The sequence below is a fragment of the Staurois parvus genome, unplaced genomic scaffold (assembly GCF_062004578.1).
Source record: "Staurois parvus isolate SC_StPar_1 unplaced genomic scaffold, SC_StPar_1.0 ptg000704l, whole genome shotgun sequence".
NCBI classification, from domain to species: domain Eukaryota; kingdom Metazoa; phylum Chordata; class Amphibia; order Anura; family Ranidae; genus Staurois; species Staurois parvus.
Window position 1 is genome coordinate 4896189 of NW_028318500.1, and position 144179 is coordinate 5040367.

Genomic DNA, 144179 nt, shown 5'->3' on the forward strand with positions numbered 1-144179 from the left:
TGAGGAGAGGGGAACTCTGTAGAGAAATAATTAATTCATGCAAGAGGTCCATAGGTCACACAGAGAGAGTGCCGGCCTTTGCTGCGTCCAGGCACCCCTAGGTGGTAGTGCGCCCTAGGTGGTTGCCTAGTTTGCCTAGTGGAAGCACTGGCCCTGGCTACCATGCACAGCTGCACCAGATTTTGCACTTTCCAATGTTAGTAAATCAACCCCACTGTCTCATAAACTGTGCTGCCACCTAGTGACCCTTAACTAGTTGCCGACCGCAGATAGCCAAATGACGGCTAAACTGCGGCCGGCCAGTTCTGAGTGGACGTCATATGACGTCCTCCCAGAACACGCTCTCCTGCGCGCCCCAGGGGGCGCGCACCCGGCGATCTCTGTGATCGCTGTGTCCTACGGACACAGCTGATCACGTGATGTGGTAAAAGGCCAATCATACCGGCCTTTTACCACGTGATCAGCGGTGTCCAATGACACGCTGATCACAGGGAAATGCAAGTGCCGGTTCTCGGCTGCACTTTCCTCACGCTGTCAGATCGTGAGGAAAGTACTGCCGAGAACCGGCAGTTGTCAGAGCGGGGATCGGCACCGATCATCAGGGCACTGATGATCAGTGCCCTGATGATCGGTGCCCAGCAATGCCACCCACAAGTTCCGCCCACCTGTGCCCAGCAGTGCGCCCACTAGCTCCGCCCACCTGTGCCCAGATCACCAACCTGTGCCCAGCAGTGCACCCACCTGTGCCCAGCAGTGCACCCACCTGTGCCACTCTGCAGTGTCACACACCTGTGCCCAGAAGTGCCACCTACCTGTGCCCAGCAGTGCCACCCACCTGTGCCCACCAGTGCCACCCACCTGTGCCCACCCACCAGTGCTGCCCACCAGTGCCACCCACCAGTGCAGCCCAGCAGTGCTGCCAGTCAGTGCCACCAGTCAGTGCCCAGGGGTTGTGCCAGTCAGTGCCGCCAGTCAGTGCCCAGCAGTGATGCCAGTCAGTGCCGTCTATCAGTACCCATCATCAGTGTCACCTATCAGTGCCGCCTATCAGTGCTGCATATTAGTGCCGCCTATCCGTGACACCTCATTAGTGCTGTCTATCAGTGCCGCCTATTTGTGCCACCTCATTAGTACTGCCTATCAGTGCCCTTTAGTGCTGCCTATCAGTGCCCATCAGTGCCGCCTATCAGTGCCCATCAGTGCTGCCTCATCAACGCACATCAGAGAAGGAGAAAAAATACCTGTTTGAAAAATTTTATAATAGAAACAAAGAAACTTTTTTTTTTCAAATTTTTTGCACTTTTTTAATTTATAGCGCAAAAAGTAAAGCGCCCAGTGGCGATTAAATACCACCAAAAGAAAGCTCTATTTGTGAGAAAAAAATGATCAAAATTTCATATGGGTACAATGTTGCATGACCGCGCAATTGTCAATCAAAGTGCGGCAGCGCTGAAAGCTGAAAATTGGCCTGGTAAGGAAGGGGGTAGAAGTGCCTGGTAGGCAAGTGGTTAAGGTAAACTTCTCCTAGGCAGCCCTGTTATTGCATTCTCCTCATTCTCTGCTGTATTGTGTTTTATTCATATCTCTTTGCCACCTTGACTCTTTTGGCATTGACAGTTTCTACTCTGCATCTGTTCAGTAAAGTTCAAGCCACCCCCTGTATCCTTCAGCTCATCACGAATCCTATTACATTACAATACCTAATAAATTATTTAGCTGTTTAGTGTTAAGGAGTACGTTTATCTCAATTAAAATTTTTTGGGTGCGAAACTAAACAGAGTGAAATTTTCATTATTCACTTACCTCTAAAGTTAGGCTAAATAAAGCATTAAATATAAACCTTTCAAAAGTAAGCCTGCACTATTCTCATAAATTAAAGGCTTAATATTCAAATTCAAAATACTAACCACAGCTTACAAAGCCATCCACAACACTGCCCCTAGCTACATCACCAACCTCATCCGCAGATACCACCCAAATTGCCCATTCCGCTCCTCCAAAGATATCTTCCTCTCCAGCTCCCTCATCACCTCCTTTCACGCTCACCTCCAGGACATCTCCAGAGCCTCTCCCATCCTCTGGAACTCCCTACCACAGCATGTCCGGTCAGCCCCCACCCTGTCTGCCTTTAGGCGATCTTTTAAAACTCACTTATTCAAGGAAGACTACTCCACCTCCACCTAAGAACTGTACTTGAATCACCTCCGCCAGATCATCCCCCGCAGCTATCACCTTTTGTATTGTAAGCCATGTACCGGGGTGGGCTCCCCAGGATACAGTGAAGTCACGAACGAGGAAAGCAACCCCAACACCAGCTTTTGTCACAACAGAATTTTACTTAGATGTGGCAAATATACAAAACCACAAATGCTGGAATATACAATAAATTTACATACACCCAGCCCAAAGGCTGAGACCCTTGTGCTGCACAGCACGGCACCCCCTGATGGATGAAGGTAGAAAGTGAAGTAATTTACCTACTGGCGGGCACAACTAAGCTGCCACACCTTACCTGATATTACCCTAAAAGAGCAGGAATCAGTGTATGGGTGTATGGTATGGGCTAGCCTGCGGTGCAGCACAACAGCTTACAATCTTACACAAATCTACAGTATTCCCCCTCCCATAACTGGTCCTGTAGCACGTGCCTGAGTATTCCTTCTGAGCAAAACGCCAGTCTGGCTTGAGTTTGTAGGATTTTATCAGCTCTCCAATGTGAAATGTCACTTTAAGTTGTGGAGTCCTTCCAATGATCAGTAACAACACTTGTGGCCTGACACAAACAGAGACCCTAACTAACTAACTATAGGCCTGTCTCAGTCCTATAGGCGCCAACACTGAAATGAGGTGCGTGCACGATCTTACCGACCCGGGTCTGCTTTGCATCCGCTGGTGACTCTGAACAGAACAAATGTCTCTCCACTAAGCATGCGATATCACAGTATATATATTGCTTAGTTCCTCAGCTTCCCATCAGCTTCCTGGCAGCAATCTTCCTTTCTTTGAACAGGGTTAGCGTCTTGAACACCATCAGCTTCACTCAACTGAATTTCTGAACACGGAGGGCTGTCCTCACATCTGGATGGCATCGGATTCTCAGATCACACAGCCCCCCTTCTCTCTCTCAATGATGGCTGCTCTCCTCTCCTTTTCTGTTCACTCTCCAAGTGTAAAACCCCACCCCTTCATGAATATAGAAATCTCTATGTAGTCTGAGGCTGTGTTAGAAAAAACAGTGACATCTTGTGGCTAAAGTGCAGAATGTCAGTCAGAACGTTTTTAATTTACTTCAATCAGTGTTCAAACAAAAAAAGCTGTTTCCCCATTTCACAGTATCACCTCCCCCTTCCTTTAGATTGTAAGCTCCACGAGCAGGGCCCTCCTATTCCTTCTGTAATGAAATGTATTGTAATTGTACTGTCTCCCTTATTTTGTAAAGCGCTACGCAAACTGTTGGCGCTATATAAATCCTGTATAATAATAATATATAAGACCAACTGTGGTATAATCTCTTAACATGAATCATAAGCAAAATATGCAGAATAAACTGTACTTGTTTTGTTTATTTTTGTTGGCTCTACCGGGATGGCAGGGTCTACCCTCCTCTTCACCGTGTATGGGACCGCCTCCCACCACCCATCCAACTTTCCAGACGGCCGCTTGGCTTTGACTATCACTCGATCACCTGGGGCATACCCTTCCTTCTGCACTGGTCTTGGATTGGGGTATACCACTTGTCTAAGGCGCTCCCCCACAACCTTGTGGATCGCTCTCAGGCGGCGGCGGTGCTCTTGCATCCATGCAGTAGTATTTCTTGGTGATGGCTCCATCGAATCGGGCATGTGGAGATCTTCAATCTTCCATCCGGCCCTCCCAAACATGAGCATATGTGGGGAGTATCCGGTGGTACTGTGTACCCTGTTATTATAGGCCCACATCAGTTAAGGTAGGTATTCGGGCCACCGAGCCTTTTAGCGGTCCTCCAGAGTCCGCAGCATCTGGAGCAAGGTGCGGTTGAACCACTTGCACGCCCTGTTTCCCTGGGGGTGATTCGGGGTGGTGCGGGAACGTTCGATCCCATACAGTTGGTACAACTCATTCATTAGAGTACCCTGAAAACATGCCCCCTGGTCCAAATGTATTCTCTGTGGACAGCCGAACACCTGTATAAAGTGTTTGCAGACCACTTCAGCGGCCGACTCTGCCCTCCTATTCCTTCTGTACTGAAATGTATTGTAATTGTACTGTCTCCCTTATATTGTAAAGCGCTGCACAAACTGTTGGCGCTATAGAAATCCTGTATAATAATATATAAGACCAACTGTGGTATAATCTCTTAACATGAATCATAAGCAAAATATGCAGAATAAACTGTACTTGTTTTGTTTATTTTTGTTTTTGTATTTTCGTCCTTTCAGAGGAGAAGTGACGGGCTATGGGCCATCCTTTCTTCTGCCTGAGCTCAGTACTGTAACAATCAGCCTCACCCTAGGTTCACACCTAAGCGTTTTCCGCAGCATTTTGCAGAAACTCAGTACAGTCCATTTAAAATGGTTTCCTATGGGACAGGTTCACATCTTCACGTTTTCACCCAGTGCATTTTTTGGAAAGGGTCAAGGACTTTTTTTAACACAAAATGTTGCATTTTTTGGTTCTATAGTCTTCAATGGAAACTTGCAGAAAAGCATGTGGTGTATTTTTGATGCATTTGTTTATGCGTTTTGCATTTTAAATCTGCCTAGCAAGAAGAAAATTAAAAAAAAATGCAAAACGCATTAAAAACGCAGGTGCAAAAAACGCAATGCAGAAAAGGCTCAAACGCAACCTGCATAGGTGTGAACCTATCCTTAAGCCTTCGCCATCTACTGGTTGTTACAGAGTATGGCAGCACAGGTCTCTGCAGCACACACCTTCCCTAATCAAGAAAATTCAGGAGACGTCCTGATCCACAAAGTTAGTTTGCTAATGCCCTAGATAGTGGTCTATATGATTTGTTCATTCCTTGGATTATTTCTGTAAGTAATGACTGTTTATTGTCTTCATTTTGTCTGTGCTTGATGCCAATGATTGCCTTGTTATCTCTACTGTTGTCATTGCTCCAGTTACCTGTCTGAAATCGGAGTTGACAATGCTGCTTAGGATTTCAGCAAAGCAAAGGCAGTTAGGGGAATTCATAAAGGATGTCGTAGACGTCATCTAGAATTCTGTCAGGGAGCAGCACCAGAAGTGTTGGTGCTTGCACCCCAGTAATGTACCTGTCAAGAGACTACTAAAAGATTCTGTCTGTCTGCACTAATGAGGGAATGTCCACACTGGAAATTGCCTCCTTGGTGTACTCAGTTCCTCCTCTGCCACTGTGCCAGTCACACTGACAGGCACATGGCCAAGGAGTTTTGCACTGGGGTGGGCAAAGCCTGATGGGGAACTGAGAGACTAGCTCCCCATCAGGTCCGCTATACATTTGATTGACAGCACAATGCAATGGACAGGTCCATAGCCTCTCTTCAGTCCAATGGTAGTGCTCTGTCACCCAAAAGTATAGCGGAGCTAATGGGGAACTAGTCCCTCAGTTTCCCATCCGGTTCTACCCACCCACCGCCGAATCATTTCTCAAGTATGGGAATTGCCTGTATCTCTCAGTCAACAGCTATATGTGGTCAGGAATACAGGAAGCTGTCACATACTGTGAGTACTTGTGTACTTCTGTATGCCAGCTTAGAGTTGGTCTTAGTAACTGTCAGTTTCCTTTGTTGCTGCCATAGTGACAGATTCTTAAAGTGGTAGTAAGGTAGTAAGAACTACCTGAATTGCCAACACGTCGGTAATGTTACCACCATTGGTGCACATGTTTTCCTGAATTAGGTGCAGGGCAGTACTGAGTTCCTTTGATCGTGTTCAGTTCACTGCAGGAAAGAAGGGTCTCGCTGGGCAATTCAAAGGTAAGTTACAGCTGTATTTATATGCAAATCTCATCTGTGAAGGTTCTCATTTATGCAAGTCTAGATATTACTAGATATGTGTAAATCTTTACTTTTTTTGTAACAGTCAGTCTTAGCCTAGTAAGGTTCCCTACCAATCCTGTATTGTGGTGGGAAAGGTGGGGTAAACTTTTAGAGATAAATAGTTGCATGAAGCTTGAAATATATCTTTGTCTGTACCATATACTAAAATGACAACTCAGTAAAACAGTAGTTTGAAATCTAATATAGCCATGTTCAGGGGCAGACTGACCATTTGGAAACTCGGGCACTGCCCGAGGGCCCGGGGTCAGTAGGGGGCCCCATGAGATGCCCCTGGTAACTTTTTCAGGCTTTTTTGAGTTTTAAGGGCAAGGACACAGAGGACCCATGATCCCCTATTGCCCGGGGGCCTCATGAGTTGTCAGTCCGCCCATGCAGGGGCCCCATGATCCCCTATTGCCCGGGGTCCCCATGAGTTGTCAGTCCGCCCCTGCTTTGTAAGGTCTCACAAGCAGGGCCCATTGAACCCTCTTGTATTGAATCATATTGTAACCGTACTGTCTCCCTTTATTTTGTAAAGGACTGGGCAAACGGTTGGAGCTACAGTCATGGCCAAACATATTGGCATCCCTGCATTTATGTCAGATAATGCACACTTCGCCCAGAAAATTGTTACAAATATTTCAGCATTCCCGTGATTCTTTCCTTTTTTTTTATTGGTATGGCACAAAAAAGTGGAGAAACAAAAAGCCAAATCTGACACATTCCACACAAAACCCCAAAAATGGACTGGACAAAATTATTGGCACCCTCAATGTAATATTTGGTAGCACACCCCTTGGGAAAAATAACTGAAAACAGTTGCTTCCTGTAACAATCTATGAGTTTCTTACACCTCTCTACTTAAATTTTGCCAACTGCTTCAGGTCTCTCAAATTCATAGGGTTCCTTTTCCAAACTGCTGTTTTGAGATCTCTCCACAGGTGGTCCATGGGATTGAGATCTGGACTCATTGTTGGCCAGTTCAGTACTCTCCAGCGCTTTGTCTTAAACCATTTCTGGGTGCTTTTTAATGTTTGTTTTGGGTCATTGTCCTGCTGTAAGACCCATGACCTCTGATGGAGACCCAACTTTCTGATACTGGGCCCTACATTGCACCCCAGAATTCTTTGGTAGTCTTCAGATTTCATAATACCATGCACACGGTCAAGACATACAATGCCTAAAGCAGCAAAGCAACCCAAAAAAATCTGTGAATCTCCACCATGTTTGACTCTAGGGACTGTATTTTTTTCATTAAAGGTCTTGTTGTTTTATCGGAAAATAGCAGAATGATAGGCTTTACCAAAAATCTGTTTTTTGTTTCATCTGTCCACAGCACATTCTCCCAAAATGATTTTGGCTTCCTCGGGTAAATTGTGGCAAATTACAATCTGTTTTTTTTATGTTTCTGTGTCAGCAGTGGGGTCCTCCTGGGTCTCCTACCATACTGTTACTTTTCATTCAGATGGTGACGTATACTGCGAACTTACGCAGTTGTACCCTGTGCCAGAAGGTCAGCTTGAATTTGTCTGGAAGTTGATCGAGGTTCTTTAGCCACCATTTGAACAATCCTTCATTGCAATCTTTGATCAAGTTTTTTTTCTTTCATCCAAGTCCAGGGAGAGTAGCTACAGTGCCATGGGCTGCAAACTTCTTGACAATGTTGTGCACAGTGGACACAGGAACATTAAGATCTGTTAACTGATACAGGTGAGTTTAACTACAAATTACAGGAGCATTACAAAGTTGGAATGCAATTTCTTACAGTTTTGAGAACGTGAAAATAATTTTGTCCATTTTTTGGGATTTTGCGTAGAATGTGTCAGATGTGGCTTTTTGTTTTTCCACTTTTTTGTGGCATACTAATACAAACAAAAGAATCAAATATGAGAATGCCTAAACATTTATAATTGCAAACGTTTTCTGAGCGAAGTGGTGCATTACCTGACAGAAATGCAGGGGTGCCAATATTATTGGCCATGACTGTATATAAATTCTGTATAATAATAATAATAATAATAATGGATTGTAGGCCAGCAGAGGAGAAATACAAAAATCAATTAACAGCAGCACTGATTTTAACATCTGAAGGGGAGGAATTTTTGTACAGGAAGATTCCACACAACAGGTCAGATTTCGTGCTGGCTGCCGCCACCTTTATTGCAGTTCTTTCATCAAAAAAGCATAATCAACAGTTCCAGCATTTAAAAAGAGCAATGAATCCACATTCAATAAAACATGGCACATAAAAAATAAATATGAAAAAAATAGCTTATCTTTCTTTAAAAACATTTCAACAATTTCACAAGTTAAGGTGTTGCATTAAGGCAGCTCATTCTTTTTAAACGGGCTGTCAATGCACAGGAACAGACCAAAAAATTGACATGCAGCATTTTCTCCAGCACATCGCACCACGGTGCACTGTCGTGTGTTACCTTGCATTGTGGTGCACTGTTATACATTTGTGTTGGAGATGCGTTGCCTAAGTGCATTGTAGTGACAAAATGTGTTAATGGATATAAAGTACGTTACCACTCATTGCGGTAATGCATTGACACACATTCAGCCCTAGCAGTAGTTCGTGCTGGCATCGCTGCTGCCATACTGTGGCTCTCTGCAGAGCAATATGCTCTGGCTTCCCAAAGGATAAAGACAGACTGACTTTTGAAGCTGCCTCCTCTATTAAGAATAATCACATCAGTGGCATAAGTACATTCATAAATCCAGTTTTCCAGGTACACCCATCACCCATTCCTAACCAAACTAGCATCCACTGTTCCTTTGTCACAAGTGCTAAAACTATGTCAATGCATTAAATGCAAACTGGTGACTAATAAGACCAAATAAAAATGAAGAAGAAAAAGTTTCAGCTAACTGGGGTCCAAACCCCCACCTCAGAGCATCCTGGGTTCTCTAGCTATCTGTGACATTGGATGTTAACCAGCATCCAAAATGCTGCAGTTGTCACTGCTGCCAGATATCAGAGCTCAGAGACAGTGGCAGTTCAGATTAGCTCCTCCTTAGCTTCAGTCACATGACCTGGTTAAGGGAGGACTTCCTGCACTAAGCTCACTACTTGGTCTGGTGAATGGATTTCATGGAAGGGGGAAAACTGCACTGGGGGAGGGGGATTTGTACTGGGTGAAGGAGATCTGTACGAGGCAACAAAGATCTGTGCTGGGAGGGAGATATGTTCTAGTAGAGAGCCGTACTGGAAGGAGATTTTGGGTTGTTTAGGGAGGTGATTTTTATTGTATTCTGTCCACTGACCTGTGCATTTAACTCTCTTGCCACCAGGGGCGGACTGACAACTCATGGGGCCCCCGGGCAATAGGGGATCATGGGGCCTCTGTGTCCTCGCCCACACTCAAAAAAGCCTATGAAAAAGCCAATGAAAGGCACCAGGGGCATCTCATGGGGCCCCCTACTGAGCCCAGGCCCTCGGGTAGTGCCCGAGTGCTTGAATGGTCAGTCAGCCCCTGCTTTCCACCCTTTTTTCATGCATTTCTGACCCCATGCTATGTATATTACACATTCCTGATCCCTACACTGTATACACTATGCTGTGCATTTTATGCTTCTGACCCCTGCACTCTTCATAGTGTACAACTGCTGGTGGTGCTCAGTATTCAATGATTATGGTTATGAACTTTGGTAGGTTAAAGCAGAGCTCCACCCAAAAGGGGAAGTTCTACTTTAAAGACTGGTCCCCTGCTCCCCATTGAGGATTGGCACCTTTGCGGAGCGGTTACCCAAAATTGACAGGTACCCTCCCTTCCCGTAGTTTTCTGGGACATGTGATGGGTCCCAGAAGACAACGGGGCCCTTCAGGAAGCACAGTGCTACTCATGCATGCGCAGTGGGCACCCGGCTGTGAAGCCGCAAGCTGTCACAGCCGGATGCCCACACTGAAGATGCTGGCACTTGGAACACCAGACAGCTGGTGAAACGGGCTCCGGGGAGGACACTGTGGGATCGTGGGACAGGTGAGCGGCTGTTTTGTTAAAAGTCAGCAGCTACAGTTTTTGCAGCTGCTGACTTTTATTTTTTTTACAGTGTGAGTGGAACTCCGCTTCAAGTACAGAAAAGATGTAATGGAAGAGTTTTACTTTTATAAATGAGTGTGCTGAGGTTTACATGTTTTAGACTGTCACTTGTGGCACAGTAATTAATGTATATTCTTTCCATCCCATTGTTAGAACAATTTTGCCATACCCACAATTCACTGCAGTGTGCTGCCCGTACAAACTAAAGTTCTGCCTCCTACAGCAAAATGACGGCATTCTTTTCAGCCTAGGCGAAATCAATTAACAGAAGCCAAAGGACTGTTGTTTGAATAAAAATGGTACAGCTTTTTTTGCAAATGAATTGTTTTCCCTTTGTTGTGACATGTCAGGAATTTATGATTGCAAACTTGTAAACTTACAGTACGGTTTAACTATTTTGTCATCATGTGCTTCAGATCACAATGCTGCTGCAGGATAAACTAAATTCCTCCACTTTTCCACATAAATGTCAAACATGATTATGGAAATGTTTTGTCTTGTAATTCTCTAAAGCTTGGTAATCACGGATAATAAAATAAATACTTAAAACTAGAATATAAACAGAACTAACACAAGCTGCAAACACTTCCAAAGGTCTTCTGATGGATAATGATAAATATTTTCTGACTGAAAAACACTACGGTCATTTTCAGTTTATATACACTATATTGCCAAAAGTATTGGGACACCCTTCCAAATCATTGGATTCAGGTGTTCGAATCACCTCCATGGCCACAGGTGTATAAAATCAAGCGGAGAAACGGAAAAAGGGCGCACCGACCTAGTGCATTATCGTTTAAAATAATTTATTAAAGAAACAAAAATAGGTATCATACTCACAATGAACATAATAACACAGGCATGTCAAACTGAACAAGACGTATGATCCAAACAACATCTGAGTCCATACGATGGAACCCTGGATGACCAACTAGCTAACGCGTTTCGAGGACATAACCTCTTCCTCAGAGCCAACCTAAAATAGATCACCTAGGCATGCAGACTGCTTCTACAAACCTTTGTGAAAGAATGGGTCGCTCTCAGGAGCTCAGTGAATTCAAGTGTGGTACTGTGATAGGTTTCCACCTGTGAAATATGTCCATCTGTGAAGTTTTCTTGCTACTAAATATTCCACGGTCAACTGTTAGTGGTATTATAACAAAGTGGAAGCAACTGGGAACAACAGCAACTCAGCCACGAAGTGGTAGGCCACATAAAATGACAGAGCGGGGTCAGGGCATGCTGAAGCGCACAGTGCACAGAAGTCGCCAACTGTCTGCAGAGTCAATAGCTAAAGACCTCCAAACTTAATGTGGCCTTCAGATTAGCGCAACAGTGCACAGAGAGCTTCATGGAATGGGTTTTCATGGCCGAGCAGCTGCATCCAAGCCTTACATCACCAAGTGCAATACAAAGCGTCAGATGCAGTGGTGTAAAGCACACCGCCACTGGACTCTAGAGCGGTGGAGATGTGTTCTCTGGAGTGACGAATCACGCTTCTGTCTGGCAATCAGATGGACATGTCTGGATCTGGCGATTGGCAGAAGAATGGTACCTGCCTGACTGCATTGTGCCAAGTGTAAAGTTTGATGGTTGTGGGGTTGTTTTTCAGGGGTTGGGCTTGGCCCCTTAGCTCCAGTAAAGGGAACTCTTGAGGCATCAACATACCAAGACATTTTGAACAATTTCATGCTTCCAACTTTGTGAGAACAGTTTGGGGATGGCCCCTTTCTGTTCCAACATGACTGTGTACCAGTGCACAAAGCAAGGTTCATAAAGACATGGATGAGTGAATTTGGGGTGGAGGAACTTAACTGGCCTACAAAGAGTCCTGACCTCAACGTGATAGAACACCTTTGGGATGAATTAGAGCAGAGACTGTGAGCTAAGCCTTCTTGTCCGACATCAGTGCCTGACCTCACAAATGCACTTCTGGAAGAATGGTCAAACATTCCCATAGACACACTCCTAAACCTTGTGGACAGCCTTCCAAGAAGAGTTGAAGCTGTTATAGCTGCAAAGGGCGGGTCAACTCAATATTGAACCCTACAGGCTAAGCCTGGGATGCCATTAAACTGCGTGTAACAATACTTTTGGCAATATAGTGTATGTTAACAGTGCAAATACTCTCACATTAGAATATACAGTTTCACAACAACATGCAAACAAGTAACTAGAAGTAAAATAATGAAAACATATGGAATAAACACCTTGGAAGCTTATACACACATGCGCTCTGCAATCCCTATTCAGTCCTAGAGAGCTCATATTCCAAATTCCAGACGGTGGTGGGTTAATAAAATAAGTTGGCAGGCAATTTACAGGGTTTATTTATAAGAGTTATTCATCCTGTGAAACTGCATGTACATTTGTTCTGTGCAAATAGGGGGGGAAACAAAATCAGGAAAATAGCATATTAAGGCCACTATATGGAGGTGGTAGTATTCAGCAAGTATGTATTTCCTGTGGTCATCAGCTCCATCTAGGGGCCATAATGTGTTTTTTCCTAATTCACTCTATTTTGTACGAATGAATAGCATTTGACCCGGAGAGAAAATAGCCTTAATAGATATGATTTTGCTCCCATTCGCACAGAACAAATGTACTTGCTGCTTGTTTATGCAGCACACCACACCTCAAACTAGAAGAGGAACCGTCTCATGTGTACAGATGTAGTATATTCTGTATTATACTAAATACCTCATGCTTTCTCTAGATGTTGGAAATTCTATTTACACAGTTGTGACTGGTACTGGTAGCTCATTTTCAGTTTGTGAATCTTTAAAAGAGTTGAGTGCCGAGCTCATTGTGTCCCATCTGAAATTAGCAAAGAATTTTAGCTTAATGAACAGGCCTCCTTGGCTGGGCAGGCATTTTTGGCAGCAACTGTCTTCACCTTTGAGCTTATTAGCACTGAGGCATGAAGAGAACTGGACTTTATGCAATGAAGATAATGCACCCGTTGCTATGGTCACATCTCCCCTGCAGCTAATCCTAATCACACACTTCTCACCTCTTACCCCAACTGCTCTGAAAGACACAAGTGTGAAAGCCGCAAACCCCAGCCAAGCACTAATAACACTTTCCCATGGAAGCTTGGAGACACACTAAGGGGTTATGTATACAAGTGTCTACTGCAAACAGCAATTTTCAAAAACATTATTTTTGGAATGGATTAATGGTCACCGAATCGCTCCCTATTGTGCTATTTGTAGACAATGCACTCCTTCACAGAAGCTGCAAATATTATTATCCAGGATTTATACAGCGCCAACCGTTTGTTCAGCGCTTTACAATATAAAAGGAGACAATTCAGTTCAATACAAGAGGGTTAGGAGGGCCCTGCTCCTCGGAGCTTACAATCTAAGAGGGAGGGGCTGATGGTACAAAAGGTTATATTTGTGCAGGATGAACTGATAGGAGAAATAGAAGATTCTGTTATTAGCTGAAGGTGGGATAAGCTTCCCTGAAGAGAGAGGTTTTCAGAGATCGTCTAAAAGTGGGCAGAGTAGGCGATAGTCGGATAGATTGGGATAGAGCATTCCAGAGGATGGGAGAGGCTCTGGAGAAGTATTGGAGATGAGCATGGGAGGAGGAGACAAGGGAGCTAGAGAGCAGGAGGTCATGGCAGGAGCGCAGAGTACGGTTTGGGTGATATAACCGCAAGAAGCATTAGACCCCGACCGCTTCAACCCTGGCAGACTGACCATACCAAAAATCTCAAACAATGCAGTCGTGCGCTGGAGCAACTAGGGCGCAAAACCAGATCCCAACAAGCGTTCACCCGATACAAATCTGCCTTCCTCACCTACACTTCCTCCCTCCACGCTGCCAAGCAAGCCTACTTTGTGACCCTCATCAATACCCTCTCCTCCAGCCCTCATTGGCTCTTCTCTACTTTTAACTCCCTACTCTCTCCGCCCCCACCTCCACCCAGTACCTCACTCACCGCCCACGAGATTGCCAACCACTTCAAAAACAAGATCGACGCAATTCGTAGGGACATCGCCACTTGTCAGACTTCCACCCCACCTAGCATCCCTCACACGCAAAAACCCCCTCAACACCCCTCTCCTCCGACCTCGCCACTGTCCAGGCCTCCACCCCACCTAACATTCCTCACACTAAAACCCCCTCAACACTCCACTCTTTCGACCCTGCTACCACTGAAGAGGTCACTAAGGTCTTCTCTGAAGTCCGCTTCACCACCTGCCCCCTTGACCCTGTCCCCACACAACTCCTACGATCACCCTCCTCCTCCATCCTATGCTCCCTCACTCATATCTTTAATTTCTCCCTCTCTACTGGCACATTCCCCCTCCCTCTGAAGCACGCGTACATCACTCCCATACTTAAGAAACCCTCCCTGGATCCCACCAACCTGAACAACCTTAGACCCATCTCCCTGCTGCCATTTACATCCAAACTCCTTTGAGCGCTTAGTCTATAATCGCCTGAGTTCCAACCTCACCGACAACAACCTCCTAGATCCCCTACAGTCTGGCTTCCGTCCTCTACACTCCACTGAAACTGCCCTACTTAAACTCACCAACGACCTACTAACCGCCAAAGCTAATGGCCAGTAATCAGTGCTCCTACTCCTCGACCTCTCCGTGGCTTTTGACACAGTTGACCACCCCTCCTCCTCAATAAACTACACTCTCTTGGCCTCAGAGACTCCGCTCTCTCCTGGCTCTCCTCCTATCTATCACAGCGCTCCTTCAATGGTACCTATAACGCTGCCACCTCCCCCTCACTCCCCCTCTCTGTTGGGGTCCCTCAAGGTTCTGTGCTCGGGCCCCTTCTCGTCTCCATCTACACCTCCTCCCTTGGTCAACTGATACACTCTCAGGGCTTCAACTACCATCTCTATGCTGATGACATGCAAATCTATCTCTCTACCCCTTGCCTCACTCCTTCAGTCTCCACCCGAATCACTAGCCTACTGAACGACATATCGGATTGGATGTCACTCCACTTCCTCAAATTAAACCTTTCCAAAACTGAGCTCCTAGTTTTCCACCCAGCCAGCGCCCCCCCCCCCCCCTACATCACGACCAACAATGCCACCATCAGTCCCACCCCCCATGCCAGAGTACTAGGTGTCATCCTAGACTCCAATCTGTCTTTCCAGCCCCAGGTCCAATCACTGACAAACTCATGTAGACTCCACCTCTGCAACATCTCCAAAATACGTCCGTTCCTAACCCCGGCAACTACTAAGCAACTCATTCACTCCCTTTTCATATCATGACTTGACTACTGTAACTCCCTCCTCACCGGCTTACCTCACCACAAGCTATCCCCGCTTCAGTCTATCCTGAATACAGCGGCCAGACTCATCCACCTTACTAACCACTCTGTATCCACCACCCCCCTCTGCCAATCCCTCCACTGGTTTCCGATTGCCCAACGCATAAAATTCAAATTACTAACATTGACGTACAAAGCTGTTCATAACACTGCCCCAAACTACATCACCGACCTGATATCCTTATACCACCCAAAACATACTCTCCGCTCCTCACAAGACCTCCTACTCTCTATTTCCCTGGTCTCCTCCTATGCCCGTCTCCAGGGCTTCCCCCATGCTCTGGAACTCCCTAACCCAATCCATTAGACTATCACCTACTCTACTCTCCTCTCCTTTAGGCGCTCCCTGAAAACCCATCTCTTTAGGGAAGCCTACCCCGCCCTCAACTAATTGCTTATCTCCTCCACTCTTCCTACCACTCCATCCTCCACAGTTATTTCCTCCTGTACCACTATCCCCTCCCTCCTAGATTGTAAGCTCCAAAGAGCAGGGCCCTCTAACCCCTCGTGTATCAAATTGTATTGTTACTGTACTGTCTCATGTACTGTCTCCCATTGTAATGTACAGTGCTGAGCAAACTATTGGCGCTATATAAATACTGTATAATAATAATATTTGGAGACAAGATTTGTGATATAATTTGGGGCAGAGTTGTAACTGCATACTATTTGTTTTCTAAGAAAACAAATGACTGTTTTGGGTTCTTGTATAAAGTATGTTTTACAGGGATTAGAGTAAACCACAAGCCAACAGACAAATCAGATTATTCTTCTCCTGCTATAGTATGTTAATCCATACATCCATCCATGGTAGAAGGGCAAAAAGGAGAGAGAATTCATTATAATGGCACAAGAAACTGTCAGGAATGTCTAAGCAGATAGACCTGAAGAAAACCACGGTCTCAACCTAATTAAAAGAGGGAATACGGCAGTTTTACATAGAGAAAACTGCCTCAGCTCCTAAGCTGAATAGGTCCATATGTTTTGATACTGCTCTCCCTGCATACAGGTTTGTGAGTTACATTATGTGACACTATGCTAACCTGTCTATCCTTCTTGTACCATGCAATATGTCTACATTTGACAAACTTCCTTATTGTACATCAGATGTGAACATTTCTATTTTCTTTGCTAACAAACTCTTTTGTAAAAGAAAACTGCTTCAGATCCCCACCAGGATGTGACCTATAAGCAGATAGCTCACATTCCTCTCTGGGCCCATGCAATAGTTACACTACATGAGCAGAGTCTGAAGGGTTAACAACCCTCCTTCTCCCACCCGCGCTGAGCCGGGTAGGTGGGGATGGGCAGAGAGATCAGACCAAACAGCTCCAGCCCTCCTGTTCTCTGTATCTATCACAGTCATGGCAAAGCAAAAAACTGAATGCTTTTAATTAGCAAAGGTGTTTGTGCTCCCTTTTGTTAATTAGGAGCAGAATCTGCTCCATTTTTTATATTTAGAAGAGTGGTGGGAGCATTGTGCTTGCACCAGTCTTTGTTAATTATCTCAAGTGTGTTTAAAATTCTCAATGTAGCCTACAGCATTTCCATATATTTGTAGTTTCTTCATCTGCCAGGCTCTAGTAAATTAAATTGGTAATTAATTAATTAACTATCCAATCAATTAATCCGATAAAATAATAAATACAAGTAACCCATTGCGTTCCATCTTGTATTGTTTTGCTTCAGCAGAGTGAAATCTGATTGGGCACTATGAGTTACAGCAGTTAAGAATAAGTGATGGTCAGGATGCAAACTAGACCAGACATTACAGGAGTGATCTTGTGCTAATTTTTAAATAAAAAAATAAATAAATGTAACCCATTGTATTCCATCTTATACTGTTTTGCTTCAGCAGAGTGAATTCTGATTGGGCACTATGAGTTACAGCAGTTAAGAATAGGTCATGGTCAGGATGCGAACCAGACCAGACATTACAGAAGTGTCACCTATTGTTGTAAAATCCTTGTAATTATTTGTTTCTTTATCAACCCTAACCCTGTATTACCCTCTGCAACTCCTCACATACCCTGTGGGACCACTCAAATGCTATCCAAGCACCACTACAACCCGCCGCAGCCTGCAGGACCGATGCAGCTGGCCAGGACCCCTGTGCACCCATACAGCAATACAATTTGTGAGCTGCTGTAAGCATAGTTACATAGTTAGTCTGGCTGAAAAAAGACAAAAGTCCATCCAGTTCAACCATAGAAAAAAAAAAAGTTATAATTCTATACCCACAGTTGATCCAGAGGAAGGCAAAAAACCCCAGCAAAGCATAATCCAATTTACTCCTGCTGGGAAAAAAAATTCCTTCCTGATCCCCCAAGAGGCAATGGGATATTCCCTGGATCAACTTTACCTATAAATGTTAGTATCCAGTTATATTCTGTGTATCTAAGAAAGAATCCAGGCCTTTTTTGAAAGCAATTCACTGAGCTGGCCACAACCAACTCTTGAGGGAGTCTATTCCACATGCCCCCTTGTCCTCTGTGATGACCTCAGGGTGAATAGCTCTACACCGAGTTCACTATATGAACCACTGATGTATTTATACATGTTGATCATATCCCCCCTTAATCTCCTCTTCTCAAGAGAGAATAAATTCAGTTCCTCTAATCCTTCTTTATAGCTGAGCTCCTCCATGCCTCTTATCAGTGTAGTTGCCCTTCTCTGTACTTTCTCAAGTTCCCCCAATGTTCTTTTTGTGAATTGGTGCCCAAAACTGAACTGCATATTCCAGATGAGGTGTTACTAATGATTTGTACAGGGGTACTATGATATCTCTCTCTGGAGTCTATACCTCTTTTAATACAAGAGAGGATTTTGCTCGCTTTAGAAACTGCAGCTTGGCATTGCATGCCATTATTAAGCTTGTGATCTACCAGAACTCCCAGATCCTTCTCCACCATTGATTCCCCCAGTTGTACCCCCCCTAGTATGTATGATGTATGCATATTCTTAACCCACAAGTGCATAACCTTACATTTATCAACATTAAACCTCATTTGCCACATAGTTGCCCAATTAAACAGTGCATTGAGGTTGGCTTGTAAGTTGGAGACATCCTGGAAGGACATTATTCCACTGCACAGCTTGGTGTCATCTGCAAAGACTGAAATAGGATTTTTAATCACAGATCCTATATAGTTTATAAATATATTAAAAAGTAAGGGTTCCAACTCTGAACCTTGGGGTACACCACTGATGACCCCAGACCATTCAGAGTATGAATCATTAACCACTACTCTCTGAATGTGATCTTTTAGCCAGTTTTCTATCCATTTACATACAGATTTTTCCAAGCCTGCAGACTTTACCTTACACATTAGCCATGTGTGGGGAACTGTGTCAAACGCTTTTGCAAAATCCAAGTATACCACGTCCAACGCCACGCCTCTGTCCAAGGTTTTGCTCACCTCCTCATAAAAAGAAATCAGATTTGTTTGACAACTTCTGTCTTTCATGAATCCATGCTGTCTGTTGTTTAAAATATTTATTTCCAGCAAGAACTCATCTATGTGGTCTTTTATTAAACTCTCAGTATCTTTCCAACTATAGAAGTGAAACGAATAGGTCTATAATTACTTGGTAAAGATTTTGACCCCTTTTTAAATATTGGCACCACATTGGCCTTATGCCAATCCAGTGGTACTATGCCAGTCATTAAAGAGTCCCTAAAAATTAGAAACAATGGCTTTGAAATGACAGAGCTCAATTCTTTAAGGACCCGTGGGTGTATGCCATCTAGTCTAGGTGCTTTATTCACCTTTATACTGTTCAAATACTTTTGGATCATATCAGTTGTGAGCCAATGTGGATCATCTGGAGCTGTGTCAATACCATGCACATTATGGACAAGAGCTCCCCCATGCGCCTTTGTATACACAGAGCTGAAGAAGGTATTAAATAAATTTGCCATGTTATGCTTTCCTGGGTGCTCGAGAGCATCTTAACATCCTGCACCTGTCTGGGCACCTCTCAGGTCAATGCTGGAACAAATTTTTTAAATTATAGGGCTGATAGGTATCTCTTTTCTCCCCTGTCTTGAAGGGAAGGCATTCTTGCCCTGGATGAAGAAATACTTGAACCTCACTAGACATTCACAAACTAAAGCTATACAAGATATGTGAGTTAAATGTAGAAGAAAAATAGAATCTATGCATTGGGAATAAATGATAACAAAATGGTTGGCTGCACAAACAGCGATGTAGTAGATGAAATCCTTTATTGAAATCCTTTACACACAATGTGATAAAAACATGATAGCTCCAAGATTGAACAGAGGAACAGTAGACGCGTGTCACAAGAACACGTGCTTAGTCATTACTGATTTTCATTTGTCAGGAGAAGCCTTAGATAGGCATATGACAGCTGAAGACAATTAACAATTTAACTAATCAGTAATAACATAGTATACGTGTTTGCGGTGGGGTTATACAGATTCGGCACCCACCTGGAGCGGTTCTTTTGTTTTCTCATAATTGATAATAACACTATGTCAGCCTAACACTTTTATGTCATATGATCTTATTCTGTAACAATAAAAAAATCATTGCTTTATATATGTAAAGGTGTCTGTATACAAACCTAAAATGTTCCACTTACCCCCATAAGTAGCATGTGTCACAGCTTTAAAGTCAGTCATCCAGCTCTTGTACCACATGTGGGGGCAAAATCTTAGATGTGCAGAAACAGTTCCTAAGCAACAGCACACAAACTAATCCATGCATGCTAGCTGCATAAAATCTTGGCGGTCAATAAGCTTCAAATATATTCTAAGTAGGCCCCTGGTAAAACTGGCATTTCATAAGACCCCTAGCAGGACACTCCACAGGCTCTAATATATCCTGGCTAGAATTGGGGGTTATAGAACTTTCAGAGCCAGAGCTTGCTACCAGATGTTGTAAAAGTTTGTTTTTCTTTTTCTTTGTAAATGTCTGTTCTTGACTATCAATCGTAAAGTTATTTGACAAAAAAATCCAAATTTGGAGTCTGGCTTCATCTAACTCGAAAATACCCTGTTCATACAACCCAGCTCTCCAAAACCATATTCAATTCTGATCTGATAAAATCACAGTAATAACAAGAGCTTAAAGGATAAGTTAACATTTTGCACAAAAATAACAAATTCACATTTTTTTCCAGGTAAAAAAATGCGCACTTATTATTTTTTGGCTGCAGAAGCCTGCAAAGCATTTCACCAGTGATCAACAGATTACTGGTGCCATGCAGGCCTCCTGCAGACCTGCCAGTATATCTGCTTGCCCGTACGGGATGTACAGTGGAGATCGAAAGTTTGGGCACCCCAGCTAAAAATTTGTATTAATGTGCATAAAGAAGCCAAGGAAAGATGGAAAAATCTCCAAAAGGCATCAAATTACAGATTAGACATTCTTATAATATGTCAACAAAAGTTAGATTTTATTTCCATCATTTACACTTTCAAAATAACAGAAAACAAAAAAATGGCATCTGCAAAAGTTTGGGCACCCTGCAGAGTTAATATCTTGTACTGCCCCCTTTGGCAAGTATCACAGCTTGTAAACGCTTTTTGTAGCCAGCCAAGAGTCTTTCAATTCTTGTTTGAGGTATCTTTGCCCATTCTTCCTTACAAAAGTCTTCCAGTTCTTTGAGATTTATGGGCTGTCTGTCACGCACTGCTCTTTTAAGGTCTATCCATAGATTTTCAATTATTTTGAGGTCAGGAGATTGTGAAGGCCATGGCAAAACCTTCAGTTTACACCTCTTGATGTAATCCCCCGTGGATTTCGAGGTGTGTTTAGGATCATTATCCATTTGTAGAAGCCATCCTCTCTTTAACTTCAGCTTTTTCACAGATGGGATCAAGTTACTATCCAAAATTTGCTGAAATTTTATTGAATCCATTTTTCCTTCTACTCGTGAGATGTTCCCTGTGCCACTGGCTGCAACACAACCCCAAAGCATGATTGATCCAACCCCATGCTTAACAGTTGGACAGAGGTTCTTTTCATTAAATTCTGTGCCCCTTCTTCTCCAAACGTACCTTTGCTCATTCCGGCCAAAAAGTTCAATTTTAACCATCAGGCTTGTCTATATGTTTATTTGCAAAGTTCAAACGATGATTTTTGTGGTGAGGACGTAGAAGAGGTTTTCTTCTGATGACTCTTCCATGAAGACCATATTTGTACAAGTATCTCTTTATAGTGGAATAGTGTACCACAACTCCAGTGTCTGCCAGATCTTTCTGGAGGGATCATGCAGTCAAACGTGGGTTTCGAATTGTTTTTCTCACAATCCTGCGAGCTGTTCTGTCTGATATTTTTCTTGGTCTTCCAGATCTTGCTTTAACTTCCACTGTTCCTGATGACTGCCATTTCTTCATTACATTCCAAACAGAGGATATTGACATCTGAAAACGCTTTGCTATCTTCTTATAGCCTTCTCCAGCTTTGTGAGCGTCAACTATTTTCAGTTTCAGTTTTCTAGACAACTGCTTAGAAGAACCCATGGTGCTGATAGTTTGGGCAAGGTCAGATGAGTCTGGGCATTTAAAACCTTGGAGATTGACATCACCTGGTCTTCCCAGACGATGATTGAGAACAATCCATGACACTGGCAGGTCTCAGCTTGGCAAAGGGGGCAGTGCATGCTATAAATTCTGCAGGGTGCCCAAACTTTTGCAGACGCCATGTTTTTGTTTTCGGTTATTTTGAAAGTGTAAATGATGGAAATAAAATCTAACTTTTGTTGACATATTATAAGAATGTCTAATCTGTAATTTGATGCCTTTTGGAGATTTTTCCATCTTTCCTTGGCTTCTTTATGCACATTAATACAAATTTTTAGCTGGGGTGCCCAAACTTTCGATCCCCACTGTATGGCCAAGGAGATATACTGACAGGAAGAATCAATGAACTACCACAGAGCTACACATCGCCGTGGTAGTTCACTGAGAACTACAAACCGACAGCCGCTAAGGCTGTTGGGACTTGTACTTCATTCATTCACAGATCACAGAATGAATGATGCAACTGTGTAGGTGGAGCCCCACTTGGCCGTGCTTTTTTTAAATACTGACAGCTAGTATAGGGAACTTCTTGTACTTCTGTCACAGGGAGGGGGGGAGGGGGCGGTGGCTGCAGCATTGGGAACATGTTACATGTTCCACCCTAAAAACGGATAGAACACATAACATGTCCCCAAAGGTGAACTTATCCATTAAAGAAGTGTAAAAAAAAATACCAAGCAAATTCAAAACCAAACATAACTAGGCTATACTGTTCAGTAGGTTCCTTAGTCACATTAAACATCATAAAAGATCTGTACGTTCGATGCATAACAAGTTTAGTCTCTTTCAAATTAATAAATTCATTCTTTTCAATATGTTGGTTGTTGGATTGAAAAAACTAGCCATTTAAAAATTCATGAATTTAAAAATCTGGACAGGTGAAATATCATATACACTCTAGCCATCTTACCCCACACCCCTCTGCCCTTTTAAATGGATGGGGTGGACCCAATGACAAAAAGCTGATGGAATTGGCAGCTGGAGCTCTCATTTCCCATCGAAACTAAGCAGAAATGCTGAGAATGCTTCTGACAGCTAACGACTCTGTCGAATTGGACTTACTGAAGTGAATGGACCTCGCTGGAACCAAAGACCAGGCAAACCTTGATAAAGTGGAACTAAACTATCCTCTCCTTTATAGCCAAGGAAGCTGCCATCTTAGGGGCAGCACAGTGGCTAAACAGTTAGCACATCCACCAGGCAGGACTAGGATCGTTGGTTCAAATTCCAACCACAACACCACCTGCCTGGAGTTTGCATGTTCTCCCTGTGCCTGCATGGGTTTCCTCTGGGTACCCCAGTTTCCCCCCACACTCCAAAAGATATGCTGGTAGGTTAATTGTATCCTGTCTAAATTGGCCCTAGTATGTGTATGTTTGGATGTAAGTTAGGGACCTTAGATTGTACACCACTTGAGGATTAGGGACTGATGAATGTACAATATACTGTATATGTAAAGCGCTGCATAATTGATGGCACAATATCGCTGTATAAGTACCTGTAATAAATAAATCGTAGCCCCTGTTTCATCTGCAATTTGCATTATGCTGTGATCGGTTATGACACTAGTCGTTTTATGGCTTGACAGCTCAGTGGCAAGCACAAGTAAATGTGACAATCATCACACATGGCATGCCCTGAATGTAACTGTTTTGAGAAACAGTTCAATAGGTTTAGTTCCGCTTTAAGTACTTTTAATTATAATCCCTTTATTGTGCTGTTGTTGTTGTTGTTGATGTTGTCTATTTTTGTAATATCTTGACTAGAGTAACCCATATGTCTCCAAGTCCTTCTGATCTCACCATAGCTACCCTTCCCAACTTATACTAATTAAGAAATGACCAAAGACCCCATCTGGAGAAAATTGGCCAACCTGACTGTTTATTAACAAGTAAACCAAAATAACATTCATTAAAACAGAAAACATATACATAAACCAATTCCCATAACATACAGGTTGCTTGGGAGGCACTTGAGAACCAACATCAGGTTGTGTATCTGCGTTACTATTTCACGATCCCCAGCCACAAAACACCGGCTCGGGGTCAAACCAACTTTTCTGCAGATACCAACTTGTTATCACTTCCCAGATAATACCCCATTAACTGGGATCAAACAGAGGACGCCATACCTTAGATGGGTCACTACTATGAACTGATCTAAAAATGATAACACTTCCAAAGACCCCAACCGCTACCGCTCATAGGTGTGACACCTTACACCTGAGAGCCCTGCCACCAATGCAGCGCCCACTGAACCCTATAGGCCCAAAAATCACAAATCCGTTCCCACTGCATTTAAGTGTACATCGCTCCGGAGGTATCCTCCTCAAGGTCCCGATGTCGAACAACAAAACCCCCATTGCGCACCACAAACCGACCAACTTCCTTATTAACCTTGATCCTTGCCTTATTCAACTGCTCAACAGACCAGGCAAAGCACCACGAAGTGCGACCAACAGTCTTGGACCAAACGACTACCATGTCTGGGAAGGCAGTACGCAGTCGAAGAAAATTATACTTAATTTCCCGTATGAGGTGCTGCATGGATCAAATCCCCAGGTCGTTACCCTCCGCATGCAATACCACTATGTTCGGGGCTCTATCCACCTGAGTGAAACAATGCAGTTCAGGCAGGACCCTGCACCACAGCAAGCCTGGAACACCTATCCTCTTTACCAAGGCCTCCGACCGGGAAAAACCCAACTGCCGCCCGCTTAGCCCCCAAAAAACAAAGGAGTGTCCAAAAATCCAAACAAGGCAAGCAGCAACATCTGAAAAAACAAAACAAGACAACAAAAAACAAATAAAAGAAACAAAAAAGACACCCGACAACACAAATGACTAACAAGAACACAGAAACAGGAAAAAGAAAAGCAGTCTAAACCAAGTGAGGACGCACATAAAGCTTAAAGTGGTCAGATTCCCACCGGCCAATACGCTTCAAAACTGAGTCTTCCAAACCCCACCTGGCAGCCTCGGTGGCCGCCCAATGCGGAAGGAGTGCAAAGAGTAGCTCCCAGCGTCATATCCGGCAGCCAACAAGCAGTGCCGAGAAACAGAGACAAACTGAAAGGTGGACAAGGCAGAACCATCCCGGAGCATAAGAAAGGAACCCTCGCACTGCGGCCGGAAATGGCAATATTCCGCAATAGCGGAAACTGGGCAAAAAGGGGAACTGCACACTCTGTAAAGGCTTAAATACATACCCCTGCCCAGATGGTCCGTCTTGGAACGTCTAATGAAGAGGACCAACAACGAAGGGAAACAGTCGACGTGCTGCAACAATAAACCACCCTGCCCTGCTCTGGAAGGACTAACCAACTCAATAATACGGAGAGACCCATAGAACACCAACACGAACGCCATCCTAAACAACAGGGCTTCATAACAAGAGGAGCAGACTGAATGAACTCAACCTAACAACTCCTGCAACACACCAAAGGTGACCGGGCGACGACCATCTAACTTGCGGCTACCCCTCCGATAACCCTGCTGGACCATGAAGTCCTTAGTGAAGTCCTGCCCACCTGACAATTTAAACAGGAAGGCCAACCCTGCCAATTTGCAAGTGATGGCCGAGACAAACACACCCCACTCAAAGTTCAAGCAGATAAAGTACAAAAGAAGAGGGCAAAGATCCACACTCTCCAAACCCCCTCCAACACACAACAGAGGCTTCCTCCATTCACGCCACACCTTAGAGTATGCAGACCAAGTAGGCCCGCTAAATGAATTCCAGAGCAAGATGGCTGCGACTCCAATGCAATTTGCCACAGCAGCCGAGCACAGGGAACTCTGCGTTGCTCCACAGCCGATGCCAACTTCCGGAACCTGTCCAGCTCAAACTGAGACAAAGAATCAGCCAATGCGTTAGCAGCCCCCGGTACATGGACAGCATACAAAAACACATTCAACTGCAAACACCATAAAACTAAGTGACGTAACAGCCGCACAACCGGCACGGAAGAAGCAAACATCCGATTAACAACCTGCCCCACCCCCATATCATCACAGTGTAGACTGACTTTTTTGTCACGGAAAGAGTCCCCCCAAAGTTCCACCGCCACTAAAACCGGAAATAGTTCCAAAAGAACCAAGTTCTGCAAGAAGCCAGCATCATGCCACTCCCTGGGTCAGCATTCCTCACTCCATCAGCCACCAAGGAAAGCCCTGTAGCCTGCAGCATCCGTAAAGAGCTCCAAGTCAAAGTTACTGACCGGGCCCTGAAGCCAAAGGGAATGCGCATTGAAGGTGTCCAAAAACATGTGCCACACCCACAAATTCGCTCTATGGTCACTGCTCAACTTGATGAAATGGCATGGAGAAGAGACTCCCGCAGTGGCAGCCAACAACCGAAGGCTAAAAATCCTGCCTATAGGCAAGATGCGGCATACAAAGTTGAGCTTATCCAGGAGGGACTGTAGCTTTCGCAGTTGGATTGTGCACTTACCGACCACCAAACGAATCTCTGCCTTGAAGGCTAGCAGCTTGTTGTCAGGCAGGTGGCACTCCATGGCGAGAAAGTCAATCACAATCCACAAAAAACGAATCACCGCCGTCAGTCCGTCCGTCTTATCCGCAGCCAATGGTATGCCAAAGCAGTCCACAACATGTTGAATCGTTGCCAGTAAGACGCCACACAAGTTGGACAAGGGGTGGCCATTACACAGAAAGTCATCCAAGTAATGGCGAACAGAATTAAATCCCAACACCTCCCATACCACCCACTCAACAAACAAACTGAATGCCTCAAAAAATAAACAGGAGATAGAACAGCCCATGGGGAGGCAACGGTAGACATAACAGGAGTCCAACCACCGGCAACCCAGTGGCGGGCAGCAACCAAAATGTCGCCTTGATGTCCGTGTTAGCCATGAGGGAACCCCGCCCCTAACGCCGCAACCAAAAGAGGGCAGCATCAAACAAGGTGTAAGACACCGTGCAAGCCTCCGGATCAATCGCATCATTTACCGAACCACCCTTGGGGAAGGAGAGATGGTGGATTAAACAAAATTTATTATGCTCCTTTTTAGGGGCGAGACCCAATGGGGAGACCACCAAATAATCCAGCTGAGGGTGAGAGAACGGGTCGGCCATGCGGCCCAATACAACCTCCCTGGCAAGTTTGTCCGTAACCACATCCGGATGTAACCGGGTCGAACGGAGAATGTCCGCCATAGGGGGGATTATGAACAAGAGATAACAAAACCAACTGAAAAACCAGATGCCAGCAACCGGGCAGCCCGATCCAGATACCTATTTAGCTCTACCGCTGAAGAAGTGCGTGCGCACGAAATGCGTCAGGTAGAGCCCAGGACGCCATTGACACTACGCCGCCGGTGCCACGTGGAGGCCCGGCGGCCATCTTTAATCTTAAAGGGTCAGTCATTTGATTAAACCTGGCACCATTGTGAGTTTTTTCTGAACACTCCTGTTTTTCTTGAATAAAATTATTTTCATCAACCTACTACACTATGGGTTCTTTCCTGTGTCTTCTGCAATGAGCCTTTTCAGCTTCTGCAGACCCAGATTGATCCCTGCACCAGCCTTTGAGAGGAGGAATTTTCCACTTCACACACTTCTGTAAGGATTTCTGTGACCTGCTGGACCTCCATTTTGCCACACGAGGGCGCTTCATCTCTACTATCTTCAGCTCCTGCCCATTACCAGACCAGAAAAGAGAGGGGAATCTCCATGATATCATATACACATGCGTATTATTAATACGTTTCTGGTTAGTGTGCATTTCTAACTTTTGCACTGGGAATCAGCGAGCACCATTACTGGACTGTGATTTATTTATTTATTTATTTATTGATTCATTTATTCATTTGCTTTGGTTTCATTTACTATTTATATCTGCCCGCAATATAGTAACATCACACAGCGCTGCATTTTCTTTATATATACCTATTTAGGAAAGGCCGCATCCTCTCCCACCTAGGGGCGGACTGACCATTTGGAAACTCGGGCACTGCCAGTAGGGGGCCCCATGAGATGCCCCTGTACCTTTTTCATAGGCTTTTTTGAGTTTGGGAAAGGACACAGGGGCCCCATGATCCCCTATTGCCTGGGGGCCCCATGAGTTGTCAGTCCGCCCCTGCTCCACCCTCATCAGTGTCGTCCCTCTTACCTGAAGGGTCTCCAGGATAGACCTTGCCCTGTTTAAAGCAGCAAAGACAGGCGGCATGTACCTTTGTTAAATTGCCAGCAATACCCCCGACACTTAGCAGCCGACTGCCCAGGCATACTTGGGCTAGTGGCCCCGGTCGGAAAAAAGGACGAGGATGCCTGCGCCGAAGTCATCAGCCTCATCCACAGGCCATTGTCCTTATGATGCCAACACAACGACGAACAAACGGCCTTACGTTGCCGAAACTGATGGTGTCCAAATAGAAAAAAGAGCAGAACAGTGTTCCAGATACTTTTTCCCAATTACACTGGCAAAAATAGTGAAGGCCTGCAACCAATTGCTAAAGGTGTGAGGTATCAACCGGAAACAACTCTTCTCTTCATCTTCCTTCCTGGAGTCTTCTGGCTTCAGCCTATCCAAGTTGAACTTCTCCAAGGGGAACAACGTGAAGATCTCAATGTTCTCCCCTTTCCAGATTTTTTCCCTCACGTCCTGCTTGATATGCGCTTCAAGGGGGCCCTCAAAACACACATACACTTCACATTTCGCTGCATCCGACGGACGGTATTGGAAGGCCCACCCGCCATCACAAAGGCCCCCGCTGAATCCCCAGTAGCAGGCAAAGGAGCCACAGACGCCGCCTCCCGTCCCTGAATAGTAGATGAATCCCCGCTAAGAACAGGCAAGCCCCACTGGCCGTGATGGTCGGGGCCACCGGCACCCAAGCAGACACAGGGGAAGAGGCAGCAGGCAAACGCATGTCTATATGCAGGCCCACAATAAACCCACACAAACCTGGGGCTGCCCCAGACGCAGCGGAGTCAGGGTCTGCTGTGTGAGGAGCGGGGGTCAACAGAACCCCCAACACAAGACCCCAGAAACTAGCAGCCACATTCAGCACCACCCCCAAACACAGCATGCAAAGCAGACTGAAAAGAAGAGGAAAGTAAAGCTGGACACTCATCAGGCTGGCCAGGTGGAAGGCCCACAGCTGCAGCTCCCGACTCCACCGCAAAACAACCTCTGGGCACCTCCTCATCTTCCGAGCTGGATAGCTCTCCTTCAGACCTCACAACAGGATCTTCCGGCCATCTGGCCTGTGAATCGCTGGGCAGCACCAAGAGTCCAGGCTTCCTGCCCACACTGCGCCCATGAGGGGACAGCATCCCCGCGCAGGAACTCCAGGGCCGCTTCCTCGTGGCTGTCTGGGAGGAAGGACTTCAGGTGCCACCTTATGTCCGCGCATTCTCGGGAGGGGACCTCCAGCCACTCCACCCGACTGGCTGGCACCCGCGGAGGAATGGCTTCCACACCGACCCAAGCATTAAAGGCGGGGGCAGTAGAAAGGTCCTAACTCCCACGAGGACCAGGCGGGACCTGGGGCACAGGGGAAGTGGGGTCCCGTCTGGAGGAGCTCCTCCTATGGCAAGGATTCTTCCCAGGCCACACCCCCTGGAAGCCACAGGAGAGGACTGTGGCGACAGACCTGGAGGTTCCCCAAAGGGTCTCCCACTGTGGAACTGAGCTCTGCAGAAAGAAGAGGGGCTGAAACACTCTGGGGGCCCATCCCCTAGCAGGGAGGAAACATGCCCAAGAAGCCAGCCTGTGCCCCTGGATGTGGAGGCCCACCTCAACTGTCCCAACAGGGAATCCACATCGCTCATGACAGAAGGGAGTCAGGAAGATTCCTACCTGTCTGCTGCTCCCAAGGATTTGCCACTCTTTGGGTCTTCTCCTTGTGTTCCTCCTACTCTCCAAAACTCCCAGTCCTATTTTTCTAACCAACTCTATCTTTAACCCTGTCCTGCCTTGTATCCCCTGTCCCCCTTGTCATGTAGGCCTATTTTTTTTTTTTTGCTTTGGGCTTATCTTTTTCAGTTTTTTTTTCTCTTGTACTGTTTTTCCTGTCTTTTCATTAAACAATTATTTAACATTATTACGCTGATTCTATGAATGCTCTAAAGATGAATTAAAAGAATCCTCACCTCTTTAAAGAACCACACAGTAGGTTGAACTTACTGCCCTGTCTGCGTGGCAGTGAGTGTCACAGACATTTCTGTGTAAGAATTGTTACAATAGATACAGATACGGTGAACAGTGCATGTTTCCACTAAAAAACATTAGCAGCTATTGTGTGTGCAAAAGGTTAACTGAGGATGAATCAGTGATGATTGCTGTCATTCTGCTGGCACTCAGCTTTTATTCATATGGCTTAGTCCTCATGCACACTGGGTATTGTAAAAACGCCGGTAGCATTAGCTGTATAAAGTCACGTTAAAAACATGAGTTTTTCACATTTGCCTTTTTTATAGCGTTATTTGCACAAAAAATAAATTAAATGTTTACGCCATGTTTTTGCATTAGCCGCGTTTTTCCACATTTGCGTTTTTTTTAGCCTTTTTTTGCACACAAAAAAATAAATTTTTACCCAAAAAACCGCAGTTTTTCCACGTTTAACAGCATTAGAATGTTATTACAGCTAAAAAAAAACACTAGTTCTGAGTTTTTTTTTCCATAGAATAATATGCTGGGGAGTTTACTGGCTGTAGAAAAAACACCAAAAGCCAAAAACAGCAGCTGTAAAAATGTCTAGTGTTCATGAGGACTTACTTTTACTTCCAAAAAAGTAAAGTAAAGCTGGACTTTAATTTTCTTACACCTAAATGCAATTTAAGATTACATGTCAACGGTGACATCGCTTCTTTGCAACTGTTGCTACATACTGAGCCGCATTGTCACCCTATTACAGGATTCAGAAATGGGCAATAAACTATGTTATTAGGGGAGTGAATGAACAAATGTGTTCTCTGATTGAATGAAATGGAGATTGTGATGTCACCTCCCCACCTCTCCATTTTATCTGACCAGAGAAAACTTTGCATTCTTTGAGAATAATGCAAAGTGATCTTTGAATGATGCTTGTGTTTACTAAGCAACAGGAGGTGCCTATTAAAGTAATTTCCAGCTTCCACATAGATTGGACAGGCATGGCACCTGCATACTTACATTGGCTCTAGATAGACCAATGTAATTATGTAAAAATACCTGGAATTTAATTGTAACTGTTCGCCGACCCGCCACAGTACATACTATATAGATACTGTGACAAGTCGGCAGCTACAGGCACAATGATGTACTGGTACTTTGCTTCCTTTTTCCAGGCTTTGCGCCCCCACCCACTGACTTCCCAGTGATTTGACACAGTGGGAGTTCCTCAACAGATCCCTGCCAATGATTCATAGGACCTGCTGATTGGCTGTGTCAAATCACAGCCTAGAGCCCTGTGTTGACAAACAAAACAAGGCTCTATACAGAGGGAACAATTGCTTTGTTTCTTTTCCCTGCTGAACAGAGAAAAGAAACAAATTGATCTGTAGTAAAAAGCAGCACACAGTACACATGTTATACACTCAGTTAACCCCTTGATTGCCCCTAGATGTTAACCATTTCCCAGTCAGTGTCATCAGTACAGCGACAGTGTATATTATTAGCACTGATCACTGTATTAGTGTCACTGGAGATGTCAGTGGCAGTTAGTCAGTTCCCATTAAATGTCAGTTAGTGTTAGATTGTCCCACTATAAGTCGCTGATTGCCACCATTACTAGTATCAAAAAATAAATAAAAATTCCAACATATATCCCATAGTTTGTAGACACTATAAATTTCACTCAACCCAATTAATATACACGTTCTGGGATTTTTTTTTTTACCAAAAACATGTAACAGAATGTGGCCTAAATATATGAAGAAATTTGATTTTTTTAAATTTTTTATTGAATATTGTATGTTTTATAGCAGAAAGTAAAAAATGTTTTTTTTTCAAAATCTATGGTCTTTTTTGTTTTTTTATAATGAACAATAAAAAACCCAGAGTTGTTCAAATACCACCAAAAAAGCACTATTTATGTGAAAACAAATTACATAAATTTAATCTGGGTACAGTGTTGCATGACCACACAATTGGCAGTTAAAGTAGCGCAGTACTGAATAGCAAAAATAGGCCTTGTGATGAAGGGGAGAAAATCTTCCGGAGCTCAAGTGTTTAAATATATCATATAAAGCATTTTGTTTTGTTCAATAATTGCAAAAAAACTGTTGATCCAGCTAGAAATCTTGAGACTGGGAACCTTTTATACTCTCAGCCTATACTGACTATTATCAGTTACACTGTTCCCATCAATCTCTGTGAAAAATAATAAAGGCCATAAAAAGATCATTAATACAGACACCAAATCACAGGGCTGGCAAGCTGCAAAACATTAAATTATTGTTTTGCATCTCCACAGCCCAGCATTCTTTAGAACCTGTCAATTTAATATGCAATAATCACAAAGATTAGGCATCATGACATTCAAGGCACAGAGACACTCCCCTACCTTGGTAATATTCTTATATATGTCAATACATTTAAAACGTTATTTTAAAAACTATAATTTAGGAATTTTTTTATTGAAACAGTATCACCTGTTGGATGGTTTTTATATATTAAGAGTATGTGAATGTTCACTATCAATTTTCATATTTGTGTTATTCCATTGCTATACTTTCCTTTGAGTGCTGTGCTTTTGTATTTGAAAAGGAGATGGAAGGAGGAAGCTACTTATTGATTGATTATTTTGCACTGTCACAGCAATACTCAGATATACAGTGCCTTGAAAAAGTATTCATACCCCTTGAACTTTTCCAGCCCCCTTTACTCTGATACCCCTAATTAAAATCTAGTGGAACTAATTGCCTTGAGAAGTCACCTAATTAGTAAATAGAGTCCACCAGTGTGTAACTTAATCTCATCTTTATACAGCTGTTTTGTGAAACCCTCAGAGTTTTGTTAGAGAACATTAGTGAACAAACAGCATCATGAAGGCCAAGGAACACACCAGATAGATCAGGGATAAAGTTGTAGAGAAGTTTAAAGCAGGGCTAGATTATAAAAAATATCCCAAGCTTTGAACATCTCACGGAGCACTGTTCAATACATCATCCGAAAATGGAAAATGTATGGCACAACTGCAAACCTATCAAGACATGGCCGTTCACCTAAACTGACAGGTCGGGCTAGGAGAGCATTAATCAGAGAAGCAGCCAAGAGGCCCATCTGTGCACAGGACAACTATTAATTGTAGCACTCCACAAATCTGGCCTTTATGGAAGAGTGGCAAGAAGAAAGCCATTGTTGAAAGAAAGCCATAATAAGCCATGTGGGGGACACAGCAAACATGTGGAAGAAGGGGCTTTGGTCAGATGAGACTGAAATTGAACTTTTTGGTCTAAAAACAAAACGCTATGTGTGACAGGAAAATAAACCCTGCACATCACCCTGAACACACCAGCCCCCCCCCCCCCCGTAAAACATGGTGGTGGCAGCATCCTGTTGTGGAATGCTTTTCTTTCTTCAGCAGTGACACAGGGAAGCTGGTCAGAGTTGATGGGTAGATGGATGGAGTTAAATACAGGGCAATCTTAGAAAAAAATCTGTTGGGAGTCTGCAAAAGACTTGAGACTGGGGCGGAGGTTTACCTTCCAGCAGGACAACGACCTGAAACATAGAGCCAGAGCTACAATGGAATGGTTTAGAGCAAAGCATATTCATGTGTTAGAATGGCCCAGCCAAAGTTCAGACCTAAATCCAATAGAGAATCTGTGGTAAGACTTGAAGATTGCTGTTCACAGAATCTCTCCATCCAATGCGACAGAGCTTGAGCTATTTTGCAAAGAAGAATGGGCAAAAATTTCACTCTCTAGATGTGCAAAGCTGGTAGAGACATACCCCCAAAAGACTTACAGCTGTAATTGCAGGGAAAGGTGGTTCTACAAAGTAATAGTATCTTAGATTTTTGTGGGATTTTTAAGGCAACCTTTGAATATATACAAAACAATCAATTATTTAAAAGATTGACATTTTATTTGACACATTAATACATATTGAATATCAATTATGAATAATAAAAATAATAATAAAATAATACTAAATAAACACCCAACCCCGAATACAAAAGATTAATAATTATTATTTATTTTGTGTTAGAGTGTTTCTTTATTATTATTATTTTTTAAGGGTTAAGGTTAGGGATTAATTATTATTTACTATATATTATTCATTTATAATTATTATTTATTTGTGTATTTTATTTACTTCACTTGTATTTATTAATTTATTCATATTATTAACACCCTAAAAATAAATATATAAATAATAAGAAGTCAAGAAATAAAATATTAACCACTAATCTTAACTCTAACCCCTTACCCTAACAAAAAAAAGATAATTAATGGATAATAATAAAAAGAATTAAATAAAGGCAGATGGAAAAGCTAAAAAGCTGAAAAACTTAGCAACAACTTGACTCAACAGATGATATATTTCTCTATTGGCTAAATAAAATGCCAAACCTCAAAAACGCCTGAAAAACATTCTATGAAAAAAGACGCTATGATCAAGTGTGAATCCAGCATAAAGGCTAAGTTGCAGGTTTGCTGCTACCATGGTTTCAAGGGCAATCTTGCAGGTTTGAGATTGGAAGTCCCAGAAAATTTTCATAGGCAATTTTTTTTAACCATAATGAAGTGCATAAACTTTAAACTATTGTCAGCAAGCACAGAAAGGCAAGTAAGGGTTGCTTTTGAATAAGCCAGCCCCCTTAGCAGACATAGTGTCAGTGAACTGGAAGCTGGGGCGTCCCTAGGGTTGGTGTCACCCGGTGGGATAACACTTGGTGACACCCCCTCCGACGATCTCCGCAGAATGGATTGGATCTGCGGATTGAGCATAATGGATCGGGCTCCAATCCATTAGACTCCCCAATCCACAGATCTGATCCATCCTGCAGGGATCGTCAGCATTCAACCTATACGGGGTGACACCGGACCCGCTCCACGAAAAGGTAAGTTGTAAAGAAAGCCGGCGATCCCTGCAGGATGGACCAGATCGTTGGCTTGCTTTACAGCTTTTTAGTGGAGCGGGTCTGGTGTCACCTGGTGCGGCACGCACCCCCACCTGCCTCGGGACGCCACTGACTGGAAGGTATTGGTTGTGGAGAAAGCATAGGGAACGCTAACAAACTGCATAGGCAGAAATTAGGGTCAGTCAGAAAACTTTATTTTTAATTCTTATTGTTAGCTTGCTGGCTCTTTGAGCAATGAACCCCTTTGTTACCTTTTTTATTACTATAAGGCCTTGTTCACACACAACATATGAATCCTGGGCTGTATACCCCACACCGATGTCACATTGGGAGCAGCGGCTGTGATCCGTGCAGCCAATTGACAGCAGAGGGACTGCCTGCATAGGGGTACACAGAACACCTGTACATCCCTGTGCGGGTAAACACTGTTCTAACATTGACTATGCCTTTATACATCCCGTTTGAATAAGGCCTTACGGACTTTTTTTGTCCTTTATATTTTATTTTGTGGTTGATTAGAAGTCAAGAATAGCTGCTGTTCCATCCGTAGCGTGCCTCTTTTTTTCTTCATGGTTCTTTTAAACAAAAAACAACAAAACAATGGCTACTGCTTCAGGGGTGGTAACTAGGGTTTTTGTTTATTTGAGGGGAATTTGGTTGATATTTTATGTTGATATGACCTTAATCTTAGAATAAACTGCAGTTTTTTTTGTGCTGCCAATGTGTTACATTACAAAATGGGCTTTTTCCAGTTCTGGGGGGCGTGTCTTTTCTTTCTTTTCTTTTTGTTGATAGAGCTTTTTTAGGTTTGGGGTTCATAAAGTGGATCATTCACGTTATAACCATCTGTGCTTAAATGTGTAAAAATATTAGAGAACAAAACAAACAAAAAGAGTGGTTGTAAAGGCAGGTTTTTTACCTTCATGTATTCTATGCATGAAGGTAAAAACCTTATGTGTGTTGCTCCCGCCACAGCTCCCTCAATACTCACCTCTGCCCCCTCTTGATCCAGCTATGTGCACAAGAGTCTTGGCTGTCCTGAGACTCCCTCTCCTTACTGACTTAGAGAGTAGCGGGAACCACTGGTTATCAATCACAGCCGGTGAGCCAATAAGGAGAGAGTGGGGGCAGGGCCAAGTCATGCATCCATAAGCCTATGTGTCTTATGCATGGAGTTGGGCTTGAGAGCGGGCATGCACCACTGCCCCCTTAGCAAGTGGCTTGCTATGGGGGCACTGGTCAAGGAGGGAGGAATGCTGGCACAAAAAGAAGAGACTCAGTGCTGCTCTGTGCAAAACCATTGAACAGAGCAGGTATGACTTTGTTTTTTTAAAGCCGAATTAACGGTTAACAATTAAAAACATGTTATTGCATTTAAGTAAACTAATGGTTACATTACTCGGCTATATAATGACATGGCATGCCTTCCTGTCCACTTCAAAAAAATTAAGTAAAAAGGTTATTCTGTATATATTTCCCTGAACAACATTGTTGATAAACAGCTAGACAGACTTTAATGACAGCTGCCACAACTGTTCTGAATACACAGCAACTCCAGCTTTGATTAATCAGAGTTGAGAATTGCTAGGGAGGGGGGATCCTGGAAGCAGAGCAGAAGGACAAGACATGCTACACACATCCAATGTATTAAACTAGTTAAAGTGTTACTAAACCCACACCAGTAAAATCAGTCTGTATAAGCAGCAAAGCATGCTTGTTATACTCACTGTGGAACCTAAGGGGTTAGTCCTCCCCATTGTGTAAAAAGGTAATTTGATCCCATCTTCTCTGCCCCTCCTCTTGTCCAAATGTCCACCTGATAAGACAGACTGAACCCATAGCCACATGCTCAATTTAGTGTGTATTGCTATAGTGTTTTTTTTGTCTAGGGAGAGTGCATGTGATCAGCACTGGGCCAATCAGCACTGTCCAGGCAAGAGGTCTGTGGTTCTGCATCCTCCAAGAGAAAACTCCTACTACAAGCTTTAACCAGTGCTCTGCTGAAGTCACAAGACTGCTCTAACTGTTGATAGGAAAAGGTATTTAGCAGTTTATATTTACTAAAATAATTGCATTTCCATGCTGTGTGTACTGTGGGAGACCAGATATAATGAATGCAGGGTCCTGGGTTTAGTAACATTTTAAGCTGTCCTTTGTTTGCAGCATGCTGCTGTATCATTCATTTCCCATAGCTTGTTGAATTTTGATTTACCTTGTCACTCATGAAGGAGCCTACTTACACCATCTGTATACTGTATGAAACCAACAACATGCAAATAAAAATGTTAAGGCCATATAAAAAAAATTTAACAAAAATGACTTGCTCACCAAAAAAAGCAACATTTTCTTCAATTATGCATTTTGAGAAATTAATATAATACTAAATACGGTTTCTCCTACCTCCAAAATAACCTAAATTCCTTTACCGCATAATAGACAGAAAACTTTCACCCTTGAAAGTGCTAATAATCATATAGCGTTTCTATTACGTAAATAATACTACCCACCAAATACTACGTGCTATATCCCAAACTATATATTACTAACAAACAATAATTCCTCCAAACAGCAGTCTGTGAAAAATCGTAAACAAATCCCACAGTCACTTAAATGGAATGTCACTTTGAAATAAATGCCAAGTGTCACTTCAAAAAAAGTCCAATAGAAAAAATATATATTAAAGTGTCCACACTCCAACTTAAAAGATCCTTTGATGCTGAGCCCTTCCGCTGGCTCTCACTAGGACAGAGAGTACCTCAAAAAAAGAGAAACTCAGATAGTGTATTCCCTTAATAGTAACATTTATAAATCATATCAATACCACTTAAAAAAATGTGAAAAAATTCATATAGTGCAAAAATAGTGAAAATTCATATAGTGCAAAAACAAATGAACACTGTGCAAAAATTACTGATAGTGCTTCACTCTGTGAATACCTTGCCAGTGATCCCACCAGTGTGCACTTCTACTGTACAAGGAATATATACCCTTACCAGAAAATTAAAACAAACACGCCTTATCAAATAGTAGGAATCAGCAGAATCACGCTTCCTCTCCTCCACTCCTGAAGCGTATTCTTTAGGAAATCAGTAACCATCCCATCCCATCATCATGGTTATAAAAGAGCCTTCCCAGGAACTCTCAGGCATTCATGCAGGTAATATATAAATGAGATATATAGTGTGATTCCGTTTTACAGATGTAAAATTAAGCTTTAATAGATCTGCTTACATATAATAAACATTAAAAGAGCATTTTTCCCATGCCTCAAACCTCAGAGGGTTGCCAAGCAGCTTCCAGACAGTTTTACATGTGGTTCCAGTCTCCAAAATGGCCGCTGCACCACTTCCGGTTCCTTCTCCTGTACGTCCGATGTCACTTCCCTTGACACGTTTCATCACATCTGTGACTTAGTGACGAAACACGTACACATATTTACTCCGCCCCCCTATAGGGTGGGAGTAGTTTTTTGTTATCTGTCAGAGACATCAGGGGATACAAGATGCTATAAGAGCCTGCCTTCAAAACGCATCAGCCGTAATTTGGCCCTGGGATTGCTCTCATCTAGACATCAGGGTCTATTGACCCCCATCAGTCATGGCACCAAGTGGCTGTCAGTTATGCGAACTGTCATCACATTGGTATTTTTTTTAATCTATACTAAATTTTTTGGGGATAATGTGCTAGGCCAGTGCGCTCTTGCTCTGTCTATTTGCAGTTTTATGGGTAAGGCATACCAGACTGCTGCAGTACACAAGGTGCCTGGATGCTTTAGAGATAATTTGACCAGACATGAAAGACTTTAAGGAGACTGCTTTACATTTTTTTTTTCCTTTTACCTTACATGCTTACCATTGCCATGGGTGAACTTTAACTGAACACTTGAAGGGAGCTCCAATTCTTATTCCACATTCCTTGTGCCAGTGACATGCAATACCTAGATCCCACAAAGCTAGAACACTTAACACATAACAAGGAGTTCCTCTTTAGTCCCCAATCAAAATTTAAACCTACTTGGGAATAGAGGAAAAAGTCCAAAGGAGGTTTCAAGAAGTACATCCCTAATGAATCTGTACAGACATTGTGTTTTTATGCAGAGAATCTCACAGAACGTATCGTTAACTCACTCTACCATATCCTAACACATTTGCTGTTAATACTGGATAGCACCAGTTGCTCACTAAGTGTTTTCTGGTGATGATGGCATTGTGCTGTAAGCGGTCATTGACAGCAGAAGATGACTGATTCTACTCACAGATATGATTTCTTCAATCCAACTTCATCCATAAAATGTTCTGGCTGCCATATGGAGCAAAAGGGGGCTACAGACATTTAGATTTCTGGAACTTAGCAGTATATATTTACTACTCCTTAAGCTACCAAAGGCCCGAAGCTGCAATTATTATTCAGTTTTACAAAATGTTTGGAAAAAGATTGAGTACAGTTACACTGCTAATCATTTACTTACACAACCGAACGTATCAGAATACAGAGCCCATGGGAAACCCACATAAACAGAATAAAGGCAGCACAGTAGCTAGCACTTCCACTTGGCAGCACTAGGGTCATGGTTCAAATCCCAGCCACAGCACTACCTGCCTGGAGTTTGCATGTTCTCCTTGTGTCTGCATGTGTTTTCTCTCAGTACTCCAGTTTCCTCCTACACTCCAAGACATGCTGGTAGGTTAATTGGCTCCTGTCTAAATTAGCCCTAGTATGTGTATGTATGAGTTAGGGACAGAGAGAGAGATGCTGCATAAATTGATGGCACTATATACATGCCTGTAATAAATATTATGCAAATGTCATAAGGTATGTCCAGGGTGGGGACCGAAAGCAGGACCTCAGAGCTGCAAGGTAAACCAAACTTTTTTTTTTTTTTTTAAGCATTAGTTCTTTGCCACAAAAATGCCTATGCAGGTAGAGGGCACTTGTGCACAGCTTTGACCACAAAGTTAAGTAATGCCATAAGGGTGCAGGCAATTTATGTACCTCCTGAATCTTGGCTGAGAAAATCCCCAGGATCACATCATCCCTTTCTGCCTTGTTGCAGAGTTGGATTGCAGAGTGCAGTTCCTGTTTAACCATTTCGCTACCATGCCCTAAGGGCAATGCAAGAGAAAAAAAAAAACAAAACTATACTGTGCTTTATATAGCACGCTTTTGCAGAGGCAAAGAAATACAACAGCCACCATATGATGAATACTGAAGTCTGGTTACTATGGGTTACCTCACGGTCAAGTCAGAACACCCCTATTGCTAGTTCCTTCTAGAAATCTAAAAAAGGATATCCACAAAACGCTATTATTCAATAAACTCATGCCAAAACCAGCCTGAATAGCTAGACAGGTACTGGTGTCAGAATCAGTTGAAACTGAACAGGATTAGGTCTGCAATAAAAGCATGCATTATGTGAAAAGAAACATGAGCAGCTTAACTCTTATCTGAATTCTTTTTCTACTTCTTTTTCAGGTCTGGCTGATAATAGTTTTTTTCCTGGCAATACCCAAAAGAGCAGGGGGTTTTATTTTGCACAAAGGTCCCAGTTACTGTGCAATATGAATAAAATGGTTCTAGGAAAGTCTAGCAGAACCATTAGCAGCAGTGTTACATTTCCACTTCCCTTCAATTTACTAGGAAAGGGCAGTCAAGCGCACATACAAAACGGCTAAATCCACAATAATGGGACATACATTAAAGCTGATTAATTCATTCTAACCCAGAACCACTTAGCATTTGTATTAGCATCAAGTCGCAACATTAAAATGACTGAATGTATCCCAGTAAAATGTGGGAGTTCTATAAATTTTGTAAAGTTTCATTCTTCTTTATAATTTACCATGTATGGAGAATAAAGAGAGGGGGGAGTTATGCTGAGAAGTTCTGCAACTTGTGAATGGTAAGAGTATTTAAAAGATAAATTACAGATTCCTTGGAGAGCACCTTTCTATCAAGTATAGCTCTCACTTTGTACTTGGTTAGGCAAAGTACAGCCTCGCTTTGTTTTGAAACATGAAAGTCAAAAAAGGAAGGAATGTACACTATTCCACCAAGTCACAAGTGCTAGCATCAAACTACAGGCTAAAATTTTGCAAACCATAAACAGCTGGACACCATTAGAAACAGGTTTATTAAACAAAAAAAACAAAAATGAAAGACATTTGAGCAGTTACATATCTGAAACGATTTTTTAAAAAAAAAAAATATACAAAAAAAAAAAAAAAAAAAGTTATCGCCGTTTTTGGAAGATATTTCCTCGACCCATTCCACGTCCTCTTCCTCTTGCAGCCACTGAAAAATGTAAAACACTGAAAATCAATTTATAAAAATGACAATCTAAATAAAGCAAGTCTGCTGTTGAAAAATAAAAACAGGAAAATTGGAAGGTTTTAAAAACGGGAATGCCAGTGCGTCTTATAGAGAGAATATAAAGCGGCCGGTCCAGTATTTCTGCCGCCACCATGTCAGAATATCGAGCCGGCCGCTCAGCTCTTCTCTCCTGCAGGACCTTACCTGTTCCTCGCTCCAGCGCTGTAGTCTTCCCGCGCCGGCTTAACAGGTCCCAGAAGGCGCCGGGCCATTCACAAAGCACAGCGCTTCCCGCGCATGAGCAGTGGGCACCCGGCTGTCACAGAAGCCAGCGCGGGAAGGACAACTCCGCGGAAGTGGGAGCAGGTACCTGTCAAATGCAGGTACCCGCTCCCCCTCCCTCCCCAAAGGTCCGCAGTCTCTGGTCATCTGTACTATGTCCCTGGTATTTTCCCTGTACTATGTCCGCAGTCTCTGGTCTTCTACTGTGTCCGCAGTCTCTGGTCATTTCCTGTACTATGTCTGCAGTCCATTGGTTCAGAATATTTTTTTTCTTGTTTTCCGCCTCTAAAATCTAGGTGCGTCTTATGGTCAGGTGTGTCTTATGGAGTGAGAAATACGGTACGTTGTACGTTTCATGTGGTCAGGGATAGACGCTAATTTTATTGCAGAGAAAAAAAAAAAAAAAAAAAAAACAATGTGCAAGGATCGCTATTAGGTGTTAACATTCCATTCTGACTTTCTTTGCTGGAGAAATGTCTGATTGCTTTGATGGAAAATGGCAAGCATATTATCTTATAACCAGCGTTTAATGCAAAAACACAATATTTGGGCCTGCCAACTAGCACAGTTTATTTTAAAGCCTGATTTTAAACCAAATGTTTTTACTGCCTTTTGTGACTGTCACTAAAGTGTGCAGAGAGCTCAAAATCAAATTCCTAGTAGACTTATGCATAAAACTAAAGTATATGCAACATAGCAACAATTACTGTGTAAATGCAGTTATTTAATAAGTATTTGATAGCTGTCAATTCATTTTGGACCGTACTAGAGGAACCTTCCTTGCAAAAGCAGGCTCCTGAAAAGGACTACGGGCTGATTGAAGACAAAGTATTCCATTTTTTTTTTTTATATATATAAGTTGGAAGCTATGCTTACCTTGAGCTTTGAGAATAGCCGCTTTCCCCCTTCCAGCACCTGAACCCTGATTTTTATTCTTCATGCTCTTTAACATCGGGGCATTTTTTAACATGTCTGGAAGTATCAAGAAACGGATTTTGCTTCCTCTAATGTAGACTTGTTCAAGCTGCGCAACTCTGCCGTCCCTGTAGGTTACAGTGATGTTTGACATCTGAAACAAAACATTTGATGAGTTATAGTTCAAGTGGTTGAAATGGCATAACACAAAGCTTAATACAGTACACATACACAAAATGAAGCAGAAAAATCAATAAAAAAAGTAAATTTAGAGTAAAGGTAATACATTAACATATCCAATTAGAGAAAAAATAAAAAAGCTTTACCCACTGTTTTTGGAGTTTGTGTACATTATAGAACTGCTATAGGACAGAGTTTTCCATTCACATCTTGTATATAATACACAGAAGAGCACAGAATGTTCATGAAAAAAATAGTTTTAACAAATTTTCTTGGAAATATCAGATAAGAGTGGCAAGTAGTTTATTTAGCCAGCAGCCTGTTGTGTCTGCCCTGACAAGCTCTACAGCCATTTTAGATAGAATCAACATCCAAAAGCTACACTGCCCTAATGCCAGAATGCAACTGAAAACAATGCAAATGAGGAATGTGACTGTGGGCAAGCTCCTGGTTTGTCACCTACACAGAACATCAAACAACCCTATTGTTACATTGGAGCCAAGGATTAAACACAGTAATATTGCCTAATAAAAGTGGTACAAGTGTCAAAAGCATGGAAAAAAACTACTGTATTCCTTGCATTCTTCTGTATACTGCTATAGAAAAATATAATTATTTGAGCTCATAGGAGGGCCATGCAGTAGTGACAAGGACAGCAGGTAAGTGTTAGGGAACATTTGAGTGTTGTAAATGTACCGGAGCATTTACTTTAATGCCATAAATGCATTAAGAAACAGAGGCTTTAACAACTTAAAGACCACCCTATAGCAGTTTTACTGCTACAGGGCAGTCCTGTGCAAAATCACATACACACACGATTTTGACTTCCAACACAGGGGGCGTTCCGCCACTGGCTCGCTTCTGCTGTGAGCACTCACAACAAGCTGATCTGCGAGTCCCAGTGAACGGATGTTCGCTGGCACCCGCCAATCATCGGGTAGAACAAACAGAGCTATGCCACAGTAAACAAGGCACAGCTCTGTTCTGACAGGGAGGGAAGTGAAAGATTGTGTGTCCCTGCAAAGCTGGCAACACAATCCTTCACTTCCCCTAGTAATAGAGCCACCTAGTGTACACCAAGCAAATAGCTAGGCACACAGTTAACCATTTGATCATCAATGTTAACCTTTTCCCAAAAAGTGCCAGTAGTGATCAGTGCATATTTTTAGCACTGATCACTGTATTAGCGTCACTGGTTCCCACAAAGTATCAGTGTAAAAATGTCCACCTCAATATCACAGACCCATTATAATTTGCTGATCACCACCGTTACTGGTATAAACAGAAATTCCAGTATGTGTCCCATAGTTTGTAGATACTATAGCTTTTGCACAAACTAATCAATATACATTTATTGGGAATTTTTTTTTCTTACCAAAAATATGTAAGCAGAATACATTTTGCCTACATTCATGAAGAAATTTTTTTTTTTGTTAATATTGGATATGTTTTTATAGTAGAAAAGAAAAAAAAATTTTTTTCTTCAAAATTGTTCGTCTTTTTGTTTATAAGGCAAAAAGTAAAAGAAAGCTCTGTTTGTGGGGAAAAAATTGACCACCCAATTGTCAGTAAAAGTAATGCAGCGCCACATAGCAAAAAATGGCCTGGTCAGGAAGGGAGGTAAATCTTCCGGAGGGCAAATGAATAACTCCTGCATATGTTCAAACAAACACCCATTTTGTGTACAGCTCCTCCTCAGATCAGATCCTAAACACCCACAGGATATTATAGAAGTATATGGCTCAGTGCAGCTAACCTACAGGTGCACTGAGCTGCCCCACAGATCAGTGTGAAAGCAGCCTAATAGTTAACCATTTTATAGGTGCGAATAGGCCCATTGCAAAAGCACCACCTAGGAGGAGCCACAGCTAGACGGCAAGCATCCGCTGCCGGCTCTGACTCGATGCACTCTGATGCTCTTGGATGGTGGGTCAGCAAGCCCAGATCACAATCAACAAGCTGCTGACTCCAGGCATACATTTGCCTGGTTTGAGGACTACAAGTTGAGCACCCCTGTATTAGGACAATATAACTTGGCTTGGATAAAGGCCTTGAAATATTTTCTCTCTGGGAAAACTGACAAATGTTCCTCACATGATTACAGAATGTAAGCTGGGTCCTGGCACTGAAAATTGAGCAATACAGTAACCTGAAAAAGTCAGTGTACAGGTATGAATTCTGTCAATTTGCACTAAACACCATGACTATGTACCACCTAGTGGTCAACATTCAGTTTGTACTCACTAAACCACAGCTGATTACCATTTACTCCATATAAAATCATCCTACTCTGGATGCCACAACACTTTATAACAAATATTGAAATTAACACACATCACAAAACTGTATTTTCTGCAAAGGTGTCAACTGCATAATGGTGCATAATATTCATAAAGAACAGAAGAAATTTAATTTTGGTAAAATACCATATTAATACTAAACAAGAATGGGAGGGCTAAGCAGACAGTACAACAATTCATCAGAAGCTCAAAAACAAATTATTAAAGTCCATTAAAGATAGCCAAAATCTCAAGTAGCATATTTAGGCACTTTGCTTGTATAGCATTAACTTTGTTCATCTTTAGTCCTGTGAACTTTATTTTTTAATTTTAGTGCACACAAGCACAATATAATAGCCAATTCTTAGTAAAATATAAATGTTGCACTGAGTAATGGCTCTTACACGCACGTTCTGATCGGGTCTGCCTGCCATTTTCCAGGCAGACCCAACTGGAACCTCCATTCCCCTCTAAGGAGCAGCTGGTGTAAACGGACATATGTCCGTTTACACCCACCAACATTCGATCCGCCAAAAAAGGGACAGATGGGGATTAAATTCCCCTTCAGTCTGTCAGATTGGATTAAAAAACGGACAGGCGGTCCGTTTTCATCCGACCGCCCAATGAGGAGAGTAAGCTGCTCTGTGTCTGCTGCGCAGCAGTGGAACAGACACAGAGCTGTCATCAGCTTGCTCAGCGGGGATAAGAGGAGAGATCCACCTGCTGAGCATGTGGATCCGCTAAACGGGTCTGCCCTGTGTGAAAGGACCCTATATAGAAACCAAGCATGTCAAGATTTAAAATTGAACGTGCCTGTGAAATGGTGAGTCTATGCATTAAGGTGAAAAACCACATGTGCTGCAGGATTCCCCCCTGCCTCCCCTTATACTTACCTTGACATGGGATTGCGGATTACGCATGTATTAGAAATGTGTGCAAACAAAGCCCTCTGTTTTTAACACAAACTGTTAAACTGTGCCAAACTAGTTGTTTTGCAGGATAGCTGACAAGTGTCCTGGGAAATCCTAATTCCCTTATACTTACCTGAGCCTGATCCGATCCAGCAATGTACACGAGAGCAGCGGCTCTTGCTGCAGTCTCCCTCCTCCCCTGGGCAGAATTACAGAAATGGGAACCACTGTTTCCCGCTGCTATCAATCAAATGCTGTGTCGAGTAAGTGGAGGTGGGGTGAGGCACCCACTCCATGTCAATGAACGCAGACATAGCGGCTGGAGAGCGAGCCCGCACGGGTGCCCCCATGGAGCATGGCTTTCAATGAGGGCACCCACCAAAGAGGAGGAGCCTGAACTGCCAGCAGAAGACCCAAGAAAAGGGGGATCTGGGCTGCTCTATGCAAGTATAACAGGTTTCTTATTTTAGAGAAAAATGTATTTAAAAAATAAAAAACCTGATTTAAATGTCACTTTAAACATGAACCGTGGCACTAGAATTATTACTCTCACTCTGATATTCGCCATGATATCTAACATGTGGTGCAATCGCTGTTTACGTGTGTGTGACAGGGGTTCTTTCATTTTTTTTATTTTAATTCATTTTTTTTTTTTTTTTTTTTTTACACTCTTTCATTCAATTTTCTTGCCATCACAAGGCAGAAACACCACCCCTTGTGATAGCTTGGGAAGTGGCAGGTACTCTCTAGAGAAAATTAGACCCCTAAATCCTCCTCTGCCCTTCAAGGCAGCCATTTGGAGGTCTGTTTGATTGGCTGCTTCCCTGGTACAGCACTGAAACCAGAAAGTGACAAAATCCATGTCACTTCTGGCTTCATTGATCACAGAGGAGATGAAGAGCAGATGTTCCTTCATCTTCTCTGTGGGCAGCTAGCTTGACTGTTTACAATAGGAGATCCTGAGAAAGGACGGTGGAAGGAGGGCTCTTCCAAGCCCTGTAAAAGTGAACAGGCGGCTATAGATCTGCTCGGATCACTTTTACATGAAAGATGATTGCCGGCTTAGAAATACACCAACATGTTCATGACTACAGCCAAGAAGAAAAAAAAAAAAAAACACAAACAACAGCACTACAGTTGTTAGCTGCTCCTGCAGATATAAAATGCAGATCATTCCTATCTCTACTAGATGTGAGGAAATCAGGGCTGTATCCCTTTCATAACTCATTCAGATGCGAGTTATGCATAGACTTGACTATAAGTAAACAAAGTGCTAAAACAAATTTCTGAAGCTAACCTCAGTCATGTTTCTGGCAAATGATATAGATATAAAACTATAAACAAAATGCTCATATAAAATAGCATGAAAATAAGGAAATGCCGGTTATCTGCATTTCTCTCCTCATGAGCTGTCACGCTGACAGCTCGTGAGGAGAGGAGAGCCAGTAATCGGCATTCCTCAGAGGGGCATGTACACTGATCATCAGGAACTAATGATCAGTGTAGCCCCATCAGTGCCACCTGTCAGTGTCCATCAATGCTGCCCACCAGTACACATCAGTGAAGGATATTTTGTGAAGTCCAAAATATTGTTTTTTCTCAAAATTTTCAGTTTTTTTTTTCTTTTTTTTCGTGGGAGGGGAAAAAAATGTAAATTTAATTTGGGTGCAGCGGTGCATGCCCGCACAATTGTCAGGTAAAGTAACGCAGCACCGTAAAGCAAACAGCTTCTTTAACTTCTTCCTGACTGCCCTATAGCTGAAATACTTCTACAGGGCGGCACGGATGCGCAAAATTACGTATATATACACGTGATTTGTGCTCCCGTGGTTTTCCCGTCCCTCCCACATAGTGTCAGGTTGCCCGTCAATACACCAGTAATCCCATTTAATCCCTTGATTGCAAAGAACACGCTCATACACAAACAATGGAGTGACCCTGAATTTGCCCAGCTCCACAAAATTCAGCCCCTCGTATATCACCGTAACCAACAATTTGCAGATGTCTATACTCCCCAGCAAAAAATCTGCTTCGAGTCCCTCATTAAATTTTTCTGGCTGCCTTGCATTCAAACAATTTCTCCCCCAGCAAAAGTGCCAGATATGGGGTCAAGATGTAGAAGAAGTTTCGGATTTACGAGGGAAAACGATAGTCATGTGGAGCCCCCCGGATGCCCAGACTACATGAGGAGCAGTGGCAAGATGGTTTGGGACTTGGTTTCATCCTTTCCATATGGGGTACAATTTATATGTGGACAATTTTTATTCAAGCTTGACACTATTTGGACATTTGTACAATCTTGGAATTGACGCATGTGGCACCGTGTGGCTACCACTAGAAGTGGGTGGATGCAGGGCAGTATATTCTAATGGTGGGCATACCACACACTTTTTCTAGCAGAGATGTGGAATCACTCACCAAAATACACTCTGCTATTTCACCTTCTGGCTTTTAAAGGGCTTTATTTCCTCTTTACACCTCCTGACTACCTATCACAGTTTCGGAGGCCCTGAAATGCCAGGATAGCACCAAACTCCCCCAAAATGACCCCCTTTTTGGAAAGTAGACACCCCAAGGAATTTGATAAGAAGCATGGTGAGTATTTTGCAGAAAAGAGGTCATTTGGGGGTGTTTGTACTGTCCTGGTATTTTAGCACCTCAAGAAATGTGATGGACAGTCAGAAAGTAAAAGCTGTGTAAATGCCATTGTCTATGCCAGCCTCTCTCAGCCAGGATGCCTTGAGGTTTCTTCAGGGGTGCCCTAGCAAAAACGTCTAAAAATTGCCCAAAACTTGTATACAAGCCAGCAGATGGAACAAGTCAGCCTTTTAGTTACACAAAGCCACAAGTTTTCATTGTGCACCATTACGACCTTCTAGTCAGCGGCGACCTGACAACCAATGACATCAGCTGATAAGGAGGATGTCAGCTGCCTGCACAGCATCCTAGTTTGACCTTCCCCCACCCCTCTCCATCAGTGCTGGGGTCACATTAGTTCAGTGATGGAGAAAAACTGAGGGAGAAGAGAAACACTGGAATACTAGTCAGTACCAGTGTGCAAAAGTGTATTTGCTTTGGAAGAATAAATCAACTCTAATTTTGGATGTTCTACATGTGTGGATGTTGCTCTGTTATATTATATATTAGAATAGTTTTTCACAATTTAGAATGGGGTGCCCTTTTAAAATTATGGATAGCCTTGCGGCACCCCATTTTAGAATGGGGTGCCTCAGGACTGTCCATAATTTTATAGGGTGCCTTGACTGAAAAAAGGTTGAGAAACACTCATCTATACCATAGTTTGTAGACGCTATAAACTTTCACACAAAGCAATCAATATACACTTACTGGGATTTTTTTTTAACCAAAAACAAGTAGCAAAATACATTTTGGCCTAAATTTATGACAATTGAGTGTTTTTTTGGATATTTATGACAAATGAGAAAAAAATTGTTTTTTAAAAAAAAAATGTTTCCAAAACTTTGTTTATAGCACCAAAAATAAAATGCGCACAGGTGATCAAATGCCACCAAAAGAAATCTCTATTTGTGCAAAAAAAGGACGTAAATGTTTGTTTGGATACAGCATTGCATGACCGCGCAATTATCAGTTGAAATAGTGCAGTACAAAATAGCAAAAAGAGGCCTGGTAAAGCTGTCTCAATGCTCCCATTTAGCATTGCCTGGTCATGCAAGAGAATTTTTAAATGAAGCCCCTTTTACATTATGGATTACAAATAATAGCGGCTACATAACAGTTAGGTCTTCCTTCTACACATGGACCGTATGACATAGCATTCACCTGGCAGTTCATGTTATCCTCTGCCTCAATAAGCTTCCCTCTGTACACCTCGCCTGTATTCGTCTCACAGGTCACAATATGCCCTTCTGCTTCATGGAGGACCTTGATGGGAACACCGATAGACATCTTGGCTATGAAGTATTAAAATCTAAGACAAAGAAAATCAAGTTAATGGGAGAATCACAACTTATTTTCAATTACCTTCAACCCTATCATATGAATAAAGCATTTCTTGAAGTGTTTGTTACCCCAACATTTCATATTCCTGATGTGTCTGTAGTATCTTGTGTTAAAAAGTATCCTGTTCTCTTTGTATTGCCTCCTTTGTGTGATATACCTGGGGATCCTGCCAGTCCCTCTGCTTTCCTATTAAAAAACTGACCACGCAAGGCTGATCGGACTTGTGCTGACATGGCCCCCCTTCCCAGAGATTCACTGTGAAGATCAGTGAATTTCTACCTTCTGCTGACATGCCCCCCTGCAGTTTTCACTCCGGGCTGAATTTCGACTTATCTATAGGCAGGCTGGTTGGTCAGAAGTTGATGTCTTCATCGATTTCTGTACAACCTGCCTCTTGGAACATTTTTTACTCAATTAGTGCTGCCGGCTATAACCTACGGTGCTGATCTGTGTATTCTGATAGTGAAGAGGTCTCCCCACTGTTGGAATACAAAAGCTCAGTGGGAAGGATTCCCCCATCCACATTGAGTGTGATGATGGAGGGGATATAAATCAAATAATTTCTGAAGGACAGAAAACTAATCAAGTATGAGCTCCCTCAGGCAGCGCAACGAGGCAGCCGCGACGTGTGGCCACCCTCAGGCAGCCGCGACGTGTGGCCACCCTCAGGCAGCCGAGACGTGTGGCCACCCTCAGGCAGCCGAGACGTGTGGCCACCCTCAGGCAGCCGAGACGTGTGGCCACCCTCAGGCAGCCGAGACGTGTGGCCACCCTCAGGCAGCCGAGACGTGTGGCCACCCTCAGGCAGCCGAGACGTGTGGCCACCCTCAGGCAGCCGAGACGTGTGGCCACCCTCAGGCAGCCGAGACGTGTGGCCACCCTCAGGCAGCCGAGACGTGTGGCCACCCTCAGGCAGCCGCGACGTGTGGCCACCCTCAGGCAGCCGCGACGTGTGGCCACCCTCAGGCAGCCGCGACGTGTGGCCACCCTCAGGCAGCCGCGACGTGTGGCCACCCTCAGGGAGCGCAATGAGGGAGCTGCACCCACATCCCCCGTGATCCCAGTGCAGCCATATACCATAGACTAGTCCCATAGGTACAGCACTCCCCTCTCACTGAAGCACCATGATCTCTCCGCACCAAAACACTGCCCGGCCTGTTCCCTAATACATCAACCCATTCATAGCAGGATGTGCCGCTACCCCATTGTGTCCAGCCATTTACCCTCCCAGGCAGCGAATGCATATACCTACCTGTGTGGTCCCAGGTACCCAAAAACTGGCTACAAACCACTACAATACTCACTTCCTCGCGTGGCTTCTGTTCTACGACCTAATGGCGTCCCGCCTGCCCCACAATGCACCGAGAACAGGAAGCAGAATGCCGCCAGCGCCTCTGATTTCCTTGTTCACCCGCGTGACCGCCGATAGGAACAATAGCAGGGCTGGAAGGTTCCGCCTCGTGGATAGTTCCGCCTTATTACAGCAGGCGAGGGGGATGAAAGCCGCCCACGTGGAGTGATTGGGCAGAGCATTTCATAGTTAAATTTCTTAGAAGGTGAAGCAGTGATTGGTTGACTCGGAAATATTTGTTTCTGCATTTTTTTTTTTTGCATCCACCACATTATTTTCCCCTGTGAATGAATGGTTAGGCAAGCCATAGATTAATCGAAAATCACCATATTCCCCCATCAATACAGTCAATGCTGATAGGAAATTGCTCCTGCACAGCTATTGCGTTCTGCCAAGGGGGCTATGGTTGCCACCTCATCCCTTAGCATTTAAGCACTTAGCGGTTATAGCCATCAGCAGTGATCATTGTGTTCTTCCAGGCCAGGAATGCCCCCTGAGGCTGCCCCACGGTTGCTAGCTCTTTTTTTAACCGCTTGCCCACTGCTCTATACTAGAAGTACTGCTACAGGTACATGAGTTGCATTTCTGGGTATATGGCGCACACACGCCACCATTGGCGGCTGGGGATGTCAATCACCGGGTCCTGTCCGAAGATTCCGCACCAGCACCCAATGATCATCAGGCAAAGCTGACAGGGGAGAGCCCTGTGTGTAAATAACACAGGTCTCTCTCCTGCCAGCAAAGACATGCTGCTTTGTATTTCTGTGCACAGCAGAGAGATACAAAGCAGCATGTCTCCCTTGTAAAACACACACAGCACATAATGTAAAACACACACAGCACACAGTTAACCCTTCAACTGCCCAGCTGTTAACCCCTTCCTGCCCAGTGTCATTAGTACAGTGTCAGTGCTTTTTATTAGCACTGATCACTATATTGGTGTCACTGGGGATGTCAGTGGCAGTTAGTTCCCCCCAGTGTCAGAATGCCCACCACTGTTCCACTATAAGTCGCTGATCGCCGCCATTACTAGTACAAAAAAAAAATTCCAGTATATATACCACCATTTGTAGACACTATAACTTTCACATTAACCAATTAATTTACACATATTGGGATTTTTTTTGGCAAAGACATGTAGCAGAATACATTTTGGCCTAAATTTACGAAGAAATTTGATCTTTTACATTTTTTTACTGGATATGTTTTATAGCAAAAGGTCAAAAATATTGTGGGTTTTTTTTCAAAATTGTTGGTATTTTTTGTTTATCGTGCAAAAAATAAAAACACAGAGGTGATCAAATACCACCGAAAGAAAGCTCTATTTGTGGGGAAAAAAGAACATCAATTTAATTTCGGTGCAGCGTTCCATGACCGCGCAGTTGTCAGTTAAAGTAATGCAGCACAGTATCGCAAAAAATGGGCTGTCAGGAAGGGGGGTAATTCCTCTGGAGGGCAAGTGGTTAAAACCAAACACATAATAATCACAGGTTCTGAGGACAATTTAATGCAGATAAGGCACTAGGTAAGTTAAACTGCCATCTTAATCAGCCAGAGAACCTGTCTATTAATATGTGTTCAGTTTTAAAGGGATCAGGTGGCAACCATGGGGGGAAGGGGGGAACTTAGAGAGCTTTCCTGGCCTGGGAGAACACAATAGTCACTGCTGACGGCTATAGCCGCTGGCGGTATTCAAATGCTTTAAATCCAACAGGCTGGTTGTACCCAAGTTGATCGATGGACCAACTTGGGTAACAATCAGATTGTCCCATTGATGGATCGAACCTTGGCCGGCCTCTGCTGAGATTCAATCCATCTATAGCTGGTTGTAAGTCTGGTATCTGTGGATGCAGTGACCTGAGCTTGGTCCAAGTATTTGAACCCCACACAGCTTGGAAATTGTTCTGACAGAGTCCATATTTAACTAATATCCTACTATACAACAGAAACACCTATTTCACGTGGGTATTCCATTCGTTCATTTTTCATCTGTCACTTTTGGATGAAAAATGGGCAGCAATTCATTCCTATGGGCTTGAGGATGTAGTCATCATCTGTTTACATCAATCAACATCTTTGTCCAATCAGGACTGTTTTTTTTAATGTGGGAGCCAGCTGTAACTATGTGATGTTTTACAGTTGGCTCCCTATTATGTTTGTGCAAGATCATGCAGCGCTGGAAAACTGGTCCTGCAGCCCCTTGGTACGTGTGGATTGGACAGCTGTTGGCGCCAAGCTGTTAAGGTCCCGTCTGCTTCTTCTTCATGGACAGAGACCCCACAAACCTTTCTTTGTATTTACCGTCTTGGATATGTGCTCCCAGCTAGAGGCCCATTCACAACATCCCTGACCATAGGCCCATTGTTAAATAAATGCCTGTCCACTTTCAGACACAATTTCAGCACTGCAATGCAACTAATGCTTCTTCCAGTAATACACCACATTAGACATACTGATGATAGACTCTTCGTTTCCAAGTGCCACTGGTAAAAATATACATCCTGCAGCAGTCTTTCTTAGCGCAAAGCACAAATACACATATTCAGCAATCATCGCTTCTAGGAAGCACCACAGATATGGGACAGCTCCTCAATAGTAATAGTAAGTTCCTGAGCCCTAGGCATTCCTGCACCAAGCCACAGGACCCACAGCTGAGGGCCAGGGTGGCAAGGTCTCTCCATTAGCATACTATGACTTTTTTATATGTTAAAAAAAATCTAAAGAATATATTTAAAAAATATATATTTTTAAAAATATATATTTGTTAAATATATTTTTCAGATTTTTTTAACATGTAAAAAAGTAATTTTAACATATATTTTTACACATATTTGTAAATGCATTTAAAAAATGTAGATTTGTATTTTTAAAGACATACAGTATATTTGAAATGTATTTTTTTTTAAATTTTGCATATATTTTGTAATAAAAACGCATTTCAACATGCAGTGTTCATTCATAGCACAGGTCGGCAAGGTGCACACACACACCCCGAACCTGGAAAAAAGATTGCGACGTACAGATAAGACGCTTGGCCTGAAGTACAACTACTGTGGAGGGGTGGCAAGCAGTTAAGCACCTGCTTACGCTCCACTATTCTTTCCAAAATGGAAAAAAAAGTTTTACTTTCAGTTCTACTTTAAGGCTATCTGGTCAAATTCAAAACATACTAGTGATGCAGAGAAACAGCTTGACTGGAGAACTGGAGAAAGTGTGGAGAAGGGCAACCAAACTGATAAGAGGCATGGAGGAGATGAGGAAAGATTAGAGGAACTGAATTTATTCTCTCTTGAGAAGAGGAGATTAAGGGGGGATATGATCAACATGTATAAATATATAGGTGGTCCATATAGTGAATTTGGTATAGATTTATTCACTGTCAGGTCATCACAAAGGATAAGGGGGCACTCCTAACGTCTGTAGGAAAAGAGATTTAACGTCCAGATACAAAAAGGCTTCTTCACAGCAAGAGCTGAGAACATACAGAATAGACTCCCTCATTTTCCACAAATAGTTCAAATTTTTATTCAAAATGATGTCACTGGTCATACAACGAGTTTTGCAAGAATATGAATTTATGCTTGTGAGCTACTATGTGGTATTTACATAAAATAATAAAATAATTTAAATTAATACTAACAGCTATAATAGTGGTGCATCAACACAATACACATACCCATAAGACTGTGCAAAATTAATTGATGATAAATTTAATATGTGTTGCGCTCTAATTGTATTCGTGATATAAAATTGCTATCAACATATACTTAATATACCTCCTACACCAATCATGAAACGTACTGAAAACGAATTTATAAATAAATAAATAAATCAATTTAAAAATATGTAATTGTGATATAATAAAAAAAAACTTCATATATACACTTTTTTTTATATATGCTGAGTTTTGCAAAAACTTGTCTGCTCCTCTGACTAAGATGGCAAGAGCTTTTAGAAAAATAGGCCTTCATTTTGTATATTTTCATAATTTTCTAGAAATAGTGACAATAGAATTTCATAATTGCTAAGTGTCTTGGATCCTGCAGGTCATCCTCAATATTTTTTGAACACTGTCCCACAATGCTTGTCGTCGCACAATGGACACTGAGCAGCGTAATAGATTGCTATGTACTCCTGTATCTGGTACTGCAGTTCAGGGGCGGACTGACAACTCATGGGGCCCCCGGGCAATAGGGCATCATGGGGTCCCTGTGTCCTTGTCCAAACTCAAAAAAAAACTATGAAAAAGGTACCAGGGGCATCTCATGGGGCCCTCTACTGACCCCGGGCCCTCGGGCAGTGCCCGAGTTTCCAAATGGTCAGTCTGCCACTGCTGCAGTTATCTCCTGCCTGACAGTGTCATCATAGTTCTGATTTTGTGGTGTATGTGATCAGGTACTGTAGGTTAACCACTGAACATCAATGAAGTGATGGGGTATGGTTTGCTCCTACCAACATTGTTGGAATGTATTTCTTCTCCCACTGAAAATAATTATGGGGTTTATTTTTGCTCCCACTTACAAAAATGAATTTATATTTTCTGCTACTGACACCAAAAAAAGGACTTACTTTTTCTCCCACTCACACCAATGACGGGGATTATTTATGCTTCAATGACAACAACGATAGGGTTTATTTTTGTTTCACGGTCAGCAATCACAGAGTTTGTTTCTTCTCCCACTGACACCATTGATGGGGTTTATTTCTTCTCCCACTGATACAGCAATGGGGTTTATTTCCTCTCCCGCTGACACCAACTATGGGGTTTATTTTTCCTTAACTGACACCAACAATGGGGCTTATATCTTCTCCCACTGACACCAACAATGAGGTTTATTTTTTTCTCCCACTGACACCAACAATGAGGTTTATTTTTTCTCCCACTGACACCAACAATGAGGTTTATTTTTTTCTCCCACTGACACCAACAATGAGGTTTATTTTTTCTCCCACTGACACCAACAATGAGGTTTATTTTTTCTCCCACTGACACCACCAATAGAGTTTATTTTTTTCTCCCACTGACACCAAGAATGGGGTTTATATCTTCTCCCACTGACACCACCAATAGTTTATTTTTTCTCCCACTGACACCAAAAATGGGGTTTATTTTTTCTCCCACTGACTCCAATAATGGGGTTTATTTTTTCTCCCACTGACACCAACAATGGGGTTTATTTCTTTTCCCACTCGCTGATTTTTATATGGTGCTGGGTCGCAAATTATAAGCAATTATGGGAGGTCTAAAACTCTAACAACAAATTCATATGTGCTTCCAAATTGTATACGTAGTTACATAGTTAGTCTGGCTGCAAAAAGAAAAAAGTCCTTCCAGTTCAACCGTTAAAAAAAAAAAAAAGTGATAATCCTACACCGACAGTTGATCCAGAGGAAGACAAAACACCCAGCAAAGCATGATCCAATTTGCTCCTGCAGGGAAAAAAATTCCTTCCTGATCCCCTGAGAGGCAATGGGATATTCCCAGGACCAATGCAGGGGGTTATTAATGCATCCACTGATACCTGTGCTGAATGTTTTTATGGCATCCATGGACACCAATGCTGGAGGTTATTATTGCATGTACTGACACCTGTGCTGGGGGCAATTATTGTGTCCACTGACTTCTGTGCTGAGGGTTATTATTGTGGCACTGGTTAACCTTGTCCCGTCACTGTTGCCAATACCAACCGTTATCACAGTGAAAAAGTGAAAGTGAAAAAACATCCCAAATTCTGAGTTGTCAGTGGAGCAGGAATCAAGAGGAAATCTTAGTTCTGACATGTACCAGGGAGTCTTCTCACTTATGAGGGATTTCCTCTCACTTCCTGTTGTGGCTATGGGACAGAAAGTGAAGGGAAATCTCCCCAATGAGACACAGAAGGCTACAAAATACTGAGAGATGTTATAGCCCTCCCTTACTCTATCCAAATAAAAGTTTTAGCTTTAGTAGTACTTTAAAGGCTAATTCCACCTTTCTGACCATGTTTCATATTACACCTACAGTACATGCATTCAGCAGCCCCCTACCCTCAAACCATCCCCCTGAATTGCAAGTGCTTTTTATATTTTTTTACATTTGGCAGAGCTATGCAGGTAAAATTAAAAAAAGGTAATTAATTTACAAATCTATTCACACAGATCCATGATTGGGAGACTACAAGACACATCTGCCACTGCAGCAGACAGGCTTGTAGTTCTCAAAGGAGCATGAGTACAGTGATGTCGCTGCACTTAGTCCATGGATTAAATCCTCCAGCTCCATAACCAAATCTCTATACCTCAACACAGACCTACGGCTGCAGGATTAGTCTGCAGTAAAATGTAAATTTCACTTGTAATGTACTGATCATGATTGCAATTCTTTGCAGGCTCCAATGCTAGAAAAAAATATTTTTTTTTCCTTTTTGCAATACCTTTACATTAATTTTTTACAAATGGTGGAATAAGGTTTTTCTGCCACCTACATATGTAGTATGTCGATGAATGCAGGAGGATTACACACACCCCCGATGGCTGCAGCTCTGGGAGTGTGTGTAAATCTGGCAAGCCAAATGTCAGCTGTCAGATGGAAGTGATCTGGTGGCTGTGCAGCCACTGGATTGCTATGACACATCCCAGGAACTGCTGGAAAGGTTTGACATGTTGAATATCTATTTACTCTGTGCAACCTCACTTTTTATATTTTACAGAAAAACTGGGAAATATATTGCATTTGTGGGTCTTAAAATTAAAGTGGGATTCCAGTCAAATTCTAACTAAGCCTAAATCTACTCCCACCCCATTCTAAATCTATTCTATCTCTCCTGTAAAAGAAAAGATATCTATACTTACCTATTCTGAAGCTGCTCTGATCCAGTCACATGATCAGGTCCCAGCGATGGCTTCAGTGTAGAGGAGAGGGATAGACAATGGCTGCAAAGCCTCGGCGATGATGTCACCCATAGACTTTCTATGATGCATCTGTTGTTTGCTGTCCCTCCTCTACACTGAAGCTCAGCTGGTGCTGGGACCCAATCATGTGACCAGACTGGAGCAGCTTCAGAATAGATAAGCATGTTTTCTTTTAAAGGGTAGATGGAATAGTCTTAGAATGAGGGTGGGAATAGGCCTAGGCTTAGTTATAATTTGACTAGAATTACACTTTAACTTTAATAGTCTATGTTTTTCTTACATTTTGTTTCATAAACCATGGTGTGCCTATCATGTGACTGGCACTGATGGGTGGCACTGACTGCCGCTACTGCTGGACACTGACTGGCAGCACTGCTGGGCAAAGTTGGGTGGCACTACTAGGCACTGCTGGGCACAGGTGGGTGGCACTGCTGGGCACTTGTAGGCTGCACTGCTGGGCACAGGTGGGTGGCACTGGTGGGTGGCACTGCTGGGCACTGATCATCAGCCTTGATGATCAGTGCCGATCCATCCTCTGACAATTGCTGGTTATCGGCAATACTTTCCTCACGCTGTCACAGCATGAGGAACGTGAAGCCGATAACTGGCAACTGCATTTACCTGTGATCTGTTGTGTCATTGGACACAGCTAATCACGTGGTAAAAGGTCGTTGTGATTGGCCTTTTACCACATCATGTGATCAGCTGTGTCCGTAGAAAACAGCGATCACGGCGATCGCCAGGGGCGCGCAGGAGGGCGTGTTCTGGGAAGACGTCATATTACGCCCTCCCAGAACTGGACAACTGTGCTGTAACTGTCATTCGGCTGTAGCGCAGTTGGCAAGTAGTTAAAGCGTCCAGCTGCATGGATCTCACTTCCCTGTACACCTGCATACAGGGGTTGGACAAAAATATGGAAACACTACATGATTTTCAGGTGTGAGAGTGACAACATGGACATCACATTGAAGGCGGAAGTGACGTGACATTCTTTTGCTTCTGCTGTGTGATGAGACACCTAGCTAACTGGTGGGAAGCCTCACTTTCATCATTCACTGCGTACGCTGCTAGTAATACGGAGTCATATCAGAGCTTACTGAGTTTCAAAGAGGGCAAATTGTTGGTGCCCGCTTAGCTGATGCCTCTGTGACTGTATTTGCCAATTTATTTGCCATGACGTGAGGTACAGTATCAAAGGTTATGATGGCATATACAGTTTCGGGGAAATGTTGTCTGATGAGCATAAGCGAGGTCAACTGACCAAAAGAGACAAAAGAACATTGCGCAGGATTGTGACCTGGAATAAGAAAACAAGTGCTGCAAAAGTGACTGCAGAGCTCAATCTCAGTCTTCCAAAACCCATGTCCGCAAAAACTGTGCAGAGAGAACTCCATAAGGAAAACATTCATGGGAGAGCTGCAATTGCCAAAACCACTAGTGACCAATATTAATGCTCAGAAGAGGAAAGAGTGGTGCAACAACCATCAATCGTGGACTATCGATCAATGGAAGAGTGTAATATGGTCCAAGAAATTGAGCTTCACATTTCTCCCAACCATGGTGAACACATCCCAAGCTTATGTCTAGGACTGTCTTATGCCAACAGTAAAGCACGATGGAGGCACAATCATGGTTTGGGCAGCCATATCTTGGTATTCCTTGAACCCCATCATCACCTTGGAAGGTAGAGTCTCTGCCAGCGACTATGTACAAATTTTGCCCAACCATGTTCACCCCATGGTGCAGACAATGATTCCTGAAGGAAGCCCCATTTACTAAGACGATAATGCTCCGATTCACACGGTGCTGTCAAATCGTGAATAACCAGCATGCAGACAAAGTCTTGTACCTTCCCTGGGCACCGCAGTTGCTGGACCTCAGTATCATAGAGCCACTATGGTCAATTCTGGAGAACAAGGGACGGACTCGTTTTCTGCCTCCGGCATCTCTGCGAGGACTGGAATGATTTATGCATGAAGAGTGGTATCAGATTCCATTATCCAACATCCAAGACTTTTAGTTGTCAATTCCCAGGAGAATTCAGGCCGTCTTGGATGCCAAAGGCGGTCCAACACCATATTAGGTGACAATTTCATTCTTTTCCCTGGTGTTTCCACAATTGTGTCCAACCCCCATACATCACCATCTTCACAACTACAAGAGGTGACAGAACAGGAATTCCCCACCCACCAGAGCTTAGCCCCGCCCCAAAACCTGAAACACCACGCCCGGACTCAGCCTAGCTCCGACCCAGAACTTTAAACAGCCCGCCCTCTCCGGCCTAGCCCCGCCCTATGGCGTTGACCCAGCACACACCCGGACTGGGGATTCCAGAGTGCGTGTGATAGCTCCGCCCCGGATACGTCTGACGGGGACCCGGTGGACGGAGATCGGTATGAGGGAAGCCCGGATGTTCGGGAAGGCGACTACACGGTCATGAAGAGCCCAGGGAATGGAGGAAGTGACGGTGGCCAGGCCGGCCCAGGCTGTGCATCTTCAGCGGACATCACAGACAACAGTCAGTAATGAGTGCACTGTGCCTCCATTATCCGGGCTGTGTGTTGTGACAGTCCCAGTCAGGACATCATGTCTTCCCATAGCAGCCGCTTCATGTCCTGTACTGTCCTCTGTGGACAGCATGGGCCGCCTCTACCCCTGTCATCTCACTCCTGGAATATTCTCTCTGGAATCACCCTATGATCTTTAAACTGCAAATCTGGAGCAGCTCTGCAACCAATCACCTTCCAGCTTTCATCTTTAAAGCTCAACTGAACAAGCTGAAGATCGCAGCTGATTGGTTGCTAGGCGCAGCTGCTCCAGATTTTGTAACCCCCCCCAGGATCTCAATATTTATAATTGTATATCTGATATTTGGGGAGAAGTCCAGGGACTCATGGTGATTTTGCTTTGCAACTTTGTTGTGTCTCCATGAATAAACGTGATTGTGACAACAAAAACCTAAACTGAATACCATTTTTAGGCTTCATTCACACCACTGTAAAAATGTTACTGATGTTATTACACTTGTGTTCTCTTGGAGAGAAGTTCCTGAGTAATGATTAGTAAAATATTTGTGTATAGATGCGTTTACAGACACGTATGTAATCAGAATTTAGTTTCCTCCTTTTGTTTAGAAAGAGCGATTTTTTTTTTTTTTTTTTTTTTTTTTTTTTTTTTTTTTCTTCCTATCGATGGAGCGTTTTTTTTCTTCCCATCGATGGAGCGATTTTTCTTCCCTGTGATCACAGGTTTCATGAAAAAAAAAAAAACCGCCCAATTCACCCATCAATAGTCAGTATTGTTGGGGGAATCCTTCCCACAGAGTCTCCTGTCCAGGAGCGGACTGACCATTTGGAAACTCGGGCACTGCCCGGGGTCAGTAGGGGGCCCCATGAGATGCCCCTGGTACCTTTATCATAGGCTTTTTTGAGTTTGGGCAAGGACATGGGCCCCATGAGTTGTCAGTCCGCCCCTGCTCCCATCCCCACCAGGCGAACACAGTGATTACTGGTAGCAGCTATAATAGCCACTAGCGATAATCACATGTAAAATCTGACGGGCTGGTTGTACCCAAGCTGATCGATCAATCCACTTGGGTACATTCAGCCTGCCCATACATAGTTTGAGTCTTTCAATTCAAACTGTCTATAGCTGGCTTTAAAGTGGTACTTACACCTTCGTGCATTCTATGCATAAAGGTAAAAAAAAACACCTCTGTGCAGCATCCCCCCTCAGCGATGGAGTGATTTTTCTTTCCTGTGACCACAGGTTTAAGGAGAGAAAATCGCTCATTTCCCCCATCAACACAGTATTGATGGGGGAATCCTTCCCACAGAGCCATTGTGTTCTCCTGTCCCTACCGGGTGAACACAGTGATTACTGGTAGCAGCTATAATAGCCACTAGCAATAACCGCATGTAAAATCCAACAGGCCGGTTGTACACAAACTGATCAATCAACTTGGGTACATTCAGCTTGCTTATACATGGTTCAAATCTATCGATTCAAACTGTCTATAGCTGGCTTTAAAGTGGTTCTAAAGGCTCAAGGTTTTTTACCTTCATGCATTCTATGCTTCAAAGTAAAATACCTTCTCTGTGCAGTATCCCCCAAGGCCCCCCTAATACTCACCTAAGCCCCCCTCTCGATGCAGGGATGTGCACTGGAGTCTCGGCTATCCTTGAACTTCTTCTCCTCATTGGCTGAGACAGAAGCGGGAACCATTGGCTCCCACTGCTGTCAATCAGCCAGTGAGCCAATTTTAAGAGAGGCAGGGCCGAGCCGCAACTCCGTGTGTGAATAGACACGTGGAGCAGCGGGTGCCCCCATAGCAAGCTGCTTCCTATGGGGGCACCTGATAGGAGGGAGGGGCCAGGAGCGCCAGTGGGGCACTGGAGAAGAGGAGGATCTAGGCTGATCTGTTCAAAACCACTGCACACAGCAGTTAAGTATTGACATGTTTGCTATTTGTAATTTTTTTAAGCCTTTAGAATCGCTTTAAGCTGCTTTCACACTGATCCATTTTTTTTCTACCGCTTTTGCGCTAAAAGCGGAAGAAAAACTTGTGACCATGTATTCCTATGGAACGCTTCACACTGATCTGTTTCAGGTACGGTGTGTTTTTCAAAGTACTGCTTGCTGCATTTTTGGCACAGGTTTGGTGCCATAAAAACGCACCTCGCATTGAAATCAATGGAAAGTATTTAACAAACACTTCAGAAACACAACTGCGTTGTGTGTTTTGAGTCACATATCCTTTCAAAAATGCATTTTTACCATGGATCAGTGGCAGATTTGTGGATTGTGTTACGGATCTGAAGGCAGTGCATGTTTATACACCTCTGTGAATGACTCCAAAACTATGCCGCTGCGTTCAGATCCATAAATAAAAAAACACGTATATGCGTTTTTTGTTTTTATTTGGGGGTGGGGGGGGGTTTATATGGCTTTCTGAAGTCTTAAAGTATATGTATACCCTCACCTCTTAAAACAACCCATTCAGTTTAAAATAGAAATAAAAGCTAAAACATTTTTGTATAGATATAAAAAGGTGGGGGGGGGGGGGGGATATTTATAACATGTTGTGTTTTTTTTTTTTTTTCTCCTCTGTTCTCAGCTGCGTAAGTGCTAGGGTAGGAGAAACAGTAGAACACAGATCTTTCCAGTGGATTATTGTGCAGACTGTGTTTCAGGACAAGTCTGATCATTGGAGGAGAGCAAGCTGAGTTACCAACACAGCTAGAGAACTGACCACAGCGTGTTGTGCCTAATGTGGTCAGTTTTAGTAGGAAAGCAGAGGGACTGGCAGGATCACCAAAGATTTCATGCAAAGGAAGTAAGACACACCGAACAGGATATGTTTTCATACAAATACGTGGTACAGTAGGCACATACCAGGAATATGAAGTGTTGGGTTTACATATTCCTTTAAAGCGGAAGCTCCACTTTTCTTTGCCCCCCTCCGCTGCCATGTTTGGCATCTTTTGAGTGGAGAAGGGAGCAGGTACCTGGTTTTGACAGGTACCCTTTCCCACTTCTGGCTCAGTTCACTATATAACTGGCTTCAGTTATATATAACAGACTAGCTCTATAATGCCTCATGAACACAGCCATAAACATGTTACTGGGCAATAAGGCAAGGAACACAAGAGCCTGCGTAATGATCGGTAGATAGATAAGCTTTTTTAATGCATAACAATTGTCCTGTTCCCCCACCACCACCACCCTTTTTTTTTTTTTTTTTTTTTAATGTGTATATGCATGTTCTCAGACAAAGGTTTTTGGATTTTGTGTTACAGGTCTGGATGCAGTGCATTTTTACGCACATGTGTGAATGCCTCCATTGAAAACCGTGCAGCTGCAGTCAGATTCATAAATTTAAAAATAAGTTGTAAATGCATTTTTTCCAGCCATGTGAATGGGGCCTAAGACGGGTCATTGTACAAAATAAAAAAAAATTAAGTTCTGTTTTCTTGTAGGTGACTATGTCCAGCTGAAGGTTCCTCTCATCCAGCAGTCCTATCATTGGGATTGTGGCTTGGCGTGTGCGCGGATGGTACTACAGTAAGTTATTATAGTTGTACGGTTTTTATTAGGGATTCCCGCTCTCGAGCATCAAAACCAAGGTATTTCTTGGGCTACATTCACATAGGTGCAGATCATTTGCTGCATTCAGGGGAGGATAAACACCACCTCTTGGATGCGGCAATACTCTGCGCTGTGGCCGCATACAAACTGGCTAATTTGGCTGCAGCCAGAACTCAACAGAACAGGGATCTTCTCCAGGACAGCTTGGTATAGTGATAATCTTGTCCTTTATTCACAGCCCTGGCTTGGGATGCCTGTTACTATATGTGCATAAAAGACAAGATTATCACTATACTAAGATTTGTTGGTGAAGATCCCTAATTTTCAATGATTTTATGGTGAAAGCATCCACCAGCACCCTGCACGAACTGTCAGCAGGCCTGTAAGGAGCATAACAGATACAGTACAACTTCTCTGTGGAACTAAGCAGAAAGCCAACTCTGGATGCACATACTGTAGTCTGCATGCAGAATCGGTCACAGGTTCTTTTTACATGTAAATGAGCAGTTGCGTGCAAACAGCAGCTGCATCGGTCATTGAACTGCGCTGCTGGACACACACAGTGTGTGCAGGCAGCTATTATTACTGCCAGCAAGAATCAGTGCAGTCATGCTTGTTTGGTAAATCAAAACAGCTCAGTGAGGACATGGTAGCACAGTGACCCGTAGTAACCCATTAGATATGCACGTATTGGTTTTTTACCTTTTTTGAATAATCCTTAGTATTTGTTTCTGTGCTTTCATAGTAACCATTTCCCCACTGTGCCAATTTTCTGACATTTCTGTCATACATGTAAAGTCTATTTTATTTATTTTTGATAGGCAATTACTTAGCGCCCCCAGACATTTTTTATATTTTTTAAGCAGAGGCCCTAGAGAATAAAATGGTGGGTGTTTCAATTTTTATGTCACCTGGTATTTGCACAGCACTTTTCAGCAACTCAAAATGGTACTCAGGTGTCCGTTTATGAACCAGCGGTAAATGATCACTGCTCAGTTCTCCAGAATTCTCGGAGAACACAGTTCTCCTGTGAATGCCGTTTATGAAGCGGTGTAGATCAGTTCTCCGAATGAAGGAAAAACGGTCTACAAACGCTGGAAAACAGCCGCTTTTACTATAATCTCGCGAGATTACAGTAAAAGATCAGTTTACTAAGCAGAGGTAAATTATCGCTGCTTCGTTTGTGGTTCCTCCAATTCTCCAGCTCTGGGCTGGAGAATCTGGAGGGAGAACACAGATCTCCAGTGAAGGGCTGAACATGTTCTCCGCTGATCTCCTGAGTGTCATAAACTGTGAATGACCAGAGAATAGCTGTGATCCTCTGAATCGCAGCTATTCTCTGTGTCATAAACGGACACCTCAGTAGTTTATATGGCACCCACGTGCTTGTATGCATGCTTGACAACGTCGGGGCATGCTTCTAATGAGACAACGGATGGTGTCCTGGGGTATTTCCTCCAAGATCTGGACCAGGGCATCACTGAGCTCCTGGACAGTCTGAGGTACATCCTGGTGGCGTCGGATGGACCAAAACAAGATATCACAGAGGTGTTTTATTGTATTTAGGTCAGGCGACCGTGGGGGCCATTCAATGGTATCAATTCCTTCATCCTCCAGGAACTGCCTGCATACACTACATGATGCCGGGCATTGTCGTGCACCAGGAGGAACCTAGGACCCACTGCACCAGCGTAGGGTCTGACAATGGGTCAAAGGATTTCATCCCGATACCTAATGTCAGTCATGGTGCCATTGTCTAGCCTGTAGAGATCTGTGTGTCCCTCCATGGATATGCCTCCCCAGACCATCACAGACCCACCATCAAAATGTCATGCTGAACGATGTTACAGGCAGCATAACATTCTCCATGGATTCTACAGACCCTTTCATGTCTGTCACGTGCTCAGGGTGAACCTGCTCTCGTCTGTGAGAAGCACAGGACACCAGTGGCAGATCTGCCAATTCTGGTGCTCAATTGCAAATGTCAATCAAGCTCTATGGTGCCGGGCAGTGAGCACAGGGCCCACTAGAGGACGTCATATATACATACATACATGCTTTGATTTGCTTATCTGATCGATGTGCAATTCTACCAAATTAGCAAACAATCAAATAGGCATACCTTCTCCTCCAATCAATTTTAGACTTGATTTAATCAAACTGAATAGATTGGCCAGAGTGGAAAATTGATTGTATTGCATAAGTCTGTAGCCCTGAGATGCTTTCTTGGTGAATTCAGTTGTCCTTCGATCAAGTTATGCATTTGCAAAAAATTTAAATGGCGATGCAGTCAATAATGATATTCCACTTTTCCATGTGTCATTGATCGAATGGGTTGTAGACTATAGATCGATCAAAAATGAGATCATTTATCAAAGCTTGTATAGCCACCATAAGTTTCAGGATACTGGGAGACAAGGTTGAATTCAGGGAGAATATATCTCATTTCAAGCAAAGTGTTACTGCTGTGCTGTCTTCTTGCAGTGCTTCTAATCCTGCCCCCCCTTATTAGTATTCCTACCTGGTAGTAGCAGAGACTGCGGCTGAGTGTGGGTAACTCACCAGGAATTTCAAAACCTCAGCAAAATATATTAGCATGTTTCCTTTTCTTTTTTAAGTGTAACTCCTACATTCAAGACCCTTTATTCTGTATCTGATATATTGTGCAGGGTACAAAAATAAAGGGAGAATAATTTTTTTTTTTTTAACATACTGTCACAAGTCGGTATTTCTGATCACTGCCACACCAGTCATACGATGATGCTGGACTGCACTGTAAAAATAATAATCTAATAATTAAATAATGTAATCAAATCAAACACATGGAACTCTGTCCAAACAAGTCTGGCTCAGGGTTACCGCTATTGACAGCTAGATTTAATCCCGAGCCAGACTCGGGAAAACCACTAGGGAGGTTAATATATTCATTTATGGACACATGCCCATATTTGTTAAATCACATGCATGTTTAGTACATAGTCGGTGCAGTTGTCAGTTTTAATATGTAATATGTATCAGATATAATTATATAGTGGTTTTTTTTTTGGTTTTGTTTTTTAATTTTCCTATAACATGCTGATACATGCCAAGGGAAAATGAAATGTGTGAACAAAGCCTTAAGTTTGAAATGTTTATATTTTCAATTGGGTTCTGCTATTTGTTTATTCCTTCCCTTTTTTTTTCCCTTTTCTGCTTGTAGATATCTTAATCTGCTTCATGAGGATGAGTTCCAGAATGCAATGAAGGAGCTTCAACTCACAAAAAGTATTTGGACAATTGACTTGGCGTATCTTATGCACCACTTTGGGGTACAACACCGGTTCTGCACGCAGACACTGGGTGTAGACAAAGGATACAAGACTCAAGTAAGTTTTTTTTAACAAATGTAAAAGGTACAACGTGCAGTGTTTGTATTTCTTACCTACGTAGGCAAAGAGCTGATAGCCAGTCTGTCACTATATTAACCACTTGCCCTCTTAAGGATTTACCCCCCTTCCTGACCAGGCCATTTTTTTTGTATTACAGTGCTGCGTTACTGTCACTGACAATTGCGTGGTCATGCAACGCTGCACCCAAATGAAATTTACGTCCCCCCCCCCCCCCCCCACGAATTGAGCTTTCTTTCAGTGGTTTTGATCATCGCCTGTGCATTTTTTTTTTCTTTTGCGCTATAGGGGGAAAAAAAAACTATATTTTTTTACTTTTTGCTATTAAACATGTCCATTAAAAAAATGTTAATCAAATTTAGGTATAAATTTAGGCCAAAATGTATTCTGCTACATTTCTTTGCTAAAAAAAAAAAATCCCAATATGTGTAAATTAATTGGGTTATGTGAAAGTTATAGCATTTTACAAATGGCGGTATAGATACTAGAATTTTTTTTTTTTTTAATTTTTACTATTAATGGCGGCGATCAGCGACAAATAACAGGACTGCGGCGGGCATTCTGACACTGGGGGGAACTGACTTGGTGTCACTGACATCCCCAGTGACACCAATACAGTGATCTGTGCTAAAAAAAAAAAAGCACTGACACTGTACTAATGGCACTGCGCAGGAATGGGTTAACATGAGGGGCGATCAAAGGGTTAATTGTGTGCTGGTTCACTATGTGCTGTGTCCGTGTGCTTCACTCTAAGCACACTGCTTTGCATGGTTGTGCTGTGCACAGCCATGCAAAGCAGTGTGCAGGAGCTGACAGGGAGGAGAACTGTTTTGTTTACAAACAGTTCTCCTCCCCGTCGGAGATGCTTGGCAATCACCAGCCGGGTCCTGGTGATTGGCGGTGTCGGTAGAGCCCTCACGCGTACCCCCTAGCCAAAAATGCTAAATCGCGTGTGTGTGTGTAGAGTTTTGCCCACCCGTTCTGCCCTGTAACAATATTTCTGCTATAGGGTGGTCAGGAAGACGTTAAATTTGGAGTACACACTTTTTTGTTTTCATTGAAAGCCCAGTGCTGGTGGCTTTTAGCATAGGAATTGTTAGTAGTGAACATTTACATAATCAGAAACCACTAGACTGTGACTTTTTTTTTTTTTTTGGCTTGATGACTGTAATTATGCCATGGTGAGCCATTTCATGCTTGCAGTTGCTGTAACTACTAATGACAATAATAAATTGGTTTCCTGAAGTGTACTACATCGTATCTGAATACAGCTTTACAAAATGTACATTATAGATGGCAGTTCAATTTTAAAACCTATACTAAATTGGAATTTTACCTTTTTAAATTGTAATAAGCTGACCCCTTCAGTGAGTTTCCAGCAAAAAGCAAAGTTTTTGCTACAATAGAGTTCAATGGAGAAGCTGCTGAAATGCATGATGGTGTGTTTTTGCCGTGTTTTGCATTTTTATTCTGCCCAGCAACAAAAAAAAGTCCACTTTAACAAAAAAAAGCAAAAAACAAAACCTGTCAAAAACGCAAAACAAACTGCAAATTGGACAAAAAGCAAACTGCATAGGTGTGAACGGAGCCTTACAGTAGATCAGGGCTTGACAAATTTGCTTTGAATGTAGGAGCCAGTTAAAAAAGTTAGGAGTCAGTTTTTCGAAAGAGCAAACACAAAGAACGGAAAAAGACACCAGGACGCAGCTTCACCGGTTTGGGGATTTGAAATCTCTGCAACTTTCTTTCCTCTCCTCCCAGCATTGACAGGACAGGCTAGGCAAATTCTGATTGGTCAGCGCTGTCCACGTGATGACCACTTAGAATGCCTCTTGTTTGTACATTGAGAGCGATGGATAGGAGATTAAGCCACAAAGATTTCAAATCCCTGGATCAGGAAAGTGGCATACCAGTGCCCGACGGCAGAAGGCTGACAAAAGCCCAGGCATCAGGGCGCAATTTACAGTCGCCATGGAAATCTGGGATTTATCGAGCCCTGCAGTACAGCCCCCTATATCACACAGCACAGCCCCCCCTCATATGATGCAATACAGCCCCCCTATTTCACAAAGAACTGCCGCCTCCCCCATGTCACACAGCACAGCCCCCACCCCCACTTCCCTATATCGCACACCATCCTACATATCACACAATACAACCCACCATATCACACAATACATATGATCAGCACAACACAAGGGCCCCACACATGGTCTGTGGCCCCCTCCTAGACATGTAATCAGAGCAAAGTGGAACAGTGTGGCCCCTACCTATAGGTATAATACAGGGGCTCCATATATGATCAGTGAGGCTACTGCCAGACACGTGCTTAGACGATGGTCTCCCCTCCTTCAGCAGAGTCCTGATCACCCTGGCTGGCACCGCATTCCTCTGCTCACGGCTGTCCACTATGGAGGGCATGACCACCAGGTGCAGCTTCATCACCGCACTGCTCCGCTCAGAGCAGCCAGTACCCTGGAACACATCCCTGGAGCTGCCATCACCGTCTGCCAGTGAGAGGGTGGGGCTGCAACATTTCACACACAGCGCTGGCCCGAGAGAGAGGGTGGGGCCAGAACACTTCACACACAGCACCAGCCAGGGATTGGATGGAGGGGAGGAGGAGGCTGCGCCTGCCATACTGTGTTAACCCTGAGCTGTGATTGGCTGCAGAGGTAGAACAGCAAGGAGATTAAGCTGCGGGGATTTCTTTAAGAACGGTATCCCAGTGCCTGCCAGTGGATGGCTAACAAACCCCAGGTGCCAGAACACAATTTCTAGTCGCCATGGTGACCTGGCACCTGGGATCTTTCAAGCCCTGCAGTAAGTTATGCTCTCCATTGAAAATAAAAGGTAAAGGAAATGTGATTTCAGTGCTTCAGTTGTGAACTTGTCAGATTAATTTTTCCCCAATGTGTATAGCTACAGGGATGAATGAGGGCTTGTTTTAAAGTTCTTGTATAGTTTGTCCAGAAAATGTAAATACTTTTAAAGTTGTTTTTAACTATATTTCTGCTTTCATAACATTACTTATCTATAATGAAGTATGCCTCCCAACGTGCAGGATGCTGGAATCTGAAGAAATCTTCAGGTTTCTGCTGCTGAACTTCTGGTGTCAATAGCTTCGGGTCTTTGGGCTCAGCTCCAACTAAAGATGATGTGACAGAGACATACCATCTCACTTCTCTCTCGTCCAGTAAAAAAAAGTTCACTGATTACAATGCCTGTTAGACAATCTGTGAGTGGTGGTGGGGGGGGGGCAGTGTGATCAGTCCCGAGATTCTCTCTTCCCCAATCATAGATCATTAATTATAATTATCTTATTGCTTAATTTTTATGTCTTTTTTAACTGATATCAAATTTGTTCAGTCTTTCTACAGAAAGCACTTTGATGCAGAGGAGAATAGAGTAAACCAGCTATTTGCCCAAGCCAAAACTCGTGGTGTCAATGTGGAGAAAAGGTACATCTGTTTACTTTGTCAATCAAAATTGTACAATTTACATTGCATTCATAAAGTATTTCACAGCGCTTAACTTTTGCCACTTTATTTATGTTACAGCCTTATTCCAAAATGGATTTAATTTATTTTTTTCCTCAACATTCAACAAACAATATCCAATAATGACAATGTGAAAAAAGTTAATTTTGAAATCTTTGCAATTTATTAAAAATAAAAACAGAAAAACCAAATGTACATAAGTATTCACAGCCTTTGCCATGCCACTCAAAATTGAGCTCTGGTGCATCCTGTTCCCACTGATCATCCTCGAGATGTTTCCACAACTTGATTGGAGTCCACCTGTGGGAAATTCAGTTGATTGGACATGATTAGGAAAGGCATAAACCTGTCTATATAAGGTCCCACAGTTACCAGTGCATGTCAGGGCACAAACCAAGCCATGACGTCCAAGGAATTGTCCGTAGACCTCAGAGACAGGATTGTATCAAGGCTCAGACCTGGGGAAGGGTACAGAAATATGTCTGCAGCATTGAAGGTCTCATTGACAGTGACCTCCATCATCTGTAAATGGAAGAAGTTTGGAACCACCAGGAATCTTCCTAGAGCAGGCCGCCCTACTAAAATGAGCGTTCAAGGGAGAAGGGCCTTAGCCAGGGAAGTAACCAAGTACCCGATGGTCACTCTGAAAGCTCCAGCGTTTCTCTGTGGAGAGAGGAGAACCTTCCAGAAGAACAACCATCTCCGCAGCACTCCACCAATCAGGCCTGTATGGTAGTGTCGATATGGAAGCCACTCCTCATTAAAAGGCAAATGGCAGCCCGCCTGGAGTTTGCCAAAAGGTTACTGAGGGACTCTGACCATGAGAAACAAAGCTCTGTGGTCTGATGAAACAAAGAATGAACTCTTTGGCCTGGATGCAAACCGGCATGTTTGAAGGAAACCAGGCACCGCTCACCACCTGGCCAACACCATCCCTACAGTGAAGCATGGTGGTGGCAACATCCTGCTGTGGGGATGTTTTTCAGCGGCAGGAACTGGGAGACTAGTCAGGAATCAAAGGAAAGATGAATGCAGCAATGTACAGAGACATCCTTGATGAAAACCTGTTCCAGAGCTCTGTGGACCTTAAACCGGGGCGACGGTTCATCTTTTATCAGGACAACGACCCTAAGCACACAGCCCACATAACAAAGGAGCGGCTACGAGCCAACTCTGTGAATGTCCTGGAGTGGCCCAGCCAGAGCCCAGACTTGAACCCGATTGAACATCTTTGAAGAATGGAAGAAATTGCCCAAAAATAGGTGTGCCAAGCTTGTAGCATCATACTCAAAACGACTTGAAGCTGTCATTGGTGCTAAAGGTGCTTCAACAAAGTATTGAGCAAAGGTTGTGAATACTTATGTACATGTGTTGTGTTTTTTTTTTTGTTTTTTTTTAAATGCAAAGATTTTAAAACTAATTTATTTCACGTTTTCATTATGGGGTATTGTTTGTAGAATGTTGAGGGAAAAAATTAATTTAATCCATTTTGGAATAAGGCTGTAACATACCAAATTGTAGCAAAAGTTAAGCGTTGTGAATACTTTCTGGATGCACTATAATATATCTGTTTGTTTGCTCTTACACATTTCCTTTGATTACAGGTGTGTTACAATACAGGAGCTGCAAAAACACCTTTCCCAGGGACATGTGGCCATAGTACTAGTGAATGCTGTTCTGCTGTTGTGTGATCTGTGTCCCAGTCGTGTTAAATACTGCTGTTTTCTCCCAATTGGGCAGAAATGTTTCTGCAGAAGCAGTGATTACCAAGGCCACTTTATAGTACTTAGTGGTTACAACAAAAGCTCTGGCAGTCTTTTCTACAACAATCCAGGATATGCTGACCGTGAGTAGCTTTATTTGAATTGTAACCTATGTATGTATGAGTAATAAGAAACCTCAGTTGATAGCATTTAACATTCTATCTGCCTTCAGGATTGTGTCGAACAAGCATCACTAACTTTGAAGAAGCTCGAAGCAGCTATGGCACAGATGAGGACGTTCTGTTAATCTTTATGGGCAGCTGACACTAGGATGGAATATGCAGCACTGCAGATAACTTCCATATATGCAGAACTAATTCTGCAGTACTTGCAATACAGAGACATTTTTACATGTACAGCGTGAAATAAAAACCTCATGGATAACAGCTGGATCCAAAACACTCTCCAGGGTAGACCTCCACCACTAAATGGAATTATGTATATATGTATGTATATAAAATAATTTACTGAGCACAATAGCCAGGGTAATTACCTTTAGTACTACTGCAGTAGTCAAGTGCAGGCTCTGTAAATTAAAGAATAAGTGCACTTTTATCACACCTTAGCACCTTAAATATATCCAGGCAAATCAAGCAAGTTTACAGATATAAGTATCTACTTCCTTTTTATTTTTTTTTATTTTTTTTTTTTCATGGAACATTTAGACTGTTGAAAGTCTAAACGGTTTGGCCAATTTTTTGTTTGATAAAGCCCCCTCCTACATCTTGGCACAGTACTGCTGCATAAATGGAGCATGCATCTCCAATATCCCTGTGTGTCAGCATGCTGCCAGACCCCAATCTTCTGTATGAATGAGTAAGCACGTCCAAATGCTTTTTGGGGATGCCCTGCTGCACAAAATAATGCAATCATATGTACTGTATACTTCCTTCAAGATTTCCTTCTTGAGTTTCTAGGGTTATTTTAGAATTGCACACTACTGGGTATAGATCAGCCTGGTATGAGGTGCAACATAGTTTAGTTCTTATTTTATCATTGAGGGTATACTTCTTTAGTGAATTACTTTCATAGTATTCTGTGTCCATTGTCTGGTTATAACTATGAGCTGAGACAGTTGAGGGCCTTTTTGTTTAGTCTGCTTTTTCCATCCAAAGGCAAGGGTTTATTATAGGATATCAGCTTGTTCTAATAAACACACAGGGTGTGTACATATTTTAGCACTGATCAATAAATTACAGGCCATATGCCACAATATGTGAAGGACTTATGCAATCAGCAACAGGCTATCATTAATATTAATAAAGAAACATTTTATACATATTAAACAAGGACAGCATCCATCTATATATGTCATACCAGTCTACTTGTTTTATTGTGTTTAAGTGATATCAAATATTCCCGGTCAGTGAATGATTCCAGAGAATGTCCCGTGTATATTGACTAGACGATTGTGTCGGGTGCAAAAAATACTTAAAAAAAAAAACAAAAAACCACCTGTCAGGTTTTGCATAGTTTATAAAGTAAATGTATTGTCCAACAGTTGCTATGAAAAAGCTCACAATCGTGCTCATGTCCTTGCAATGTGCCGCACAATGTGGGACATCAGTTTCTCTGACATGGATCTTCTTACCTTTCACAAACCAATAACAGGGATGTTATTTGCAGCTGTATCATTGGATAATTTGACAGCAAAGACAGGTTAGAGCTTCCAGTAAAATGTGCACCTTTGATTAGTAGACTTCTCTGGTACGCAGGAGAGATTTTGAAATTTAAATTGCTTTCAAGCACCCTTTTAAGGCTCGTTTACACATAATGCAGAGACGTCAGTTTTTCTGAATGTGTTCTGCAAGGGCACAACAAAATCAACTGTTCTCTGTGTCCTGTTCACACCACAACACTAGTATCGCGTGCAGATTTTTTCTGCACAGGAGTCTGCAACATGTATAAAACTCATTGAAGCGCTGATGTAAACTGAAGTGAAACTGATGTCTCTGCAAGTCAAATCTGCGCGTCAGTTTCCATCAGTTTTTCTGCATGTATGGTGTGAACGAGGCCTTAGACAACTAACAGGTGCAAATTTTTACCCTTATGTTTGGGTATTGCTTTCATAATGCACTTCTTTCCCCTGGCATCATTTTTAATGTTCCGGTTAACTGAAAAATCTAGAACAGACATATGCAATATTGTGTGCAGATCTTTTAATGTCATACAAACAGCGGCTTGCAATAAAAAATGTTTAGAGTGCATCCCTCTCACTTGTATTGTGATCAGTACCATAGTGGTGTAGGATGATTGCAGTAATGGTTTTCAAGCAGGATTCTGCTGTCAGCATTGATCACTCCTTCAGAAAATGTTTCATGTGAAATGGAAAGTCACTGAATCATGACATCTAGGGAACAAGTGCACAGTAGGAGTTATTATTATTATACAGGATTTATATAGCGCCAACAGTTTGCTCAGCGCTTTACAATATAACGGGAGACAATACAGCAACGATACAGTTCAATACAAGAGGGAAAGGAGGGCCCTGCTCCTTGGAGCTTACAATCTTGGAGGGAGGGGCTAGTGGTACAAAAGGTAGTAACTGTGGGGGATGGACTTGTAGGAAGAGTAGAAGATTTCATTATTAGCTGAGGGCAGGATAGGCTTCCCTGAAGAGATAGGTTTTCAGAGATCGCCTAAAAGCGAGCAGAATAGGCAATAGTCTGATAAATTGGATTAGAGAGTTCCAGAGGATGGGGGAAGCTCTGGAAAAGTCCTGGAGACGAGCATGGGAGGAGGAGACAAGGCAGCTAGAGAGCAGGAGGTCTTGCGAGGAGCAGAGAGTACGGTTTGGGTGATATTTAGAGACAAGATCGTTGATGTAATTTGGGGCAGAGTTATAAATGGCTTTATACATTATTGTTAATGTTTTGAATTGTATCCGTTGGGCAATGGGAAGCCAGTGGAGGGATTGGCAGAGAGGGGTGGCAGATACAGAACGGTTAGTAAGGTGGATAAGTCTGGCAGCAGCATTCATGATAGACTGAAGAGGGGATAGTCTGCGATTTGGTAGGCCAATGAGGAGGGAGTTGCAATAGTCAAGGTGAGATATAACGAGGGAGTGAATAAGTTGCTTAGTATTTTCCGTGGTTAGGAACAGGCGTATCTTAGAGATTTTACGGAGGTGAAGTCTACAAGATTTGCACAGTGATTGGATTTGGGGGTGAAAGGACAGATGGGAGTCTAGGATTACTCCTATTACCCTGGCATGAGGGGAGGGACTGATGATTCTGTTATTAATCTTAATGGAGAAGTCAGGGGAGGGGGCACGGGCTGGAGGGAATACTAAGAGCTCCATTTTGGAAAGATTGAGTTTGAGGAACTGGAGTGACATCCATGCCGATATGTCACTTAGTAGGTTAGTAATGCGAGAGGAGACTGAAGGGGTGAGGTGAGAAGTAGAAAGATAGATTTGTGTGTCATCAGCATAGAGATGGTACTTAAAGCCATGGGAGTTTTATTAAGTGACCAAGGGAGGAGGTGTAGATTGAGAAGAGAAGGGGTCCAAGGACAGAACCTTGAGGGACCCCTACAGAAAGAGGGAGTGAAGAGGAGGAGGCAGCGTTATAGGTAATGCTGAAGGAGCACTGAGATAGGTAGGAGGAGAACCAGGAGAGAGCAGAGTCTCTGAGGCCAAGAGAATGGAGTTTTTTGAGGAGGGGATGGTCAACTGTATCAAAAGCCGCAGAGAGGTCAAGTAGTAAGAGTACGGAGTAGTGGCTATTGGTTTTAGCTGTTAGTAGATCATTGGTGAGTTTTAGTAGGGCAGTTTCAGTGGAGTGTAGTGAGCGAAAGCCAGACTGTAAAGGGTCAAGAAGGTTGTTGTCGGTGAGGTGGGAGCTCAGGCAATTGTAGACTAAGCGTTCTAGGAGTTTAGAGGTAAATGGCAGCAGGGAGAGGGGTCTTAAGTTGTTCAGGTTGGTGGGGTCAAGGGAGAGCTTTTTAAATATGGGAGTGATGTGCGCATGCTTTAGAGGGGAGGGGAAGGCACCAGTAGAGAGGGAAAGATTGAAGATGTGAGTGAAGGCGCATAGGATGGAAGAAGAGGGTGACCGTAGTAGTTGTGAGGGGACAGGATCCAGGGGGCAGGTAGTGAGGCGGGCTTCTGAGAAAAGCTTAGTGACCTCTTCGGTAGGAGCAAGGTCAAAAGAGGAAAGTGTTGAGGGAGGTTTAGTATAAGGTATGCTAAATGGGATGGATGTCTGTGCAGTGTTAATGCCCCAACAAATTGCATCAATCTTGTTTTTGAAATTATTTGCAACCTCGTGAGCAGTGAGTGAGTTCTGACTTTACTGTTCGGTGGCTTAATTTATTGAAGCCAGAGCCTGCCAGCTAGCTAGCATTTTCAGGAGGTCAGTGATTGCATCCTACATACAGGAGAAACTCAAATTAGAATATGCAGAAGTTCATTTATTTCAGTAATGCAACTTAAAAGGTGAAACTAATATATGAGATAGACTCATTACATGCAAATAAAGATAGTTCAAGCCGTGATTTGTCATAATTGTGATGATTATGGCTTACAGCTCATGAAAACCCCAAATCCACAATCTCAGAAAATTAGAATATTGTGAAAAGGTGCAAGATTCTAGGCTCAAAGTGTCCCACTCTAATCAGTTAATTAAGCCATAACACCTGCAAAGGGTTCTTGAGATTTTAAATGGTCTCTCAGTCTGGTTCAGTAGGAATCACAATGCAGGAAAGACTGCTGACCTGACAGTTGTGCAGAAAACCATCATTGACACCCTCCATAAGGAGGGAAAGCCTCAAAAGGTAATTGCAAAAGAAGTTAAATGTTCCCAAAGTGCTGTATCAAAGCACATTAATAGAAAGTTATGTGGAAGGGAAAAGTATGGAAGAAAATGGTGCACAAGCAGCAGGGATGACCGCAGCCTGGAGAGGATTGTCAGGAAAAAGCCATTCAAAAGTGTTGGGGACTTTCACAAGGAGTGGACTGAGGCTGGAGTCAGTGCATCAAGAGCCACCACAAACAGACGGATCCTGGACATGGGCTTCAAATGTCGTATTCCTCCTGTCAAGCCGCTCCTGAACAACAAACAATGTCAGAAGTGTCTTACCTGGGATAAAGAAAAACACCTGGTCTGTTGCTCAGTGGTCCAAAGTCCCCTTTTGTGATGAGAGCAACTTTTGCATCTCATTTGGAGACCAAGGACCCAGAGTATGGAGGAAGAATGGAGAGGCACACATTGCAAGATGCTTGAAGTCCAGTGTGAAGTTTCCACAGTCTGTGTTGATTTGGGGAGTCATATCATCTGCTGGTGTTGGTCCACTGTGCTTCATTAAGTCCAGGGTCAACGCAGCCGTCTACCAGGAGATTTTGGAGCACTTCATGCTTCCTTCCGCAGACGAGCTTTATGGGGATGCTGACTTCATTTTCCAGCAGGACTTGGCACCTGCCCACACTGCCAAAAGCACCAAAACCTGGTTCAATGACTGTGGAATTACTGTGCTTGATTGGCCAGCAAACTCGCCTGACCTGAACCCCATAGAGAATCTATGGGGCACTGCCAAGAGAAAGATGAAAGACATGAGACTGAACAATGCAGAAGAGCTGAAGGCCGCTATTGAAGCATCCTGGTCTTCCATAACACCTCAGCAGTACCACAGGCTGATAGCTTCCATGCCACGCCGCATTGAGGCAGTAATTGCTGTAAAAGGGGCCCAAACCAAGTACTGAGTACATATGCATGCTTATACTTTTCAGAGGTCCGATATTGTTCTATGTACAATCCTTGTTTTATTGATTGCATGTAATATTCTAATTTTCTGAGATTGTGGATTTGGGGTTTTCATGAGCTGTAAACCATAATCATCACAATTATGACAAATCACGGCTTGAACTATCTTGCTTTGCATGTAATGGGTCTATCTCATATATTAGTTTCACCTTTTAAGTTGCATTACTGAAATAAATTAACTTTTGCACAATATTCTATTTTTTTGAGTTTCACCTGTATTTATCTTGGTACAGGATTCCTTTTAACTGCAATATAACACTTCGAGTATGAAAGTATAAGACAAACCTTTCCTTTTGCCAATGTATACAGATACCACCTTCAAATATGAACTTCTCAGGTTATAAAAACTATTTTTGGTGCTGATCTGGGTATACTGTTAAGGGTAGGAGTCCCTGCTGTCAGAACACAATAGTGCACTGGGGTAGATGCCCCAAAGAACCCCAAAATTATTTTGCAAAGGAAATAACAAATACAAAATGCCTAAAAGAAGATCTGCTAAAGGGGCAATGTCAGCTTTTTTGAAGGGTGTACATACTTTTTCACATTACATTTATTGATATTTTTGCTGTATAAAAGATTCAAAAGGCAAGTTTCCATGCAGCAACCTTAATATTTTCACATGGCTTTAATTTGCTACTCAAGCTTTTTCAGAGTTTATCTAAAATTATTATTACTCTTATCATGCATGCTGTTCAGCTGCTGTATAAAGCTGCTGGATCCATTGTCTCCTTTGAAACACTTCTTCATAGATAAACATTGAGGTCAACTGGCAAAAACAAAGGAGAAACCTTAGTCTGTGACTTGCTGTAGCTTTCACAAATCAACCCTTGGATTTGAGCTACATGAGTATTTATCCAGCATTAGTGCAAACCTTTTTCAAAGTGAGGCTGAAGCCTCCCAAAACACTGACTTCTATAAAGGAGAGAATAGGTTCACTCCCTCCTCTGAGACTTGTCCTTATGGCAGAATATAGGTGGGTCTTCTTTTGAGGCTCTGACTCTACACACCCTACAGTTTGCATTGGCTGTATCTAGTATACACATCCTGATTTTTTTTTAATGTATCTATTATTTTGCTGTGTGAGTATGTGTTTCACAGCTATGATTTTTTTTGCTTATTAAAAGAAATGCCTTTTATATTTGGTTCTTTAAACACTTGCTCTGCCAACATATCCAATGCATTAAAAATGAAAGTGCTGTGTCCACACCACCTCCACAGAGATTCCTCACTCTGCTGTGTCTACAGCCCACCTGAGACACCTCCCACTGTGTTGTGTCCACACCACCTCCAGGGACCCCTCCCACTGTGTTGTGTCCACACTGCCTCCAAAGACCCCTCCCACTGTGCTGTATCCACACCTCCTCCAGAGACCCCTCCCACTGTATTGTGTCCACACACCCTCCCACTGTGTTGTAGCCACACCACCTCCAGGGACCACTCTCACTGTGCTGTGTCCACAACACCTCCAGGGATCCCTCCCACTGTGTTGTGTCCACACCAAGTCCAGGGACCCCTCCCACCGTGTTGTGTCCACACCAAGTCCAGGGACCCCTCCCACCGTGTTGTGTCCACACCACCTCCAGGGACCCCTCCCACCGTGTTGTGTCCACACCACCTCCAGGGACCCCTCCCACCGTGTTGTGTCCACACCACCTCCAGGGACCCCTCCCACTGTGTTGTGGGGACACCACATCCAGGGACCCCTCCCACTGTTGTGCCCGCACCACCTTCAGGGACCCCTATCACTGTGCTGTGGGGACACCACCTCCAGGGACCCCTCCCACTGTGTTGTGCCCGCACCACCTTCAGGGACATCTCACTGTGCTGTGTCTGCACCACCTCCAGGGACATTTCCCACCGTGCTGCGTCGCCACCACCTCCAGGGACATTCCCCACTGTGCTGTTTCCACACCACCTCCAGGGACCCCTCCCACTGTGCTGTGTTCACACCACCTCCAGGGACCCCTCCCACTATGCTGCGTCCACACCACCTCCAGGGACATTCCCCACCGTGCTGCATCCACACCACCTCCAGGGACCCCTCCCATTGTATTGTGTCAACACCACCTCCAGGGACACCTCTCACTGTGCTGTGTTCACACCACCTCCAGGGACCCCTCCCACTATGCTGCATCCACACCACCTCCAGGGACCCCTCCCACTATGCTGCGTCCACACCACCTCCAGGGACATTCCCCACCGTGCTGCATCCACACCACCTCCAGGGACCCCTCCCATTGTATTGTGTCAACACCACCTCCAGGGACACCTCTCACTGTGCTGTGTCCACACCACCTCCAGGGACACCTCCCACTGTGCTGTGTCCACACCACCTCCAGGGACACCTCCCACTGTGCTGTGTCCACACCACCTCCAGGGACCGCTCCCAATGAGTTGTGTCCACACCACCTCCAGGGACATTCCCCACTGTGCTGTTTCCACACCACCTCCAGGGACCGCTCCCACTGTGCTGTGTACACGCCACCTCCGGAGACCCCTCCTACTGTGCCCATACCACCTCCAGGGACCCCTACCACTATGCTGCATCCACACCACCTCCAGGGACATTCCCCACCATGCTATGTCCACACCACCTCCAGAGACCCCTCCTACTGTGCTGTGTCCACACAACCTGTAGGGACATTCCCCACTGTGCTGTGTCCACACTACCTCCAGAGACCACTTCCACTGTGCTGTGTCCACACCAACTCCAGGGACATTCCCCACCATGCTGTGTCCACACTACCTCCAGAGACTCCTTCTACTGTGCTGTGTCCACACCAACTCTAGGGACATTCCCCACTGTGCTGTGTCCACACCACCTCCAGAGACCGCTCCCACTGTGCTGTGTCCACACCACCTCCAGAGACCGCTCCCACTGTGCTGTGTCCACACCACCTCCAGGGACATTCCCCACAGTGCTGTGTCAGCATCACCTCCAGAGACATTTCTCACTCCATTTATCCACCCCTTTTACAAACATTCCTTATTTTGCAGTAATTATACACCCCACAGAGATACTTCTCACACTGCAGGGGTCATGTAAAATTCCTCTTGTCTAACTGGGGACTAGAATCCAAAAGGGATCCATTTTTTGAGTAACACAGGTACTTGCAAGCCTTATGTACAGTGCAGGTACTTCACTTCTACACCATTATGCCTCATGCACACAGACGGTGAGCAGAATAAAAAATGCTGGGCATTTTCCCACGCTTGAAGAGCCACGTACAGCCTGCCATTTAAATGAATGGCTGTACATAGCTGTTGTCTTGTAAATGCCTTTGCTTGTTTGCATCAGCAGTCACCTATACACAAGCATATGATATAAATCCAGGCAATGCACTGCATGCGCACATAAACACAGATTCAAACAAGCATTTACAAGTGTAAGGCTGCATATAGCCGTTCATTGTATGGGAGGCTGTACTTAATACCTACAGGTCCCCGGAAGCTGGAAATTGTCAGGATTTTGCACCCAGCATTTTTTATGCCTCACTGTCCATGTACATGAGGCATTACCCTGAAAACATGTATTGCTTTCAAACCCTGAAAGCCCAATTCCTGGCTTTTTTTTTTCTTAATTATCACCCTGGAGCTCTGGCTAAGATACCTTTTATACCATTCTTTATAATTGTCCCTGTTCACCCTTGTACTGTCAGACAGCCTACACTCAAAGTACATGAGATTTTTTTGAGGATATTCAGGTGCTTTTGGTCTTATAAACTTTTATGGGAGCTGCTGTAAATGCACATTACGTGCGTTTTCATGCCTAAGTAAATCCTCTCCTCCCCTCGCCCAGCCCAAGATACAAATGCCTGAAGCTTGATACACAATACACATGCAAGAACACTCTACTCTGGTGTGAATACAGGCTCACTGATGGAAAAAAAAAAAAAAAAAAACACATGGCAACAAGGTTGTGCAAAAGTTGATAACCCTTAGTAACCAGATTTCAGTTTGGGGCCTCATGCACACAGGACATTTGAACCACTAGCCTACAGGGCACTTATACCCCCTTCCTGCCCAGGCCAATTTCCAGCTTTCAGCACTGTTGCACTTTGAATGACAATTGCGTGGTCATGCAACACTGTACCCATATGAAATTTTTATCATTTTTTTGTGACAGATAGAGGTTTATTTTGGTGGTATTTAATCACCTCTGGGTTTTTTTAGATTTTCTTAAACAAAAAACCACTGAAAATCTAAAAAAAAAATCGTTTTTTCTTAGTTTTTGTTATACAATTTTGTAAATAAGTGATTTTTCTCCTTCTCTGATGTGCGCTAATGAGGCTGCACTGATAGGCTGCACTGATGGACACTGATGAGGAGGCACTGGTAGGTGGCACTGATGGGCATTGACAGGCATCACTGATGGGCACTGATAGGCAGCACTAACTGGCACTGATAGGCGGCACTGATAGGCAGCACTGACAGGCACTGATAGGCGGCACAGATGCACACTGATAGGCGGCACTGACTGGCACTGATTGGCAGCAATGATAGGTGGCACTGACTGGCATTGATAGGTGGCACTGATGGGTGACACTGAAAGGCAGCTCAGATGGGTACTGATATGTGGCACTGATGGGCACTGGCAGGTGGCATGGATGAGCATAGAGCTGGCACTGATGGACACTGACAGGTGGCGCTGCTGGAGCTACACAGATCATCAGGGCACACTGATCATCAGAGCACTGATGATCAGTGTACATGTCCCCTCCGAGGAATGCCGATTACTGGCTCTCCTCTCCTCTCCTCACGAGCTGTCAGCGCGACAGCTCGTGAGGAGAGAAATGTGGCATTTCCCTGTTTACATGTCATCAGCTGTGATTGGACACAGTTGATCACATGACCCAGCCGACATCTTCGGCTCTTTCCGTGGATCGGTGATCCGCTGTGTCCAAGGGACACAGCGCACTGCCGATCGTCGCGCGCTCCCGGAGCCGCACATGCACTGTGAGAATGGGAGGATGTCATATGACGTCCTCCCAGAACGAGAGAACCGCCTTGCGTCCGTCATATTACTATATGGCGGGCGGGAGGTGGATAAAAATGCTCCTCTTGGCAGCAGTGTTTTGGCAGAAAAAAAACACCTGACGCTTGTCTAATGCTTTTAAAAGCATTTAGGCACGTTTACAAGCATCAAGCGCTTGGGCGTTAATGCATTTCAGTGGGCAGGATAAATTATTTTGGTCAAGTAAATGAATTAACATGCAAGCGCTAGTGTTAACATGTGTTTTGACACGTTTAGCTGTGTTTACACGCGTCAAGCATTTGTTAAAACGCTGCTGCTCCTGGACGCACTGGCCCTGGGTTTTTTTCCTGCTGCTAAACGCTACTGCTACTAAAATCTTCTAAAAGTCTGTGTGCATGGTGGCCATGCACGGTGGCATAGGATAACATGGAGGGCCATTTGGAAGCAGTAAAAAAAAAAAAAAATGCCTGAAACCCCTAAAAGTGGCTGCAAAAATGCCCCGTGTGCATGAGGCGTAACTCAGGAAAATGATTCCTGGTTGTTATGGTTTGCTGTATCCTCATTGCACTGTGCCATTTCATTGCAGAACAAAAATCATCACCCAGTGGCCCTAGAGGAGCTCAGCCAAGATGGGGAGAGAGCTATTTTCTGAGATGCTGTCCTGATGAGTCAGGGATGAGAAAGTACTACTTACAGAGGGTGATATGTTCAGAACATCTCTATATTGATTTTTTTAAATACATTTTGCTCTTCTGAAGTGAGACAGGGTCCAGTCTTGCAGCATGCCATCCCCTGGTGTGCCCCCTCTTCCTGTACTCCGGCTCGATTTGTACCGCTAGACACACAGACCACATACCACTAGACACATCTTGGTAGTACATACAGTGCATAAAAGGACAAGACTATGTAACCCTATAAAGACTAGACAGGCAATATATCAATAAGCCTGCATTATGTATGTATATACAGCTCTCATGAAAACTTCCAAAAGGGGCCACATACATTTGATAGGAAATGATTGTATCTAGTGTTTGTGTTCCTGTACAAAACTAACAGGGAACATTAATCCCCCTCAACAAATGAAATTCCTTCTAAATCACTGCTTCCAGGCAAGACGGCATATACCTAGATATGGCCAAGAATACCCTTCATATGTCTCTTCTGAACAGGGGCGGACTGACCATTTGGAAACTCGGGCACTGCCCGAGGGCCTGGGGTCAGTAGGGGGCCCCATGAGATGCCTCTGGTACCTTTTTCATAAGCTTTTTTGAGTTTGGGCAAGGATACAGGGGCCCCACAATCCCCTATTGCCCAGGGGCCCCATGAGTTGTCAGTCCACCCCTGCTTCTGAGTGGCAAAAGCAAAAATAGTCATCTAATTAAGGTGGTTCCAAAAATCCTTTACATTTCTTTATTTGTAATTTTTTTCATGTATAGAAGAGGAGGTATCACAAAAAAATCTCTTTACCATTTTAATTCTCTTTTGGTTCATTGAATAATTGGGAATTATGGAAACACAAACTTAGGTTAACTTTTAGGGGAAATGGTAAAAAAAAAAGTTTACAGTAAATCTGTCAAGAAGGAGATGGAGGGCGGTCACTGCTAACCAATTCTCAAAATGGCACTTTACAACACGATAAACAAGCAGTGCAGATGCCAAAGCAACCCATTCGATGGAATGGATCCACACTGCAAACACCCTGCAACCTCATGCAATGCAGGTGGATGCAGAGTGGTGATGTGGAATTACAGGGTTAAAAAAAGACAATGTGGGACACGCCTGTCATACGCATTCTGAAAAGTGATTCACCGTAGATCCCTTATCAGAGAGATGGCAAGGGCTGTTTCACAGCTCTCAGGGCTCGTTCACATTAGCTTTGATCTCTGAAGAGCATTCCACATTCAGATCATTCTTCAGAAAGCTTTTGAAGGGCAGTGTGGAGGCGTTGTATTGCCTGCTTGGACCCCACACTAGCACATAATGCACGTGGTATTAGGGAGTTTGCAAAGCAACAGGAGGTATAATTCCTGCCACAAAGTAAAGCAACGTGGCCGCAGCATGTGCACACCCATGGCTACTGGCTCTGCAGCTAAAGAGGAAGCGCTGGGGGGTGGCTTGGCAGTAAAAGTGTGGCTAATCTGAGTTTTACCACCATTCAACTGCTAGTGTGAACAAACTGTATTTCATTTTTACATACATAAATAGAACCGTTTTACAAAAAGGTATACTTTTTTTTTTAATGTGTTTATTATTCATTAGGTAAAAAGGTATAGAAATTATTTTACAGTTTTATGTAAGTACATGTATACCATATTGATAGCACAGAAGGCAGTGCACACAGGATGTCACTTGTGTGTTTTGTTTTCAGTACAATTTAGTACCTTTTATTCTCTCACAATGTCAGGTTGGAAATCTGGTCTGACAGCTCGCGCTAGCTCTTCAGCATACATTTCATAGCGTCCAGTCATCTGTGGGTACAAATATAATATATGTATGACTTAGTCTGGTACCTGTAGTACTGTCAGATAAAAAAAAATAAAAAATATATATATATATATATATATATATATATATATATATATATATATACACAGTGGGGCAAAAAAGTATTTAGTCAGCCACCAATTGTGCAAGTTCTCCCACTTAAAAAGATGAGAGAGGCCTGTAATTGGCATCATAGGTAGACCTCAACTATGAGAGACAAAATGAGAAAGAAAATCCAGACAATCACATTGGCTGATCTGGAAAGAATTTATTTGCAAATTATGGTGGAAAATAAGTATTTGGTCAATATGAAAAGTTCATCTCAATACTTTGTTATATATCCTTTGTTGGCAATGACAGAGGTCAAACGTTTCCTGTAAGTCTTCACAAGGTTGGCACACACTGTTGCTGGTATGTTGGCCCATTCCTCCATGCAGATCTCCTCTAGAGCAGTGATGTTTTGGGGCTGTCGCTGGGCAACACGGACTTTCAACTCCCTCCAAAGGTTTTCTATGGGGTTGAGATCTGGAGACTGGCTAGGCCACTCCAGGACCTTGAAATGCTTCTTACGAAGCCACTCCTTCATTGCCCGGGCGGTATGTTTGGGATCATTGTCATGTTGGTAGACCCAGCCACGTTTCATCTTCAATGCCCTTACTGATGGAAGGAGGTTTGCACTCAAAATCTCACGATACATGGCCCCATTCATTCTGTCCTGTACAAGGATCAGTCGTCCTGGTCCCTTTGCGGAGAAACAGCCCCAAAGCATGATGTTGCCACCCCCATGCTGTATTTTTTGCCCCACTGTATATGATTTGTAAAATCATTAACAATCAAACCAACAGTGGTGGAGAACTCATGAATGCTTTATCAATGTCAGTGTTCAAAAATCAGAATTCCAACTTCCTAAATATCAGGATGCAAACAACAACCAAGTGCAATTGTAGCAAAAATAATGCAAAAGGCATTAGGCCTCCGTCACATGGGTAATTAGGGTTGGTTTGCGTATTCTGGCAGAAAGAATCAGATTCTTGCAGCCAGAAATCACAGATGTTTACGCTTAGCTACAGCCAGAGGCGTCCCTAGAGTTGGTGTCACCCAGTGCAGTAACACTTGGTGACACCCCCTCCGACGATCCCTGCAGAATGGATCGGATCTGCGGATTGAGCATAATGGATCGGACTCTGATACATTATGCTCAATCCGCAGATCTGATGCATCCTGCGGGGATCGTCGGCTTTCTTTACAACTTACTTTTTCTTGGAGCAGGTCCGGTGTCACCCCATATAGGTTGCATGCCGATGATCCCCGCAGGATGGACCCCCGCACCTGACATGGGACGCCACTGGCTACAGCTGCTCTGTCCATATGAATCAATGGCAAGCTGACAGCAGCCATGGCTGGCTGCAGGTAAACACACATGTAGTGATTACCAGTGGCTAGGGATGGATGATTTCCACTGTATCCACGGTTAGACATCTGTCTCTAACTGCAGGTACCCTCTCCATGTTCAGATACATGCGAACAGTACCAGCTTTTCTCAGCCTGTCATTGCTTTGTACAGGCTCAGTGGCTGCCACTGTTTGCGTACACCTGTTTCCCCAGCCACAAGAATCTGCTGATTCTTGCCTCTGGAATCTGGTGTATGCCCCTAATTGCCTGTGTGAAGCAGGTCTTTAAAACAAAGAACATGGAATGATCTAAACCTAAACTAACCTGTTGGCAAGTAAAAATGCATCTTCTCTGTCTTCCTTCATTTCATCGCTCAAATGCAACCTGCATTTCCTGCTGTCCTCAAAATTCCTGTTCTACATTTGTTCTAAGGTGACTACAAATGCCTCCTTTTGTATGTGAACGTAGTCATCCTTTCCTGCTCACCCTTCACTTCTGATACCCCTAGTGCTTGTATACACCATGATTGACAAAATACCATGTGGACCGTGCATAAATTCAGTGCATTAAATTTGACAATACATGAGTAATATTGCTTCACATATGCTAAATGAATAATTGTAACATTCCGTCCCAATACGGAAAAATAAAATGCCCAGGTGTTGAGTACTAATTGGTGAATTTCGTGCAAAAAATGACAGGTGCTCCTCTGTGCTCAATCGGTGCCCACATGGATGTGCACTCACCGTTAGCCGTGGACCACCTATCTCCAGGTTGGTCTGGTTAGCACATGCACTCAAACAGATAAAACTTTTTTTTGTAATTCATTGTAAAACAAACCAGCAGAGGCTTATACAGCATAAGTAAAGCACTGCGCCAACTGTTGGCGCTATATAAATCCTGTATTATAATTATAATAATGTTCATACAAAGAAATAAAGGTAAAGGCCATCCAATCAGGTCCACCTGTCAGTTTTTCAGGAGGACCAGATAGGAAGGTCCATGCAGTCCTATGGATTGGCGGGTGTAAATGGACATGTGTCTGTTAATGTCTGCCTACCTCCAGGTCCAATCAGGCCGCTAAAAAAAAATGGAGGAGGACTGCGTTCTCTTCCATTTGGGTGGACAGGATTGGAGGTATCTAGGTGTAAAGGGTCCACCTAGCATGGTCTGTCCGTGTCTTCTCTGCCGTGTGAGTGGACATAGACCTGTCATCTGCTTCACTCTGCTCCAATCAGCAGGTGATCAGACAGTTCCCCAGCTGATCAGAAGGGAAGGCACCCAAGGGCCATAAATGTGTTGTTTATGCTTTGTAAGCTCTGCTGGATCATTTTTGCTTAGAATTACAATAAAAGTGAGGTTGTATCTGTATGAACAAATGTGTTGGTCATTGTTTGTGAACTATGATGACACCCACCTTGAAATTCCATTTGTCACAGGTTTGGCGGCACAGATTAAGGTCCATCTCCGCAATCAAAAGTCCATCACTAACTCTACTTAGGCCAGGAGTTCGGCTCCCATCTGGAGCTGAAACATAACTAGATCCATAGAAATGCCCAAAGTCATGATGGGCTGTAAAAAAGATAAAAAGACATACATTCAATGTGACTGCAACAGTGACAGACGCTGACAAGGATTATTACTTTAGAAAAATCAGGATACAGACTAAAATTTAGAAAAAAATATATATAATTATTTGTGGTTTTATTAGTGTGGCATTATGGGAATTTGAACTTGTTGATAGTCAGGAGATGCTGATGCAGGATTTGTGGTTATATTTTTATACTCTTTATAAACATTTCAATAAATCCATTGCAAATGTATACAAGTATATTTTATTACCTTTCTTGCCATCTCCGGATGTGAACTCATTTTCAAAATGCTCCTAAAAATAGATAGACAGGGTAATTTACCAAAGGCACATTAAATGGGATTATTTTGTTACAGCAGCTGAAGTAATCACAAAAACAGAACCAAAATAATACACTGCTCAAAAAATTAAAGGAACACTTTTTAATCAGAGTATAGCATCAAGTCAATTACACTCCCCTGGTCAGTTAAGTAGCAGAGGGGGTTGTTATTCAGTTTCAGCTGCTTTGGTGTTAATGAACTTAACAACAGGTGCACTAAATGGGCAAAAATGAGATGACCCCCAAAACAGGAATGGTTTTACAGTTGGAGGCCACTGACATTTTTTTCCCTACTCATCTTTTCTTTCACTAGTTTTGCAGTGTCACCACTAGTTTTTTCTAATGGTGACACTGTTCTAATGGTGACACTAGTTTTTTCTAGGGTCAGTGTCACCACTGGTAGCATGAGATGATACCTGGACCCTACAGAGTTTGCACAAGCAGTCCAACTCCTAAAGGATGGCACATCAATACATACCATTGCCAGAAGGTTAGCTGTGTTTCCCAGCGCAGTCTCAAGAGCATGGAGCAGATTCCAGGAGACAAGCAGTTTCTCTAGGAGAACTGGACAGGGGCATAGAAGGTCCTTAATCCATCAGAAGAACCGGTATCTGCTCTTTTGTGCAAGGAGGAACAGGAAGAGCATTGCCAGAGCCCTACAAAATGACCTCCAGCAGGCCACAGATGTGACCAAACGATCAGAAACAGAATTCATGAGGGTGGCCTGAGGGACTGACATCCTCTAGTGAGCCCTATGTTCACTGCCCGGCACCATAGAGCTCGATTGGCAGGTCCCCCACTGGCACCCTGTGCTTTTCAAAGATGAGGGCAAGTTTACCCTGAGCACATGGGACAGACATGAAAGGGTCTAGAAAAGCTGTGGAGAACATTATGCTGCCTGTAACATCGTTCAGCATGACAGTTTTGGTGGTGGATCAGTGATGGTATAGGGTGGCATATCCATGGAGAGACACACAGACCTCTATAGGACCTCTTTGGACCCACTGTCAGACCCTACGCTGGTGCAGTGGGTCCTGGGTTCCTCCTGGTGCCTCATGTGGGGAGAGTATGCAGACAGTTCCTGGAGGATGAAGGAATTGATACCATTGAATGGCCCCCACGCTCGCTTGACCTAAATCCAACAGAACACATCTGAGATATCATCTTTCGGTCTATATGATGCCGCCAGGTTGCACCTTAGACTGTCCAGGAGCTCAGTGATGCCCTGGTCCAGATCTTGGAGGAAATACCCCAGGACACTATCTGTTTTCCATTAGGAGCATGCCCCGACGTTGTCAGGCATGCATACAAGCACGTGGGGGCCATACAAACTACCATTTTGAGTTGCTGCAATTAAATTTCAGCAAAATGGACTAGCCTGCTGCATCATTTTTTTCACTGTGATGTTCAGGGTGTCTTTGAATTGAGTCCTCTGTAGGTTGATCATTTTCATTTCCAGCAAACGATGGGGCATCCATATGTTCCTACCACATTACCCAGTCCATATCAGTATAGATATCCAGCGTGATATTTTTCCACATTGAGATCTGATGTGTTTTCAAAGTGTTCCTTTAATTTTTTGGAGCGGTGTATATTTTTTGAAGACAAGTGGATGAAATTTCACACTTACAGTTCCCACACGGTTGATGGCACAGGTGAAGCAGTGATTGGCAATGGCAGCATTCCTTGCCTCTATTGGCCACAATGACTCACTAAAAAGGAAATGAAAATATCCAGTGTTCTGTTCACAAAACCTGATACTTGCTGTGGAATGTAGAGATGTATAACATTGTACACAATTGCATATTATCATATTAGCTTAGATACCTTGTGAAAATTGTCAACAGGTTATATTTAGAAATTTAAACCACAATTTTAGATAGCAAAAAAACATGTTTTTTTATTCAAATGTGTCCAAACTTTCTCCCCTTCAGCTCTGCTTAACCAATGCTCAAACAGATTGTGAGGTTTTTTTTTTTTAATTAAAATGGTTTGGAAAATAATTTTTACACAGATGTATCAAATTTGCCCAGTAAATGTTGATTAGGACCTAATGCTCTAATTACATTTCCTCTTAAAAAGAATGTCCTGGCATGCTTCTTGTCATTAACGCTGGACGTACACAAATGGAGTACATACAGTATCACCTTTTCACCTGCCAAAGGAATTGCATTTCTCTTCATTCTGTTCTGAGATTTACACAGCTCTGCCCCACAGTACAGTTCTTTCTAGTAGGGGACTGGAACTGACTTTTCTCTGCTACCATTCCATTTCATTTATGCTTACAGGTCTCCTCCCATGTCTTGCTGTGACTGAACAGTGAAAGAAGAAGCAGCAGACTGATGAGCTCATCACTCTGTCACTCCACTGTCTCTTTGCTATCAGCAAGTTAATTGCACTGCAACACTCCTGTCTGGCTTCTTCTCCTGCTCCCTGTCTCTGAGCTCTACTGTACAATGGATTGCAAGAGGCTGATAAGCCAAATGTAGGTAGTCAAACTACTGGCATTGGATGATATACACACATTTATACATTTTCTTTTTCTTTTTTTGTTGTCGATCATCCCATTTCATTACCTTAGTTCCCCAATAGTGGCTGAAGGGTTGAAAATAATTTCTGCTCCATTAATGCCGTACATGAGCCAGTTTAATGGATGGTGTCTTCCATAGCAGATATTCACAGCAATCCTTCCAAATGCAGTCTGGAACACTCGATGTCCTGTATTGCCCTCCATGTAATAAGTGGACTGGAACAAATAAGTAAGAGATTTGGTTCTCCAAGAAAACATATGGGGTATTTATAGCAGATGGCTAGCTGCTACACACCGCAACGTTACTCTGCTGCTGTTACTCTAAAATGCTGTCTTGCATTTTACAGCCCAGTCACATATTGCAGCCCATGATGCGGAGCCCGAGTTGTGTAAGCAATTTCTCTATGTTGAAGGAAAGGCTGGTCACATGAGTCCCAGGGCATGTGACTGCGCTGCACTCCTGGCTTTTTGTTTCTGTCAATTGTTCTTTTTTAACAGAGTATAGAAGGGTTAAAACAATGTTTGTCCTTGTGTCTCAGAACAAATTCATACAAATGCCCAAACCACCTAAACCTGGGCCTCTAAGTGTTCTTTTTATAAGACATAGAACTACAAGATCGTTGTGTTATAAGTTTCCCTTCTATTGGTCCAAAGTAGCCCCTGCCACTTTGGGACCAGGCCAATTCCGACACTTTTTGTTTACATTTAAAAATATATTTTTTTGCTAGAAAATTACTTATAACCCCCAAACATTATATATTTTTTAAGCAGAGGCCATACAGAATAAAAATGGTGGGTGTTGCAATTTTTTATGTCACACGGTATTTGAGCAGTGGTTTTTAAAGCAAAATTTTGTTGGAAAAAAAACACATTGATGAATTTGAATGCATATAAACACAATATAATACCAAATTGTTTGGTAAAAAATAAAAGATGATATTACACTGAGTAAATAGATACCCAATGTGTCACACCTTAAAATTGCGCATGCTCGTGAAATGGCAACAAGCGACGATACTTAAAAAGCTCCATAGGCAATGCTTTAAAAGCCTTTCTGGTGCTAGAATTATTGCTCTCACTATAACATTGGCAACAATACCTCACGTTGGGTATGGCCACCATTTACATATGCGTGTGCGACCTACGTATGCTTTCATCTTTGCCCACAAGCATGGGGGGTCGGGGGTTCTTTTAAAAAAAATTTCTTTAATACTTTTTTTATTTTTACACTGTCCCTTTACCATTGTTTCTGGTTTTGTACACCATAGAGATGACTGGGGAAATTCCAGTCCCCGATCAGCTCTATGATAAGCTCGCAGAACTTCTGGCTTTAGTCCGGCTTGCTGGAAATGACCGCTCCCACCACCAGTAAAAGCAATCCAGTTGCTAATTAGCCGCTAGGATGGCTTTTCCAAAAAAGGGAATCGTTGGCTGAAGAACAAAACAATACCAGGAGGATGCCTGTAGCTGCAGGTATTGCCCCAGTATAACACTTGAAAGCCGAAACATAAATATACATATTGCAGCAGTCTTCAAGTGGTTAAATATTGCCCTGTTTCTAATAACTATTTATATATATATATATATATATATATATATATATACATATATATACACATACATATATACACACACACATACATACATACACACATACACACATATACACAAACACAGTATAATGTTTTTAAAGTGGTAGTTTAAAGTAGAACTGTGGCCAGGTTACGAACATTCAAATATTTACACGTCCTTAACAAGCAGTAATTGACTTTAAAACAGGCCCACACTGATCTGTGTTAGCTGTCAGCACTATTGAGTAATTCATCCTCAACATTTTCTCTAGGTAGCTCAGCTTTCCCCAACCAGCCTGTCTCCCTTCTAATTTTCAATGTAAACAGAGAATGTGCCCAAGAAGAGGAGAGGAAAGTCTGCAGGGTGAGTCCAAAAGGACTTCACTACCTCTACTGTGAAAGATAGAAGAGGTACCACCACAACATAAAAAATATTTTTGCATCCCCAGAAGACCAAGTGCATATAGCACTTGGCTCAGTGGCCCTGTTGTGGATTAAAAGCACCTCATCTGCCCTCATCTGTGGCCCTTTTGTGGATTAAAAGCACCTTTTTATTTATGTTAATGCTGGCTGTAGAGCTCCACCCCAGGCGGAAGCCCAATTTGTTCCTATGGGGGAGCTACAGCCAGCACTTTAGACACCCCACCCCCCTTTCTCAGTAAAAAAAGATTTTGTGCAGTATTTTAGAGTGTCCTGCCAGGTCTGACTGTGGCAAAATAGTTTGTATAACTTCCCCAAGTCAGATGTGGCAGGGATAGTAAACATTATATATTCTCAGCTGGCAACAACATGGGAACTACTGGCAGTGTATGTTTATTAGCAGCCAGCTGATCACACAGCCCTGCCAGTGCTGACCACAGCTAAAGGTTTTTGAGGCACATCCAGGCAACAGAGGATGCAGAGGAACTGTACTGGATATGCACTAGAAGGGAAAGAGGAGCAAGGGGAGCAGCCAACTAGCAGCCGGGAGAGAGGCAAGGCAAAGGTGTTGTAAGTGGGGGTGAGTGGGGGAGCAGAAGAGTAAACTAAGGCTGGAGAGTCTATAGGACAGTAAGATGTGATTGGAAAGTCCTGAAAAGAGACAGACAAGCAAGTGGCTGGTAGGCATACAGTGCGGTTTAACTGGGGTGGGGGGGCAAAGTAAGCAAAGCTGATTTACATTTTTACATCAGGTCTCTAAGGATTGCCGCTTCACCCATACATAGAAAATCGGTCCCTTTACTTATTTACTTGAGAATAACCCCCCTCTCCATACAGGTGAGGGACTCACCAGCAACTACATAAGAAGCACATATCAGGTCCAATCCCCACCTATATTAGCAACCCCTTCATTCCTCCAAGTCCTTTTATCATGGCACTGTGCTAAGACATATTTACCAATTAAAGCCAGGTTTTCTCTTACATCCATTGACATACACAGCTCTCCAATTCCTGACCATAGGGTTTATAGCACCACCGAAAGGAGTAGTACACTAGGTAGAAAAAGAACACAGCACCACCTGTGGGCAGTCTAAGCTGGTATAAACCCCTCTCAGCTATAGGAAATCCATTTCTGCAGGCTGCTGCTTAAGATTTTTTGTTTTTGTTTGCCCCCTTCTTGAGACACTGCTTTGCGACAATGGTCGAGAATCAGAAGATAGGACTGCTCATAGGTGATGCTGTGTTCTTTTTCCTACTCCTGTAGGTGGCACTATAAGCGCTAAGGTCAAGAATCAGTAGAGCTGTGTCCGTCAAACTCAGAGAATGGCATTATACGGTAACAAAAATCTAGTTTTTAGAACTATAATTTTTATTTGCTTTGAGCAATAGCACTATATGCTGTTTTATGATAGTTTTAATGTATGCACATGGTTCCACTTTAACAAAATGTTCAGCCAGTAAACACATTCCCATTACAGATTCAGATTGCCGGGAGGAATCCTTTGCCAGTATATTTGGTGATCTCACCTCATTGAAGTCTCCTACTCTTGGGATGTGATTTTTACGTGTCTTCCCCAGAACGGCACCAGTGTTTGATATCACCACAGCAGTGTTCCACAGTGTATCTGCGTGGCTCTCATCCCTCTCCAGAATTGGGGAAACAATTACCATGTTGTGCTTCTTTGCAAGCTGAAAACATTAATGGACAATGCAGGCATACCATAAGAATCAAGAACATCTGTACAAATGCTAGTGTATATCCCGATATACACTCACCAGCCACTGTATTAGGTACACTGTGCTAGTACCGGGTTAGACCCCGTTTGCCTTCAGAACTGCCTTAATTCTTCGTGGCATAGATTCAGCAAGGTGTTAGAAACATTCCTCAGAGATTCTGGTCCATATTGACATGATAGCATCACGCAGTTACTGCAGATTTGTCACCTGGACATCCATGATGCGAATCTCACATTCCACCACATCCCAAAAGTGTTCTATTGGATGGAGATCTGGTGACCATGGAGGCCATTGGAGTACAGTGAACTCATTGTTATGCTCAAGAAGCAAGTTTGAGATGATTTTAGCTTTGTGACATGGGGCAGTATCCTGCTGGAAGTAGCCATCAGAAGATAGGTACACTGTAGTCATAAAGGGATGGACATGGTCAGCAACAATACTCAGGTAGGCTGTGGCGTTTAAACGATGCTCAGTTGGTACTAAAGGGCCCAAAGTGTACCAAGAGAATATCCCCCACACCATTACACCACCAACCTGAACAGATGATACAGGGCAGGATGGATCCATGCTTTCATGTTGTTTACACCAAATTCTGACCCTACCATCTGAATGTCGCAGCTGAAATCCAGAGTCATCAGGTCAGGCAACGGTTTTCCAATTTTCTATTCTCCAATTTTGGTGAGCCAGTGTGAATTGCAGACTCGGGTTCCTGTTCTTAACTGACAGGAGTGGCACCTGGTGTGGTCTTCTGCTGCTGTAGTCCATCTGCTTCAAGGTTCGCCGTGTTGTGCGTTCAGAGATGCTATTCTGTATACTTTGGTTGTGACGAGTAGTTATTTTAGTTACTGCCGCTCACTGGATATTTTCTCTTTTTTGGACCAGTCTCTGTAAACTCTAGAGATGGTTGTGCATGAAAATCCCACTAGATCAGCAGTTCTCAGACCAGCCTGTCTGCCACCAACAACCATGCCATGTTCAAAGTCACTTAAATCCTCTTTCTTCCCCATTCTGATGCTCAATTTGAACTTCAGCAAGTAGTCTTCACCACATCTAGATGCCTAAATGCATTGAGTTGCTGCCATGTGATTGGCTGATTAGCAATTTGTGCTACCAAGCAATTGAACATGTGTACCTAACAAAGAGGCCAGTGAATGTAGTAGAGTGTGGTTGTTATCCATTATAAGAAATTACTACAATTCATTTTGATTTTAAAGAAAATGTGACATTGTAAATCAAGTGGCTCTGCACTAATTGTAAACATTTCTCAAAGTTGGACATTCACAGAATATTTTGGTAAATTAACACACATGCTATATACTTAAAAGGTGAAAGACATCTTGCATAAAAAAGGAGTTAAATATAAAAGAATTTAGTTGCCAAAATGTGGTATATTATGTCAGTTAGGTATTTCAGAAATCTATACTGCATTTTGGCCACTAGATGGAATTAGTGGTCATAGGAGTGAATCTATTACAGAACATATTGGGAAATTTGAAATGCTGGTGACATTCATCCATTCATTTGTATCTACATCACATACATTACACTTTTTGATTGGCTAATAGGACTTGTGAACATCACAAAAAAGTTGGTCCTTAATTTATGTTCCTGGGAGTTAAAAGTCTAATATCAGCTTCCGCCTCATATACTTAAGTGTGGCACCAAATCTAAGGCTCTGTTCACACCAATGCGTTTTTAGTACTTTGTGCAGAAACACACTACAGTCCATTTAACATGCTTTCCCATGGGACATGTTCACATCTATGCTTTTTTGAGCTGCTGCGTTTTTGGAAAGGGTCAGAGACTTATTTAAAAGCAAAAGGCAGCATTTTTGCTAAATAGAGTTCAATGTAGAAGCTACTGAAATGCATGGTAGTGCATTTTTGCCGCGTTATGCATTTTTATTCTGCCCAAAAAAAAAAAAAAAAAAAAAGGTGCTGAACAAAATGCAAAATGCAATAAAAACACGTCAAAAACGTGTGTAGAAAAATGCAAATCAAACTATGGAAAGCACTGCAAAAACGGACAAAAAGCAGACTGCATAGGTGTGAACGGAGCCTAAATGTTCAGGTCCTCATTGAACAAACACTTCTATAGGCTTTAGCAGGCGTAATCTGCTCTATTGTTACCTCCTGGCAGAATTTGGTAGTTGTTCCATTCTCAGCGGATTCAGCAAACTCGGTCCATGGCAGCCTCTCTCTGGTGCAGAAAGCAAATGGCATTACTGTAAGAAAAAAAAAAACAAGCATACACTTGGCTTAGCTAAGTAGGTAATAAAGTAGGGAAATAAGGAATACTACAGTAAAGGCTGCAATTAAAGGGTATGTATAGCCAAAACAGTTTTTTTTTATTTTTAGTTTTGGATAAAGTAGGGGGAGGTTAGAGTGGAACTAAACCCATTGATTTAATGGTTTTAAAAAAAGTTATATTCCCGGCATGTTGGGAATGCTAACTGTCACGTTGGATTGTGCTCTCAACCAATCTGTCAAACCATCAAATGGCTGGGGTCATAACTGATCACATGTGCAGCATCATTGCAGTTGAAGATCAAACAGAGGCTAAGATGGCAGCTTTCTTGGCTGAAAAGGATAGGAGGATTTAGTTCCGCTTTAAAACCTCTGTCCGGTATTTGTTACGGTCTGTGTTTTCGCTGGGTTTATTTCACCTCTCTGTTTGTCCTATGACTGTGATAGAAAATCCAAACCTTTACAGTTGTCACCAGAGCAAGGCAGGCCATAGATTATGCAATTTTCTTTTCTTCCATTATTGGTGGAATGAAAGAAAAGTGCTCAATTCCCCCATCAACACTGACTGTGTAGAATCCCTTCTACAGCGCTATTGTGTTCTGCCAGCGGTGAGCATTCCCTGCCAGCAGAATACAATTTAGTGTTGCCGGCTATCTCTGCTAAACTGCCCGAATTTTGATCCATGTATGGCCAGCTTAAAAGGTGAAGATAAATATGCCTGTCAACTGCCTTTGAAAAGTTATCTTCATGGATCACTTTTCAGAGGGGCAGCATAGGCTTGCGCACATATGAACGAGCCCTAAGAGCGGAATTTCTTTCAAATTGTACAGATTTCTTCTCACTTCCTGTTGCATCTCTAGGTCAGGATACAAGGGGAATCCTTCAGAGACAAGATAACAAAAAATAAATGGACAGGGGTTTAACCTCAAAAATAGCTTTGGTTATACTTACAGTGGATATAAAAAGTCTACACACCCCTGTTAAAATGTCAGGTTTCTGTGATGTAAAAAAATGAGACAAAGATAAATCATTTCAGAACTTTTTCCACCTTTAATTTGACCTATAAACTGTACAACTCAGCTGAACAACAAACTGAAATCTTTTAGGTGGAGGGAAGTAAAAATAAAAAGCTAAAATAATATGGTTGCATAAGTGTGCACACCCTTAAACTATTACTTTGTTGAAGCACCTTTTGATTTGATTCCAGCACTCAGTCTTTTTGGGTATGAGTCTATCAGCATGGCACATCTTGACTTGGCAATATTTGCCCACTCTTCCTTGCAAAAACACTCCAAATCTGTCAGATTGCGAAGGCATCTCCTGTGCACAGCCCTCTTCAGATCACCCCACAGATTTTCGATCAGATTCAGGTCTGGGCTCTGGCTGGGCCATTCCAAACTTTAATCTTCTTCTGGTAAAGCCATTCCTTTGTTGGTTTGGATGTATGCTTTGGGTCCTTGTCTAGCAATAGCCTGAAGGTTTTGTGCCGATATTGACTGTTATTTGGAACTGTTCATAATTCCCTCTACCTTGACTAAGGCCCCAGTTCCAACTGAAGAAAAACAGCCCCAAAGCATGATGCTCCCACCACCATGCTTCACTGTGGGTATGGTGTTCTTTTGGTGATGTGCAGTGTTGTTTTTGTTCCAAACATATCTTTTGGAATTATGGCCAAAAAGCTCAACCTTGGTTCCATCAGACCATAACACATTTTCCCACATGCTTTTGGGAGACTTCAGATGTGTTTTTGCCAAATTTAGCCACGCTTGGATGTTTTTCTTCATAAGAAAGGCCTTCCTTCTTGCCACTCTACCCCCATAGCCCAGACCTGAAGAATACGGGAGATTTTTGTCACATGTACTACACAGCCAGTACTTGCCAGATATTCCTGCAGTTCCTTTAATGTTGCTGTAGGGCTCTTGGTAGCCTCCCAGACCAGTTTTCTTCTTGTCTTTTCTTCAATTTTGGAAGGACGTCCAGTTCTTGGTAATGTGACTGTTGTGCCATATTTTCTCCACTTTAGGATGACTGTCTTCACTGTGTTCCATGGTATATCTAATGCCTTGAAAATTCTTTTGTACCCTTCTCCTTACTGATACCTTTTAACAATGAGATCCCTCTGATGCTTTGGAAGCTCTCTGTGGACCATGGCTTTTGCTGTAGGATGCAACTAAGAAAAGTTTAGGAGAGACCTACTAGAACAGCTGAACTTTATTTGGGGTTAATCAGAGGCACATTAAATGATGGCAGGTGTGTACTGACTCCTATTTAACATGATTTTGAATGTGATTGCTTAATTTTGAACACAGCTACATCCCCAGTTATAAGAGGGTGTGCACACTTATGCAACCACATTATTTTAGTTTTTTAGGTTTACTCCCCCCCTGTAAAAGATTTCAGTTTGTTTTTTAATTGCGTTGTACAGTTTATAGGTTACATTAAAGATGGAAAAAGTTCTGAAATGATTTAGCTTTGTCTCATTTTTTTACATCAAAGAAACATGATATGTTACCAGTGGTGTATAGATGTTTTATATTCACTGTACACTTTAAACCCTCCAGAACAAAACATTCTTAGAATGTGCCATTAAATTGATTATGAATCCCTTCCCAAATTAGTTTTTCAAATTTATGTACAGTTTGCTTTTTGGAGCAGTGTACCAGCACAGCTCACTGGCTCTCTCTGCCTACTTCTGGATCATGCACCGTGGCTGTTTGCTGTCATCGCTACAGGTCTACAAGCTTTGCAGAAGGAGTGTGAGACCTAGAGTAACATATCTGCTCCTACAGTGACTTACATGAATGAGCCTTGTCACATTATTATTATTATTATTATTATTATTAATAATAATAATATACAGGATTTATATAGCACCAACAGTTTGCGCAGCTGTAGCTCCAAGGAAGGCAGATCAACAGGGAAAAATGTCTGCCACCATGAGCCCTTATACAGTTTTTGTTAAATCCCCTGACTACACCAAAGCAGAATCCTCCGCCTGTCCTTGAACCTGAGCTGTATTGACAGGGAGGTCAGGTCATCCTGTTACAGTATAACAACGTGTTACACATTTACTTCGCTAACACTTGGCTACCTCTAACCTGGATAATTCAAATTCTCTTTTCATGGGTTGGCTTTCCTCTTGTCAGTAAGAGATAAAAAACAGAATGCACAGAGTTGATAAAGGTTGGGATGTGAAACGCACACATATATAAACTTTGAATCCAGTAACCTTGACCACAGCCTGCCCGTATGTATTTCTGTGCATGCGGATCAAATACAGGATGTTTGCCAACATTAGTGATTGATAGGAATTGATCTAAGATCACCTATTTCTCTGTTATATAATTTGTAAACAGTGATTCGGTGCAGGGACCTGCCCTACCTGTTGGGATTTGGATTTCCTTATTTATAAAATGTAGGGGCTCTTGGTTCCACATATTTTATTATAATTTTAAAACATGCACAGCAATCTACCTGATTGCGTCCAAATTGTAAATATGCATGCTAATAATATGCCATTGGATGACTCATTAGTGTGTATTTACTAAAGACAAATAGTCTGTGCACTTTGCAAGTGCAGTTGCACTCATTTTCCTTAGTAAATGCGGTAAAGCTTCACTTTGTAAAGAATACCCAATCAGGTTCAAAGAAAATATAGAAAGCATTTTTGCTTGCACATGACTAGGTGATGGAAATCAACAGATCTTTACCACATACACTAAGCTCTGGGGAAAGAAGTGCAATTGCACTTGCAAAATGCACAGTCTATTAGCCTTTAGTAAATCCACACCATGGTTTTAGGAGCCTCCTGATGTTTCTTAATTAGCCTGTAATATTCCTTCGTTACCAGGCCTTTTTCAGTTCTCAGTGCTGTGATTGTTTAACTGACAATTGCTTGGGCATGCAACACTGTACCCAAAATCATTTTTGAGACAGATAGAGTTTTGGGTTTTATTAAATCTCCACTGGAATTTTTTATTTTTAATACATAAAAGGAAAAAAAAACAGTTTCTCCTTTCAGCTAAAAAACACATCAAATAATAATGACAAGAGGTACGAACACCCCGAAAACAACCCTTTTTTGGAAAGTAGACACCTCAAGGTGATCTTATTTTTGCCACAATTTTTGGAAGTAAAGAAACATGCTGGTATTGTGGTGGTTAAAATATAGACCTTGGTAATGGTGAATTAGATACATTGCAACATTAATGTACAGATCATACACAGAGGGAGGAGGAAGTGAAGGTGTTAATGTACAGATCACATACAATGAGAGGATGTAGATGAAGCGTTAATGTGCAGGATAAGAGTTAAGATACAGGTCCCATAGAGAGACTGAAGCAGAGATGTACAGGGGAGGAGGGTGGTAAAGGGGTTAAACAGACCCCCCCCCCCCCCCCCACAGTTCATTAAAACCTCTCACCATGAATCTGATACAATCCCTTCCTTGATTTCCCTTCACTGATAAATTATCACTTCCTCCATTTTTAGAAGGGGGTAGTTCTCAAATGTAAACACCAAAGTTCTTACATTTGTGATTGCAGTATTTGGTCATTACAGCCATCACAAGGTACAGAGCTGCTTGGATCAGCTCTGTACATTGTGTATGTGATCTAAGCTATCCAGTGACAGCTCTGATCACTGCCATTCAAGGATGCGCTGGCTGCTTGTGTGTGTTTTCTGATAAGTTGGTTATAAACGGCTCTCCAGAAACACAGGTCAACCACTCTGCCATAAAACATATGGCGATAGTGAAGTGGTTAAGGTAAATTTAACTGGGTAGTTCAAACTGAGAAAATTCCGAAGGTTATGAAAATATTCATAAGCTACATTGTTACATCTAGTTTTAACTGTATGTAATTAGATCTAGAGATATAGGCTGCTAAAATAATTTGCCTAGCTACCTTATCCACCTTCATGCTTCCTGAGTTTCTTGTTGCTTCTTTAATGTGGGAGTGGCCTCAAACTGAAAAAGGGAGACTTGGGAAGCTAAGGCAGAACATACAATAGTCATTTTTTTTCTGGCTGAATGAAAAAAAAATCACCCAAATCCCCATCCAAACATTGAACATGGATGGGGGAATCGCTCCCAATGAGCTATTGTATTCTGATAGCAGGAAGACTTTCCTGCCATCAGAATAGACTGATCAATCAGGAAAAACATGACAAGGTGGTTGTACAGCAGGCAATTGGTGGATCGACTTCTGTACAACCAGCCTGTCCATACATGGATTGAAATTCAGCAGGTCCTTGCTGAACTGGCCGAACTTTGATCCATGTATGATTGGCCTAAGAGTTGGGGCAAGATTGACTAATTCAGGAAATGTGGAAATGGCATGCCACTTCAAATCTGTCTCCAATTCTATGGATTGCTATGTTTTCATCACTTATATCTTATAAATTGCATATGTTTGTGACAGGTATACTTTAACTGCCATTTTTGTACATTATGGGTAGACTCACCCCATGCTTCCTGGAAACAGACAATGTTCACATCACACATTGCCGCTACCTCCACAATCTCCGCGATACGTCTGTGAAGGGCATTAATCTGTTTGAACAATAGAACATGAGTGAGGTATATGGCTTCCAACCAGTGTCTCTTTGGTAGCAATACTAAGCCTGGATTTCACTCATGTATCCAACTATGGCAATGCATTCCCAGCCTTACATTCTTCACAAATCTTTTAAGCTGTAATTTTCAGATCACTTTGTATATTACAAATGTACTGTGTGGTTAGCAGATATCGCATATTCACGCATCTAGGCTTGGCGTAAACACCAGAGTTTATTAGGCTATGACATGCATCACCAACATTGCATACGGCACTGAGAGACATCAAAGATTTAAGAGGAAAAGTAGTGCTTCCTCTTTCTAAATATATCTTGTGTGACATTGACATACAGTAACAGATTTCTTTTCTCAGGGTATAATTGCTAAAGCATCGCATACAACAAAGGGCTTACCAGCTTAAATATCCAAATAGCTTTTTGCCTTTTTATTACACACACTAATATATATATTAATATATATATATATATATATATATATATATATATATATAGAGAGTGAGGAACAGACGTATTTGAACACCCTGCGATTTTGCAAGTTCTCCCACTTAGAAATCATGGAGGGGTCTGAAATTCACATTGTAGGTGCATTCCCACTCCGAGACAGAATTAAAAAAAAAAAAAATTCAGGAAATCACATTGTGTGATTTTTAAAGACTTTATTTGTCTCGCACTGCTGAATACAAGTATTTGATCACCTGAGAAAATCAGTGTTAATATTTGGTACAGAAGCCTTTGTTTGCAATTATAGAGGTCAAACGTTTCCTGTAGTTCTTGACCAGGTTTGCACACACTGCAACAGGGATTTTGGCCCACTCCTCCACACAGATCTCCTCTAAATCTGTCAGGTTTCGGGGCTGTCGCTGAGCAAAACGGAGTTTCAGCTCCCTCCAAAGATGTTCTATTGGATTTAGGTCTGGAGACTGGCTAGGCCACTCCAGAACCTTGATATGCTTCTTACGGAGCCACTCCTTGGTTATCCTGGCTGTGTGCTTCAGGTCGTTGTCATGTTGGAAGACCCAGCCACGATCCATCTTCAATGCTCTGACTGAGGGAAGGAGGTTGTTGCTCAAAATCTCACAATAAATGGCCCCATTCATCCTCTCCTTAATACAGTGCAGTTGTCCTGTCCGCTTCGCAGAAAAGCACCCCCAAACATGATGTTACCACCCCCATGCTTCACAGTAGGGATAGTGTTCTTGGGATGCAACTCATCCTTCTTTTTCCTCCAAACACGACGAGTAAAGTTTAGACCAAAAAGTTCTACTTTGGTCTCATCTGACCACATGACTTTCTCCCATGCCTCCTATGGATCATCCAGATGGTCATTGGCAAACGTCAGACGGGCCTGGACATGTGATGACTTGAGCAGGGGAACCTTCCGTGCAATGCATGATTTGAAACCATGAAGGCGTAGTGTTCTACCGACAGTGACCTTTGAAACTGTGGTCCCAACTCTCTTCATGTCATTGACCAGCTCCTCCCTTGTAGTTCTAGGCTGATTCCTCACCTTTCTTATTATCAGTGATACCCCACAAGGTGAGATGTTGCATGGAGCCCCAGTCCGAGGGAGACTGACAGTTGTCTTTAGAGTCTTCCATCCTCTAACAATTGCTCCAACAGTTGATCTATTTTCACCAAGCTGCTTGGCAATTGCCCCGTAGCCCTTTCCAGCCTTGAGGAGGTCCACAATTTTGTCTCTGGTGTCTCTGGTTTGACAGCTCTTTGGTCTTGCCCATGGTAGTAGTTGGCGTCTGACTGACTGTGGGGTGGACAGGTGTCTTTAAAGAGCTCAGACAGGTGCTACTAAGTTAGATTAATGAGTGAAGTAGAGGTGCACTTTTTAAAGGCACAGTAACAGGTCTTTGAGAGCCAGAATTCTTGCTGTTTCTTAGGTGTTCAAATACTTATGTTCAGCAATGCAAGACAAATAAATTCTTTAAAAATCATACAGTGTGATTTCCTGAATTTTTTTTTTAATTCTGTCTCTCAGAGTGGGAATGCACCTACAATGTGAATTTCAGACCCCTCCATGATTTCTAAGTGGGAGAACTTGCAAAATCGCAGGGTGTTCAAATACTTCTGTTCCTCACTGTATATATAGATATATACGTATTTGATTCCCTGCATGTTTGCCCACTCACAAAGAAATGATCAGTCTAAAAATCGAATGGTGTATTGTAACACTGAGAGACAGAATAGCAACAAAAAAATTCAAAAGAAATGCATTTCTAACAAATTATGCACTGATTTGCATGTTCATGCGGGAAATAAGTATTTGATCCCCTATCATTCAGTAGAATTTCTGGCTACCATGTGTCTTTCATACAGGTAACAAGCTGAGATTAGAAGCAGTCTCTTAAAGGGAGTGCTGCTAATATAATTTTGTGTCAGTGATCATGAGAACAGTGATGAATCATCAAAGAACTACATGTGAGGATCTTGTCAATGATCTCCAGGCAGCTGGGACCACAGTCACCAAGAAAATTTGTAACACACTACGCTGACTAGGAATGAAATCCTGCAGTGCCCGCAAGGCCCCTCTGCTCAAGAAAGCACACGTCCAGGCCCATCTGAAGTTTGCCACTGAACACCTGAATGATGCAGAGGAGGACTGGTTGAAAGTGTTGTGGTCAGATGAGACCAAAATCAAGCTCTTTTGTATCAACTCAACTCGCCGTGTTTGGAGGAGGAGGAATGCTGCTTATGACCCCAAGAACACCATCCCAACTGTCAAACATGGTGGTGGAAACATTCTGCTTTGGAGGTGTTTTTCTGCTAAGGGGACAGGACAACTGCACCACATCAAAGGGACGATGGACGGGGCAATGTACCGTCAAATCTTGGGTGAGAACCTTCTTCCCTCAGCCAGGGCATTGAAAATGGGTCATGGATGGGTGTTCCAGCATGACAATGACCCAAAACACACAACCAAGGCAACAAAGGGGTGGCTCAAGAAGAGGCACATTAAGGTCCTGGAGTGACCTAGCCAGTCTCCAGACCTTAATCTGACTGAAGATCTGTGGAGGGAGCTGAAAGTTTGAGTTGCCAAACGTCAGCCACCAAACCTCAATGACTTGGAGAGGATCTGCCAAGAGGAGTGGGCCAAAATCCCTCCTAAGATGTGTGCAAACCTGGTGGCCAACTACAGGAAACGTCTGAGGTCAGAGGAGAATGGGCAGACTGGTTTGAAAAGATAGAAAGGCAACAGTATCTCATATAAATAACCACTAGTTACAACCTGGGTATGCAGAATACCATCTCTGAATGCACAACACGTCGAACCTTGAAGCACATGGGCTACAGCAGCAGAAGACCACACCGGGTAGCAAGGTGCACCTAATAAAGTGGCCGGTGACTGTATATATATATATATTTTTTTTTTTTTTCATATACACACACATATTAATATTTCATTGTGGGGTCTAGATCAGGTCAAGAGGAGCCTAATCCACCCTCTCGAATCCATCATCAACAGATCACTTAGGGTAGTGAACTATATTACAATTTGTTAGATTTCTATTCCAGTGATCTGATGCAGCAGACCACCTCTGCCCTGCTCAAAGATGGTTGTTGGAGCTTACAATAAATCTCAGCAGAATAATCACTATAAAAACAATCCAGAAACATTTTTTATACTGTGCTATGGAGCAATCTGTAGCAGAATCAGAAACCCAGAATCTCATGGGTTCAGCTCCTGAACTGGTTACTGGACCCCAGTTCCCACTACTGGTCAGCTATTCCAGTCTAAACACCCCCCTTCCCCCACAGGACTCACCACAGTGCTGAAATCAAGCACAGTTTTAAAATAGCTACTGCAGCATAGCACAGATTTAAAATGGCTGTTAACCCCTTCCTGCACAGTCTCAGTGGCCCTTTACCTGAATCTTTAAGCCAGGGGCCAGATTGACTTCCGGATCATGTGATCACTGTGATTGGCTGTCAGAGTAGTCACATAATTGGGAGCCTGTCTCACAGACTCCTAATCATAATCAGAGATCAGGAATCGTCTGGGATAGCTCAGCCACTGTGCTGGGAGTATGTGGTAAGCACGCTCTCAGAAGAGAAACCTCAGCCACGATGGACACATATAAGTGTGTCCCCACACATATTCTCCCCACACATTTGCGATCTGTGGTCACCAAGTGCACAACCACAAAATTACTGCTGTATGTTTATGAACAGCAGAATGGGGGCATGTCAGTAGGAGACACAAGCCTTGGCCATTGGAGGACAGGTAGGCTTTGCTTCAAGCACAGCCAGAAAACTGACCTTCCTGGGATGAATGTGCTCTCATGACTAGTGTGGTCAATACGAAAGCAGGGGGACTGGCAGGATCCCCAGGTATTGCAAGGAAGCAATGCAAAGAGAACAGGATACTTTTTAACACAAGTACAACACTGTGACCCCATTGGATAACAGTGTGCCTCCAAGCGCCGAGGCTAAAAGTCTAGAGATCCACTGCATGCTGGTACCTGCATCTAAGGTGCTCATCCAGGCCCACAGTTTGAAGCTAAATGTAAGAGATGCCGCACTCCTGACAGCCCAAGTGTTGCATTAAAGTGGAACGATACTCACCTTTTATCCAGCAATGTGATGTCCTGGAGCTCTTCACCGGCTGCTGACATCTTCAGGCGGCTGACTTCCAGGTCTCGATCACCGCTCGCTTTCATTAGCTGGGCAGGGATGACGTCACTGCCGCACATGTGGGGGAGTGCAGTCAGATTCAGCATTGTCGAATTTGTACAGTGAGTTGCGCATGCACAGCTCACTGTACAGTGGTGAATAGGCAGGTAGGCAACTTTAATCCAGAAGAGACAAAGCATGTCTTCTCTGCATTAAAAATCCTGTCTGTTCGCCTAAACTTCCACTTTAAGTCCAAAAGCAGCCTGGGCTCCAACCATGCCAAGGCCACGGACACATTTCGCCCTGCCTACAGGGCTTAGCTATAGAGGTAGAATCATGGAGCAAGAGCAGGATTTTAATGCATCATTGGTTTGGTTATCAGCAGCTCATAATGCAAAAATATCCAGCTCTTGCTCCACAATGTTACCTCTATGACTAAACCCTATGTGTGCGTAAATGCGTCAGAGGGAGTAGCTTGGGGTGGAGCCCAGGCTGAGACTGCTTTGGAGTTAATGTAACACGCAGTCTGTCAAGAGTGCGGCACCTTTTACATTTAGCTTTACATGGTACAACAGACATATCAGGAATATGAAATATTGGGGTGACATATACTTTAAAAGGCAGGATAACATGACTTTATTATAAGACAACATTATCTATTTTAATAAAAGTGGGTGGATGTGTTGCGATATAAACTGCATTTTGTAAACAATATTTTGGAAGCTATTGCTGGCCATACATGGTTTGAATTATTTCAAACGATTTTTCGTCCAACAAATGTTGCAAAGCTGACGTTAGTTCTGTTCACCTCGTATTCAGCAGGGGATCTGCTTACCGATCCCCTGCTGAATGCAGCTGACAAAGCCCATGTGAAGGGCCCTTGAGGTTGTGGTAAGGGCTAAGTAAAATCTTGGGTTCAAATTCAAAAGGCCTGGGACATTAGTATCTGATCTATTTCTAGTGTGAAAAGCTCCACACTGAAAATGAACATGCCTGTATATGTATCACAGTGATGCGTTTTAGTTATGTGTTGGCTGTTAGCAGGGAGGGGAGTTGGTGCCTGAGGAAAGTTCAATGTTCACTATACTGCCAAGATTATGAAAAAACCCCCAGCTCATTTCAGCATGGAGTTAACTTTTCAACCCTTCTTTTCTTGTAACATTTCTCAACCTAACGGTAACATCACATAAAGGAGCTTAATAAAATAGTAGGACTTGGTATCATCACATAAAGTAGATTAATATAATTGCTAAACCTTATTGGTAGGAAACCAGAGAACCCAGAGGGAACCTAAGCAAGCACAGGGAGAAAACTGGGACTTGAACATAGGACCCCAGAGAAAAGGGAGGGGGTTCCTGAAATACACATGCAAAGGGAGGACAGTCCTGAAGGATACATGCAAAGGGAGTAGGGGTCCTGAAGGACACGCAAAAAGAAGGAGTGGGGGGTCCTGAAGGACACAAGCAAAGGGAGGGGGGTCCTGAAAGATACATGCAAAGGAAGGCAGGCCCTGGAGGACACATGCAAAGTGTGAAAGAGGTCCTGAAGGTCACATGCAAATGAAGGGGGCTCCTGATGGATACAAGCAATTGGAGTAGGGAAATAAGGGATACATGCAAAGGGAAGAAGGAGGGGGTCCCTGAAGGATACATGCAAAGAGAAGGCGGACTGGGGTCCTGAAGAAAACATGCAATCAAAGTTCGCATGTCCTTTAACCTGCAAACTACCAGTAAATGCGAACCTGTGCCCAGGCAAACGTTTGCCGCATGACAGTGTAGGCACCTGTTGCTAGTGATAGGCATCCTAACTGGTCCAGAGTAGGTGAAGAGAGGAAAAAAAAAGAATTTCCCCAGATTTCCTATCCTGGAACAATGTTGTCTTTGGACAGGAGGAGAGAGAAAACCTTCTAAATTTGGCCCAAAAGGCATCAGCACAAAACTTAGCAGTTCCATGCCAAGGCTTTGGCACTAAAAGCCACAGATCTGATATATTTGATTAACATACCTGTTCTGCCACTGGACTTGTAGTTGGCAACTGGATTTTATTCTGGATCAGTCCCACACGAACAGTTCGAGGCCTTCGCAGTTGTTCTAAAGCAGCTTCAAAGCCATATCCTTTCAATTCAAAATTCCCCTGTGATGCAGCATTGACAGCACAGCTTGGAAGATCCAGGTTCCTAGGAGATCAATGGGACTGTCACTGATTTTTAGTATTAATGCAAGCCCACAAATATTGTATAAACTTGTAATCTGCACACAATGATACACTCACTAATCAAATCGAGTTGGTATAAAGTCTCAGTTACCAGCATTGGTGTAACAATAGCCATATCAGCCCACGTGGCTGCTGTGGGGCTTGGCGGTGGAACAGGAACCCATTAGAAAGGCTCTTAAGGCAATTTAAACAGAAAATCTATGTATGTGAAGATACTACAAATGCATCACTGTATCATGAAGGATTGCAGATGTTGCTGTTGACGCTGATCTTGTACCCCCCTGTGACATTTGAAATCAGGTCCCACTGTCAGTATATAATACCCTAGCAAAATGGATTTCTCTATCCACCTGACTTGTGTGGATGGAGAAATATGTTAGGGGTTTTTTTTTATTTGGCCTGATAGCTAAACGAAAAAGATCAAACAGTCTTTATCCAGCTTTAGTAGTGTAGATTTATTTCCCTCAGAGCCTCTGGTCATCCCAGCCAGCACTGAAACTAACCATATATGCCTCATGCAGTTTAAAGTTTGTATTAGGCTTATAGAGTGTGTGCAGGAGTACTAACAATTATGTTTTGATAAAATATTGTAATGTCTATTATTACTGCTACTACAACGTTTGTTTGTTTTTTTACTGACTACTACACTACCTCCTTCAGCATTTGCTGTGATGGTGAAAGAAGTAGCATGGAAAATGACTGGTAAGGCCTCTTATACATGGGCTTAGTTTAAGTTCATACAGGCTTTGGACTTTAAAGTAGCACATAATGTGCATGAATGTGTCTAAAGTTTTAATGTGCCTTTCTGACTTGTTGCACAGGCAACCAAAGTGCGTCAATAGATGCTCCTCAAACACTCTGAGATTTTTTTTTTTTTTTTTAAGGCCCCTTTCACATGGGCATTCCAGTTTTTCATCAGTTCAGTTAGATTTTTGCCAAGCAAAAAGGGATCAGTTTACATCAGTTTTTTCATCCATTTACATCTGGTTTATGTACGTTTACATCTGTTTTTCAGCCGATTACATCTGTTTTTCGTCCGTTTACATCAGTTTTTCATCTGTTTACATCCATTTTTTGTCTGTTCTGTTTTTGTTTTTACGGAAGAAAAATAGGATTTTCTTCCATTCAAGAAAAGGGATGTTAACGGATACAGACATTAATGATCATCCATTTACATCCGCTAGTCCATAGAAATACATGGGTGTCCAGTTTTCATCCATAAACGGACAGATGAAAAACGGATATACAGAACGCCCATGTGAAAGAGGCCTATTGCGAAGCAATGGTAATTCAGTTGTGTATACACCTCCACCTGTTCTTTGTTTTATCACATTTTAGGTGGTGTTGAAAGGTGGCTGGGAAGCAAAAAAAAAAAATGAGTCAACCACTACTGCCTATTTTCAATGCTTGTATGCACCAGAAATACACAAGTTATTTTTTCTTTTTTAATGCGAAGCAATGCTAATGCAGCTGTGCATGCATCTCCGCTTGCTCCTTGTTTTATCAAATTTTAAGTGGTGTTGATAGGTGGCTGGGAGGAAAAATAAATGAGTCAACTGCCTATTTTCAACACCTGTGTGCACCAGGAATATACGAGTTTTAGCCACATTTTTAATGCTCCTGTACTGCCTACATACCAGTTTACATCCGCTAATCCATAGAAATACGTGGGTGTCCAGTTTTCATCCATAAACGGACAGATGAAAAACGGACATATGGAACGCCCATGTAAAAGAGGCCTAATGCGAAGCAATGCTAATGCGGTTGTGCATACACCTCCACCTGTTCCTTGTTTTATCAAATTTTAGGTTGTATTAATATGTGGCTGGGAAGCAAAAAAAAAAAATTAGTCAACCGCTAATTTTCAATGCCTGTGTGCACCAGAAATACACGAGTTTTAGCCACATTTTTAATGCTCCTGTACTACCTACCAATGCACTAAGTAATTAGAACAATGTCAGACAGACAAAACAGTATACAGCAGCACATCAGCGTCACAATGGGGTTAATTTACTAAAGGCAAATAGGCTGTGCACTACAAGTACACTTGGAAGAGCACTGCAAATGCACTGAAAGCGCAGTTGCTCTAGATCTGAGCGGAACATGCAAGGAAAATAAAAAAACTGAATTTTTGCTTACACATGATTGGATGAAATAAATCATCAGAGCTTTGCCTCATTTCAGAGCTTCCCCTTGGATCTAAAGAAACTACACTTTCAGCCGATTTGCCTTTAGTAAGCCCTGGTTTATTAAAAATATGTGGCCATGCAGGCCGTGTTTTGCGCAGAAACAAGAGCCCATTTATTTGAACAGACTCCAGTGACACGCAGGGAAGAAGTCCCTGCATTTCTTTGGAAAACGCAGCCCACACGGGAACCTCGGTTCCCAGTACGGTTGAGTTTTCCGGTACGGGTGGCGTGCCATTAGAATTAATGGCACCCGCCCGCGGGTCCGCATTCCTCTGTGCGGGTGCTGCAGCTGCAGGGATTTTCGTGCGGATCCACAGCGGCACCACCAGCACAAATGTGAACCTAGCCTTAATCAACCCCTTTGTGTTTTCACAAAATTTTTAGAGCATGGCACGTTCTCTAGACTTTGCCACAACTTGACACCTCCATTGAATTCCACTGCAGCATGCCAAACACACACAGATAGCTTTTTGGTGTGATAAGTGTGCATTCTTACACATTCAGTTCACTTACCCTTATTTATTTCATGTATTTATTTATTTATTTATTTATTTATTTCAGGTACTTATATAGTGCTGTCAATTTATGCAGCACTTTACATATATATTGTACATTCACATCAGTCCCTAACCTTCAAGGGGCGTACAATCTAAGGTCCCTAACTCACATTCATACATACATATACTAGGGACAATTTAGACAGGAGCCAATTAACCTACCAGCATGGCTTTGGAGTGTGGGAGGAAACCGGAGTACCTGGAGGAAACCTACACAGGCACAGGGAGAACATGCAAACTCCAGGCAGGTCGTGCTGCGAACCGACATCCCTAGTGCTGCTAGGGTTGTGAAGAAAAACTTAAAAACCAGAGATTTCCTGGGCAGTACCATCGCCAAATGCGCCCCTTTCCATTGAGTGGGGCAACTCCATATTCACCCTTCTACCATGTGTAAAGCATGTGGTTGTAGCGTGGTGGAGCAGGCTTTTAAGAATTAAAGCAACAGTAAACCGCATTAAAAAACAAACAGAAAAAAAACCACTCCCTGCAAGGCAATGGCATAATGTGATGGTATGCATCGCATACCAAAACATTATGTGAAACTTGCCTTAAAATGAAGCTCTCCAGTGGCATGCTGTCCCCACTGTAAAGGCTTCCATCTTCATCTGTTCTTTGGGTTCGTGAGCTCCGGCTATCTGTCTGGCTAAGATGCGATGACGCGCAGGAGTCGCGGGCCACATCGCAGTGCTCTATAGGAACAGCACGGGTATGCCGTTCTTTCAGGGTACATGCGACAGCTAAAAAAAACCCTCAATATCTCCTATACGGTGCATGTTTAGAAGATATTCATTTTACTTACAGATAAGCTTTATTATAAGCTTACCTTTAGGTACAAATGAACAAAGTAGGTTTACTACCACTTTATAACAGGTGATCAGGAGGCAAAATATCGCCTTCCAGCCACCTGTCAACTACCCTCTGAAATGTGAGACACCACAGTCCACCTTTCAGAGGGACTGCAAGGGCTTTCACACTCCTTCTGCTGTGTTTTAGCTTTACAATGGTAACATAACTGGAGCTGGGGGGTATGGAAAATCTTTAATCTGCACTCCTGCCCTCCTCTTCCCTGACGGCTTCTATCCACAGCAGTGAACCTGAGTAATGTAGGGGCTAACCTGTGCCTCTCCTGCTACCTGTCCTTGACTTTGACTTTATGTGAACCTCTCCCAATAAAACAATTATTTGGACCTGGCTTCTTCCCCTTTCCCACAATTAGATTAAAAAGAACATACATGCATATATATATATATATATATATATATATATATTTTTTATTTTTTTTCTGTTCTTCCTTTTTTCTAGCATAGATGAAAGTGACCTTGCACTCCTGGTGCTGGTATGCACTGCCTGATTGCCATGCGTTGGGAATGTGTACGCAAATGCACCTGTTGTAAATGAACTCAAAGAGGAACTTCAATCTCTAGTAATGCTGGCACCTCCACTGCTCCCATCCTAGAAAATACAGCACGTGTGCAGTCTTCAGGGCCTCGCAGGCACCTAAGGCCCCTTTCAGACGGGGCGAACGCGGTCAAGCAGATCTGCCTGCGCAGTGGGGGATCTCTCTGCTGACCCCTGCTGAGCAGACGGATGACAGGTCTGTGTCCGCTCCGCTATGCAGAGTGGACACAGACAGCCCGCTGTTCTCTAAGAGACGGTCAGATGGAAAAGGACTGTTTGTTTCCATCCAACTGTCATCCGATACGATCCACCAGGCGGATGGGGAACAGATCCCCATCCATCTGTTTTAGCGTACAAGATCAGATCAGATGCCAATGGGTTATAGCAGACACATGTCTGATGACACCTACCACTCCATAGAGAGCTATAAATCATCTGATCGGGTCCGTCTGAAAAACTGACAGGCAGACCCGATCAGACCATGCATGTTCTCCCTGTGCCAGCATGGGTTTTCTCCGGGGACTCCGGTTTCCTCCCACACTCCAAAAACATGCTGGTAGGTTCATTGGATCCTGTCTGAATTGGCTCTAGTATGTGTATATATGAATGTAAGTTGGGGACCTTAGATTGTACGCCACTTGAGGGCTAGGGACTGATTGAATGTACAATATATGTAAAAATCTACGTAAATTGATGGCGCTATATACAGTAAGTACCTGTGCATGCATGAGGATGCCACAGGTATGGATAGGGTTGCCACCTCATCCCTTTAAACCCGAACACATATTAATTACACAGGTTCTGAGGCTAATTTAATGCAGATAAGGCACTAAGTGAGTTTATTGCCACCTTAATCAGTCACAGAACTTGTGTAATCAATATGTGTTCGGTTTTAAAGGGATGAGGTGGCAACCCTAGGTATGGAGGTTCCAGTTCTCAGGATATCTATGCATGTGCAGAAAAGCCCATGAGCAGGGGCGGACTGACAACTCATGGGGCCCCCAGGCAATAAGGGATCATGGGGCCCCTGTGTCCTTGCCCAAACTCAAAAAAGCCTATGAAAAAGGTATCAGGGGCATCTCATGGGGCCCCCTACTGACCCCGGGCCCTCGGGCAGTGCCCGAGTTTCCAAATGGTCAGTCCGCCCCTGCCCATGAGTGTATAGGTGTGCTGCAGGTCTCAGCCTGGTCACTGGAGATGGGAACCATTACTGGAGATCGAAGTTCCTCTTTGGGGTCACTCACACCAGATGCACTGGGTGCGTTTATGAACACATTCCCAATGCATTGCAACCAAAAAATAATTGTTCCTTATGAATGTAGTTACATAGTTACATAGTTAGTCTGGCTGAAAAAGGACAAAAGTCCATCCAGTTCAACCATAGAAAAAAAAAAAGTTATAATCCTACACCCACAGTTGATCCAGAGGAAGGCAAAAAAACCCAGCAAAGCATGATCCAATTTGCTCCTGCTGGGAAAAAAAAAATCCTTCCTGATCCCCCGAGAGGCAATCGGATGTTCACACCAGCATGTAGCATTGCCTTTGTACAACACTGAAAAAAAGTGTGGCAGGTACTACTTTTTTTTCAGTGCAGCACAAATGTAAGAAATGTGCACAAACACACATAAATGGAAGGCAAATCAAGGTAAAAACCTACCAAAAGTAACACATGTAAAATGCATGCCGTTGCATTACTACGCATTACAAAAAATGCAATGTACGGCAAAGTACACGTGTTAATGCATGCGTTGTGATGTGAATGAGCCTTTTAAGGGAAGGGGGGCCACTGCGGTGGGCCCATCAATATTTTGCTATGGGGTCACATGATCTGGAGTTATACCACTGTGAGGATTTTCTGGTGTTGAATTCCGCAGCTGTAACTAAACTTTGTTTCCATTTGCCTACAATGTATACAAGAATCACATAAACTGGTTATGATTCCCATATTCCACAGAGGGTGGTTATTGATATAACAAAGTGTCCTGTACTATACTAGTGCTGGTGTCCTGGGAGATCAGTGTGATGTCAGCTGTCATTCCCCTACTACAAGATGACATCTGACACCACCATCTGACCTCCATACAGAGGATCATGTGATCTCACCTGAGCTCCTTCCCGTACAGGATCCTCCATACCTCGCTGAGTTGTTCAGCCGGGAGATGTTTCTCCAGGAGCCCCTCCAGTGACACCAACTGCCCGGACATGATGATGATGGTGACAGTGGGATCGCAGAGCAAGGGACATGTAGAGGAGGGGCGGGGAGACGAGCCCCCTCTACTGCCCAATCCTGGCACTGGATTGGTCTGAGCCCGGTCGGGGGATGTCCTGGTCACAGGAGAACAGATCAGAGATCGGAGCTCATGAGAAACTCCCCCCCTATAGATATGTTCTGGGGGAGCTGAAATCAGGGGGCTGGCAATGCAGCAGCTGATACCGAACACGTGCATTTTATTTCATTAAGCTCGCTATTAGCTATTACACTCAGAAACTCATACAAAAATTGTCCTATGAGGATCGATCGTCCAATAATCTGATCGTTCATACACAGCTTTCAAGAGCCAATCACGACTATTTATTCCAGGTACTTATATAGCGTTAATTTACGCAGCGCTTTACATATATATTGTACTTTCACATCAGTCCCTAACCCTCAAGGGGCGTACAGGGGCGGATTGACAACTCATGGGGCCCCCGGGCAATAGGGGATCATGGGGCCCCGTGTCCTTGCCCAAACTCAAAAAAGCCTATGAAAAAGATACCAGGGGCATCTCATGGGGCCCTCTGCTGACCCCAGGCCCTCGGGCAGCGCCCGAGTTTCCAAATGGTCAGTCTGCCCCTGAGGGCGTACAATCTAAGGTCCCTAACTCACATTCATACATACACATACTAGGGCCAATTTAGACACGATCCAATTCACCTACCAGCATGTCTTTGGAGTGTGGGAGGAAACCCACGCAGGCACAGGCAGAACATGCAAACTCCAGGCAGGTGGTGCCGTGGCTGGGATTTGATCCAACGACGCTAGTACTGCTAGGCAGAAGCGCTAACCATTTAGCCATTGTGCTGCCCAATTCATATGACAATATCCAAAGGCACAAGCACGAAAATGTTTCTCGTGCAATTTTCATTTACTCAATACAGTAGTCTTCCGACAAATACAATACAAATATAATACAATACATTACTTCACTTTCTAATTTTTTTTCTTTCATATGAAAATTTTCGTAAGTTTCGTAAAATATGGAGACTAGCATGCAAAAAAAAGCCTGATGATCATACGTCCGACTTTCTTATCGTGTGTACAGGGCATTAATACGATCTGATTGTAGAGTATCATTTATGGAGGCCATACACACTTCCATAAATGATCAATTTCTTCTGTTGATCAATCTCTTCCAATAGGGATAACTGACTAATAGCTGACAACCCATTTGATTGATGTACCCCAGAGACGAAGGAAGTATTGATCACCCCTCTGTCTTCACCTTGTAATTTCATAATCTGATTGATCGAAGTACAATCGTGTGCTGCCAATTAACAAAAAAGTGGTCGATAATTTTCCACCCTGGCCAATTGACTCACCTTGATCAAATTCAATTTAAGTCAGGGCCGGATCTAGCCGGTCAGATATGGGGGTGCAGTAAAATTGTCAGGGGGGCAGGGGATGGAAGGTCAGCGGGACAGTATACAGAATCAGGAATCAGTAGGGCAAAGTACTGTTGGTTAGCAGGGCGGTGTTAAATGTGTGGATGGGAGAATCTAGTCATTTTGTTTTTTGTTCAATTCACTAGTAAATGACTGAGGTTTGGGCTCAGCCTATTTTAACCACCTCCTGCCCGCCATATAAGGTAATGACGGGCGCGAGGTGGTTCTCTCGTTCTGGGAGGACGTCATATGACGTCCTACCATTCTAACCGCGCATGCGCAGCTACGGGAGCGCGCAGCGCGGTGATCGGTGGTGCGCTGTGTCTCTCGGACACAGCGGATCACCGATCAACGGAAAGAGCCGAAGATGTCGGCTCAGTCATGTGATCAGCTGTGTCCAATCACAGCTGATCACATGTAAATAGGGAGATGCCGGTTATCAGCATTTCTCATGAGTTGTCATGCTGACAGCTTGAGAGGAGAGGAGAGCCGGTAATCGGCATTCCTCAGAGGGGACATGTACACTGATCATCAGGGAACTAATGATCAGTGTGCCCTAATGATCTGTGTAGCCCCAGCAGTGCCACCTGTCAGTGTCCATCAGTGCCACCTGCCAGTGCCCATCAAGGCCTCATCAGTGCCACATAGCAGTGCCTACCAGTGCACATCAATGCCACATAGCAGTGCCCATCTGAGCTGCCTTTCAGTGTCACCCATCAGTGCCAGTCAGTGCCACCTATCAATGCCAGTCAGTGCCACCTATCAGTGCCACCTATCAGTGCCAGTCAGTGCTGCCTATCAGTGCCCATCAGTGCTGCCTAACAGTGCCAGTCAGTGCCATCTAACAGCGCCAGTCAGTGCTGCCTATCAGTGCCAGTCAGTGCCGCCTATCAGTTCCATATATGAGTTCTGCCTTTCAGTGCCCATCAGTGATGCCTGTCAATGCCCATCAGTGCCACCTACTAGTGCCTCCTCATCAGTTCCACCTATCAGTGCCCATCAGTGCAGCCTCATTAGCGCACATCAGTGAAGGAGAAAAATCACTTATTTACAAAATGTTATAACAAAAACTAAGAAAAAAAATTTTTGGTTTGTTTAGCAAAAAATAAAAAACCCAGAGGTGATTAAATACCACCAAACGAAAGCTCTATCTGTCTCAAAAAATTGATAAAAATTTCATATGGGTACAGTGTTGCATGACCGCGCAATTGTCATTCAAAGTGTGACAGCGTTGAAAGCTGAAAATTGGCCTGGGCAGGTTAGGGGGTATAAGTGCCCTGTAGGCTAGTGGTTATAGAAGAACTTTATTAACCACTTGCTTACCGGGCACTTTTACCCCCTTTTCAGCTTTCAGTGCTGTTGCACTTTGAATGACAATTGCGCGGTCATGCAAAACTGTACCCATGTGAAATTTTTATAATTTTTTTCACACAAATAGAGCTTTCTTTTGGTGGTATTTAATCACCACTGGGGTTTTTATTTTTTGCACTATAAATGAAAAAATACAAAACATTTGGGAAAAAAACAGTTTTTCTTTGCTTCTATTATAAAATTTTGCAAACAGGTACATTTTCTCCTTCTGGATAAAAGCGCACAGATGTGTCCCAAAGGAAATAAGTGAATGGTATATGTCAACTATGATTGGTGGGGAAAAAACTCACTGCTGCCATGGTAAAAACACATCGGTTTGTGGGAGGTATGAACAGGAGCCAGGCGCTGTGTAGTTTTGTGATAAAAATAATACACCTTGTATGGAGGTGTGCCTTTAATAAGTCATATGGTAAAACAATAAATAACCAGCCTGTGGCTTTAGGAAGCCAGGTTCCAAGATGGACGGCCCGTCCGCTCAGAGGGAAGCAGTGGAGTAGAATGCCTGTCAGTGCAGGGACCACGTTTACCCGACGTCCCAGCGTCCTGGATGACGTCACCACGATGTGGAGAGACGGAGGGGGGGAAGTCTTGCTGGAGCCGCAGCTTTAGAAGGAAGAGGCCGGTTGCTGGGACAACATGTTTCGCGCACATGCGCTTTGTCCTAACAAAGCGCATGCGCGCGAAACATGTTGTCCCAGCAACCGGCCTCTTCCTTCTAAACCTGCGGCTCCAGCAAGAGTTCCCCCCCTCCGTCTCTCCACATCGTGGTGACGTCATCCAGGACGCTGGGACGTCGGGTAAACGTGGTCCCTGCACTGACAGGCATTCTACTCCACTGCTTCCCTCTGAGCGGACGGGCCGTCCATCTTGGAACCTGGCTTCCTAAAGCCACAGGCTGGTTATTTATTGTTTTACCATATGACTTATTAAAGGCACACCTCCATACAAGGTGTATTATTTTTATCACAAAACTACACAGCGCCTGGCTCCTGTTCATACATTTTCTCCTTCACTGATGTGTGTTGATGAGGCTGCACTGATAGGCAGCACTGATGGGCACTGATGAAGAGGCACTCATAGGCAGCTCTAATGGGCACCAACAGGTTGCACTGATGAGGTGGCAATGGAGGGAATTAATGAGGAGGCACTGATGATGCTGCACTGGTATGCAGCACTGATTGGCACTGATAGGTGGCATTGATGGGCGGCACTGCTGTCATTGATGGGTGCTACTGCTGGGCGCTTTTGGGGCTTCACTGATAATCCAGGCACTGATAATAAGTGCCCTGATTGTCAGTGCAGATGTCCTCTGTGACACTTGCTGGTTATCGGCAGTACTTTCCTCACGCTGTCACGTGTGAGGAAAGTGCTGCGGATAACCGTCAACTGTATTTACTTTGTGATCACCTGTGTCATTGGACACAGCTGATCGCGTGGTAAAAGGCCACTTTGCCTTGACATGTGATCAGCTGTGGCCATAGGACACAGACATCACAGACAGCGCGGGGTGTGTGCTGCGGGGGGTGCGTTCTATAAGGACGTCATATGACACCCTCCCAGAACTGGACAACCGTGCTGTAGCCATCATTCGGCTATAGCCCAGTTGTCAAATGGTTTCAAACCAGCATAAGTTGAGGCAATTAACACTTTGGTCAGGTCTATGTATATCTATGCATAAATTACAGGGGTCAGGAGTAAGCAATAAAGAAAACAACATATGGAGTGCAGTAGTCAGAATGAATGCCACGTTCACATCAGAGTCCTCCTTTACCTCAAAGTCCCTGGCATTCTCCCTATACATCTGTGTCTCCAATATTCCACCTTACATCAGTGTCATCAGAGGGCCACCATCTTATATCAGAGTCCCCCCTTACATCTGTGTCTCCAAAGTTCCACCTTACATCAGTGTCCCCAGAGGGCCACCTTCTTATATCAGAGTCCCCCCTAACATCTGTATCTCCAAAGTTCAACCTTCCATCAGTATCCCCAGAGGGCCACCATCTTATATCAGAATTCCTCCTTACATCTGTGTCTCCAAAGTTCCACTTTACATCAGTTTCCCCAGCGGGCCACCATCTTATATCAGAGTTCCCCCTTACATCTGTGTCTCCAAAGTTTCACCTTACATCAGTGTCCTCAGAGGGCCACCATCTTATATCAGAGTCCCCCCTTATATCAGAGTTCCCCCTTACATCTGTGTCTCTAAAGTTCCACCTTACATTAGTGTTCCCAGAGGCAACCATTTTATATCAGGGTTCCCCCTTACATATCTGTCTCCAAAGTTCCACCTTACATCAGTGTTCCCAGAGAGCCACCATCTTATATCAGAGTCCCCCCTTACATCTGTATCTCCAAAGTTTCTCCTTACATAAGTGTTCCCAGAGGGCCACCATCTTATATCACAGTCCCCTCTTGCATCTGTATCTGCAAAGTTTCTCCTTACATCAGTGTTCCCAGAGGGCCACCATCTTATATCAGAGTCCCCCCTTGCATCTGTGTCTCCAAAGTTCCACCTTACATCAGTGTCCCCAGAGGGCCACCATCTTATATCAGAGTCCCACCTATTTTTCCATCATTTTCTCTTTCCTTTTCCATCTATATCTTTCTCTCTCCTTTTTCTGAATTGATACTTCCCAGTAGGGCCCTTTCCTTTAAAAAGGACGGCTGAGTGCTGTTGATATTGTTGGTTTTGATTTTCTTGCCGATCCTCTTTGGTTATGTTTGCCATTGCATTGCCTGTTTGATGCATACTACTGGTCTGTATCTGCTCTGTATGTGTTTGCTTGGCTCTGCCCCTGTGTGGGCATGTCATGAGCCTGTTATCTTGTTCAAAAATTCTAATAAATATATTGAAACAGAAAACTTAGGAATCACAAACTTGTGAGTAAAAACCCCATCGGTTTATGCAACTAGCACATTATCAGCCATCCCCCAATAATACTAAAGTTGTCCCTGAGTGCTAACTGGACATAAACAGAGAGGCGGAGGGAGAGAGATGGGGGAGAGAAGAGATGGGGTGGGCAGAGCTCAGTATAGTGCAGAGCTCAGCTCACTCACCCCAGGCTGTATTTGCAGTCTCAGGTAGAGGAATCAGTCTAGCACCCACCATGTAGTTGCTGGCTGCAGTGCTTCAAATTTCCCGCCCACACATCTTCTCAGGCACAGCACTAGCCAGGAACTGGAGTGTGGGTGGGGCAGACAGGAGGAGAGGGTCGGGAGGAGGCAATGTGTGGAAAAACTCTACACCTGGAGGTGCCCCAAAGATTTTATATATATATATATATATATATATATATATATATATATGATTTTTATGGAAGTAGATGGTAGGTAACTGGAGCCAATTTCAGGAGAGGCTTTGTCCGCATATGGCTCAAGTTATCACTGGGTTCTTGTAATGAGACAGAGATTTGGGGAATTGGCTCCAGTTGCCTGCCATCAACTTCCATAAGAAGCCAGTTTAAATATAAATGTATATATATATTGTCTTTATTGGAGGGCTCCAAGCCTATTAGTAACTCCTTTTACCACCTAGGCTGAGCATTTCTCTGTCTAATTAACCCCTCTGTCTTTCTTCTGAATCCCACTGATGACTATAGGATTTATGTCATATACAGCTGTATAGGCTAATTTTTTCCTGTTGGGGTTCAGTGTGGGTCCTGGTGTATGGCTTCCTACAACTGCACGTGAGGGATACCCATTTTTTGCACTCCGGAATGACCTTCTGGGCCTCTTCCACCCTGTCTGATTTGTTATCATTTATGGGAGCTTTGGAGCTAGTACCATCTTCATACAGTTTGTCTTTAGCAGCTTTAAATCCTCCTGAAGAAGCAGGTACAATTCCCTGCAAAACATGTTGAGGAATTGCTATCCCTTCTTGAACCGAATATGTTCAGAGCATATGCTCCAGGCACAACATATATAGGATCAGACTAGTGCATGTTAGTAACTGTTGTTTGTGTTTTGGGTATTTACCTGTATTGTTTTTAAAATGTAAGATTTTGTAACAATAAAGGCTACTGGGGACGTAGTCTCCCTTTTATATATTTTTAATATTAGTGTCTTGTGTGTTACTCTTTGGGGAACCTCAAAAGTCCAGGTGTAGAGTTTTTACACATACACTATATTGCGAAAAGTACTGGGACCCCTGCCTTTACACACACGTGAACTTTAATGACATCCCAGTCTTAGTCCATATGATTCAATATTTAGTTGGCCCCACCCTTTGTAGTTATACCATCTTCAACTCTTCTGAAAAGGCTGTCCACAAGGTTTAGGAGTGTGTCTATGGGAATGTTGGACTATTCTCCAGAAGCACATTTGTGAGGTCAGGCACTGATGTCAGATGAGAAGGCCTGGCTCGCAGTCTCTGCTCTAATTCATCCCAAAGGTGTTCTATCGGGTTGAGGTCAGGACTCTGTGCAGGCCAGTCAAGTTCCTCCACCCCAAACTCGCTTATCCATGTCTTTATGGACCTTGCTTTTGCACTGGTGTGCAGTTATGTTGGAACAGGAAGGGGCCATCTCCAAATTGTTCCCACAAAGTTGGGAGCATGAAATTGTCCAAAATGTCTTGGTATGCTGACACCTTAAGAGTTCCCTTCACTGGAACTAAGGGGCCAAACCCAACCCCTGAAAAACAACCCTACACCATAATCCCCCCTTCACCAAACTTCCACTTGCACAATGCAGTCAGGTAAGTACCGTTCTCCTGGCAACCACCAAACCTAGATATGTCCATCAGATGGTAAGACAAAGACGCGTGATTCATCACTCCAGAAAATATGTCTCCACTGCTTTAGAGTTAAGTGGCGGTGTACATTACACCACTGCATCCGACACTTTGCATTACACCCTACCTTCTCAGGTACCATGCTACATGACAACCTGCTTGCACTGGTTACTAGACTTCCATTACTCTTGGCAACTACTTACTTTATATCTGTACCAAGTTAACTTTTGCAGAAGCTGACTTCATACCCGGAAGTGATTTAACTGATCCAGGCTGTGTAATGTGCCGGTTACTTTCATACACTCCGTTGAATAACTTCAGACCAGGCATTAAAATGGTTCATTGCTTTACTAACAAAATCTTCAGCATAACAGTTCAAGACAGCAAACATATAATTTTTCCTATCTGAACCTACAACTACTGCTGCCCCAGCATACCTGTGGAGTCCATTCTTGGCACAGGCAGTAAAGGCAGAACCCAGATGCTGGTGTCTTCAGTGGTCGGCCTTCCCAGGCAGTGGCCTAAACCAACAGAGTTATCCCCCCCCCCTCCGAATCTGAACCCATGTCCCCTTTTATAATGCACAGGATCAGTGGGTTGGACCCAAAGAGACTGCCATACATCCTATGGTTGGATGTATTGAACACCTAGGGGGAGCTTTCTTAGGGGTTTATTAGTATCATCATTATCATTATACAGGATTTATAGAGTCAACAGTTTGTGCAAATCTTGACAAAATAAAAGTAGACAGTACAGTTACAATACAATTCAAGAGGGCTAAAGTTCAAGACCCAGCATGGGACTGGTCAGTGAAAGAGAACCAGTACAGTGATGACTTCAGTCTGCCTGTCACTCCACTTTCTCCTTCAATCAACATGCATTTTGTCAGTACATGACTTTAATTGGCTTCTATTACTGGTCCTCTGTCTCCCACATCAACTCTGCTGTAAAGGGAATGCAAGAGGGTGACAACAGATCAAATTCAGCTGCTAAAACTGTTTGCATGTAAAAATATATTCTTAAATATGTATTAATGATTTCTTACTCTGTTATATTAAAATACACCTTACATGGGAAAGATATGTAGGCTACCATTGCTTGGAACTAAATTCCAGACTGAAAGCTCCTGGGTGCTGAGGCATAAAATCCTGGCACATTCTGGTGCCCGGGGAGCCATATGTGTCGCATACATCCACCAAAATAAGTGATTGGTTATACTCATGTTGTGGAAGAAGCACTATACACGCATGTGCCACATACATCTATTCACATATATTGGTGGCTGTACACTGCGCATGTGACTCCCAGGGCACCAGAAAGCGCTGGAGATTTTGTGCTTCAGGACACAGGAGCTGCTGAGCAACCATGAGAATGGGGCCTTATAGAAATACAGAGTTCCAATATTTCTCTGACTTTCCTGATCTGCATGCTTGTCCTTAGTACGTGACGAAGACAGCTACAGCCAGGCAACTATCATTTTTAGAAGGAGGCCAGTAATAGTAGTCATTAGATATGTAGACTAATGACAAGTGGAAACTGAGGTGCACTATAGATGGCTGATAAAGGCATACACTACTAAACCTGAAAATGTAGCTGTAAAGAGTTAATGAAGCCATGATAATTATCCGCCTACTCTCCTGTCTATTCTTCTGGAGCAGTGAGATAGTACACATTTTCCACTGATTTTACTTAACTTACTGTAGCATGAAGCCCCTATAGTTCCCTATGCCTGTAGCTCTTTTTCTCTTTTGTTTTCTTTTATTTGTAACATTTATATTTGTTTAACTAAAACTGCTGCAGCAGCCTGTGGGGTCCTGGCGGGCATATAGATTTAGTGCAGATTTCCTTGGCTTCTAGCTAGTTATCTCCTTGTTTACGAGTTGTCTCTTGAATGCTGCTGATGTGGTAAAGATAGAGAAAGGACAAAAAGAAAACACTTAAAAAACCCAAATATGTATATACTGTGTATATATATATATATATATATATATATATATATACTATATTGCCAAAAGTATTGGGATGCCTGCCTTTATACACACATGAACTTTAATGACATCCCATCTTAGTCCGTAGGTCCGTAGGTTTCAATATTGAATTGGTCCACCCTTTGCAGCTATAACAGCTTCAACTCTTCTGGGAAGGCTGTCCACAAGTTTTAGGAGTATGTCTATGGGAATGTTTGACCATTCTTCCAGAAGCACAATTGTGAGGTCAGGCACTAATGTAAGATGAGAAGGCCTGGCTCGCAGTCTCCGCTCTAATTCATCGCAAAGGTGTTCTATCAGGTTGAGGTCAGGACTCTGTGCAGGCCAGTCAAGTTCCTCCACCCCATATTTGCTCATTCATGTGTTTATGGACCTTGCTTTGTGCACTGGTGCGCAGTCATGTTGTAACAGGAAGGGGCCATCTCCAAACTGTTCCCACAAAGTTGGGATCATAAAATTGTCCAAAATGTCTTGGTATACTGACACCTTAAGAGTTCCCTTCACTGGAACTAAGGGGCCAAGCCCAACCCCTGAAAAACAACCCCACACCATAATCCCCGCTCCACCAAACTTTACACTTGGCACAATGCAGTCAGGCAAGTACCGTTCTTCTGGCAACCTGCAAACCCAGACACATCCATCGGATTGCCAGACAGAGACACGTGATTGGTCACCCCAGAGAACACGTCTCCACTGCTCTAGTCCAGTTGAGGCATGCTTAACACCACTGCAACCGACGCTTTGCATTGCACTTGGTGATGTAAGGCTTGGATGCAGCTGCTCGGTCATGGAAACACATTCCATGAAGCTCTCTACGCACTTTTGTTGTGCTAATCTGAAGGCCACACAAAGTTTGGAGGTCTTTAGCTATTGACTCTGCAGACAATTGGCGACTTCTGCGCACTGTGCGCTTCAGCATGCTCTGACCCCACTCTATCATTTTACGTGGCCTACCACTTCGTGGCTAAGTTCCTCTTGTTCTGAGTTACTTCCACTTTGTTATAATGCCACCAACAGTTGACCGTGGAATATTTAGTAGCAAGGAAATTTCACGGATGGACTTATTGCAAAGGTGGCAACCTATCACGGTACCACGCTTGAATTCACTGAGCTCCTGATAGCGACCCATTCTTTCACAAATGTTTGTAGAAGCAGTCTGCATGCCTAGGTGCTTGATTTTGTACACCTGTGACCATGGAGGTGATTGGAAATCTGAATCCAATGATTTGGAGGGGAGTCCCAATACTTTTCACAATTTTGTGTGTGTGTGTGTGTATGTGTATATAAATATATATATATATATATATATTCCCTAATTTTACCATTTATAGAACTAGTAACAGAAAAGAGGGGGCAGCTGTTGAGAGAAGAGCAAACTAGGGAACTGCCATAATAGTACAAAAAAGAAGAAAAAGAAAAATGAAATTAAACAAATTAAACATTATTTGGGCAGCACAGTGGCTAAATGGTTAGCACTTCTGCCTGGCAGTACTAGGGTCAATGGTTTGAATCCCAACCATGGCACCATTTGCCTGGAGTTTGCATGTTCTTCCTGTGCCTGCGTGGGTTTCCTCCGGGTACTCTGGTTTCCTTCCACACTCAAAGACATGCTGGTAGGTTAATTGAATCCTCTCTAAATTGGCCATAGTATGTGTATGTATGATTAGATTGTACATCCCTTGCGGGTTAGTGACTGATGTAAATGTCCTCTGGAACTCCCTACCCCAATCCATCAGACTATCACCTACTCTCCTCTTCTTTAGGCGCACCCTGAAAACCCATCTCTTCAGGGAAACCTACCCCGCCCTCAGCTAATTGCCGATCTCCTCCACTCTTCCTACCACTCCATTCCTCACAGCTATTTCCTCCTGTACCACTATCCCCTCCCTCCTAGATTGTAAGCTCCAAGGAGCAGGGCCCTCGAACCCCTCCTGTATTGAATTGTATTGTTACTGTACTGTCTCGTGTATTGTCTCCCATTGTAATGTACAGCACTGAGCAAACTATTGGCGCTATATAAATACTGTATAATAATAATGTACAATATATCTGTAAAGTGTTGTGTAAATTGATATAAGTACCTGTAATAAATATATAAATAAATAAGTAAATATTAAGGATAAGGAGGAGGGGAAGGAGTGGCTGGAGTTATGGCAGTAGGAGACAGGATGACCTTGTGCCCCCAAGCTCAATATCTCTAAAAGATCACATGAAGCTTTAAAAAACAAAACATATATATATATATATATAAATACACTGTCTATATATATTGGTCGAAAATGTCTGTTTTATTATGGGATTATCTCCAGCGCAATTAAATTGGGCAATCTCGTCTCATCCAGTGTCTGAGGGTGCCATCATATTCCAGTATTCTGTGGAGTAAGCAAAGGTTAACCTGCGGCACCGAGTGTCTCTAAATGTATCTTCTCAATGGTATAGAGAGGCCGTAAGAGTGTGCCACATAGTGAGCTCCTAGCACAGAGACTGGGCTTTCACTGGGTGTCCCGTGTCCCAAACTAATGATCCACGACTCCACAGTTCCCAGTCACCTGATCTCTGTTATAGCTTCTGACTGGCTATCACAGTGATCAGTTACTGTGCAGCCCGCCCATGTTTCTTCTTTCTCTTCTGAATGGAGAGAAACATACATTGCATCTTACTCTCCTTGAAGGAGATGAAGATGTAATTAAACAAATGTGTGTAAAAAAAAAAAAAGAAAGAAAAAATAGCTAGATCAAGTTTTGAAATAGGTCAGTGCCAGGCAAGGGCGGACTGACCATTTGGAAACTCGGGCACTGCCCGAGGGCCCGGGGTCAGTAGGGGGCCCCATGAGATGCCCCTGGTACCTTTTTCATAGTTTTTTTTGAGTTTGGGCAAGGACAGAGGGGCCCCATGATCCCCTATTGCCCGGGGGCCCCATGAGTTGTCAGTCCGCCCCATGAGTTGTCAAGATAAGGGCCAAAAGGTCAGTGTCAGGGTCAAAGACCAGGGTAGGTATATGCTGGTAGGATAAAAAAAAAAAAAGAAGCAATTTTTATTTTAGTATCAGTGTCAGTGTGTTTTTGGTAGGATAAAAAAAGATTTTTTCGCACTGTCACCAGTCAGTGTCCCTGATCATCGCCACACCAGTTATATGATGACGCTGTACTACTGCACTGGTGACAGTATGTAAAAAAATTGTGAAAAAAATTTTTTTAATTTCTTAATTTTCCAAAAAATTAGGGAAAGAAATTACAACTTCAAAAAACTTGCCATGCCTCTTATGAAGTACGTTGGACTGTCTACTTTGCAAAAAGGGTCATTTGGGGGATATCTGTACTGTTCTGACATTTTGGGCCTCAAGAAATTAGATTGGCCATCAGTACTTCAGGATTGATCAATTTTCAGATATAAACCAGTTTGTGAACTCTATAACTTTCCTACAGACTAAATAATAAATACTGATTTGGGTTATTTTCACCAAAGAAATGTAGAATACATCTTGGCCTAAATTTAAAAAGAGCAATTATTTATTTTCAAACTTATATAACAGAAACAAAGAAAAACAAGTCTTTTTTTGTTAATTTAGCAAAAAACAAAAACCCCAGTGTAAATACCACCAAAAGAAAGCTCTAGTTGTATGAAAAAATGACAAAAAGTTAGTTTGGGTACAGTGTTGCATGACCAAAGTGTGAGAGTGCTGAAACCTGAAAATTGGCCTGGGCAGGAAGGGGGTAAAAGTGCCCGGTATTGAAGTGGTTAAACTGGAAGTAAATACGCTTGGGTCCCCCATTGCCACAATGTGCAAATACGCCCAGCACAGTATGACATACTTAGCTTTAAAAGCTCTCTTCTTCAACAATGTGATATCTGCGCTCCCCCTTCTCACTCTTTTGCAGCTGCTGCCATTTCTTCAGGTCTTCTTCCGAGTCCAGAGACCTCAGTCATCTTGATTGGCCAGCCAAGGATGAAGTAACTTCCACACGTGTGCCATTTTTTTCCAGTCATGGCACAGCATGCCAGGATTGTACACTGAGGTGCGCAAATATACCTCAGTATACAATTAGTAAAATAAATACTAGCAGGCAGTTGAAAGTTTTTATTGCAGAAGAAATGTACAGAGCATTTTCTACCATAAAAACATACCTGCTGCTATTTCAGCCTTATCAGTGCGGGATAAAACTCTTTGGAGGTCCCTAGGCGGTTGAAACCTTGGGACCCCCTTGCAGGTTTCTGGAGGTTTCTCATACCTGTTCTCTAGCTGGGTAACATTGAACTAAGTAGGGTGCATGAAGAGCTTTTAAGAGACAAACTGTCATGTGAACCTGATGTCTATGGTTGATGTATCTTAAGTTGTTATTGGGTACATTACATTAACCGCTTTAGCTCCACCCTATAGCAGAAATACTGCTACAGGGCGGCAGCTGAGCGAAAAATCACGTATATATACGCGATTTTGCATTTCCGGGTAGGGGGCACGCCGCGGCTGTCAATCACCGGGTCCTGGCTGGTGATTACTCGCCGGCGCCCGGTGATTACTGAGGATCTTCGACGGGGAGACAACTGTTTGTAAACAAACAGCTCCGGGATACTGCTTTGCATGGCTGTGAACAGCACAGCCATGCAAAGCAGTGTGTTTACAGTGAAGCACACACACAGGACATAATGTAAAAGGACACCCAGCACACAGTTAACCCTTTGATCACCCCAGATGTTAACCCCCTTCATGCCCAGTGCCATCAGTACAATGTCAATGCTTTTTATTAGGGTGTAATTTTACTTGGTGTCACTGGGGATGTCAGTGACACCAAGTCAGTTCCCCTCAGTATCAGAATGCCCGACGCAGTCCTGCTATAAGTCGCTGATCACCGCCATTACTAGTAAAAAATTTTTTTTTAAAAGCCCAGTATATATACCTCCATTTGTAAACGCTATAGCTTTCACGTAAACCAATTAATTTACACGTATTGGGATTTTTTTTTAGCAAGGACATGTAGCAGAATACATTTTGACCTAAATTTATAACGAAATTCGATTTTTTCTATTGTTTTACTGGGCATGTTTAATAGCAAAAAAGTAAAAAATATTGTTTTTTTTTTTTCAAAATTGCCAGCCTTTTTTTTATAGCACAAAAAAGAAAAAACGCACAGGCAATAAAATACCATTGAAAGAAAGCTCTATTTGTGGGAAAAAAACGATGTAAATTTCATTTGGGTACAGTGTTGCATGACCTCTCAATTGTCAGTTAAATAACACAGCGCTGTATTGCAAAAAATGACTTGGTCAGGAAGGGGGGTAAATCCTCTGGAGGGCAAGTGGTTAATATACAAGACAAAAAGTGTAGTGCTAAACACAACAATACAATAAGAAAAAGTGATACTTAAAAATAAAGTCCACCACTCATTATTGTGCTCAAATAAAAGTCAACAAAACTAAAAAGAAATGCTTCCAAGCTTCAAAAGGGAAAAGAAAAGGAGGGAGCACCCACTTATTCAATATGGTCAAGAGGAAGAAGTGACAAAGAGTGAGTAGGAACTCTTGCTGAAGCTTTTAGGTTTTAAAACTAATGAAAAGCCAGCAGCACTTTAGGGGTTACCCCAAACACATCCACAAAAGATGGCGATGCTCTGGTCCTCAGTCCCACTCCCGTCTCGCTATAGGGTTAAAAGCAAATAAGCATTAGACAATCCCAGGACTGCAGAAATCCAGATTCGATGTGGCACTCATTCCGTCCAGCAACCGTTTAGCATGGTGACGTCACATTAAGTCCTACGCCTCTATTTTTTTTCTCTATAGAGTCTTTCATGTAAAGTTTTCATTTCTTTGAGTTGATTCATTTTTTCTATCTTTTATAAACAATTTAAGAAAGTTTCGTTGTAATTTTCTTTCAAAATGAAATCAAAATTATTTAGATCTGTTGTTGTGGGACCCTTAAACGGCAGTAGGTCCACAGTCCATTGCCTGCCCTGCGTATTTGGTAATCTTTCACTGGCCTTTATTTACATTTTAATCTCTCAGAATAATTGTCTGCTTCAAAAGTTTTACTGTTTTCTTCCAGCAGAGGACAGCCAAGTCCATAATGTGTACCCAAGCTTCTCCTCTGTAGTACATTTGGCACAGATCTGTCATCTTCTTACAGTTGTTAGGGAGTGATGGAGAGAGAGATTTCTTTTTATTGATCAAAGCCACCACATTGTTAAGGAGAGACTTAAACCATTCACATTTTAAGGGATTATTGACACCTTGAAGAACTTTGACCATTTATTGCCGATTCATAAAGCCTAGCTTCAACTATGCTTGACTGTCTTTCTCCTCTTACCCTCGTGTCACATTGATCAATAGGAAGGGAAAATCTTCACAGTGGAGTCACAGGCAGCCATAAAAACTTACCAGAGATTTTAATTCTTAAAGTAGAAGTAAACTCTGCAATATGTACCTCTGCTTCAACGATACAACACCTGCTAGGGACCTCATTGGTGCTGGCATCTTCTCCGTGGCTTTTTCAAGGTGTCATTCTTAGGCCATCTTGACTGCCTGGGGTGGGATGACGTCATTCCAGTGCATTTGCAGGGGTTCAATCATCCTGGCACACAGGCAGTGTACCGGAATGAAAACTGTGCTGTACATTTTAAAAAAGACAGCGAGCAGGCAGGTAGGTATACTTTATTGCAGAAGAAACATTGCATGTCTGCATGCAAAAAAAAAACAACTGCCTGCTTACATTTTTTAAATTTCTTCCAAAAGCCTGGAGTGACTCTGTGACAGCAGCTGACAGCGGGCTTTAGCAGGCTAACTCTGGGTCACAGGAGTGCAAAAGTATGTGCACTCCTGTGACCCACAAAAGAAGTATGGCCAAAAAAGCTTTGTCCCTACTTCTCTTTTGAAGAAGAACCTCAGGGACTGAATTACATTACACAATTACTTTGAGCCAGCTTGGCTTACACTAATAATTCAGATGTCACCTCCATGTGGCCAATGGTGAATCAGTCATTTACTGTTGTAACCCATATTACATACAGGACATTCTGTCCTCTTTCAGTGGGGGGGCACCAGTGACTTCCCCTCTGTAAACTAAATGAAAAGTTTCTTCCTCCCGTATTTCCACCACTCAGGAGAAGCCTGGTATATTTTTCAATGAATACAAGGCTTCCTCTGTTTGACCCAGGCAGAGATTATGTCAGCCGCCTGTCTATCCACCTTGGCCAATCAGTGGTAGTCTTGTATTTACTGAAAAAATACAAGGCTTCTCTTGGGCGGTGGAGTTATGGGAGCAAGCGACTCTTTTTATTTAGTGCATAGAAAGGAAGTCACTGGTACCCCCACCAGAAGAGGTCTCTTGCCTAAAACAAGTGTGAAAAGTGATTTGATTTGAAGTTACTGAAGTTCTTAAGATAATAAAGTAATACATGCATTTTTTGGGGAGGACAAACTAGGTTTTCTTTGTTTTCTATGTGATCTATAAAAAAAAATGCATTTTTTTAGAGCTGAATTCCAGGTATGGATTATTTTGCATAGTTACATTAGACCATCTTGGGCCAATGTAACTGTGCACATACCACACCTATGGGACGACTGTGGAAGCATCCAATAATTGTAATAACCTCCACTATTACAGTGGTTGCCGATGTCTTCCAGGTCCTGTGCCAAGTGGACATTGGGTGAAGATTGGGTCACTTGTTTGGCAGGTACGCCATTCACAGAATGCCTTGATTATGTGTTGATATGATTGGAGGAGGTGTAAATTGTCATGTCACTGCCCCACCTCTCCACCTCATCCAATCAGGGAATGCTTTGCATTCAAGGAGAAAAATTCAAAGCATTCTGTGAATGGTGCCTGTGCTGATTGAACGTTCTCCTGTGTTCACTATGCAACAGAGCAGCTGCTCAGCACAGGAACTAGAAAACAGTGGTGATGATACTTTCACAGATTCCTCACAGGTATGGAAGATCCATACCTAGTACCAGCTGCGTATTTACCACGAGGCAAACAAGGTATTGGGCAGCAATTTGTTTTGGGGGGGGGCACTGCCCCACAGAAGAAGTAGCAGGGATGGGGACCTGGTGAGGGTGCGGGGATTGCCGGCTGCTTCTTGTGCAGGTTAGTTCTTTTAATCAGGTGATCGGGTATTGGCGGAGGTGGCGGCGATGGGGGCTGCAGATGGTGGTTGATCGGGTGTTGGCAGCGGGAGTTGGTGGGTGGCGGTGGAGAAGGGTGGTGGTGACGGAGGGTTGTTTGCTGGTGATGGGGGGCGCCCGATTCTTGTGTTATCTAGGGTAGCACAAGAAATGAATGCACCACTGCCTAATACCTACAGTATTTAATCCAAGCTGGACCAACATAACTATGCAATAAAATCCACACCTGGACCTCAGCTTCAAATATTTTGACCAGTATTCATTTTTTAAAAAAAGAGAGTAGTTTACAGTAAATAAATAGTGTAAGTTTGATTCTATGCTTTGTCCTGCTGAAAATTACACTAAAGGGATGTTTTAGTACAGGGGTCTCCAAACTTTTCAAACAAAGGGTGAGATAGGCCTATAAATATGAAAGAGTCTGGCAAGCAGGGATTAGTTGCTGGTTGTGAAGATGGAGTGCTAAGCCGGTGTCCGTGAGGCCTGGAAGGGACCCCGGGGCTGGGGACTTTGCCTCCAGGCATAAGCTGTGGAAGAAAGGGAAGGAGCAGTTTGATCAGAGGGACCTTCACCACCCTTCAGTCTCATTCAGGAGACACCCTGTATTGTATGGGAGGGTTTATTTAGCAAAAGGTCTGAACACCAGTCTGTACCGATCAGCAGGATTTCCAGGGACAGTATGAGTATGTCTACGTTCACCATCCAAAGCCAATAGAGGGGGACAACCAGGGGCAATACCAAGCTAGTCATTGGGGAAGGACAGTTTCTGGCAACCTTCATCCCCTGCTTGGGATACTCTTGTACTAATCTGCTAGTGCTGGGATCAGTATTGAAAGTGCTTTACCAGTCCGTCGGAAGTAATTTCTCCTGGAAACACAGGAGCTAGCTGGGCTGGTATTTTCTTACAAAGTGTTGGGACTTTGTGAGTCTCAGTTTCTAGATCTTCTAGATTATTCCAGAGGGAGTACAGTCCAGGATCTGCATTTTTGTGTACATAGAGAAGGAAGATTGTCCTCAAGTTGTTCTTTCAAGTCAAGTTAGGCATCCCATAATCCCTTATCCCTATCCAAGTTGTTTCCTCTCAATAAAAAACAAAAACAAGCCCATGGACTGGATTTCTGACTATGTACGCCTGCTGAAAATGCATGTTGCCTGACTGTGCAGGTGGATTGACAAGCAGTATAGCCTGGTGAACACAATATGCCCTATGTCTATGGGGTTGTCCAGTACCTAAAGGAAGTCATGCCATACACTTTTATTTGATAACATCAGCATTGTAATAGCAATGCAAACAATAGGTATTTATGACAATCCAATATAAGCTTACTTGAAAAATCTCTTTTTATGTTGTGAGTTCTGCCTGTCTGTTGGCCATCACTTTCCACACCTTCCTGGATTCCCTGCATGCTCTGCAGCTTCCCCTCTACTGTTTAGTTTTAATTTCTAAGGACTACATATCCCATGGTACCTTGATGCTTGCAAGCAGTGATTCCTGTACTGGCTCCGACTCCCGAAACTCCTCCGCTTAGCACCTCTGTAGTTCTGAAGGCAGGCTCTGTGAAATGTGTGACACAGCAGTGAATATTCACAGGGCATAGTGATTATGTATCACAGAGTTCAAGGAAGTAAATGGATGGGGACAGGGTTGCAGATAGGGGGGGTACCACCAGCCCTCCTTTAGGGGGCCTGAGCACTCTGGAGGACTCAGACAGCAGGGGGATTGGTGTAGCGGGGCAGGCAATTGCAGAATGATGCCCTGTGTCTCTCCCTGCAGCAGCTGAAAGCTAGTTTCTCCCCCTCTCCCTCCCACCAGCTTTTAGCTGCTGCAGGGAAAGACACAGTGTCAGGAATGGACTTGCCAGTGGTGGTGGGACTCACCTGCCTTGTGGGCTGCAGTACCAGGGCTGGTCAGCGGGTGCTCTCAGCAACCAGAGGCTCACTCCTGAGCCATCACCTGAGGCTGATTACAACAGGTGCATTTAAGGAATGGCCAGGCCTGTGATCAGGGCCTTATGTTTCCCATGGGCCCCTGTACCTGCATCCTGTCTGCTTTCTGCCTGATCCAGATTCTGCTTTGATCCCTGACTCTGCATGAACTCCGCCTGTCCTGAGCTCGGCTATTCCTGACTACTCTTCCGCCTGCTCCTTGTGCCCTGCCTGCCCGTTTGCTACCGACCCGGCCTGCCCGACTACGCTTAGTATTGTTTCTGTTGTTATCTGTTGGAGGTTTGGGTTGGTTTGTTTGCACTGTGTTTTTGTTTAGTCTTGCACTGCGTTTATGTTTTGTTTAGTCTTAATAAATTGTCTTATTCACACTATACCTGAAGTCTGCGTTTCCCTGTGTCAGTCCACACATTTCTGGTCATACCCGGATCCTATCCTGCACACTTCTGATTCCAGTGTGTGTCTCCCTGTGTGCCTGGGCTCACCTCTCGCAGCTCTGCCGGCTTCCCTCTTCTGCCGGCTGCTGTGGGTACACAGAGGGATGTGTCAGGATGGAGGGCAGTGGAAAAAAGCTGGTAAATGACACATTCCTTCCTTTTCTGAATGGAGTCAGTGATCGGTATCGGTCGTCCTGTGTCCATTCAAAACTGTGTTTACTATGCTTCAGTTTATGAATGAACAAGAGCCTCTGTCTCCTGTTCATTCATCTTCAGTGCAGCTGAAGCTACAGAGAAAAGAACTGAAGAATCTGTGTCCTCAATTCCTTTCTTTGTCTCAAAGGTGAGATGTCAGGGGTCTGTTTAGACCCCTGATATTTCACCCAACCCCCCCCGATAGTGTTGTAAAATAATAATAATAATAGTTATAATAAAAATAATAACAAATTGTATAGAAAAAAAATTTAATTGTTACAAATATTTTTTTTATTTAAATTGTAAAGAATAATTTAAAAAATTGTAAAAAATTATTTTTAAAAATTGTAAAAAAAAAATATTGAAAAAAGAAGGGCCCATTCACACGGGTTCTCTGGCCTATACAATGTGAGCAGTTTGCTGGAGCCATCTGTTACTCTATGAGGATGAAGCATCTGTATAAAGACAGTCACGGGTCCTAATTTGACAGGTGTACAGGTGTGGGTTGGTGGCCCCAAATACACACTCTCGGTGTTTGGAAGCCATATGCCTGCACTTAATTGCCTGTCAAAATAGGACCTGCGGCTGTGTTCATACAGTGGCTGTGTTCGTACGGCTGCTGTGTCCCCATAGCATAACGTAGGCTGCCTGCACACAGCCACAATAGAAAAAAAAACAACACTGATTCACACTGTACCAGCTACAGCACCCATGTAAACGAGCCCCAAGACCTCATTTACACAGAACTTTATTTATTAACTCAATACAGTTTTATCTTTTAAATTTAGCAGAAATGTTATGTTTGTTTCCGATAATAATAATCAGGTAGGCTATACGGGGCACCGTATTTTCTAAACACCCTGCCCTGGGTGGGGATAGTCACAAAGTAAGTTTACAAACTTCAAGATCGTTCAGAGTATTAGGAGCAGGCTTGAAATTATTCAAATTCAATTTGGAAATTAATATATGATTTTCCATTTTAACTGTAGATGTACTTTAATTGCCTTCTGAGCAAACATCAGTATACATGTTTGTCTGTCAATGAATATTGTGGGAACTAATGGAATGGTACTATGTACATTGCAGAGTGTCCAGTGGAGATTGTACTCAATCACCCGGACTTGCTGCTTGGCTACCAGCAGTCTAGTTCAAGTGATTGTGCACAACCTCTACCTAAAAATATACATCCTGTGAAAATCAAGAACAAATACATTAATGAGTAACTTTGTTTATGGTCCTCTCATTTTTATGTTTGCCGAGACTGTGCAAACACAAAAGTTGAAAATAGCCGGTATGTTGAAATAGTATCCTGTTTATTTTTAAGGCTTGTTTACATTTGGCATAAGTGCTTAGTAACCCATGTACAAGTGGTATTCTACAGAACCGTAATTGGGAGGGAAGGCAATAATTCGAGGAAATAGAACAGGAAGTCACAATAGTATTTTAAGGTTTATTCCTGTATACTATTGGCACGGCGCCAAAAATGTTAACTGTGTGTTCCATATTGCTTGACCTATTACCTACCAGGCAATGCATATGCATTCACGGCTCCCAGCACAGTGACCAAGTTGTCAATGACAGCTTCCGGTCTCTAGTAATTATTGGCAGCCAATGGGACTGGTTCCAGATCATGGGATCACTGTGACAGTCAATCACAGTGGTCACGTAATCACACAGACCTTCCTGTCTCTGGTTGTAATATCCCAGTTAACCACTTGCCTACCGGGCACTTATATCCCCTTCCTGCCCAGGCCAATTTTCAGCTTTCACGCTGTCGCACTTTAAATGACAATTGCGGGGTCATGCAACACTGTACCCATATGAAATTTTTTTCATTTTTGTCACACAAATAGAGCTTAATTTGGTGGTATTTAATCGCCACTGTGTTTTTTATTTTTTGCTCTATAAACAAAAAAAAATTTGAAAAAAAAGGTTTTCTTTGTTTATATTATAAAATTTTGCAAACAGGTTATTTTTCTCCTTCACTGATGTGCGTTGATGAGGCTGCACTGATAGGCAGCACTGATGGGCACTGATAGGCGGCAATGATGGGCAGCACTGATAGGCAGCACTGATGGGCACTGATGGGTGGCACTGACTGCCGGCACTGATGACTGGTGGCACTGATGGGCGGCACTGCTGGACAGCACTGCTGAGCATGGGGGGGGTGGCACTACTAGGCACTGAAGGGCACAGGTGGGTGGCACTGCTGGGCACCGGTGGGCAGCACTGCTGGGCACTGATCATCAGTGCCCTGATGATCGGTGGCGATCCATCCTCTGACAATTGCCAGTTCTCGGCAGTACTTTCCTCACGCTGTGACAGCATGAGGAAAGTGCAGCTGATAACCGGCAACTGCATTTACCAGTGATCTGCTGTGTCATTGGACACAGCTGATCACATGGTAAAAGGCTGCTGTGATTTTGGCATTTCTGGAGTATCCCTTACTACCCTATACCCCGTCCAAGCTGTCTAAAATAAAACTATAAATAAAAAACATCCCCTAGACTGCTCTTTGTGTCAGCATGCCTGAATGGTGCTCTGTGTGAGCTTGCAGCCTCTTCACTAGTGGTGGTGGAAGTGTACAGTGACTGCACCTTTGACTTTCATCAGCCAGTGGCCCCCTAGGTGCCCCATTCACCCCCAGCAGAGCGAATCAGACTCAATTAGCAGTGGAGGGAGGATGCAAGAGCCACAAAGGACACTGGGACGATTTGTAGTTCCCTAAAGGGGCGCAGCACAATACAAGCAAATGGGGGATAGATGAACTCTGAACTACAATTCTGGGAGAGCCCTGTTTACAGAGAAGAGAGCAAGACGTTTTGCCCGGGCAAATTCTAATGGAGTTCAGTGCTGTGCAGATAGACCTAGTGAGAGGATACAGACTGTGCTATGCTGCCTACTAAAGTTGCTAGAGAGCGAGGTTACGCCTAACCAGAGGGACTGTTGCTTGGTCTAGTGGCCAACTTATTGATACCACTATAGACGTAACCCTTAGGAGATACCTGCACAACTATTTTATAGCTCTATTATTGCCTGCAGGCCTTATTGACTGCCTTAAAACATGCCAATGGTTAACAGCGGCCAGGAGAACAATTACTATGCACTGGCTTTCTACTATGCCTCCTACACGATCAGAATTGGTGAAGGTTATAGCAAAGATTCGAAGAAAGGAACACCTTACTGCTTTGCATGCTAACACTGTCCCCTTTTTTGAGGCAGTTTGGGAACCTTGGGATCTTTCCATTACCGATTTGCCTATTCAATTGTCTGAAAACAATGGCTAATTCACTGTTATGTACTGACATTACTGTATATGTACCTATATGCTTCTCATTGATGAGCCTATTTCTTTGTTCTTTCATTGCTTTGTGACTGCTATTTCATGATTCTATGCAATTCTGTTTGTTGTAAGCATTTTAAAAATCAATAAAAAGTAAATTATAGAAAAACAAAACATGCCAATGGTTACTGGGTCCCAACATTTAGCAAGCTGAAGAGTCAGAACTAAAGACTGCCTCTTAATAGTTGCCACCTAGAGACGCTTCTGCCTTTTTGCTTAGTTAAAGAGGTACCTCTTAGGAGATATATATATATATATATATATATGTATGTAAAGAACCAGCGCCACAGAAATTGTATAAGACAACAGTAAGCTGCAAAACCTAGCCTATACATTTATAGGATATACAAAACTTCAAAAAAATAGGTTGCGCTTAAATACATACAAAAGTGTAACAAAAAATGTAACAAAACAATAAGAAACAATATTTTAAATCAAAATAAAATCCAGCAAAAACGTAATAAATAATATGGTGACAGCAACACTGAAGAAATGAGGGATGAACTCCAACAAATGATGTGCTGCAAAGCTGAAAATCCACTCCAAAGGTGATTTAGTATCCAAACTGAGAGATGATCAGACTGTCACTCAAAAGAAAAAAGTGAACAATCATGGTGCAGTATGTTTTAAAAAGCATCAAACTTTAATGAAGAAATGCACTTACCGTATTTTTCGCTCCATAAGACGCACCTGACCATAAGACGCACCTAGGTTTTAGAGGCGAAAAACAAGAAAAAAAAATATTCTGAACCAATGGACTGCAGACACAGTACAGGGGATGACCAGAGACTGCGGACACAGAACAGGAGATGGACAGAGACTGCGGACACAGTACAGGAGATGACCAGAGACTGCGGACACAGTACAGGAGATGACCAGAGACTGCGGACACAGTACAGGAAATGACCAGAGACTGCGGACACAGTACAGGAGATGACCAGAGACTGCGGACACAGTGCAGGAGATGACCAGAGACTGCGGACACAGTGCAGGAGATGACCAGAGACTGCGGACAGTGCAGGGGATGACCAGAGACTGCGGACAGTGCAGGGGATGACCAGAGACTGCGGACAGTGCAGGGGATGACCAGAGACTGCGGACAGTGCAGGGAATGACCAGAGACTGCGGACAGTGCAGGGAATGACCAGAGACTGCGGACAGTGCAGGGAATGACCAGAGACTGCGGACAGTGCAGGGAATGACCAGAGACTGCGGACAGTGCAGGGAATGACCAGAGACTGCTGACCTTTGGGGAGGGAGGGGGAGCGGGTACCTGAATTTGACAGGTACCCGCTCCCACTTCCGCGGAGTTGTCCTTCACTGTTCTTCCCGGGCCGGCTTCTGTGACAGCCGGGTGCCCACTGCGCATGCGCGAGAAGCGCTGCGCTTTGAGAATGGCCCGGCGCCTTCTGGGACCTTTCGTGTGTCCCAGAAGACACCAGATCATTCACAAAGCGCAGCACATGCGCAGTGGGCACCCGGCTGTCACAGAAGCTAGCGCGGGAAGACTGTGCAGCGCTGGAACAAGGAACAGGTAAGGCCCTGCAGGAGAGAACAGCTGAGCGGCCGGCCCGGTATTCTGACATGGTGGCGGCAGAAATACCAGACCGGCCGCTTTATATTCGCTCCATAAGACGCACTGACATTTCCCCCCCTTTTTTGGGGGGAAAAAGTTTGTCTTCTGGAGCGAAAAATACGGTACATGCAGGGTGTCCAGACTGACACCAGTATAGACAGCATGTGTAATGAATACAGGCGACTCGGACCCAGCCAAAACATGCACATGCAACGTGCAAACAGACCAGGAGTGTTCTGAACGTCACATCCAAAGGCACCGCCCTAAGCTTTTCGTCATCGACGTCCTCACGGAGCAGAGGACGTCGGAGATGCTACACCATACCACAGCCAATCCCTTAGACTGAACTCTAAACCAGTGTAGTAGTAGTATCACTCATACTGTATTTACCGTCATTGACATGTTGACTGTTTATTTGCTAATTCACATATTGATTTCAGTTGCTCTGTCTAGCAGACTGTGTTCAAATTTATCTACTGAGTGCTTGTTTATGTTCTTACTGCCATTTATTATAATCTGTATGAATAGATGAAGTCCACTAAACACAAAATGGTTGTGTGTCTATTTTCTCCTAGTAGTCCACAGACAGGTTAAAGGTATTTATACTCGTGCCCTTATACCTGATATACCTGATTTGTATTCAACCAGGAGGGGCTAAGAACCCAAAATTACCAAGTGGCTCCTTCAGGGGTAAGTCTACATCCATCTAGGCAGATCGCAGGGCAATCGGATGTAAATGGACTCTGTTCATGTCTACACAGAAACTGAGAAGACACAGACCTTTTTTTTTGCCTGCTCTGCTCTGGTCAGCAGGGGATCAGTGGACAGATCCCCTGATGATTAAAACAGAGTCTGGCCCATGTGTAAGGGGCCTTGAGGAGTTGTACAATCCCATGGCATTTACATCCAAAGGAAGGCACTGCTACCTGCTAAAAAAGCTGGTTCTCACATGTGGCAGCCCTTGCCACCCCTGTGAAAAGCAGTCCATGGTCGACTACTTTTCAGAAGGCATTTGATGAGTTGATGTGTTGCCTTCTCACTGCCTGTTACAAACCTAAAAAAACGGAAGCACTGCACCACACCACATTGTATGGTGGTTGCAGTGTGGATCCATACACTTAAAAATGTCATATTCAATGGAGCTAAAGCCCGCCAAATGCAAAATGTCCGCTGTGCGGTATTACAGCTGCGCATGTGTACAGCCCTGAGCGTCTGCATGCCCTTCTTTAGGTGGGTGGTCAGAGAGCAGTAAAACTACTGCTAAACCGTTTGGCTGCCCATCTAAATAGTTAGATAGTTAGTCTGGCTGAAGAAAGACAAAAGTCCATCTAGTTCAACCATTAAAAAAAAAAAATTTTTATGATCCTACACCCACAGTTGATCCATGGAAAGGCAAAAAAACCCAGCAAAGCACGATCCAATTTGCTCCTACTGGGAAAAAATTCCTTCCTGATCCCCTGAGAGGCAATCGGATATTCCCTGGATCAACTTTACCTATAAATGTTAGTATCCAGTTTATTCTGTGTATCCAAGATATAATTCAGGCCTTTTTTAAAGCAATCCATTGAGCTGGCCAGAATAAATAATAAATAAATAATACATTCAGTTCCACTAATCTTTCCTCAAAGCTACTGAGCTCCTCCATGCCTCTTATCAGATCGGTTGCCCTTCTCTGTACTTTCTCCAGTTCCCCAATGTTCTTTTTGTGAATTGATGCCCAAAACTGAACTGCATATTACAGATGAGGTCTTACTAATGATTTGTACAGGGGTAATATGATATCTCTCTCTCTGGAGTCTATACCTCTTTTAATATAAGAGAGGATTTTGCTCACTTTAGAAACCGCAGCTTGGCATTGCATGCCATTATTAAGCTTGTGATCTACCAGAACTCCCAGATCCTTCTCCACCATTGATCCCCCAGTTGTACCCCCCCCCCCTAGTATGTATGATGCATGTATATTCTCAGCCCCCAGGTGCATATCCTTACATTTATCAACATGAAACCTCATTTACCACATAGTTGCCCAATTAAACAGTGCATTGAGGTTGGCTTGTAAGTTGAAGACATCCTGTAAGGACGTTATTCCACTGCACAGCTTGGTGTCATCTGCAAAGACTGAAATGGGATTTTTAATCTCAGACCCTATATCGTTTATAAACATATTAAAAAGTAAGAGTCGCAACACTGAACCTTGGGGTACACCGCTGACAACCCTAGACCATTCAGAGTATGAATCATTTTTAGCCAGTTTTCTATCCATTTACATACGGATTTTTCCAAGCCTGTAGACTTTACCTTACACATTAGCTGTGTGTTGGGAACTGTGTCAAATGCTTTTGCAAAATCCAAGTATACCACATCCACAGCCACTTCTCTGTCCAAGGTTTTGCTCATCTCCTCTTAAAAAGAAATCAGATTTGTTTGACAACTTCTGTCTTTCATGAATCCATGCTGTCTGTTGCTT

General features: G+C 43.2%; 3 protein-coding genes across 4 annotated transcripts; 1 reads left to right on the forward strand and 2 right to left on the reverse strand.

Annotated features, from left to right (window-relative positions):
- Positions 1-41064: 41064 nt before the first annotated feature.
- Positions 41065-51263, reverse strand: SNRPD3 (small nuclear ribonucleoprotein D3 polypeptide). The gene is made up of 4 exons (XM_089653225.1): positions 51115-51263; positions 49631-49778; positions 42421-42613; positions 41065-41244 (listed from the first exon to the last, which is right to left on the reverse strand). Exons 2-4 carry the CDS (start codon positions 49754-49756, stop codon positions 41183-41185), a joined length of 381 nt encoding a protein of 126 aa, XP_089509351.1. The 5' UTR covers positions 49757-49778; positions 51115-51263; the 3' UTR covers positions 41065-41182.
- A 9021-nt stretch (positions 51264-60284) lies between these two features.
- On the forward strand, positions 60285-74995 carry GUCD1 (guanylyl cyclase domain containing 1). Its single transcript, XM_089653228.1, has 6 exons — positions 60285-60570; positions 64031-64115; positions 67339-67504; positions 70895-70986; positions 72630-72871; positions 72961-74995. Exons 1-6 carry the CDS (start codon positions 60489-60491, stop codon positions 73050-73052), a joined length of 759 nt encoding a protein of 252 aa, XP_089509354.1. The 5' UTR covers positions 60285-60488; the 3' UTR covers positions 73053-74995.
- On the reverse strand, positions 74933-116631 carry UPB1 (beta-ureidopropionase 1). 2 transcript variants are annotated; one of them, XM_089653227.1, is made up of 11 exons: positions 116474-116631; positions 110017-110188; positions 103279-103366; positions 97699-97793; positions 95360-95521; positions 91888-92057; positions 90942-91023; positions 89244-89286; positions 88819-88973; positions 85907-85993; positions 74933-75138 (listed from the first exon to the last, which is right to left on the reverse strand). In XM_089653227.1, the coding sequence occupies exons 1-10, from the start codon at positions 116572-116574 to the stop codon at positions 85910-85912; spliced, it is 1152 nt and encodes a 383-aa protein (XP_089509353.1). In that variant the 5' UTR covers positions 116575-116631; the 3' UTR covers positions 74933-75138; positions 85907-85909. The 2 variants fall into 2 exon arrangements, with proteins under 2 accessions (XP_089509353.1, XP_089509352.1); XM_089653226.1 differs by lacking the exon at positions 74933-75138 and having other exon boundaries at positions 85751-85993.
- Positions 116632-144179: the final 27548 nt, after the last annotated feature.

Excerpts from the sequence above, each read along its gene's own strand:
- SNRPD3 (XM_089653225.1), bottom strand. The coding sequence starts at position 49,756 with ATGTCTATCGGTGTTCCCATCAAGGTCCTCCATGAAGCAGAAGGGCAT. Across the intron at positions 42,614-49,630 it reads AGGATAACATGAACTGCCAG|ATGTCAAACATCACTGTAAC; the intron begins GTGAATGCTATG and ends GTTTTGTTTCAG. Across the intron at positions 41,245-42,420 it reads GGCTATTCTCAAAGCTCAAG|TGGCTGCAAGAGGAAGAGGA; the intron begins GTAAGCATAGCT and ends TACATTTTTCAG.
- GUCD1 (XM_089653228.1), top strand. The coding sequence starts at position 60,489 with ATGAAGAGCCCAGGGAATGGAGGAAGTGACGGTGGCCAGGCCGGCCCA. Across the intron at positions 60,571-64,030 it reads AGCGGACATCACAGACAACA|GTGACTATGTCCAGCTGAAG; the intron begins GTCAGTAATGAG and ends GTTTTCTTGTAG. Across the intron at positions 70,987-72,629 it reads GGTGTCAATGTGGAGAAAAG|GTGTGTTACAATACAGGAGC; the intron begins GTACATCTGTTT and ends CTTTGATTACAG.
- UPB1 (XM_089653227.1), bottom strand. The coding sequence starts at position 116,574 with ATGTCCGGGCAGTTGGTGTCACTGGAGGGGCTCCTGGAGAAACATCTC. Across the intron at positions 103,367-110,016 it reads CAAGTCCAGTGGCAGAACAG|ATTAATGCCCTTCACAGACG; the intron begins GTATGTTAATCA and ends TTGTTCAAACAG. Across the intron at positions 85,994-88,818 it reads GTGACAAATGGAATTTCAAG|ATGACTGGACGCTATGAAAT; the intron begins GTGGGTGTCATC and ends TTGTACCCACAG.